The sequence below is a fragment of the Rhinoderma darwinii genome, chromosome 2 (genome assembly GCF_050947455.1).
Source record: "Rhinoderma darwinii isolate aRhiDar2 chromosome 2, aRhiDar2.hap1, whole genome shotgun sequence".
In the NCBI taxonomy this organism is placed as follows: Eukaryota; Metazoa; Chordata; class Amphibia; order Anura; family Rhinodermatidae; genus Rhinoderma; species Rhinoderma darwinii.
Window position 1 is genome coordinate 79,321,796 of NC_134688.1, and position 144,179 is coordinate 79,465,974.

At 42.0% G+C, this 144,179-nt stretch overlaps 2 long non-coding RNA genes across 2 annotated transcripts in view; one reads left to right on the plus strand and one right to left on the minus strand.

The window, feature by feature from the left end:
* Positions 1-19,428: 19,428 nt before the first annotated feature.
* LOC142740655 (uncharacterized) lies at positions 19,429-105,828 on the minus strand. The gene is made up of 3 exons (XR_012880844.1): positions 105,426-105,828; positions 21,216-21,286; positions 19,429-19,990 (listed from the first exon to the last, which is right to left on the minus strand). It is a non-coding gene; the product is annotated as an uncharacterized LOC142740655 (long non-coding RNA).
* A 23,557-nt stretch (positions 105,829-129,385) lies between these two features.
* Positions 129,386-144,179, plus strand: part of LOC142740656 (uncharacterized) — a 21,786-nt gene continuing 6,992 nt past the window's right edge. The window contains exon 1 of the long non-coding RNA XR_012880845.1: positions 129,386-129,648. This is a non-coding gene — a long non-coding RNA (uncharacterized LOC142740656). The remainder of the gene's footprint in view (positions 129,649-144,179) is intronic.

A 144,179-nucleotide genomic window follows, 5' to 3' on the forward strand; every position in this document is an offset into this window, starting at 1 on the left:
TATCTCTTACAGTCTTTAGCAGGTGTCAAACAGGTGAGGGATGGGTTAATTTGCTGAATTCGATACAGGGAAGTCACTGAGTTCAGAAATGTTAAAATGAGCAAAGTATTTTAATGTCAAGCTTCAAATGTACAAAAAAATGATTGAGGCTTTTAGTTGTACTTTCAACATTGTTAATGTAGAAAGAAGAAAGTGAAGCTTGCTTAATAAATGTCAGTCTGATAAAAGATCTTAAACCTTATTCTGTAAAAGATTCAGCATTTGAAACTAGTTCAGCAACTAGACACACGGTCAGGATTTTGTAGGCAGATCTGGCAATTATAAAAGACAAATATGATAGGACAGATATAGGATTTTCCACATCTCCTTCTGTTAAGTATCTGTCAGCATTTTTGCTAAATACATACATTGTAAACACCTAAGATACAAGTATTTGATACATAAACCATATTCTAGGATAGACATTGAACGATATAGCCCAGGAATGTATTACCGTATGTGAATTGGAAGGCACTAAAATGCTACTTAGCATTCATTACAGTTACAATTGAAAAAAAATAAGTTTTCAATGATAATCTCCAATATTAAGTTGTATTTTAACATTTTCCAGTTCTTTTATTAATTCTATTATCAAATTTAAAAAAAACAAAAACATTTACGTATAAAGAGTAAGGAAGGAGGATAGAGTGTAGGGTCATAGTTGTATGTTGGAGGGATAAGGATGGGATAAATTGAGTTAACAAAAGTAGCTATTGAACAGCACATTTGAACTCTGTTCAGTGTGTACGTTTTGCGTATGCGTCTGGAAATTCTCCCAGCTCATACGCCATACATGTCCATAGACCTCTATGGGCTAAACAAGGGCCAATACGGTGTACTTTTGGCATCTAAAGAGCTAGTATATGCCAATATCTAAAACATTTTTCGCTGTATATAAAAGTGCAAACAGACAACATAAAAAATACATGTTTAGGCCCAATGCACACGACAGCAAAAAACCTCAGTTTTTGCGGACCGCAATTGCGGTCCGCAAAAACGCAGCCATTCACTTTCATTGAACACTGACACCTTTCCGTAGCACTATGGAAGGGTGTCAGTGCCGTGGAAATGTTCCGGCAATTATGGAACATGTCCGTTCTTTCGCATTTTGCGGGCCGTGCTCCCATACTTTGTATGGGAGCACCGCCCGAAAATGCGGCTGTCAGTCAGCGGCCGGCCGTGCCCGCAATCGCGGGCCGCGATTGCGGGCACGGTCATGTGCATGGGGCCTAAATGTGCGATAACAGTGGTTTTTTTTTCTTTACAATTATTGCCTATGGTAAGCATACAGTGGCATCTATCAGAGGCAGCCATTTCAGTGTATACTTTTGAAGTATTTCCTAATAGATATGTCTTAGGCTGTGTTCACACACTAAAGTAAAAACAGCTGTAAAATACGGAGCCGTTTTCAAGGGAAACCAACCTCTGGTTTTCAGACGTTTTTAAAGCATCAAACGTTTTTTGATGCATTTTTTGGAGAAGTTTTTCGAGCTGTTTTTCTATAGACACAATGAAAACCGGCTCCAAAAATGGCTCAAGAATTGACATGCACTTTTTTTTAAGGGGCGTTTTTTTTGCACACCATTTATTTAAATGGCTGCGTAATAAAAAAATTCCCCATCTGAACGAAACGCCATTTTCCGTTGAAATCAATTGGCAGATGTTTGGAGGCGTACTGTAATGGCAGGAAGGAGGTGAAGGGAAAGTGAGCCCTAATCTACCCACCGCCCTGTCCCTGCCTACTTGCAACGACCCGCCCTAGGCGACGGGGTACAACTGGGCGGTGGTCCCTACGCTGTCTAAGTGCACGGGAGAACAGGGAACACGCAAGGGAAGGGGCAGTAGCCCACGGAACGCCGCGAGGAAATGGAGCGGTGAATGAGTAGTCAGGACCAGGATGAAGTGGAGTATACCAATGTGAGCACGGAGAAGGAAGCAAGCCAGGGGCAAAGCGAAGCAGGTTAAGCGGAACTGCAGCAAGGCAGAAGCACGGCAGAAGCAGGCTGGAGCAAGCAGCAGTGGGGCCAGGAATCCAGAAGAATTACAAGCACTGAGGAAGAGAACACGGCAGGTAATAATGGACAGGGGGCGGAGCTAACTCTGACTGACCAGGCCGCGATAGGCTCTCCCACTCCTGAGCCTGCCACCCTGGTTGGTGGGAGCCGGTGTCAGTCTAAGAGGTCTGGCCTCAGGTGTGGATTGATTAATCCCAGGAGTATACCTAGACGTAGTACCTGGCAGATCCCTAACACGTACAGCTTCTATTTTTTCTGGCGTTCTTCGAGGCATTTACGCCCAGAAAAACGGCTGAAAACACAGTGTGAATATAGGCTTAAACGTAATGTAATTAGAAAAGAGCTTTACTGCCATACTAGTCTCCAAAAGCTTTTTGTACAAATTGTGAAGTGTCTCCTCAGGGGCGGACATACCATTTGTGCGACCTGTGCAGTTGCACATGGGCCCAGTATATAAGGGGGCTCACTATCACCTTAAAATCAGCTTCCTACTGTCTATTAGGTTGCATGGAAGGGATTGATTTAATGAGTTTTAATTATTGGTGGATTGTTGGGGTGCTCTATAATGAGCTATTTGAGAACAATGGGCCTATATACTGATCTTGTACAGGGCGCTCTGCTGTCTGAGTTCACCCCTGAGTCTTCTTATCTCAGTTTGAATATACTGGGGCTAGAAGGATTTGAATCCAGATACTCCTGTGTCCCAGACAGTGGCTCTACACATTAAGGGTATGTTCACACGGCAGCGTCCGTTACGGCTGAAATAACGGGTGTCTGTTTTTAGGAGAAAACAGCTCTGTAATTTCAGGTGTAATGGCATGTTGAGGCACTTTTTCGCTGCGTCAATTACGGACGTAAATGGAGCGGTTTTTCCATGGAGTCAATGGAAAATGGCTCCATTTAACGTCTGAAGAAGTGACAGGCACTTCTTTGACGCAGGAGTCTATTTACGCCCCGCCTTTTGACAGCGGGGCGTTAAAAAAATGACCGTTGGAACAGAACATCGTAAGACCCATTCAAATAAATGGGCAGATGTTTGCCGACGCTATCGAGACGCATTTTCGGAAGTAAATCGAGGCGGAAAATGCCCGAATTACGTCCGTAAATAAGCCGTGTGAACATACCCCAAGGCCGTGACATCATTACACGTGACTGCGTGCATGGCCGACCGCGGACAGCCACAGGCATTTCCTATACAAAGTATGGGAGCACGATCCGTAAAAAGCAAAAGATAGAACATGTCCTATCTTTTGAGGCGGCTTTCTACAGCCTGGACACCTTCCCGCAAATATACGGTTAGGTGTTCGTGGTCAATATAAGTGAATTGGTCCACAATTACGGATGAAATCTAGGTGGTGTGCATGGGGCCTAAGTCATCTGAAATGTTGGACAGCTACACTGCTAAATCTGCAGTCCAGATTCTCTTGATATTTCTTGCCTTGATTAGTTTCACCTTTTTGGCTTGCTATAAAAGTCTGGTCCTTGCACTTCCATTATGATGAGGAGTGGATTCATTAACTAACATGTGCTTTAAGTGCTTACGTACATTACTATATATAGATTGTAAGCTCTTGTGAGCAGGGCCCTCACTCCTCTTGTTTTAATTGTAATGTCTGATCCGGTCTGTACATGTTCCCTCGGGATTGTAAAGTGCTGCGGAATATGTTGGCTCTATATAAAGATAATTATTAATATATCACATCTCTGTGCGACCTCCGACTTGTACAGAGCCGTTAAATGGCATTCATAGACTTCTATGGGGCTATACTGTACCTCTGTATACTTCTGATTTCACACAGGAGTTTCATACGGAATCCAACAGAAAAAAATTAGCCGCAAGCTCCATCGGATGTATGCTAGAAACGAATTTCTACCATACAGTATATGTTTTGGAGAATCCCAAAAAAGATAAACATGATAAAAAAAAAAGTCTGCATGTGATCTCCTGCTTGCGTCCTTGAGAGAAGAAGGTCTTTACTGCATAGCCTACTAGATGAGTTGCCTATATTTCCCTCATTACTGATTTGTAGCACAGAAGTAGCACGGCTTTCATGAAGAAGAGAGGAACTTTGTCTGGGACAAATCATGGTAGGATTATGGCCTTTGCTTCTACTTGTGTCGACTAATTAAAAATATGTGTTATTTTCTTAGGAAAAGCTCTATGAACAAATATTGATAATGCTATTAGGGGAAACTTAAAGTGTAGCTAAAAATTTGACAAACTTCTGACATGTCAGTGACATGTCAGAAGTTTGGATTGGTGGGGGTCCGAGCACTGAGACCCCCACCAATCGCTAGAATGAAGCAGCTGAAGCGTCTGTTCGGCTTTTTTCATAAAGCCGATGTATCGGAGTACGGGCTTATAGACTTTCTATTGAGTCCATACACCGATACATTTATTTCTGGAAGAAGCCGAATAGACACGAAGCAGCTGAGCGCTCACACGAGCACTTCAGCTGCTTCGTTCTAACGATTGGTGGGGGTCTCAGTGCTTGGACCCCCACCAATCCAAACTTCTGACATGTCACTATGACATGTCAGAAGTTTGTCAAAGGTTTAGCTACACTTTAAGCTTTTAAGAATGTTGGTTCCATTACCAAGAATTTATAGCCCCGTCTCTATACTAATCAATTTCAGGACTAAGAACTTTTCTTGACAGAAGTTGCACTGGTATAATATTAATCGGCTTCCCCTCATGCAAACATATGTTCAAATAAAAAGTGTTATTGTTGCCTATAGCCGGGACTGGATTTCCCATTAGGCACATATCTATGGATGGTTCTGCTAGAAGGGTGCCGATTGCTTGCGGCCTTCCACCAACAGAAGACGTCAGGAGTCAGATAGTATGTTAGGTAATGGCAGTCGCTGTGAGCTTCTCTTACATTATTCTGTATTAGCCAAGATTGATGGACAAGCTACATGTAGCAACCAGGAATAGGCTGCTAACATGTAGCTTTCCTTATAGCAGGGGAGCACTGCAGGAGTGTGCTGGAGGTGAGTATATAAGTAAGGGGGAAAGACATTGCTGGGGCTACAGGAAGAAGACAAGGCACTACAGTGACTACTCGGGGAAAAAGGGGATGCAGTTTTGTGACCTCTTGGGGGACGGGAACGGGATGTCATTGCTTGGGATACTGAACTAGAGAAGGGAAGGCAGTGTTGTGACTGCTGGGGAACGGGGAGGAGGAGGCCTTGCTGTCACTAATAGGGTACTACTGCTGTAAATAATAGAGAAAGGGGATGACTACTGGGAAAAGGTTGGAAAGGCACCTCTCTGAGCCTGTGACTACTTGTGGTAAGGGGTGCACTGCTGTTAATACTGCGGCAAAAGAGGGGACACTGCTGTAATTAAGATTGGAACAATGCTATCATTACTGTTGTATGACAATACATTGACAACTTTGGGAGACAAATCTGTGAGTACTGGAATTAAGGGGGAGAATAGTTAGAAAACATTTTCTACTAAAAATCACATATTAGTAAAAACAGTTTTAAAAAAAAAAAATGTGGCTTAAAGCTCCAATAATTTTATGCTTATAGGCTCCTGACAGAATTCCAGTGCTGTCTATTGCAAACAATGTCTTCATATTCAAGACAGGTATGGCAAAATAAATGAAGGAATCTGTTTTTATTCTTGTATTTGTAGACTGTGGGTGTGTGTTTGAGCCATCTTGTTGTTTGGATGACAAAAGTTGCTTACGATTGCTGCTGATTCGCAGGTTTTTACTTCCTTTAATGGAATACATACAGTGCATTTGGAAAGTTTTCAAACCCTTTCACTTTTTTCCCATTTTGATGTGTTGAGGCCATGTGCTAAAATAAAAAAATCAAGTTGTTCCCCATCATTCTGCACTCAATACCCCATCATGACAAAGTGAAAACAAAATTTTAGAAATGTTTTGCATGGACATAAGTATTCAGAACCTTTGTTATGACACTTGAAATTTAGCTCTGATGGCCTCCCATTTCTCTAGATCATCTTTGAAATGTTTCTACACCTTGATTGGAGTCCACCTGTGGTGAATTCATTTAATTGGACATGATTTAGAAAGACCCACCCCTGACTATATAAGGTCTCACAGCTGACAATGCATATCAGAGCAAAAACCAAGCCAAGAGGAGGAAAGAACTGCTTGTAGAGCTCAGAGACAGGATTGTGTGGAGGCACAGATCTGGAGAAGGGTACAAAGAAAATTTCTGCTGCACTGAAAGTTCCCAAGAACACAGTGGCCTCCATAATTCTTAAATGGAAGAAGTTTTCAACAACCAGGACACTTCCTAACAGAGGCGTAGCTAGGGGTTTAGCAGTGGGCCCCCCAACTGATGCAACACGCATGGACCGAGCTATTGCTGATCACATCTAAGGCTTCGTTCACATCTGTGTCGGGGTTCCGTTCATCGGTTCCGTCAGAACTTTCCATCAGGGGAACCCATGAACGGAAACCAACGATTTCTGTTTGCATTACCATTGATTTCAATGGTAACGCTTCCGTTGCTAATGGATTCCGTTTGTCTCCGTTCCGTAAGGTTTCTGGTTTTTTTTGTGGGAATCAATATCGTAGTCGACTACAAACGGAAACCACTTGCAACGGAAGCATTACCATTGAAATCAATGGTAATGCAACTGGAAAGCAACGGTTTCCGTTCATGGGTTCCCCTGAAGGAAAGGTCTGACTGAACCCATGAATGGAACCATGACACAGATGTGAACGATATGAGGTGGATCCTGCATGTTAGAGACCCGTCAGTCTCGCCAGCCTTGACGGATTCAGGTCTCAGAGATAGATACAGCTGCTCTGTATACACGATACAAAGCAGCTGTATCTCAAAAAGTAAAAATAATTTTTTATTAAAACCAATTATAAATTTGCACCAAACACACTGATACGCATTATATATATATATATATATATATATATATATATATATATATATATACATATATACACAAATAATATATAAAAGGTGTACATATCTTTTCTCTGGCATCTGATAGAGGAGTTTGCATTAGAAAGTGTTGCAGACCTCTCTGAAAGTGAATGAAAGAGTATATAACCCCCATGACTGTATATACCAGCCATCATCCCTGTATATAACCCCCATCATCCCTGTGTATACCAGCAACCATCCCTGTATATACTAGCCATCATCCCTGTACATACCAGCCATCATTGGGATGATGGCTAGTATATACAGGGATGATTGCTGGTATATGGTATATACAGGGATGATGGCATTATATGCAGTGATGATGGCTGGTATATACAATGATGATGGTGTTATATACAGGGATGATGGACGTTATATACAGGGACGGCTGGTATATATAGGGATGATGGGGGGTTGTGTACAGGGTTGATGGGAGATATATACATGGATGATGGCTGTTTATAACCCCCATCCTCCCTGTATATACCAGCCTAGCTGGTATATACAGGGATGATGGAGCTTATATACAGTGATGATGGCTTGTATATACGGGGATAGTGGTTGATATATACCTGGATGATGGGGGTTATATACAGGGACGATAACTGGTATATAAAGGGAAGATACAGGGTTGTGTACAGGGATGACAGGGGTTATATACATGGATGATGGCTGCTCCAGCTTTCATCCTCATATATAACCCCCATAATCCCTGTATATAACCCCCATCATCCCTGTATATACCAGCCATCGTCCCTGTACATAACCTCCATCATCTTTGTATATACCAGCCAGGCTGTACAAGTATGATGGGGGTTATATACAGGAATGATGGCTGGTATATACAGGGATGATGGTTGATATATACAGGGATGGTGAGTCCAGCCATCATTCCCGTATTGACCCCCTTCATCCTTGTTAAAAGCAGCCATTATCCCTGTATATTTTCATAACTGGATCCATTGGGGAGGGCCGGGGTGCTTGCTCGCCCTCTCCTCACACGCAGGCAGGTCGCACGTCTGCTAGCTTGAATAATAATACAGCGTGGCCGCGCACAAGCATGGTGAGAGCGGGGGGAATGGAGCGGCGGTAGCAGAGCGGGGAAGCGGGTTTTTCCATCCCAGTGGGCCTGGGGACACCTCCCGCTGCCCCACCTCCCGCTAGCTACGCTACTGCTTCTGCTTCCTAGAGCTGGCCGCCACACCAAACTAAGTAAAGATCCAAAGATCATGTGTGCAGATAGGAGAAACTTCCAGAAGGTCAACAATCACTGCAGCACTCCACCAATCTGGGCTTTATGGCAGAGTGGCAAGAAAGAAGCTTCTCCTTAGTAAAAGACACATGAAAGCCCATCTGGAGTTTGCAAAAAAGCACCTAAAGGACTCTCAGACTGTGAGAAACAAGATACTGTGGTCTGATGAAACCAAGATTGAACTTTTTGGCCTCCAATTCTAAGCATCATATCTGGAGGAAACCACCTTCCAACAAGACAATGACCCTAAGCACACAGCTAACACAACACAGGTGTGGCTTAGGGACAACTCTATGTATGTCCTTGAGTGGCCCAGCCAGAGCCCTGACTTGAACCCAATCGAACATCTCTGGAGACCTGAAAATGGCTGTCCACCGACCTTCCCCATCCAACCTGACAGAGCTTGAGAGAACCTTCAGAGAAGGATGGCAGAAAATCCCCAAATTGAGTTCTGCAAAACTTGTGGCATCATACCGCAGAAGACTGGAGGCTCTTATCGCTGCCAAAGGTGCTTCAACTAAGTGCTGAGTAAAGGTTCTGAATACTTATGTCAATGCAATATTTTCATTTTTCCTTTTCAATAAATTGGCAAAGATTACTAACATTCTGTTTTCACTTTGTCATTATGGGGAAATGAGTGCAGAATGATGGGGGAAAACTTGAATTGTTTTTGTTTTAGTACAAGGCCTCAACATAACAAAATGTGAAAAAAATTGAAAGGGTCTGAAGACTTACCGAATACATTGTATTGTTTGAATCAGAGCGAATATATATCTCTCTTTTTATTGGTGTTCACCAGAGAAAATGTGCCGACTTCCCCATAAAGTCTTGCAGACAGCCATGCCAAAATACACTGCGATTATCCCTATCTCTAGCACAGCCAATTACAAACCATCAAAAATGTCCAAAATCATAGAATGCACCGGATCATTCCTACATTAAGTTTTTTTTCTCCAACAACATTGTATATTTTTTTTGTTTTTTTTCTTGAGCCACTTTTATTACAATAGAGCATAGTGGATTTTGAGGAGGAAATGGAAGGCAATAAGTTCCTTGATGCCTCAGATGTGATACACATCTTTTTTTTTTTATTGGTACATTAAAGTAGTATTCCCAATTTAGACATTTATAGCATATCCATAGAATTTGCCACCAGACAAAACGGGGGTCGGGAGACCCCCTTTCTCGATATCGGGGCAGGTCTCAGAGCTGGGACCCGCATCTATCAGACATGTATGGCAAATCCTATGGATATGCCATAAAAGTTTAAGTGAAAACAGAGTCCGATAAGTATGACCTAAAATGTTTCAAGAATAAATGGTGTCTAGATTTAAAAAATCCAGTTAAACCAGTATATTCAACTCAGGTCCAAGGCAACTTTCCACACCTACGAATTAAGAAACAACTGAATTTATTATCATGTGTGCTGCATGGAATAATAAGCAATAGAATTTTTTTTTATTTTTCTATGGCAAGGCACTGCTTGATATAAACTCAACTGCCATGCATGTTTCTGATATTCAGCATCTAAATTGTTATTCAGTCATTTTTACTTCCGATAAAGATAACCATCATCTTTGTAAACTATTTGTTTAATGCATCTGTAACAATAATTGGCCCCTGTAGATGAGTAAAACTATCAATGATCTTCCAACAGACCAATTCCGGCAATAACAATATATTGTGAAATATTTACGGACGAGCTGTTGTGCCTATAAGACACTGCGATTGCTCCTTCATTCAGAATAAGTGGACATTTGTGTACATGAGGAATGACACTATTTCTGGTTATTATATGACTTGTATTCCGAAATAAGCCTCATAAGTGTCACGGACACTGGGTTTGTGGACCCACTAGGCCGCTCCGGCGTAGCGGGGAGGCAGCTGACCAGGTCACAGTCTATGTGAAAGTAAGATAGCAGACAGTAATGCTTAGGTACCGGAAATAGTCCTGACGGTGACTGTGGCTTCAGCACGGATGGAGGCAGGTGCGGAAAGTGGCGCCAGACGTGGCGGGCAGTATCCGATGAGCAGATGGCACTTGACGTGGCAGATGACACTTGACGTGGCAGATGGCACTTGACGTGGCAGATGGCACTTGACGTGGCAGATGGCACTTGACGTGGCAGATGACACTTGAACACGGGTAGGCACAGGAACAATGCGGAATACAGGAACGGTAACAGGGCACGGGTAACAGCTGGAACGGGAGACACTAAGGGACCATTTGCGAGACAGACAGGGAAAGACTAACAACGCTCAGGCAAGGATCAGAAGGGCTGGGGCATTCTTATAGAGCAGGGAATCACGTGGGTTAATGATCATTGTTTTCATGTGAGCGCGCTGGCCCTTTAAGAGCGGGCGCGACCGTGCGCGCGCACCCTACGGGACCTGGCCGGACGGAGCGGAAGTGAGCGCTGGCATCTCCTAGGAGGGAGACTGAGGCCAGCGCTCACAGATCCATGGCTGCGGGCGTCGGGAGGTGAGTGAACCCGACGGCCCGCGGCCATGGGCGCTACAATAAGTGTAGAAAGAGTTATTGTTTCTCTAAGATATATTACGAAGTTTCTTATATTCACTTGTTCTATTGATTTATGCAACGTTTGTTCACAGTGCAGTTCTTATTTAAATGTAATGGTTTTCAATACACATTGATTTCATGACCATAATGTTTTACATTTTTAGCCTAAACAATTTTTGCATCATTATTTGTGTGACAAAATGTTTTTCTTGTTTTTATACTATTTTTATAGAAATCGTTTTTTATCAAGTGGCAAAAAAAAAGTCTGTTTTTGAAATTTCTATGCTTTTAATTTTTACTTTAAAATTATTATTAATATAAAATACAGTCTTCAAATTGATTCCTCTTTTCTATATGCTCACTTTGATATATGACATGAGTAGTATTGGGTAATTGGGTCTAGCTTAGATTTTGGATTACTAGCAGCATTTTATTTTAGTTTTTACTTTCTTAGTAGTTTAGTTAATTTTTTCACACATGTACCCCAAAAACTCAGAATATAACAACATTTGGATTACAATATAATCATATTTATTTTTTAATTATAATTTTCCACTTTAACTGAGGATACCATAACAGCCCCAATTACAAGGGAAACCGGTCCTGTTCTGTAACACTTATTGGGCAATGTGACAAAAGAAGGTTTAATGCCTAGGACCACGCAACATGCATTAACATGATTAGTCCTTTACAGGTTAAACTCCCAGCTATATATAGGAAAACTTAATATGTTTATATACGAGCAAAAAAATGTGAATATGTTCATTATAGTGAATAAACATTTCATTTTCCTGGTTAGACTAATACTGTTGTTGAACTTTGTGATATGATCTACATTAATATTTTATAGCCAAGTGCCTATCTCGGGGTTTACAACTAGTGAATGCATGTCCATCCATGTAGTCTACTATTAAGACATGATTCATAAATAGAAATCTAGTGGATAGTTAGATATTTATGAATATATCACATCCATATGTCCACGTTCACAAACATTCACTCCAGCTGTACTCCCATGATGCAATGTCATCAGTATTGCAGATCCGTAGTACCGATAGGCTGTCTTCTAGCGAGGAAATTGAATTACATGAGACAGTTCCTTAAAAAAACAGATGCCATGCTGGTGCATTACGGATTACACATAGATCACATAAGGATAAATCTGCATTTTAAACACTCTCCATATACTTCAATGGCCTTTCTTCCCATCCATAAAACAGATGAAAGAAGTGCATATACTTGCTCGTGTGAAATCAGACTTAGGATATGTTCACACGGGTCGTAATTTTGACGCAAAAATACTATGTGGATTAAAGAAAATCTACCCCAGAAATCTGCACGTTTACTCTCAGATTTTTGATGCAGATCACCAGGTTGATGTGCCGTGGATCCGCACGATAATTAGCCCCATTTAATATGGCTAATCCAGGAGTGGATATTCCGCAGGCTTTTATGCGCAGAATTTGCGTCAATAAGTGATATGTCAATTATTTTTTTCTGCATCGCTGACTTTAAATCGGACCTTAAGGAAAGTAAAATCCTAACTACATACACACTATAGTAAAATGATAATACAAACAGATGGAGGAGACTTGGAAACTGAACATATGGAAAATGTGTGGAGTCATACTGTATATATCCTCCCTTACTGGGTTACCCGATCAATGATAGTTTTCACCTGGTTTGCGGCTGCAAATCCCAGAGGGAGGTGGTGGCCAGCAGTGAAAAGCTAGAGACGCAGCACAGCACTGGACCTAAATGGGGCAAATTGATCAGTAGGTGGGGGAAGTGACTGAAACGTCATCCTGGGAGGCCGGACTGGAGGAAGAAGTAGGGAGTTCTCGGTAAGTAGGAACTTCTATTTTTTTTTAACACGTTGATCTATATTGTGATCGGAAGTCACTGTCCAGGGTGCTGAAACAGTTACTGCCGATCGTTTAACTCTTTCAGTACCCTGGACAGTGACTATCTCCTGACGTCGCCTAGCAACTCTCCCGTAATTACGGGTGCACACACGTAGTCACCCATAATTACAGGAGCCCCATTGACTTCTATGGGCCTGCCCGTGCCATAATAACGGCCCGTGATTACGGGCGTTTTTACGTTAGTGTGCATGGGGCCTCAGTCTGGCTGTAGACCTAGAAATACATAGGTCCAGCCAGAATGAATAAATATCATGTTCGTAAAACAAATACGCTACGCAACACACATAACATCTACGGATTTCATTGCGGAATTTTGACTCTCCATTGAAGTCAATGGAGAAATTCCGCAATGAGTCTGCAACAAGTCCGCAACAACCAGTGTATGCTGCAGACACCATATTCCGCACCGCAGCCTATGATCCGCAGTGGAATTTTCCGCAACGTGTGCACGAACCTAACTAAATAGCTGTGGAAAGCAATGGAGAAACGTGTAAGCTGTTGAGTTCCGCTGCGGACTGTTCCAGAGCAATTTCGCCACGTCTGGTCATGCCCATACTGTTTTTGCACGGGGCCCTCAGTTGTCTATGTCCCACTCTGTCTGCAGTGATATATACATTTATGTTTAAGTAAAAGGCATTGAAAAATTTTGGAAATTAGGTTCCAAAGTGAAGTTATGCTTTTACTTTTTAATTGATCTGTATGAACGTTTAAGAATATGAACATGTAGAATTTCAAAATGTATGTTTATGTTTTTGATTTCTGTATTAAGAACATGAATATCTCATGTCTGTGGTATATCTGTAATGTATTCACTTAATCAGTATGAGGTCCTGTTTACATTACGCATGTACACAAGGAAAGCTCCCGGCGTACACACTAAAAGTGTTCATAGGGCTCCATTAGCCCAAACTCAGGCTAAAAGAGTTTCATATATTATTTTTTTGAGGTATTAAATAGCGTAGTAGACTACGCTAATTCCTTAAAAAACTGAATTCCATAAAAAACTTTTATAGTGCTGTTTATATCACAGTCCGCGTTTAACGTATATATCAAGAGCTTTTCCCCACGTTTAACGTATATGTTGAGAGCTACTCCCAGTGTGTACATTAAATGAAGGCCAAAAAGGTGATATGAATGGGGTCTGAAATGTCTACAACTTTTATAGCTTTTTCTATGACCCTCTTTGAGATAAGAATTACTGTTCTGAATATTACTCTTTCACATGGCAGTTTTATACCAAAACACGGAAGAGGTGCAGATCTTTCCATTATACTCTTTCTCCGTGTAGGTTCCACTCCGGGTTTTAGCTTACAAATACTGATAAAAAATAATGAGTATAATAAATACTGTCATGTGGATGGAGACTCAGCGAAGTACATTATAGCATACAGACTTTTAAAACCTTGACTTAATGCTTTTTCACTGTCTAATGGACAATATTGTTGCACAAAACGCAGACCAAAATATGCTAACAGTTCCATTGTGTGCAAGGACATTGTGTTGGCCTCTTCAACTCTTTTAGTCCTTTTACATATGAAAAATGAATTTGAAGATACTGAAAAGCAAAGCCAATTATACTATTCAGCACCGCAAAAAAGATGTATGCACGATAGACGTCAATGGGCAAAAACATCCATACGTATGGCATGTGTTTGCACAGTATATGTTTTTATGTGTCTAAAACTACATCTGTTAAAAGGATCCGAGTGGAAACAAATAGATATGTTCAATAAAAGCCGTTGAAAATGTTGTCAATGAAAAAGTTAGAAATGAATAAACTGGATTATTAATTCGGTTCTTGTTCTGACTAGCAGAATTTTAGTCACCATAAAAGTAGCCTATACAGCTGCTATAAGGCCGATAGGGTCCCAGCACAGGGTGGCTGCCTCTTTTGTTTTAAGGAGTGGTAAGAAAATATGCGCGGATGCCCTCTACACAGGCCCCAAAACGTAAGCAAACAGAATGTGGGTTATCCTGGAAAGGAGATGGAATAAATAAGTAGTGGGTACGTCTTTACCAGGGGGTTGTGGTTCATGTAGCCAGCACCAGAAGGGAGCCCCATTTTAATCTTTGCTTTCTCACTACTATGTACATCCCTGGATATTTCATCATGCTCACATCACTAACCTACAATCCTGTGGACGTAACTTCAATCTAGTTTTACAGAAGTTGTAGAAACACACATTTACATCAACAGATATGATGGCTTGTGAACAGATTTCTTGTGTTTATTGGTTTTATCCTTTCAGAGAATTTCTCCCGAATGTATTGAAAAATCAACCTGTAAATATACGTAAGTCCTCGACTTGTCATCGTCTGTCAAGTTCTTTAAAGTTATTCAAGTTTCATGCTCAGAACAGCAGAGGGTTTTTATTATAGCCCCCTTGGCTGTGATCGTGTGGTTCAGATAATGGAGTAGATATTTTAATATTAGATTTCCTTTTAAAATTCTAGTCTTTTGCAGTTGGAGTTATTGTTTTTGCTCAGTTTTGCAAGCACTATGGTCATGTAATTGCAGAATATGCAAAAATCATTTAAAAAGCAGGACAGCCAAACCTCATGCATACGTCACCTGACAAGTAGTCCCGTACGGCTCCGTACTACAATGTAGGGGAGAATTACTCCGTACATATGGCATCTGATGGAGAATGCCACAGTTTATTTTCTGTCAAATTTGTACAGGATGTAGTCACACAGAGGTATAATAAAGCCTTTATACCCCTCTATGGCAGCTCTATTATGGCTCTGTAGAAAACGGATCCGTAATAGGGCCAAGTTAATGAGGGCCTTTTTGTAAAAATAAAATAAAAAACAGTCCCATTCAGTTCATCTATTTTTATGCATGTCTACCTGTGCCCTGCTTAATTATATAGGTTTACGACTTCCTGTGTTCTCTTTGTTCAATTTGCCAGTATAAGAAAATGGTAAGACCAGGTTCACACTGTCACGTTTTCTACTCCTGAAGCTAGACAAAAAGGTAGGCGAGGGTTAAGTCTGGGAACTGTTTCTACTCTAGTCTCTTAATCAATCCATTAGATGGGTTCTATATAAACCTTCCTGACTCTGGGCTCTCTGCCAGTTATTACTTTTCTACCTGGTTCTTTAGCTCTGTGCTTTGTGAGTATCCCCGTTTACCCCTCTTTGCTTTCTCCCTTATTGTTACTGTGTATGTCCTGGATTAACGTGACATTTCTTTTTCTGCTGATTTGGTACCGCTGTGTAAATATACTGTGTATGACCTGCATTGTGTCGATTTCTCTTTTGCCCGCTGACTTTGTATTGCGTTACCGTTCTGTTAGGTATCATGTTTTCAGTACGGGACAGTTGTCCTGCAGCGAGGGACTCCTAGCATCGTACATAAGTATGATGCTAGGAGCCCAGCTCCCTGCACTGTGTTCGGTCCGGTACTTGCGGCCGAAATAAGTCCGTCAATTACGGACGTAATTAGTGTGTGTGCACATAGCCTAACTGACAGCCGTCTGACTTCTCTGCCTGTTCGCTCCACCTGCCGGCAGCTGCGTCGTGAAAGCAAGATAATCTTTTCCACCGACAAGGTTCACTCAGGATCTGCTAGCTAGGTTCCTGATAGTGGGTTCACTCAGGTTGTTTTATCTGCTTTAGGCAGGACCCTAGTTCCTTCAGGGGCATTGCAGGGCTTTTGCAGAATCGGGCAGCTAGTGCCAAGTCTGGTAGTGGGTGCGTTTTTGCTGGACTGATTACTTTTTGTCAGTACCATTACATCCACAAGGCAGTTTTGATGCAGTTTTTCAACCAAATCCAGGTTTGGATGTCCCTTGTAGACCTGGCCTATGGCTATGTTAAAACTTGCACATCTTTTAATGATATACTTGGCAGAATATTGCAGGAATCTACTCTATATTTGACCACTAACCATCTAGATCAATGCCAACCAACATTTACTCTGCATTACAAGTTATATGTCCTCCCACCTGTTCCTACCACTTTTCTCTGATGATCTGTATACTACCTGCCTATCACACAGAATTCAATTCATAGATGTCTGAAGCAACAAAGCCTTTATCAGTCTCACGCATCTTAAATGACAACCAAAAATTGATACCAAAGTTTAAATCTGGAATGGCATTATGCTGCCAGCAGCTCAGACATGCCATTCCTCATCCTAGGCTGTCATATTAATTGAACATTTCTAAACAAGAGTTGGGGTAGAACCTCTTTAAGAGTTTGTGCCCTTTTCAATGCTTTTCCCTGGGGAATTCTGCCTCAATGTAAAATCCCCCTTTTTTGTTTAAGGCAAAATGCCAGAATGTTGTTTAAATGTTATTTAAACAATATGGAAAAATCAATTAATGTTCCACTTCAGGCTGCTTTTGCAATTTTTACACTGCCGCTGAGCTTTATATATTTTACTACACCGAATAGTAATGAACCAAGCAAGCGTAACAGCATTAACATGATAAGCAACATAAAAATTGGTATTCTGGCAATATAAACCCAATAACTTAGGGTTCTTTTTAAAGCGGTAATGCAATTAATCTTGTAATTGAATGGGTCTGCTAAATGTTTTCTGGGATTTTATTAATTCTCTGTTTTTTAAAAGTCTAAATTTTATAACAAAAGCTAAAGCAAATACCTGCTTTTAGTTTCTAAGTATAATGATATATGAATGTTATATACACACCATGATAATATAACACCTTCATACACTGTATGTCACTAATATAGGGGCTCATAGCTACATTTATTCATGCACATTAGAAAAAATAGGACCATTATCATCTATGTGGCAAATATCTCTGGAGTTTTCTTAGTGCCATTTCTAAAAAATTCCGAATGAGATGATTTTCTCTTGAATTTTAATTCCTTCCCAATTTGGACACTGTGGTGGTGTCATTATTTATCCAAGGACAAACACACAACAAGGTAAACTTCAAAGTCTCTATTTTAAAGAGATTCTAACCTCTTTATGATTTTTTTATCTTTATCCTACAATTCATATTAACAGGGCTCTTCATTAGCATTCTTTTTGCTAATTTTGGTTCCATTCATACATTGGCACCTATGCATGTATTATTTGTGGTATACCCAAGGAACATCAGCATAAACTGTATTATAGGGTTAATATAGAATTATGAAGAATACAATACCGGTCCATAGGCATTTTTGGACATGTACAGCAGATGTCCTAGAGGAGGGTCCCCAGCTTGTGTCCCCTCAATGAACCAAAGTGGATTGTCGCTCATTCTCTGGCAAACTCGGCTTAGTCATATATTACATTGTCACCCATTCATTTAATACGTTTTCAGGAGCCAAGCGTGTAAAATTTAGTTGAGAAAGGCACGGGGGCAGATGTACTAATGCTGTCTAAGATCTAGACAGCTTCAACTTAGACCAGGGAGTCGGAAGATGCACCTAATTTATCACAGTGGTGAATTCTGTATGATAAATTTGGCGCATCTTGCATGACTTGTTAGACGCTCTTCTCTTCCTTAAACCATCTTTGATTTGGCTTATTTCGCAACAGAATTTTGTGCCAGATTTTAGTCACAATTTTTGCACGCTCTACCCCTTTCCGCTATTCCATGCCTTCTATTTGAGAAACTTTTTAAAAGTGTTTAGTAATGGAGCCAGAGTGGACTACAAGACTAACAGCTGATAGTGTTATGGCAAATAACTAATAGATGACTGGTTCTTAAATTAAATCATTGCAAACTTACAAGACATCTCAGGCTTCTACCAGTATAGTAGAATACAGATGCTGAAATGTCACACTTTTAGGTTATGTTCATACAGGGCGGATACGCTGTGTAAAAAAGGGAATTCTGGCCGAAAAACCGCATGAAATTGTGGTGCAGTTTTTCGGGCGGAATGTCTGCTGCGGAAAACAGCAGGTAAAAAAAAATCATATACTTACCCATAGTCTTGGCAATGCATCCCTCTTACATCCTGCAGCCCGGCCTCCTGGGATGACGTTTTATCCCATGTGACCGCTGCTGCCTGTGATTGGCTACAGCAGTCACATAAGATGAACGTCATCCCTGGAGGCCGGCTGGACACAGAAGCAGAGAGTTCTGGGTAAGTATAATCTTTTTTTTTTTTTGAATGGTATCGCAGCTTTTCCACTGCAGAAATTGCAACATCTGCTATTTGTTGCAGGTTTTACCTCCCCATTGAATTCAATGGGGAAAACCTGCAACAAAAAAAACAGCGATTCCGCAGCATAAATTGACATGCTGCGGATTAAGAAACTGCAGCGCAAAGCAATTTCTGAATGGTTTTTCGGCAGATTTTGTTCACGAAGCATGTGGATGATTTGTTGAAATCTCATCCACTATTCTGCTACTGTATTACGCTGCAGTGTTTCCGCAATGAAATGTGTTGCAGTAAATCTGTAGTATTTTCTGTACATACAAATGGGTCTGTTCACACTACCATTAGGTTCCATTCTGCCAAGTTTTCATTACCCATGATGGGCAGAATAGTGTAGTCTGCTTTGCATTAGTCAATAGGATCTGTTATAACCGTTATGGATCCTGAAATACTGTACAATGGTGCCAGTGTGAACAGAACCTGAAATAGACTCCCACATTTTTGATCCATATGTCAAGATACAGTTGATACTATGTCTTTAGCTCACAAGAGACAGAGCAAAGTAACTTTTAGATTCATCTTTTTATTTGTTAGAGTACATGAGGACAGAGGACAATATTCATAATCATACTTACAATCATCTTCTTGTCCCTATTCAGATCACATTGTAATGTATTGAAGTTCTGCAAAAGTTTGACTTCTCTTTCCTTTTTTCCTATTTGCTGCCGCAGGAGAACACACAAGCAATCATAAAGCCAGTTGGTAATTCTAGGACAAGGCGCAGAGTAAGGTATAGCTCATCATGATTATAGAGTATTTATTTGATTAAACCTATACAAATATAATAGTTATTTTATAGAAATGTGCGCTATAAGATAAGTTCTTTGCATTGTTAGTTTCTACTTCCCATTAATTAATTTCTTTCTGCTCACACAAATGCATGAATCATTTATTTTCTTGATGCAACAAGCGCTTCTCTCCCGTAATCTACAGTCTTCAATCTTAATAGCTTGACTTCTTCCTTGGAAGATTCACCATGGGAAAATGTCTTTTTTTTTGGTGTGTACTCTGGCAGCACTGAAAACTCGATGACATTCCACTTTATCTTATTTTCTCGAGAACGAGATTATTGTGCTTGTTGGAGTGCTGGGCACCCTTTGGGTGCAGAGGAAAGCACACAATTCTTTTGGAGAATCTTTAGAAATGTAGTTCTGAATTAGAATAGAAACTGATGTTCTACCTGATAAACAAGGAAAGAAAAAAAAAATCTTATTTCATCTGAAGATGCAACTGAAATCAGAGTGTTGTTGTGGGCAGGGATGTTAGTAAACTTTAATGTATTTTAGTATCTTTACCAGCAAAAAATAAATTTTGGGGTGATATGCACTTGCATGGAAAATAGTGAGGTCAGCAGTATATTGGGGAGCATTGAGACTTATGAGAAAAAATAATAATATATAAGTAAATACAAACACATAATTTCAATACTCAAAAAAGGGTGTGCGTAGAGTAAGTGAACAAGCACCTAAACACATAATAGGTCACAATGTGTACAAACCACAGATATAAAATCTCAGCACTCTGTACAGATGTAGCCAAGTTCATCAAGAGAAAGATGGCTAAATCTGTACGTGAAAACAGGGAATTAAAAAACCACTGCTGTCTTCACTCCTGGGAATCCAGTATTTCTGACATCCAGGCACACAACATTGATTGTGTAGCCACCTTAAACTTGCGCTATATATATATATATATATATATATATATATATACACTATGGCACAGGTTTAAAGCTCAGGACTGGGTGATGTACATTGTCCTTGTCTCACCAGATTTATATGTCCTTAATCCCTTCCCGCAGCTGTTTTGCACAGACAGGCAGTCCTTACCGCACAGTGCTGTACATGTGGGCTCAAAATCTGTGTCTATGCTTTTACCTGTGGGAGTCCTCTGTTACTGACAGCCATCATCCCGTGGTCACAGCCGGGATCAGGGTACTGATAACGGACATTTAACATCTTAGATGCTGTGGTCAATATAAACCATAGCACCTAAGGGTGCAGACAAAGAGAGGGGACTCCCTATGTCACCCCATTGGCAGCCCCTGTGATGCAATCACGGGGTACCGATGGGTTGCTATGGCAACCAAGGGCCTAAAAAAGGCCCTACTGCAGTACCTAGGATACTGACAGACAATAATTTATTGAAATACATAGTTATTCCAATGCTTGTTTATTTAATCAGTAAGAGAGCTCTAGTGGGGAAAAACGGGAAAGGTAATTAAGTTCAATTAAAGGACTTGTTTCATTTCGGCACCCTCTGCCAACAACTTATGTTGAGGGAGAAAGCTGCGGCAAGCCAAACATGAACGGCTATCATGTCCTATTACAGAAGCCGTACTGCTCCTAAGGAACAGTATGGCCTCCATGCAATCCCGTACAGGCTGTGTGCCCATGTGCAGATACCTTGAAGATAGAAGCGTTTCACCAATCAATTATTCACCATGAATGAAACCGTCCAGCCAAGTAATCATATTCTGGAATAAACAATATCATCATCTATAAAAAACAATGATGCATTTTATATCTCAACACAATCAGTCGAGGTTTATTTATTTGCAACACACTTTTATATCATTCCTCACTGTCACCATATGGAACTCACATATGTTTACAGTGAGGACTCCAGATACAGATTGTACATATGTGAGTTGTTTCTTTCATATTATTTCTGAACAAACTAGCTGGTAAAGTTTTTTGAGGTCATATTTTATATCCGGAATTTACCTGCAACTTTTAATGTAAATAGGCGCAGAGCTCTGAGCTTATTAAATCAGTCCCTGGGAGCGTTGATCAATTTTGACCTTTTATGCAGCAGCAAGATTCATATAGATCCTTCTAATGCCTACAGTAACACTAAGTGCAATACCTTTAAACCATTGTATCGAAATATCACGTTGGTTACTTTATTGGTGCTATCATCAAGAACATCTGAAAAGTCGTACATTGTGTACAGTGCTTGTGGCTTCTATGTACAATCCATTATTTCAGAAAACCCTTCTCCATTAATTAAGACTGTTCAGTTTTTCTATCTAATGTCATTTACAATACTTTGGCATACGTTATGCCTTAATGGATATGTACAAAGCAAATGTAAAAAAAGAAAAAAAAAACAGTCTTTTAAGTGATTTGCTGCAACTTTTAAATTGACTTTTATTTAAAAAAAATTAACTTTTTAGATACATCTTCTATGTATCCTGAATACATTAAAAAACTATTCCATCAGGTCAGCTGAACTGACGGCTTGGCTGAAAGCTGGTGCTAGATGTCTCTGGCATGCAGACTCCAGTTAATAACGATCACATCTAAGTTGATGAACAAAAGAGGGGATCGATATTAGGTGGATCCTGTGTGTCAGAGACACACAGCACCAGCTTTCAGCCAAGCCGTCAGTTCAGCTGACCTAATGGAATCGGCTTTGATGGAACAATACAGCTTCTATGTATACAGGATACATAGAAACTGTCTCTTAAAAAGTAAAAAAAAAAAGTCAATTAAAAAAATGTTGCAAATCACTTAAACATTGATTTATGAAAAAAAATTGCATCAAAGGTATATTCTTTAATGTGTCTTTTTTATTTGTTGGGTTAACAATGTGATTTTTGCAACAGGTTTCTTTTTTGATCATTGTTTACACATCTTTTTTAGGCTTATAGTTTGATAATTATAGTGAAAGAATATACGCTTTTTTTACATTTTAGCTAATTTTTTCTGGCAATAATATAGTTTTGCCCTAAAATAGACCTTTTATTTGTGATCGTCATTGTCTACTGTAAATTTTGATATATTACTTGTCTATTTTAGGGTAATTGGGTCAGGGCTTGCGTTACGACAATTATTGGCGTGGGGAATGTTTTTTTTTCAGGTGGGTAGTCTATGTGTATTTATTATTTTGTTTACTTGCACTTTATTTTACTTTTATTTTTTATTATTATGGCCTGTCCCTCAAAGGTTCAGAAAAGACCTTTGGGGGACTGTATGTTTCTTTTTTTTTTTCCTTTACACCTTGTTTTTACAATGCACAGCAGCCCCAGTTACCGGGGAAATCAGCCCTCTTATTGTGACTATTGTCACTTATAGGGCTGTGCTGGGTCTAGTTAGACCAAGCAGCTGCCTCCCACTAACGGCACCCAGCGATAATTTGACCAGTCACATGATCATCAGGACCAATAGAGGCAGCTTCACAATAATACACTGTGTTTTGCTTAGTGCAGGACCTGAGGAGGTGATGCGTTACACAGGGATTCAAAGAATACCACACATACAATCCCTGTGTCATGCACCACCCCATCAGTTTTGCCCTGACTGTTAGGGTTTGTGCACACGACAACACCAAATACGTATGAAATTACGGAGCTGTTTTCAGGAGAAAACAGCTCCTGAATTTCAGACGTTTTTACAAGTGCACGTGTTTTTCGTGGCGTCTTTTACGGATGTAATTGGAGCTGGTTTTCATTGGCGTCACTGAAAAACGGCTCCAATTACGTCCCAAGAAGTGTCCTGCACTTCTTTGACGGGGGCGTTATTTTACACTCCGTCTTTTGACAGCGACGCGATAAAATGACAGCTCGTCTGCACAGAACATCGTAAGACCCATTGCAAGCAATGGGCAGATGTTTGCCGACGTATTGGAGCCGTCTTTTCAGGCGTAATTCGAGGCATAAACCGCCTCCATTATGTCTGAAAAGAGGTCGTGTGCGCATACCCTCAATTTAAATTAAACTCAACTTTAGGTGGAGATTTCACCAATCACCAAATACACACATTTTAATGCTCTGTTCACATCTGCATTCCATTTATAACAGAAACCAGGAAATAAAAGATGGGAACAGCACACCTCCAACTTCTTTTAAAGCTTTATGGTGCACGCCAGAGCAGGGGCATGGTCCCAATTGTCCCCCAAATAGATAGTATAAAAAAAGAAGGTAGGCACCCCTCAAGCTTGATAAAGGCTTAATACAGTACAAGCCGAAACGTCGTAACAAAAACTGCTATGCAGTGCCGGTTCCACCATATGCATGTTTCAGACGGACATATTGACTTCCATCGAGTTCCGTTGTGGTGTCCGTTATTGTGCTTTCAGAATCTGCAACCTAGGCTCTGTACGAAACATTTCAGGCAGATGTGAACAGAGCTTAACTCAGTTGTGGATAATTCTTTCGATATTTGATATATCAACAGCCACAGAGCAGGAGAGAAAAAGAAGTATTAGACTTCAACCCATGTCATTTTCACTGCCTTAAATATGATATTGATTGGCAAACCATGGCAATATTTTTTAGGTCTGCCAGCAATCTAATGTCTATGGCAGATGCAGCCAATTTTTTTGTAACCTTTTTTTACATTTCTACCATCAATGTAAAGTCCACGGATCACCATAGACATTATATTGTATTTTGATTGAACCAACATTTTCTGTGGCTACTTTAAAGGGTATATACAAATTTGCAACAATTTTGTTTGCCTCTATAAAAAAAAGGAGTCTTAACCTCTTAACGCCGAAGGACAGATATATCCGTTCTCTGCAGCTGCTAGTTCGCACAGGAGGACGGATATATCCGTCCTCTAATCGTGTGGGTACTGCCAGTGTACACACGCGATCAGCGGCAGGTGTACGGCTGTTATACAGAGCCTGGCTCCTGCTGCAACTGCCAGAATCGAAGCGCGCTTCGATTCAGGCAGTTTAACCCATTAAATGCCGCTGTCAATAGCGACAGCGACATCTAATGTGTTTGACAAAGGGAGGGAGCTCCCTCTGTCACCCCGTCAGCGCCCCCGCAAAGAAATCGTGGGGCGCCGTCGGATTTCCATGGCAGCCGGGGGCCTAACAAAGGCCCCCAGGTCTGTCTTCAGCAAATGCCTGTTAGGCATAGTGGTTTTATTTAGTAAAAGTGACAAAACAAATAACACATACACATATATGGTATCCCCGCAATCGTAACAACTTGAACAATAAAATGAACACATTAATTAAACTGCCGGATGAACAGCGTCCAAAAAAAACGAAAAAAAACAACGGCAAAATTCTCTCTTTTCTCCCATTCCCCCCATAAAAAATGTAATAAAAGTTAATCTATAAGTCCTATGTACCCCAAAATAGTACTAATGAAAAGTACACCTTGGCCCACAAAAATCAAGCCCACATACAGTCACATTGATGGAAAAAATAAAAAAATTACGGCTCTTGGAATGCGGCGATGCAAAAACAAGTAATTTTTTTCTAAAAGGGTTTTTATTGTGCAAACGTAGGAAAACATATAAAACCTTTACATATTTGGTATCCCCGTAATCGTGCCGACCTGTAGAATAAAGTTAACATGTTTACACTGCATAGTAAACGGCGTAAATTTATAACGTGAAAATCAATGCTGGAATAGCTGCTTATTTTCAATTCTCTCTTAAAATAAAGCTAATAAAAGTTAATCAATATTTTATAAGCATCTAAAAAGGGTACAATTACAAAATACAACTCGCCCCGCAAAAAACAAGCCCGTATACGGCTTTGTCGACTGAATAAAAAAAAAGTTACGACTCTTGGAATGCGACCGTGAAAAAACAAAAAATAATCCTTGGTCATTAACGTGCAAAACGGCCCGGTTATTAAGGGGTTAATTATACAATATCTACTATTTGTGTTTACAGCTCCTATGCAGACCGATGTGTCTCCTTGGTTACTGAATACAAACACACCCAATGTATTTTGATCTTGCATTCATGTGTTACTTTCAATCTGCCCCCTGTTCCTTAGGCCTCATTTACACGAGCGTGTGCGCTTTGCGCACGCAAAAAGCGCGACGTTTTGCGTGTGCAAAAGGCACTTAACAGCTCCGTGTGTCATCAGCGTATGATGCGCGGCTGCGAGATTTTCGCGCAGCCGCCATCATTATGACACACCGTTTGGATGTTTGTAAACAGAAAAGCACGTGGTGCTTTTTTGTTTACATTCAGAGTTTGACAGCTGTTCGCACGGAAGTGCTTCCGTGTGACCTGCGTGATTTTCACGCACCCATTGACTTCAATGGGTGCGTGATGCGCGAACAGCGCACAAATATAGGACATGTCGTGAGTTTTTTTCAGCGGACTCACGCTGAGCAAAACTCACAGACTATCTGCATGCCCCCATAGACTTACATAGGTCCGTACGACACGCGTGAAAAGCACGCGCGTCGCACGGACGTATATCATGCTCGTGTAAACGAGACCTTACTAACATACATCCAAGTAGGGGGCAGATGGAAGACAGTATGACTGCAGGATCAGACTACACAGGGTTTGATTTTAGCCTGTAACCATAGAGACACATAGATCTGCATAGGAGCTGTAGACACATTAATGAGGGATATTTAAAACGTTTATTCAGTTTTTATTTTAGATGCATTGGAGCAATATCAAAATTGGTTGCAATAGAGGATACTGCTTATAACATACAATTTTAAATGCTTTTTGATGTACAGATGTCCCAAAAGAATATAAGAAGAATTCTTGTAAAACAAATATTTGCCTTTAATAGTTATCATATTAGTACAAACAGTACTAGACAGCTTATATAAGGATTCATATTACATTGTTGCAAATGTGTAGGAAATGTAATTTAGCTTCATAGATTTGCTGAAGGAAAATTCCATGTAACAAGCTCTCACTTGTCATCAAGAAAGGAATTATGTCAGTGACAGGGATAAACATCAGCGTCTAAATTTGTTTTTGGCTGTGCTTTCCTCTTGTCTGTATTCTTTTTTTTTTTGCCTGTGATCTTCTTATCTCACTCATTTCATCTGTGTGTCAAACCAATAAAAAACAAGTGTTTAGAATTCTTGTAACATACTTTAAATGATCTAAAAAGTAGCGACTCAAAACATATTGCTTCAACCCTTACTGAAATTTAAATTTAAGACCCTAAATCAAAAACAGCTATACAGCCACAGTAGAATTGTTAAAGGCACGCTACGTGTGTATATACATGTCTTTATGTGTATATAACGAGGTCTACCAAACCGAACAAGACTTAAACTAAAAACGGAGGGGGCAGATTAAACCTATTTTCAGATATGTGGGAGACATGAACTTTTCCCCTATGGCAATGTGACCAACAATGCATCCTGAATAACTAGTGTCTGGTACACCGTACAGATACAGACCTATTTATTCTAATTTGCATACAAAAGGCATAAAAAGATAGAGTAGAAAGAGCTGAGCAAATTGATATATATTTTTGTGGTAAAATATAACTTGTCATATATTGATCTAAACCTCTGCTCGTTCTGGGCTTAGGAGTCCAGTGGGCGGTCTCACTCAGGGATTGACAGTCTTCCCTGTATATGTGTGCATAACTGTCAATCACTGGGTAGGGCTGCTGACTGGACTCATAAGCCCAGAATTAGCAGAGGTTTTCTGAATATTTTCCCACAAAAATATATATAAATGTACTTGTCACGATGCGGGGTGTGGACCCACTGGGCCGTACCGCGTAGCGGGATGGCAGCTGGCCAAACAAGTATGGTACAGAGTCAATAGTCCAGAAAAGTTACCTGAGGCAATGTAGACAGTAGCAAGGCAGGCACGGCTGGGACCAGGCGGCAGGTAGATGTCAGGCGTGGAGTAGCAGAGCAGGCGTGGAAATGCAGCACAGCACGGCAACAGTTCAGCACGGCAGTAGATCAGGATAGTACTGGATAGCACGGGAAACAGGAACACTGGGAAGCTGGAAGACACTTAGGAGACCATTTGCAAGACAGACTTTGGGAAACAACAACAACGCTCAGGCAAGGATCAGAAGGGTGGAGGCCTTCTTATAGTCCAGGAAATTATGTGAGTTGATAATGATTTCATGCGCAGGCTGGCCCTTTAAGAGCGGGCACCCTCTGGGAGACAGTCTCGATACCTGGAAGTGAATGCCGGCGCCTCACAGAGGGACAACGCAGCACAGCAGCAGGATGTCCATGGCCACGGTCATCGAGGGGTAAGTTAGAACGATGGACTGCGGCCATAGACGTTACAGTACTTAGCTCTTCCTGCTAAGAGACTGGTCACATGATCGCCGGGATGCTGTTAGCGGGAGGCTGCTGCTGGTTCTAACTAGACCTAGCACAGCCCAATTAGTGACAATAGTCACTATAAGAGGGGTGATTTTCGCAGTAACTGTGAGGGACAAGCCATAATAATAAAAAAATAATAGTAAAATAAAGCCAAAAAAAATACACATAAAATACACACCCAAAAAAAACATCCACCCCGCCAATCATTGCTGTAACGCAAGCCCTGACCTAATTACCCTACAATAGACATAGAATATATTAAAATAAATGGTAGACAATGACGATCACAAATTTTAGGGTAAAACTATATTATTGCCAGAAAAAAATTCGCTGAAAAGTGAAAAAGCATATTTTTTTACTATTATTTTTAAACTTTAAGCCTAGAAATTCTAAAATAGCAAAAAGGATGTGTATAAAAACAATAATAAAAAAGAAACCTGCATTGTCTACAAAAAAACATTGCAAAAATCACGTTGCTAGCCCAACAAATAAAAAATGTATAGCTGTTTAAGTAACGCGTGCTAAAAATGTCTAAACGGTGTCTGGTCCTGAAGGCTCAAAATAGCCCAGTGCTAAACCGGTTAAAACGTAACTCTTATTCAAAGTATAGGTTGACAGGATCTTGTCTCAAGAAGAAAACCCTTGTCCATGTGCCTTATAAGGGCACAGGGACATCAAAAGGGGACCCACTCAGAATCTCTCTCTATGAAGCTAAAAAAGTGCGGCTCTTGCTCAGTAGTTCATTTAAAAAGCAATTCAAGTCTAATATTAAAATTCTCTGACGTAATTTTGACAATAAATTACAATATTTTTAAACATTTATTTTAGTTTGGTAAATATAATTTTTGAAGACTGAATTGCTTTAAAAACAAAACAAAACTTTATCTTAACCAAAACTGTCACTTCCTTCACTGATATATATAGAGAATAAGGGACCCCTTAGCAAACATGCAAATTTGGCACGTTTTCAGGTTCTGCTTAAAACCATAACAGTCCTAAACCACAAGGACAGGGAGTCCTAGTGCCCCTATATAATTTTTATGATTCAAGTACATTTTTCACTTTCTTGTTTGCTAACCATGCAGCACCTGTTCAGGTTCTCACCAATTATTAAGGTGGGGATAAGACAAACCTGAAATGGGCCTTCTCTCTGCAGAGGCCCCATAGCAGTCGCATGAGCTACCTCTTTGGTACATACACCCTTGACCTCCCTTTACTCTCTGCATTTTAGCTATACAAAGTCCATTACTCATTTGGTGGAGGTAATGGGCACAGAAGAGAATGTGTAATCTCTGGTCCTCTCTGAGGAAAGCAAATTTTATTTATAAAACTTCTTTACTATTAAATTGAAGAATCTTTATTGCACCATTTATGTCAATTTGAATTTTGACTGTACTGAAATTGCTCTTTAACAAGTACTTTTTACTTTCTACACCCACACCTTTACTCATTTCTTTGAGAAAGTGCACTTAAGTCACCCAATATTTTCCTAAAGACCAATCTGTTGTATTTGGAATAAAACCAAGTTAATTTAGAAGTAACTTAGTCATTCCCTGCAATCACAAAGCTAACATTTTCAGAATAAGAATGTAGGTGCACCAAAAAGATACTTTTAGAATGAATTGAGAAATTGCTTAAAAACTTAACAACACATAAAGAGTTTTCTCATTGTGAGAGGAAGTAATCGCATCAAGTTGATCGCTCGGGCACAGTAGCAGATCAAGAGCGGGCAATGATGGTAACATACAGCTGCAGCCCTGCTTGAAAGACGGAGATCAAAAAAGGATCTGATCTCCGCTATGTAACCCCGCAGCCTAGTTTTGGCCTTAAGGCTCAGAGCCCATTTTTCAAATCTGACATGTTTCACTTTATGTGGTAATATTTTCAGAATGCTTTTACCTATGCAAGCGTTTCTGAGGTTGTTTTCTTGTGACACATTGGGCTTTATATTAGTGGTAAAATTTGGTCGATACATTTAGTGTTTAACTGTGAAAAATAGCAAAATTTAGAGAAAATTTAGAAAAATTAGCACTTTTTTAAATTTAAGTGTATCTGCTAGTGAGGCAGAGAGTTATACCACACAAAATAGTTACTAATTAAGATTTCCCATATGTCTACTTTATGTTTGCATCGCTTTTTGAACATTATTTTATTTTTCTAGGACGTTACAAGGCTTAGAATATAAACACCAATTTCTCATATTTTCAAGAAAATTTCAAAAGCCTTTTTTTTAGCTACCAGTTCAGTTCTGAAGTGGCTTTGAGGGGCATATGCATTATAAACCCCCATAAAACACCCCATTTTAAAAACTAGACCCTCAAAGTATTCAAAACAGCATTTAAAAAGTTTCTGAACGCTTTATTTGTAAATTAAATTTTTCAATCATACTATTCTGATTTATACAATATTCATGGCCAATATGCTGATATGGATCCTTGTGCCCTTTTGGAGAAAATTGATAGCTACATCACAGAAACACCTCTTCTACCTGTAGATCAAGATTCTAGAGATATTTTGGATGAGGAGTTTAGCGAGCCTGAGGTTGGAGTCGCCATCGAATCAACCCCTGCTGGAAAGAGTCCTGTGCCTGATGGCTTTATGCCAGCTATTTATAAGTTACTTCAGGAGCCTCTCACCCTGTTTCTCACAAAAGTCTTTAAAGAGGCTCTGTCACCACATTATAAGTGCCCTGTCTCCTACATAAGGAGATCGGCGCTGTAATGTAGGTGACAGTAATGCTTTTTATTTAGAAAAACGATCTAATTTCACCACATTAGGAGCGATTTTAGCTTTATGCTAATTAGCTTCTTAATGCCCAAGTGGGCGTGTTTTTACTTTAGACCAACTTGACGTTGTACAGAGGAGTGTATGACACTGACCAATCAGCGTCATGCACTTCTCCCCATTCATTTAGACAGCTCATAGTGACACTGGGTTGTTCATGATGTGCTGTCTTATACTGACACATTAACGTTACTGAAGTGTTTAGACCGTGACTAGACATTCCTTCCGGACAGGACGGGATTTCTATTCACAATCTCTGCACTTCGTTAACGTTTGTTTGGTACTTACAGCAGAGCAAAGCGTAATCTCGCTGTAACCTGTCATTTACAGCGAGATATCACGAGATTAGGCTTGCTCTGCTTTAAGTACCTAATTATCCTAATTCGTGCTATGGGATTTGTATAAAGGGAAGAGACTTTGTCCAGGAATCTCGGGCCCAGCCCAATCTATTTAAGAGTCGCCATCAGAAAACCCCAGTGTACTCGGTCTAAGGCTTTCTCTGCATCAACTGACAGGAGACATAAAGGAGTATCCTGTATTTGATATTAAAAGTAAAGCTTTATTGATGTTATCACGTGCGTCTCGACCCCGTACAAACCCAACCTGATCGTTATTAAGTATGGAGGGTTAATTAGGATAATCTGTCAACTCCCACACCAGTTCGCAATGGCACTAGGCAGGGATGTCCCTTGTCCCCCCTATTATATGTCTTAGTTATGGAACACCTTGCTGTTGCCCTGAGACAGAATCCAAACATACACGGCATACAAATTGGCTTGACCCATTATAAATCCTCCCTTTACGCAGATGACCTTCTCTTATATGTCTCCCAACCACATGTATCTCTCCCGAACATTAGACAGGAATTTGCTAGGTTTGGTAACCTCAGCAAATTTAAAGTTAATTATTCAAAAACAGTGGCCCTTAACATCTCATTACCACAAGTGGAGGTGCAGAGGATCATTTCTAATTTTCCCTCTAGGTGGCAGAGTCATGCTCTTAAATATTTGGGGGTGCATATCCCATCTGACATGTCTAAGCTGTTTACTCTGAATTACTTGCCTCTTCTAGATCGCACACTTAAAGATCTAGAGTCTTATGATAAGAAAATGCTTTCTTGGTTTGGTAGGATGAGCGCCCTCAAAATGGATGTTCTCCCGAGGTTCCCATATGTCTTTCAAGCAATTCCCATCATTCCCCCATCAGCTTTTTTCTCAAAGCTCAAAAGATCAATCACTCGGTTTGTATGGGGTAATTCTAGACCAAGAATTAGTCTTCATACTTTAGTTAGACCCATATCGAGCGGAGGTGCAGGTCTGCCTGATTTTAAATTATATCACACTGCATCGCTCTTGATTCACCTCTTGGATTGGCACTATTCTGACACTGCCAAATAATGGGTTTCAATAGAACAGGCATTTACGACTCTCCCGTTAAAATACTTACTGTGGTTGCACCATTCACACAGACCGCGAGTTGAACCTTGGGCAGTGCTGTTGAGATGAGCTCTCAAAATATGGGACTCTTTGCTCCTCCAAAAATGTTGTCCCGTTATAATAGTCCTATCACACCGTTCTTCTATAACCCCGCTTTTTCAGCTGGATATAATAGAGATACCTTTTTTCTATGGGGAAAAATAGATGACATAAGATGGCACCATATTGCTTCTGACACAAATTTCCTGACACTTGAGCATTTGAAGTCCCAAACCCCTTGATAAATTTGGTTCCTTGGGGGAGCAGTGCTCCTTTGGATGTGCACCCACAAAGTTCGAGGGGTTCTTTTTACAGAATGCCTACCCGGCTCATACAATCTCGATCCTATATAGCCTTCTGATACAGGGCCTTCTGATACAGGATGCAAGTAGAGAAAGTCTGGGTTATGCACAAGCTTGGGAAAATAATTTAGGCATTACTATTTCATCCCTTGAATGGCAGAAAGCTTTTATTTTTTCACACAAACTTTACATAGCGTGTGCAGCGCAGGAAAATAACTACAAAATTCTCACGAGATGGTACAGCTACCCTACATGCTTGCATAATATGTACCCCTCTGTTTCGGAGATGTGTTGGCGCAGTGGAACTGCTAGAGGCACTATGTCACACATTTGATGGGATTGCTGTAAACTTACGCCCTTCTGGGATAAAATATTTCAGACGTATCAATTAATTAGTGGAGAGCCTCTAACTGGTTCTCCTCAGATCGCTTTGCTTTAAATTCTGCCTAGGTCCATTGGTTTTAAGAAGGAAAATATTCTAATATTCTGCCTTACAGCAGCCAGAACAGTAATACCTCGCCACTGGAGATCTTCTGTAGTCCCCACTATGGCTGAGTGGCAATCAGAAATGGATCACCTGCATAGGAGGGAGGAGTTGTCAGCGGAGCGATTGGGAAATAATGCCAGATTTTTAGCTACTTGGCAAGATTGGTTGCTATTTAAGAGTTCTAACGACTTTCAGTCCCTTTTCATTTGAGCTCCACAGAGGTGTATTACAGGATCAGTGTAGAGATCACTTTTTAGTCCCTCCTCCCTTTCCCATCTTCTCCCCTCCCCTTTTTTTTATTATCTCTTCTCTTCCCTATTTTCTAGCCTTTCTTGTTTGGGCTTTTTTTCTGCTTTAGTTCTCTATCATTTTCTATATACGTTTTTAAGTTGGTCGCTCTTAATACAATTGTATTATTGTCAGTGGTTGGTATATCGATATGTACAACTAATGTGATTGTTACAAAATATGTTGGAATACTTTCAGATTCCTGCTCAAAATTATATAATGTGATGTATTCCCAGAGGCTACTATATGTCTAAATATTGTGATTGGGACCTGCGTGTCCTATGTTCCTAATTTTCTTAGGACTTATATGTATCTATTGTATTATTTGTCTTGTTATTTTATTTTTAGAAATTAATAAACATTGATTCAACATAAAATATACCAGGGACTCATCAATAGAAATACACTTTTCAGGGGTGTATGCTTGGCAAACCGGTCACTGAAATGGTCTAATAGGGGTCTCAGTTTATACAAACGGTCAAAACTGGGGTCATCTCGGGGTGGGCACTGCTCATTATCGGCATATTGTAAGAAGCGAAGTATTGCCTCATAACGCATCCTGGACATGTCTATGCTCCAGTAGGCCCAAATGGATGGCTTTTTCAGAAGCCCCATGTTCAAGACCAGTCCCTAGATCTTGCCCAACTCTGCTGCGTCTACAGGAGTCCACCTGTGGGATTGAGCATATAATGATGTGGTCATATACTTTTGGGCATATCAATTTGTCGGGGACACCATAAGCCCTATAAATTCATCTGTGAAAAAGAACTTGAAAAAGTCCATCTCACTGAGTCCTGCCATATTAAATTTTATCCCTGGGCTGCGCATGTACCCAGGAATTTGGGTCTCGTAATTGTCTGGTGTGGGGATCCAAATGGGGTCACTTCGCTCAGGGGTTTCAACTGTTGCAGGGTCACTTCTCTCAGGGATTTCAAATGTGGTGGTGGTTCTGGGGCGTCTCCTAGGGGGTCCCTCCTCGTCATCACTGGATGAGGAGGTTGACAAATAAAAGAGAGTGTCGCCATCCGACGAGTCTGTGTCAGAGGCAAGAAATGCGTAGGCCTCCTTGGCAGTAGATGACCTTTGGGACATCTTTATTATTTATGTGCTTAGACACATGTAAATTGTGTGCTTAGACACGTGTATTGTGTATACAGCAAAAAAAAAAAAAACTTGACAAGAACAAAATATAAGTATACTTCCCTAACTAGAAGCAATAGGCTGCTACCTAAAACTGTTTTCAGTTCTTTTGTATAGAACGAGGAGACTTGCCTGGCACTAAACCTAACTAGGGCGAGGGTTCCTAACACTAAGCCTAACTAGATTTTATGTGAAATTCCCTGACACTAAACCTAACTACGGCAATGATTCCCTGACACTAAACCTAACTAGATTATTCCGAACTTCCCTAACGCTAAACCGAACTACGGTGATGAATCCCTAATACTAAACCTAACTACGGTGACAGCTTCCTGACACTAAATTTTCTGATGCTATACCTAGATTTTATGTGAACTTCCCTGACGCTAAACCTAACTACAGTGATGGATCCCTAATGCTAAACCTAACTACGGTGACGGATTCCTGACGCTAAACCTAACTACGGCGACTGATTCCTAACGCTAAATTCCCTGACACTATACAGATGTAGCTGTCTTTACCTTGACTTTTAACGCATTAAATAAACAATGGCTAGATCTCTTATCTTGACTTTTTCAATGACTTTTCAATAGCTTTTGTTGTGTGATATCACGCTGTAGCAAGTTATCAGAATCAAGTTAAAGATGGCTACATCTGTACCTAACTATGGTTTTTGATGGTTGCCTGACACTAACTAACCCTAATACTAAACTAACTAAACTGACTATTTTTTTAAATTGTTTTTATTATATTTTATAAAGAAAAAAAAATAATAATAATCCCCAGGGACAAAGAAATGTGGCCCAAAAGACTCAAAAGATAGAGATCACTGGCCAAAAACTTGGTTGACAAAGGGAACACAAGAACAGGGGTAGGAAGTGGATGGAAGGTGGGAAAAGCAAAAAAAAAAAAAAAATTAATATATGTGTCTTTTTTTCTCTTTCTTGCATTGTGTCTTGCCACAACTGCTCTCAACGAGTCTCAAACGCCAACAGTGAGCGGGTGCGGCAGGATCTGAGGTCAGAGCACGAAATGATGTATGTGATCGCCACAATTGGTTTGTTGTCACTGACTAACCAATAGCAGCCATCGCAGAGGCGGGACCACCACGATTGGTCCCTGCACATTGAGCTGTGATAGCCTGCTGTCGGAAACAGCAGGCATCACAGCTCGAGGAAACGCCTTGGGAAAATGTCGGTGCATTTTCCCCATGACGTACTACTACGTCACTGAGCACGAACGATGCGATCAGCACGACGGAATAGTACGTCAAGGAATCGGAAGGGGTTAAAGAAGCACTCCAGCAAAGAAAATTTTGCCTATGACACAGCTACACATAATGAAAGGTAAACAAACCAAAATTGCAGCATGGATCAAAGAAACCCTGGACATGAAATACCAAAATAAATATATATAGTATATGCGGGCTGATCCTGGGGTACAATCCAAATAGCATCATGAATGCATAATCTAAAACTATAAAGAAAAAATGCCATGAAAACAAAAAATTTACGAAAAGTAGAAAAAATCTTTATTGAGTTACATAATAAAAATAAAATGCATGGGATAAAAAATCCACAACCAACAGGATAAAAAAAGGATGATGCGCTGTGTAGCTCCAATGTATGGGCAGATAATGAAATATTTCACAGGAAAATCTCCACATAAGTGTATATAGACCAATGCAGTGAATAAGTATAAATACAACAAGTGTTAAATGATTACAAAAAATATGCAGTAATGGCTAATGACATATACCATGTCAACACAAACACAGAAACAACATTGGTAGCAAAAAGTGATAGTAGTACTAGTCACTATCAAAGATAACACATACCCATCATAAGTGCTGGAGACCATACACAGCGGACGTCCACCCCAACGCGCGTTTCGGCACTAATCCCTTTGTCTGGGGGTGGCGCTGAATACTGCACACACCATATTTAAATGGACGCCGACCAATCAGAGAGGACAGATATCCAGGTGAAGAGTACCACTTAGTGAGACTAAAAATACTTACTGCTCATCTATAAGTCGCGTCATGCTGGTAGACAGGAAGAGCGGCCTCCGGAAACGACGACCATGAGGGGACGGGGCCAGAAACGTGTGAGCGCGTCAGCTGACACGGTCACGTGAGTCCAGAGCCCGGCACGTCATGGGCGACGGAGCGGAGGCCGGTCATCAGCCACTAATAAAGAAGCGACACAGTAAGTAAACAGTGTGGGACAAGGTAAAAGTTAAAAGATATATACTCAACCCATCGCTAAACCAGGGAGCCATATCAAAAATGGCGATGGTTTGAATATACATCTTTTATCTTTGATAGTGACTACTATGGGTATGTTCACACGCAGTGTTTTCAGACGTAATTCGGGCGTTTTACGTCTCGAATTACGCCTGAAAAAACGCCCCTAATACACCTACAAACATCTGCCCATTGCTTTCAGTGGGTTTTACGGTGTTCTGTTCCCACAAGCATTAATTTTACACGTCACTGTCAAAATACGGCGCGTAAATAGACGCCCGCGAAAAAGAAGTGCCTGTCACTTCTTGGGACGTTTTTGGAGGCATTTTTCGTTGACTCCATTGAAAAACAGCTCCGATAACGGCCGTAAAATACGCCGCAAAAAACGCGAGTTGCTACAAAAAGTCTGAAAATCAGGAGCTGTTTTCGCCTGAAAACAGCTCAGTATTTTCAGACGTTTTTGGTCCCAGTGATAGGGTATGTTCAGACGCAGTGTGTGAACATATCCTATCACTTTTTGCTACCAATGTTGTTTCTGTGTTTGTGTTGACCTGGCATATGTCATTAGCCATTACTGCATATTTTTTTGTACACATTTAATACTTGTTGTATTTATACTTATTCACTGCATTGGTCTATATACACTTATGTGGAGGTTTTCCTGTGACATATTTCATTATCTGGCCATACATTGGAGCTACACAGCGCATTCTCCTTTTTTATCCTGTTGGTTGTGTATTTTTTATCCCATGCATTTTGTTTTTATTATGTAAAGATTTTTTTCTACTTTTCATGCATTTTTTGTTTTCATGGCATCTTTTCTTTATAGGTTCACATAATGAAAGGGTTCAAAATACCTAGATGCAACTGAACTGGGAAGAAATAAATGATACTGCTAGAAAATTGTTGGCGAGTTAGCATTATATCTTAGCTGGACTGCTTCTTTAACCCTTTGTATGCTGATCAATGTTGATGGCAGCACACAAGGGAAAATATAGAGGGCTGTCTGGTTATATTTCCTTTTGTGAGGGCATACCATATGCTAGTACACAGGCTACATGTACTGACATGTAGATATAACAATGACAGTTCCATAACATAATATTGTAGTAGTTGTTTTCTTCAGCCATAGCACCGATCTAGTATTGTACATGAAGAGCCGATGGAATGCTCTGGGCAACTGTGATGAATTTGATGTCTACAGAGCCTTGTATGTGCATTCCTTGTATGTGGAAATAAATGCATAAATTGATACCTGGGTGTTACATTTTCCTTGTCATGAGAAATAGTAACTCCCAGTTGTCAAATAATTAATTTCCAGGAAGAATATCAGAGGAACAACATAATGCAGAATTCTTAGAAAAGATGGGCCAGACTTGCTATTTTATGTGGAATGCAAGTAAGTAAATGTCAGAGAATCTGACAGGTCCTCTTTAACTAGAAAAAGATTATATTAAGAAAGAAACATTTTGCAAGGGAAAAATGTATAAGTCACTTACATTCCGTGTGCACGATCCCTTTCATCAATTCTTACAATCACCAGCTTTATAAAGCCTTAATCCTTATTAATTTCTATCAAATAATGCATCTGCAGTCACCTGTCGAACAGATCTGTGGCATCACAGCTGGATGTGTCTCGCTGCAATAAATATAGCAATTAAGCTTTATACAAAGTTCTCCATAACCCATGGACACCAGAGACTATAGACATGAGAAAATACAAAAACTCTGGGATGCAGATCAGGGGTATATGACAATAAAATGCTGAAACATGCATCATCCCGATAACAGAAAAGGACAGATTAACCGAAACATAAATTCAATGCAACTCCCCTATTGTAATAAATCAAAGAAAAGTAGAAAGCAATTAGCAAAGCATTGTCAGTAAAACCAAGTAAGGAAATTGTGTGGAAAAACTGAATAGAGAGGGAAAAAAACGACACATCAAACGTGAGCCTGAAAGTCGATATAACTCTTCAAGTTCCACTATAATAAAATCAAAGAATAAGCTTCCTGCTGACTGGTTGGTTATGAAGTTTTCAGTAGAACATTCACCCAGTCTATGCAGAGCAAGTCACGCTTCTTATTATACAGGCTGCTGCTAAGTACATGAAAATTACTGGTATATGAGTGTGGAACATAGTATAAATTTTCTATTTTATAATAATTATAATTTATTTATGAAGGTGTCCTTATTTATATGGAGCTGATTCCTTGGTACCTCCACAATTAAAGGCTTAACAGAAGTCTCATTGCTTAGATTTGGTAAAATCAATTAGGTTTAACATTGGTAGCGGATGAGGGTGATGTGTATTTTGAAGTATCAGTAGAGATTACAGTATCAAACTGTGTTTAGTCTAAGGGTATGTTCACACGTAGTCAACAAAAACGTCTGAAAATCCAGAGCTGTTTTCAAGGGAAAACAGACCCTGCTTTTCAGACTTTTTTTACCAACTCGCATTTTTCGCGGCGTTTTTCGCGCCGTTTTCGCAGCGTTTTTACGTCCGTTTTTGGAGCTGTTTTCATTGGAGTCTATGAGAAAACAGCTCTAAAAACGTCCAAAGAAGTGTCCTGCACTTCTTTTGACGAGGCTGTATTTTTACGCGTCGTCGTTTGACAGCTGTCAAACGACGACGCGTAAATAACAGGTCGTCTGCACAGTACGTCGGCAAACCCATTCAAATGAATGGGCAGATGTTTGCCGACGTATTGGAGCCGTATTTCCAGACGTAAAACGAGGCATAATACGCCTCGTATACGTCTGAAATTTGGCCGTGTGAACATACCCTAATACTGCAGTCATGTGTTACTCAATCCTAACTTACTCCTAAGCATTGTATCATCCTGGGCAAAAGTTTTTAAACTGACACAAATTTTGGTTTTCACAAAGTTTGCGGCTTCACTGTTCTAGAGCTTTTAGTCAGATGTTTCTATGGTATACTGAAGTACAATTATAAGCATTTCATAAGTTTTTATTCTAATATTGACAAATACATCAAGTTTATGCAAAGACTCAGTATTTTTATTTTTCAAGACTCCTGCAATTGCCCTCGCATGCTGGATATCAGCTTCTGGACAAATCCTGACTGATGGCAACCCATTCTTCCCTAAGCAGTTCTTGGAGTTTATCACAATTTCTGTGTTTTTGTTGGACCACACGTTTTTTGATGATTGACCACATGTTCTCAATGGGATTCAGATCTGGGGAGTTTCCTGGCCATGCTCCCAAAATTTCAATGTATTGTTTACCAAACCACTTAGATATCCCTTTTGCCTTGTGATATGGTTCTCCATCATGCTGGAAAAATCATTGTTCATCGCCAAATTGCTTCTGGAGCGCTGGGAGAAGTTGCTCTTGGAGGATGTTTAGATACCATTCTTTATTCATGGAAGTGTTAGGCAAAATTGTGAGTGAGTCCACTCCCTTGTATGAAAAGCAAACCACACATGAATGGTCTCAAGATGCTTTACTGTTCGCATGACACAGGACTCATGGTAGCGCTCAGTTTTTCTTCTCCAGACAATCATTCTTCCAGATGTCCTAAACCGTCTGAAGGGGGCTACTTCAGAGAAAATAACTTTACCCCAGTCCTCTGCAGTCCAATCCCTGTACCTCCTGCAGAATGTCAGTCTGTCCTTGATGTTTTTCTTGGAGAAAAGTGGCTTCTTTGCTGCCTTTCTTGACACCAGGCCAGCCTCCAAAAGCCTTTGCCTCACTGTATGTGCAGATGCACTGACACCTGCCTGCTGCCATTCCTGAGCAAGCTCTGCACTGGTGTTGAACTGATCCCATAGCTGAATCCTCTTTAGGAGACGGTCCTGGCACTTGCTGGACTTTCTCCTGGATCCTGTAGCTTTCTTCACAGCAATTGAACCTCTCTCCTTGAAGTTCTTGATGATCCGATAAATGGTTGATTTAGGGGCAATCTTACAAGCAGCAATGTCCTTGCCTGTAAAGCCCTTTTGATGCAAAGCAATGATGACTGCATGTGTTTCCTTGGAAGTGACCATGGTTAACAGAAGAAGACAATGATTTCAAGCACCATCCCCCTTGTAAAGCAACCCGTCTTTTCTTATAATTCAATCAGCATGACAGAGTGATATCAGCCGCCTTGCCCTCATTTAAAAAGGGGAGAACGGAATGTGCTGGCACTGGCCAAATTAAGACACAATGTCCACCTGCGAAGAGATTATCCTTCTGGCTATAATGTGGAGTTGGCTTCTATTTTGCCAACGGGGTGCTCATCGACAAGTACAGCACGGATATTTGAATAGAAAGGTGGAAAGAATCGAGGCACTCACCGTTTGTGAAAGGCCTTGAAAAAGCGTGTGTAGCGCGAAACGGCCATAGGTTTATTTCACATCATAAAGACCAAGATCTTGATGAATAAAGAAGTTTTATTGCCACAAACAGTGCCTCAATTTTTTCTACCTTTATTGTCCTCGTTTACACTTTCTCCTCAGCTAACGAAAAGATCACTGAAATTATGTCAGCAGATAATTTTGTGGCAGGTCTGAAATTCAGTGGAAATGGGGTTTTTGTGATTAAGTTAATTTTCATGGCAAGGAATGACTTTGCAATTAATTGCAATTCATCTGATCACTCTACATAACAATCTAGAGTTAATGCAAATTGCCACTATAAAAACTGAAGCAGCAAACTTTGTGAAAAACAAAATTTGTGTCAGTCTCAAAAGTTTTGGCCAGGACAGTAGTGTAATTTATGGTCAGACCAGGTTAGTGATATTCACATAGAGTGTTATATTTCTCTAAGGAAACTTCTGAAATGCATTGTCTCCCAGAAATCACAGCTCCCACAGCCATGTTATAGAAATAGGGATGGGAACAGCACCACCGTCACTTTAATGGTGAATGAAAGAAGGCAACAGACCGTCTTTATGGGCCAGCTCCAGCCCACTCAAGGATTCATAGGAAGAAGAAGCGATGACATTAGCATTTATAAAAAGCAAATATTTTTATTGACACATAGTACAGACATTAGCAACGTTTCGGCTCTAAGTGAGCTTTAAAAAGATAAAGAAAGATTAGATTTTTTGGAATGCTGACATTACAGCTTCTTCCGGCTAACATAGCAATTTAAGTATGAGGGGACATGAAAACACCAGCTAGAGCATTGAGTGAAAGGAGGATAAGAGAGCAGTTTTACAGCAAATGCCCACTGAACTCTGAACTTGCAGTTCCACAAGCAGGCATGTTAGAGAAAGGTCTTGAAATAAAAAAACAAACATAAATTAGCCAATAATAAAGTGCAACTTAAACCTCTCATATTACACATCTAAAAAGCTTTTTTTTTCCATGATAAGCTGCACAAATGCTTCAAAATGTTTTGGAAACTAATATTCTGTGCCCCTGTCATACGCGCCAGCTGGCACAGCATCTTAAGATATGGTGCGTGATATTTAATTGTAAACTGTGGTTTAATTATTAGGACAAACATGAAACATTTGTTATTGCCAGTTTTTATTCATCAGAGTAAATGAAATAGTGTATTGTGATTGAAGTATTATGAATAAGACCATTCTTATTACAAGGTAACACTAATTAAAAATAGTCTTTACAATAGGATTGTCAAGCAGAAGGGGCGAGGAGGCTTCACAGGACATAAAGGGGTTGTCCCAATATGACAACTCCTTTCTATATGGAAATTAAAGAGGAGGGCTGGGGACTTCTCCTATTTGACAGTGTGGATTGTTTCTAAACAAGAGCAGGTCTCACCTGTGAAGGATGATTTATTTGCTTATATTCTCTGTATGAAATTACATTGTGAATTATCAAGCAGGATGCCGAATTACTAAGATATGTATTATGTGAAAGTGATGATAATGTTTAAATGATTTAGTTTCGTGCAGCAGCCATCTTGTCTGGAGTTCCCATCTTGGTTTTATTGTAGTGAATAGAAAAGTCATTGTTCCTTTAATACAAGTAATGTTGATTTCGTATGTTTTATCTTTGACCTTGGTTCCCATGCGAAGTTGGTAAAGAATGGACAGGGAGGGAGATGGGAGGGTGGCAAGTATATGTGAAGGAAGGTCTCTCCCCCATCTCCACAAGAACAATGTGTCCAAAAGAGATAAGGCCTGTAAAACCTAATGTGTGAAGAATTATAATGATGTATCTGGGATGTATTTTATTGTATGCTTTTTACTGAATAACAAATATTGTTACATTGTCTCTGATTGGTTTACCTCAAGCCTACACCCCTTCTGAATTTCAGTTTAACAGTTTGAGTTTGGTAATAAATCCTTCAGAGGAGCATTTTGAACATATCAGCGTGTCTGTGTGTTTTCTTCTCCTCTCTCGATATATATCGGTGAAATATCCTAATTAGGATACTGACTAATGGGGTCTGGCCTTGAGAGTCTGTTTGGACTCGTATAAATTTGAGTCTAATATAATTTGAGCGATGGATTTCCACGACAGTAATGGTGCCGAAACCCGGGAAGATTGCACGTCTGATAAGCTGTCACTGGAGAGGTCTGGCTTTGCATCTGTGAATTACAAAAAACCGCGGTAGGTAAGGAGCTTATTCTTATACCATTCACACATGTATTGCGTAAGCCTTGGAATCTAGCTGTCAGACGTCACTTCTTTTGGACGAGGCTCCTTAGTCAGAAGTGGGTTGAAAGATGGATCCAAAAAGGTATGGTGAAGCTTTTTGTGTGATGAGGGATTGCAGGTGTGTACGTGATCTTAAACTGTTGATATGAAAGACATGAGAGAATTTTTGCCAGCAATTACATTGTTAACCAGAAAAATTGTGAGAAGTGTAAGACCTCCGCCTTTGGAATGCAGTGACGTAGCGCATGGCAGAGAGAAGTCGTAACTCACATGTGAAGTATTTGAAATGAAAAGATTGTAGTCTGGACTGTGAGGAAAAAACAAAACTTGTGCTTGCTGCTTTATAGTAGCGTCATTTGTTATTTAGTTGTGTAAAATTGTTGAGGATTAATAGTTGTTCTGTTACCCGTTTGTCTGGGATTATAGTTGGGAGGTAATTGACTGTTTGTAGGTGAGAGGACAGTTGGATAGTTGTGAGTAATATCCTGTAGTACCACAGTGGCTTCAATGGTTTAAGTCCTGATAATGTAGAATCCAGTGCAAGGAGAAGCAATTGTGTCTATATTGAATTTGCACTCAATACCATTACCCAGTGCAACAGGGAAAACTTTGAATACTGTATTAGAAAATCATTTATATTTTCCTAACTCATTGCCAGACAGTGATATTGTGTGTAAGGGTCCATAAACCAGTTGTATGCATTGCCAGACTGGCATAAGGTGGGAATCAGTACAGACTGATTTCTAGCACATGATAATCTGGCATATACACTTTGATGTAAAATAACATCCAAGTAATTAAGTCTGTAGTAGTATAACATCAGACCGCTGGATTGAATACCGTTGTAATATAACATCCTGTATTCAATGAATGACCCTGACATTTACCCCAGGTGCCACCAGTGTCGTAGTAGTAATTACAGTGAAGGACATTGGTATTGGCTCAGACCCATAGCCCGTAAAGAAATTATCACCAACATAGATAACAGCCCCCTAAACTACAACCCACAGAGTGAACGGCTGAGCGGGGAGGATAATATATATATGTTACCAAATATAATTTGCATGTGAAACCATTGCAAAGTGCTAGAGGAAAGAGTTTGGGATATATGCTACATCACGGGCTGTATGAACCAAAAGACACACCCCGGCAGCAAGTGTTCTGCATAAGTGAAGTGTTACCAACTCCTGCTTGAATCAATGGAGGTTCATGAATGTCGATTGTGTTGAAGAATTTGCTCTTGTAATTGTTGATTGGCAGCATTTTGTCTGTTCTTGATGTTCAATACAGTGAGGGATCAGAGGATCCTACTGCTAGAATGTCTGGAGGAACGACTTTTGATATCGTATTGGTAAGACAGTCTAGGAGATAGACTGGTCTGAGATATCTGTCGGCAAACGTGGCCTGTTTGCCTGGAGGTGGGGGATTTACCGGAAATCACCCTACAGCTCTCCGACCATGGGGTCAGGAGGAAGTTGGACAAAGATGCTTTGGGGCACTGGTCCCGGCCAACATTAGAATGAGCAAAAGGAGCTGGGGCTTTAATTGTAAAGTATGTGAAGGCAAAATAACACACTGAAAAAAAATAGTTGAAGAGGCTGGCAGCCGTAAGAAGGATGTTTGCATGTGATAAAGACAATGGTTTGTGGAAAGTTGAGAAAGGGAGTGGAGTGGCCAGGACAAGACATAAGTTAAAAGGACAAAGCAGGTGATTACAGGTGGTTACAAGTAAGATGATGTGAGAAAGAACAATTTAAATACAGGTGTAAATTTTCATTGGAAGAGTGAAGAAAACGGAGCAGCCGGGTACATTGCAGTGACTAATGTGGGTCAGAACGGGGGGAGTGTAATGTGAACAGGTGTGATGTGACATCTGTGTGATGTGTGTAATATAACATGTGTGATGTGATGAGACATCTGTGTGATGTGTGTAATGTAACATGTGTGAAGTTTGAAACTAATGGCCACAATAAAAGCAGAACTATATTGTATGTTTCCTTTTTTTAACAGCAGTAATGTCAAAAAATGTTAGTGTTTTGTGTATGGGGTTAAAATCAGTTCCACTTTTTTTTCATTTTTTTATGGAACGTGTCTTATCTTCGCGCACGCGCAGTCGTCTGTAACTACACCAAGCGAGGAAAATATTACAGCCGGCTGGATCTGTTTGTAAAAAGATAAAAGCTATACTGCATATTAATGTGTTATAATGTGATAAGATTTAATGTTGGAATGTTTTGATGTTAATTCAAATGTATTAAACTACAGATATTGTGAGACACAGGGTTTTGAAAATGTATGTGCCCCCTCTGTTCCCTATTTTTATGTATAGTTTATTGGTTTGCAGTAATTAATATTACCAGATATATTATTTTCTGTGTTATTGAATAACTAATTACATTTGTCTTGTTTTTTTTGTTTTTTTTCACACATGAGGCATGTGCTATGGTGCTGCCTAAATGTTATTTTTGAAAATGTGAGATGCTTTACAGGTAAATGGTTGCAGGTCATTTTAAAGAGAAAATGTATTTTTGTCAGGAGAAAGTAATCTTTTTTTGTTCCAGGCTGTTGTGTATTACAGGGGGTTAAACTAGTGCCACCCCGATAGAGTGTCTAATTTTATTATGTTGATATGTAGTTTTGAACCCTGCTACATTACTTTCGCAGAGTCCAAATAGGAGGGAATGTTGAAGGGACTGATCAGGTAGTTTTGTTTTGTGTTTTATTTTGTTTTGAATTAATGAATTTGGTTCTAGGAGATCTACAAAATGTGTATGAGCTTTAAGGAGTAACCCAGATTAAATGTGTATGACAGTAACCTACATTTTGAGGTTTTTCTGTGTAGATGGTTCCAGATCCTTCCAGAACGGTGAATATGGCACTGGGTAAGCTGTGCTGTAGTCTCCACCCAATATGAGGTATTGTGTAAAAGACCATCCCCCTCCAGCAAATTTACACAGGAGGCAGAGGTGACATCACTCACAGATGAGTCTTTACAGATTTAGATGGGGAGAAGGCAAAACAAAAAAAATTGTTTGAATATTGTTTATTTTATGCCAGATTTCAGTAACATATTTTGTTTGTTTTTGTATTAATCAGGTATTTACAGGACCTGGTGGGTGGGATTTCCAAGTGTTCTGGATCATCAGATGAATGTGGAACAATAAAACTCCACCCTTTTGAAATGTTCTATCTATATGTGACATGGGTTTCCAATGTAAATTTGTAATGTAGAGATACTTCATCGTATACAGTATGTGTAGAACAGGATACGAGGCACAAGGTAAATCACCCAGAAACCACTCTCACCTTCTTGTTCATCTCAAGGAGCGGAGCTGGAGGTGCTCGCTGAGGCTTGTAACCTGGCAGAAGGTAAGACTGCCGACATTTACACTGACTCTAGGTACGCTTTTGGCATCGCCCACAATTATGGGCCCATTGGTAGTAGGAACTTTATGGATCATTGGGTAAGCCAATTGAGAGAGCAAGAGAAAACAGACCTGACAATAAGGGTATATGCAGCCAGGTATCAGTAAATTGGCTTGTCCCTGGATACAATAATGCCACCACTAGGTTTGTAGCAGCCGGCATGATGTGCGCACGGCGTGACATAGGTAAAACAGCAAAGGTACCTGTGAAAAGTGCAGCCCGGCCAGATTAACAGTCCCAGCGACTGCAGAACATACAACTACCCGAGGTAGAAGTGTATGACAATGTGCTCGTGTGTGTAGATCTGTTCTCAGGGGGGCCTGAAGCCCGGCCTGTATTTTCCCCACTGCAGACGTTGTGTGTAAATGACAGGGGGACAATGTTATCCCAAGTATTGATCTGATGTTTGTACAATAAGATATCAGCAGTTCTCCAGATGTTATTCCAAAGTTAGTTTGTTTAATAATTGTATTTAAGAAGTGTTGTGGGAATATTAAATACTGAAGTTAAGTTTCATGTAAAGTTCTGGACCAGCCTTAGCATTGGACTATTAGAGTCATGCGTCAGATAAAAGGTACAGAAGTGGAATATTCCCATTTGAAAACATTTCTAGTTATTTGTTTTTTGTCGTTGTTATTGTGAAAGGAAAATTCTGTGCAGTGTTTGTGTGTGTGTGTGTGTGTGTGTATATATATAAAGAAGAAAAATGAGTTTGCATGTATCATTTCTAGTTATTGCTCAATGTGAACGTTTGATGTAAAGATGTTATTTGTTAATGTTTTTCTTCAAATTAATTATTTGATTAAGATCAATTAATGTTTATACAATGAAAAAGTTGTGGACGGATAAGGGAAGGTGAACCGGTAACACCCAAGGCACTCTTGATGGCACCTGCATTGATGGTGTATGACCTCACATATGCCCCAAGACTGCAAGGATCGATTTGGTAAGATCTAATTGGTATGTCCCAGGCTTTACAGCTGTTGCTGCTAAATTCTGTTAAAGCTGTTTGATTTGCCTACAGAACAGTCCTGGCAGACCGATGCCAACCTTATCATACCCGCCTCCCACGAAGAGAACAGACCTTGAGAGGCCTTCCCATGCAATACAAATTAGAGTAAGAAAAATTGGTTTGCGACATTTGTCAGATAAACATGTGGAATCTGTGTATATTTTGGTGAGCTGGAAATGTTCCAGGCAATCAGCTCAGATCAAGGTACAAATCCTGCTGGAAAGCGTGACACCAAGTGCAAATGAAATGTACCCAATAATTACACATCTTCTAGGTGCCATGTCCATTGGAACAGAGAAGTTTTTCTTATATAAAAGGTGTTTGTTTGATTTAGTTTAAGGGCCTGACATTGTTATTGTATGTACTTAGAACAACTTTTATAGTACGTAGATGTTATCACCAGATTAGTATTTATTTTAACAATTGACAAGGGTTGGGGGTCCCCAGCAAGTGCCAGTAAACATAAACTAAAAGATTTTTAATACAATGAACTCCATTACTGAGGTGCGGCAGGCGCAGCCGGAGCCAGTACAACGCGTTTGTCATGAACTGACGGCAGTGTCACAATTCCAAGCAGCCGCCCAGACAAGTAACTTACCGGAGGAAGAAGGCAGATGCGGAGGGTTTGTGGTGGTCACAATAAGGCTGGGTTCGCACGACCTATTTTCAGGCGTAAACGAGGCGTATTATGCCTCGTTTTACGCCTGAAAATAGGGCTACAATACGTCGGCAAGCATCTGCCCATTCATTTGAATGGCTTTGCCGACGTATTGTGCAGACGACCTGTAATTTACGCGTCGTCGTTTGACAGCTGTCAAACGACGACGCGTAAATTGACTGCCTCGGCAAAGAAGTGCAGGGCACTTCTTTGCAACGTAATTTGAGCTGTTCTTCATTGAACTCAATATATTACGAGGTATATTACGAGGAGGAGCATTTACGGCTGAAACGACGCAGCTGTTTTCTTCTGAAAACAGGCTGTCATTTCAGCCGTAAATGACAGCTAGCGTGTGAACATACCCTTACACTCCACTAATCCGCCTACGTGGGATCTCACCCCAGGCTCACAGCATGAGGTGCTATATACAGCCCGGTGACGTATACAAAAAGAGACGGGGTCTGAAAGATGAGAAGGACCAAACCAAGTCCTGATGACATCAGCAAAGTTCAAAGTAAAGACCAAAGACCTGAGTGAATCCGTCAGCAGTATCAAGTGTTTTAATCAGAAGACAGGAGAAGAAGAGGACGATGATGTACAGGACTTGTCAATACACTGGTGGGACCCCATACCCTAACCGGACATTGGTGATGGCATCATATTAGTTGTGGCCCTATTGATATATTGCTTGAGTTTCATAATCATAATATATAATTTCTGTAATTTAATATGAGAAAAAGGGGGGTTTGTGAAGGATGATTTATTTGCTTATATTCTCTGTATGGAATTACATTGTGAATTATCAAGCAGGATGCCGAATTACTAAGATATGTATTATGTGAAAGTGATGATAATGTTTAAATGATTTAGTTTCGTGCAGCAGCCATCTTGTCTGGAGTTCCCATCTTGGTTTTATTGTAGTGAATAGAAAAGTCATTGTTCCTTTAATACAAGTAATGTTGATTTCGTATGTTTTATCTTTGACCTTGGTTCCCATGCGAAGTTGGTAAAGAATGGACAGGGAGGGAGATGGGAGGGTGGCAAGTATGCGTGAAGGAAGGTCTCTCCCCCATCTCCACAAGAACATTGTGTCCAAAAGAGATAAGGCCTGTAAAACTTAATGTGTGAAGAATTATAATGATGTATCTGGGATGTATTTTATTGTATGCTTTTTACTGAATAACAAATATTGTTACATTGTCTCTGATTGATTTACCTCACGCCTACACCCCTTCTGAATTTCAGTTTAACAGTTTGAGTTTGGTAATAAATCCTTCAGAGGAGCATTTTGAACATATCAGCGTGTCTGTGTGTTTTCTTCTCCTCTCTCGATATATATCGGTGAAATATCCTAATTAGGATACTGACTAATGGGGTCTGGCCTTGAGAGTCTGTTTGGACTCGTATACATTTCAGTCTAATATATTTTGAGCGATGGATTTCCACGACACACCCCAGCGGACCAAACCCAGTCATGTATTACATGGCAATATTTCCCCCTGCAATATCAGCTAGGGGTTTCAAAAACCAGACCTGTGGTGCCCGCGCTGTGCCATTTTCATCTTGAGACAAGCCCTTTAATTTACCCTGTTCTTTACCTCCTAACAATATTTTTGTAAGTAGATACAATGCTTGGGAGCAAGCAATGAACAAAAGTTATATTCACAGTTACGTTTGTAAAGACTGTAATACAAATGTGAACTACATATCGTTTTGTATTTGTTTAAACCATTTTTCTGCCACAAACTCTGTGCCAGGTTCTGTATTTACCTACTACATCACTGGCTCCACTGCCCAAAAACAATTTACAGATTCCCTGAATGCTAACCAGTGAAATATAAGTATAATAATGTTTGTAATATAATTTTACTGTAGAAAACACATATTCTGTTATACATCGATACCAATAATTTTGTAGAAATCATGTAATAGATTTACATTATTACAAATACGATATGCAGAGTTGAATTGTTAATATTACAGCAGTATATCAGATAAGCATTTAGAGAGTTATCTATAAGACTATCAAACAGATTAAGGTTTGAGGGCATTCATATCTCATAGCAAGCAGTATTCTAACATGCAGTGCTTGCTGACATCTCTTAACTCTCATTACATTATAACACAGTCCGACTGAGGTAATTATAAAGTGACACGGTCGCCACTTATCACCAATTATCAGGGACTGTAATGTTTATGAGGATAGGTGATCTCAGATTGACTCTCCCTTATCTGCTAAACTAAACCACTGTGAGGGCCATAATCTCCAAAAAGAGAAGATGTGCATTTGGAGTGAATAAAACAAGAGTAGCTTGCCTGGCCAAATTACTCCAAGAGTCCAGGCAACTTAGGCTTTGTTCACATCTGCGTCGGGACTCTGTTCATGGGTTCCGTCAAAGCTTTCTATCAGGGGAACCCATGAACGGAATCCAAACTGAAACAAATGGAAACCATAGGTTTCCGTTTGCATCACCATTGATTTCAATGATGATGGATTCGGTGCAAATTGTTTCTGTTTGTCACCGTTGTGCAAGCGTTTAATCGTTTTCACTGAATCAATACCATAGTCGACTGTGCTATTCATTCCAACAAAACAACAGAACCCTTAAACAATGGTGATAAACGGAAACCATTTGCACCGGATCCGTCACCATTGAAATCCATGGTGATGCAAACGGAAACCTATGGTTTCCGCTTGTTTCACTTTGGATTCCGTTCATGGGTTCCCCTGATGGAAAGCTCAGATGGTACCCATGAAGTGGAGTCCCGACGCAGATGTGAATGAAGCCTTATCCAGAAAGTAACAAAACATCCCAGAACAGTGTTCCCCAACCAATGACTGCGGAGTCACGTGTGGATCTTGGTCCTCTGGCATCACTCCCCAGGTGATGTCAGTATTACTGAAACTTGGCACTAGGGACAAAATATAACAGTTAAAGGGGCATATCCAGAATTAACAATTATCACCTATCCACAGGATAGGTGAGAATTCTTTTATCTCTGGGGGCCCCACCGGTCGGACCCTCACCTATCGCTAGAAGGGTGACCCAAGCCCTTCGTTACTCCTCATTGCACCGCCCCGCAGTGAGGAGAAACTTAAATAGAGTGGCGGTTGAGCATGCACCTTACTACACCAATCAATTTCTATGAGGCCGACTGAAACACCCGAGTGATTAACTCGGCTGTCATGGTCAGTCTCATAGAATTGAATGGAGCATCAGCGAGCATGCTCAATCCTCGCTCCATTCACAGATCTCCTTACTGCGGTCGAATAGGGGAGGCCCAAGCGTTCAGATCTATCCTGTGGAATGGTGATAATTGTTCATGCTAAGAATACCCTTTAACATTAGGGTAAGAGCTATGTGTGGCACATCAGGCACTCCATCAGGATGAGGCGCTCCATTTGCCCGGCGGTGCACCCATTAGCTCATACTGGAGCTGTGGCTTCCCGTTGCCTAGGTGATGCCACTGCTCCATTCTCTGTATTGTATGCAGCTCTGTTGAGGGATCAAAGCCCGACCATGGTGGATGACATCATTGGTTGGAATGGCTCCTGGAGTTCCTTGCTTGATTTTCATCCCTGGTGGTTAGATTCCTGGTGTCTCTCCTGTTATTCCCTCTGATTCCCTGTATTTGAAGTGGCTTTCATCTTGACTCTTCTTGATCCAATTTATCAGTGTACCAGCCTGACCCGGACCTTGTTTCCTGATACTGATTATTGAACCTGATGTTGCGTGCCTGTTACCGACCTTGATCTGATTGACTACGATATTTTTCATACCCTCCATGTGCAGCCCGACCACCTATTGGGGACTATCATGGGGACTGCAGCATAAGAATCTTACCTCCATAGTCCATACCTCTTTGCAGGTGTGTAACGTGAAGTACGAGGATACCTTATACTCTGCATCCCAGGTTAGGCTACGGCAAACTTCTCCTGCCCTAGGGCAAAACGGCCAGTCCAACAAGTCTGCATGTTGTCACTGAAGTCTGTTCCTGCTACGCTGTGCTACTCTGCATCACCGCCACTGAGATGTTACCTAAGTTCTGGCTACGCTAGCTGGGGGCCGGAATCCAGGTACTCTCCAGGCTTAATAGTTTAATATAGAACATTACAACGTGTCATATCTTTAATAGACGCTTTTCTTATTAAAAACCAGTGTAGCTCAACACCATCTTTCATATCTGAAAGTGGCTCGTGTGCACCATTCCCTATAACTTTACTGCCGTAGACCACCACTGGTCCTGACATTAACCCCTTGACTGCCCTAGTCTACCAGGTATACTGACATTAACACCTTTACTGCCCTAGGCTAGCTATTATTCCGGCCCTGTGTGTTAATATTTATGTGGTGCTGTTGTGTCACATCACATCACAGCCTTCCATCAGAGATATATGGGTGGAGTATTTCATGAATTACACCTTCAATGAAAGGCTCCAACATAGCCAACTGTATAGGCATAGAGTGGCATATGTTGTCCATAGGATCCCATTGTGAAAAAAATGTATGTTTTCTAACTTGATGCCTCTGTATGGAATAGCTCAGTCTACTATGCTATTCCATTCAGTAAAAGAAAAAGGTATATCGACATATACCTCCCGGTCCCGATGTATGCTAAAAGGACTCTCTTTTGGTGTGTGTCGGGTCAATGGGACTCTATTGATACATTCAGCATATGTGACGGGATCTTTCCCCTTATAGATGACTGTCTCTATTAACTCTGAATTATATTGACAACTGAGTATTTATACATCAATTAATATACCTATTTGGCTGAATGTAGATTTAGTACAAGCTAAGTAAAATAAATGTGAATAAGGCACCGGGACCAGATATATTAGACCCAGGAGTTCTTAAAGAACTCAGTTCAGTTATTTATATACCCCTGTTCATAATATTTAGATATTCCCTAGTGACTGGAATAGTGCCAAGGGCATCATTGCCCCATATACTCCTGAGGACGCCATCGCGGCAAAACATGTCGGGGGGCTTTAAGTGTTTTTAACCACACTGTAAGTTCTTTGTTATGTTTGATGGGGTAGAAATCTGAAAATGCTCCCCTCCACTTTAAAAGTGTAGGTAGCGCTTGCTACTAAATACAATACTTCTCCTGCTGCTAAGCAGAAATTGAATCATCCTACATATATAGAGAGTTTCATTCACAGAACATTTAATGTTTTTTTAAGGTGTAAACTAAGTGCTTTTTATAGAGGATATAATATTTTAGAATTCTATTACTAATAAATAAATCTAGCCACTTTAGTTTAGTGGAGCGGGAAATAGGGGTTGTTGCCAATAGGCAAATCGTAGTAGTCAATAAATTTCACCCGCCGCCTACTAGGGCCTCATTCTTTTTTTTTTCTTTATGGTGTAATAGTCATTTTCAGGAAGTGCTCTTGGTCTTCCTCGGGTAATTATAGACAAGTAACCTTAACATGCATTGGGAAACATGGAAAACATGAGGGGCTATATACAGTAGTATGTGACAGAAAATAGTATTATAAGTGATCATCTGCACAGGTTTACGAAGGCCAGAAGTTGTCAAACCAACCTGATTTATTTTTATGAAGAGGTGAGTAGAAGCCTAGACAGAGGGGCCGCTGTGGATGTAGTGTTTTTGGACTTTACAAAGGCATTTGACACTGTCCCTCATAGACGTCTAATGGTTAAATTAAGGTTAATTGATTTAGAAAATATTGTTTAAATTTGGATTGAAAATTAGCTCAAGGACCGTATCCAGGGAGTTGTGGTCAATGATTCCTACTCTGAATGGTCCCCGGTTATAAGTGGTGTACCCCAGGGTTCAGTGCTGGGACCAATATTATTCAACTTATTTATTAATGATATAGAAGATGGGATTAATAGCACTGTTTCTCTTTTTCAGATGACACTAATCTATGTAGTATACTGTAGTTCAGCCTATGTAAGTTGTTCATAAATTACAAGTCAACTTAAACACAATGAGTTTCTGGACATCCACTTGGAAAATGAGGTTTAATGTAGATAAATTTAATGTTATGCGTCTGGGTAATAATAATCTGCATGCATCATATGTCCTAGGAGGAGCTACACTGGGGGAGTCACTTGTTGAGAAGGAACTGGGTGTACTTGTAGATCATAGACTAAATAACAGCATGCAATGTCAATCAGCTGCTTCAAAGGCCAGCAAGATATTGTCGTGTATTAAAAGAGGCATGGACTCGCGGGACAGGGATATAATATTACCACTTTACAAAATGTTAGTGAGGCCTCATCTAGAATATGCAGTTCAGTTTTGGGCTCCAGCTCATAGAAAGGATGCCATGGAGTTGGAAAAAAAATACAAAGAAGAGCAACTAAACTAATAAAAAGGGGGGATAAAAAAGAGAAAAAAAGAAAAAAAAGAGAAAAAAACGGCGTTCCTCTAAGGTGATATCGTTCTGGTATTTGTAAGATATTGAGTAACTTAATGAATGGAGCTCACCTTGGTGAGTTGTGCAATGTCGCCAGCACAACTTAACTTTGTAGCTTGTACACGCTTGATCACACTGTGCTTGCCTCTGGAGCCATAACCGCATGGGGTGAATTCGTGTCAGGAACTCCTCTCCTTGCGGTTTTGAAGTAATGCAGATTAGGAAGAAAAAGCTGCTCCTCTGAACGGGCGCTCAGGTGTGGATTGTACTGATATCTTCACAAAATCGTCAGGGTGTATTTTCAACGATTTTATTATTAAAAAAAGAACAATATAAAATTTGATTGCTGCAACGCGTTTCAACCACGCACTGTGGTCTTCATCAGGCATATAAATTTGGTTACAATACATCATCTTATATACTTGTATCATATGCTTCACTTCCAGGTTAAACTGGCAAGGTGAAGGTTCATCATGGGTGTTTCAGCACAGGTGTGTGTATGTTTTTTCCTCAGACTGATTTTCTCTTAATTGCTATTTCTCCTCTTTTCTACCTTTTAACCAACTATTTTCTGCCAAATGGTAGATATTCTTAGCTTTAGTGTAAAAGAGGATTGATTTTTTGTATACATATATATATATATATATATATATATATATATATATATATATATATATATACACACACATATATATATATATATATATATATATATATACATATGTCCACATGCAGGTGACCGTATATTTCAAAGAAATCATCATCGTCCGCGTATTCTCGCCGCTGACAGACAGTGTGAGTACTCTTAGTTTCTTTGATAATTGTGTTTATTCTTTTTGATAGTTTTGATGCTATCCTTTATTCTAACTAAGATAATTGTATTACTGGTAAAAAATGCTTCTAGTTTCATTGCTGTTCGTTTGAATCTAATTGTCGGGAGCCAGGCGCTCCTGTTTTTTATGTATATATATATATATATTTAATTTTAAGAAGAGAAATATTCCCATTATTATTTATTCTTTGTAGGTGTATCACACTCAATCTTATCCTATCATTTTTAATACAGATGTCATTGTATTTTAATAGATCGTTCAAACTACACTTGATCAATTTTTTCATTGAGTCCGTTTGGGCTCAAGGTCCCAAATTTAAATATCCAGAAGGACTCCCTTTTATTCAGGGTAGAGATTCTGTTGTGTGTTTTAACATTTACTTGTTCGATTGGGGAAATTTTTATTTTAGAAAAATCAGATGAATGGTTATATAGTAAATGCCTTGATAAGCTATGTTTGAGAAAACCGTTTTTTGCATTAAAGCGGTGACCATTTAATCTCTTTCTTAGTGTCTGGGTTGTTCTTCCAATATATTGCAATCCGCACTCACATTCAATCATATAAATTACATAATCAGTTTCACAGTTCATATAAGTATTAATTTCAAATATTTCTTGTGTTACATTTGATGTGACTTGAGTTTTTCCTTTGTTAATATTAAAACAACACAAACAGTTTCTTTTTCCACATTTATGGATCCCTGCCGGTTTATAATAATGATCTTGGGTAGAGGTGGGGATATTCGTTTTCAACCTACTAGGTGCTAATATATTTTTAATAGTTCTCCCCCGACGGAATGTTATCCCTGGTTTTATAGGGATAATTTTATTTAAAATCGGATCGTTTAAAAGTACATTCCAGTGTTTTTGCAATGCACTTCTAATAACATTATGATCTTTATTAAATGTTGTAATAAAATTGTTTGAATGTCTTTTCTTTAAAATATCTTTGTTATGTGCTATATGTACTTTTTCTACAAGGCATGCTTCTTGAGATGTATCTAAATTTTTTTGATACGCATGTTTAAGGAGATCTTGAGGATATTTTTTCTCCTCAAACTTTGCTTTGAGGATTTTGGATTGTTCTTTGTATCCATTCACTGAGGAGCAATTTTTTCTTATTCTCCTATACTGACTGTGTGGGATATTTGTTATCCATTTTTTATAGTGTGCACTTTTGAAATTTAAAAAACTATTTTTATCTGTGTCTTTAAAATGTGTTTTTGTTAAAAATTTATTATCAGAATGACTGATTTCTAAATCTAAAAATATTATTTTTTCTTTTGATATATTTTGTGTAAATTGTATTCCCCACGTATTCTTATTTAAAATATTTATGAAGCTGTTCGCTTCCTCCCTAGTACCAGACCAGATTAAAAAAAGATCGTCAATATACCTTTTATAATAGACAATTTTATTCCGATATATATGAGCATTCTCTATATGTATTGATTCAAAATGCCCCATGAATAGGTTGGCATAGCTAGGGGCAACTCGTGTCCCCATAGCTGTGCCCCTTATCTGTTTATATAATTTAGAATTATGTTTAAAAATATTGTGGGTGAGAATAAAATGTAATCCTTCTAATAGAAAATCATTTTGTTTTTTCGGGAGTATACCTCCATGTTCTAAAAAAAAATGTATGGCCTTTAATCCAAGAGTATGATCGATATTCGAATATAAGGAAGTCACATCCAATGTTATCAATACGTAATTTTCATTCCAGCTGTATCCTTGTAATTCTCTGATCAGACTCGTAGAGTCTTTCAGATACGATGGTAATTTTTTCACTAGATTTTGCAAATGTAAATCTATATAATGTGAAAGCTGACTTGTCAGGGAATTGATACCAGATATTATTGGTCTACCTGGAGGATTCGTTTGATTTTTATGAATTTTAGGTAGATGGTAAAAAAAAGGGGTTTCCGGATTTGCTGTCATTAAAAATGATTTTTCTTTTTTATTTATAATGCCCTCTTCGAAGTTAATTTTTATAAAATCTGAAAATTCTTTTTCATATTGATCTGATGGATCAGAGGTTATTGTTTCGTAATATTTTTTATCAGAAAGTATTCTCTCAGCTTCTTGGATATAAGTTTCTCTATCTTGTATTATAATTCCTCCTCCTTTATCCGCTGATCTTATTACAATATTTTTATTATTTTGAAGGTCTTTGAGTGATTTTTTCTCTCTTTTATTAAGATTACATTGGCTAGGTACGCTTTTTTTCTTATTGATTATTTTCAATTCATTTGACACTAATATATAAAAAGTTTCTAAAAAATTGCCCTTATGATGCAGTGGGTAGAAGCTCGATTTTCCATTGACTTCAAGATGTGTATATGGGTCTTCTACACTATTATCTTTTTCCGTTTGTTTGGATTTCCCTGTTTCTATAGAAAAATGACGTTGCAATGTGAGTTTTCTAATAAAATTATTTAAATCTAAAAAAAGTTGAAATTCATCAGCTGATTGTGTGGGACAAAACGACAAGCCTTTAGATAGTAACTCTATTTCTCCTTTTTTGAGTATATATTGTGATAAATTAAACACGTTACTGGATTTTTCATGTATATTCTCAATTTCAATAGATTCTTGCAAGAAAAGAAAGATCAGAGGATGCAGAGGGGGGAAAAAAAGAAACCCACAAAAAAAGCAGGGAGGATTAGAAACCGACTTGCAAGAATCTATTGAAATTGAGAATATACATGAAAAATCCAGTAATGTGTTTAATTTATCACAATAATATCTGGTATCAATTCCCTGACAAGTCAGCTTTCACATTATATAGATTTACATTTGCAAAATCTAGTGAAAAAATTACCATCGTATCTGAAAGACTCTACGAGTCTGATCAGAGAATTACAAGGATACAGCTGGAATGAAAATTACGTATTGATAACATTGGATGTGACTTCCTTATATTCGAATATCGATCATACTCTTGGATTAAAGGCCATCCATTTTTTTTTAGAACATGGAGCTATACTCCCGAAAAAACAAAATGATTTTCTATTAGAAGGATTACATTTTATTCTCACCCACAATATTTTTAAACATAATTCTAAATTATATAAACAGATAAGGGGCACAGCTATGGGGACACGAGTTGCCCCTAGCTATGCCAACCTATTCATGGGGCATTTTGAATCAATACATATAGAGAATGCTCATATATATCGGAATAAAATTGTCTATTATAAAAGGTATATTGACGATCTTTTTTTAATCTGGTCTGGTACTAGGGAGGAAGCGAACAGCTTCATAAATATTTTAAATAAGAATACGTGGGGAATACAATTTACACAAAATATATCAAAAGAAAAAATAATATTTTTAGATTTAGAAATCAGTCATTCTGATAATAAATTTTTAACAAAAACACATTTTAAAGACACAGATAAAAATAGTTTTTTAAATTTCAAAAGTGCACACTATAAAAAATGGATAACAAATATCCCACACAGTCAGTATAGGAGAATAAGAAAAAATTGCTCCTCAGTGAATGGATACAAAGAACAATCCAAAATCCTCAAAGCAAAGTTTGAGGAGAAAAAATATCCTCAAGATCTCCTTAAACATGCGTATCAAAAAAATTTAGATACATCTCAAGAAGCATGCCTTGTAGAAAAAGTACATATAGCACATAACAAAGATATTTTAAAGAAAAGACATTCAAACAATTTTATTACAACATTTAATAAAGATCATAATGTTATTAGAAGTGCATTGCAAAAACACTGGAATGTACTTTTAAACGATCCGATTTTAAATAAAATTATCCCTATAAAACCAGGGATAACATTCCGTCGGGGGAGAACTATTAAAAATATATTAGCACCTAGTAGGTTGAAAACGAATATCCCCACCTCTACCCAAGATCATTATTATAAACCGGCAGGGATCCATAAATGTGGAAAAAGAAACTGTTTGTGTTGTTTTAATATTAACAAAGGAAAAACTCAAGTCACATCAAATGTAACACAAGAAATATTTGAAATTAATACTTATATGAACTGTGAAACTGATTATGTAATTTATATGATTGAATGTGAGTGCGGATTGCAATATATTGGAAGAACAACCCAGACACTAAGAAAGAGATTAAATGGTCACCGCTTTAATGCAAAAAACGGTTTTCTCAAACATAGCTTATCAAGGCATTTACTATATAACCATTCATCTGATTTTTCTAAAATAAAAATTTCCCCAATCGAACAAGTAAATGTTAAAACACACAACAGAATCTCTACCCTGAATAAAAGGGAGTCCTTCTGGATATTTAAATTTGGGACCTTGAGCCCAAACGGACTCAATGAAAAAATTGATCAAGTGTAGTTTGAACGATCTATTAAAATACAATGACATCTGTATTAAAAATGATAGGATAAGATTGAGTGTGATACACCTACAAAGAATAAATAATAATGGGAATATTTCTCTTCTTAAAATTAAATATATATATATATATACATAAAAAACAGGAGCGCCTGGCTCCCGACAATTAGATTCAAACGAACAGCAATGAAACTAGAAGCATTTTTTACCAGTAATACAATTATCTTAGTTAGAATAAAGGATAGCATCAAAACTATCAAAAAGAATAAACACAATTATCAAAGAAACTAAGAGTACTCACACTGTCTGTCAGCGGCGAGAATACGCGGACGATGATGATTTCTTTGAAATATACGGTCACCTGCATGTGGACATATGTATATATATATATATATATATATATATGTGTGTGTATATATATATATATATATATATATATATATATATATGTATACAAAAAATCAATCCTCTTTTACACTAAAGCTAAGAATATCTACCATTTGGCAGAAAATAGTTGGTTAAAAGGTAGAAAAGAGGAGAAATAGCAATTAAGAGAAAATCAGTCTGAGGAAAAAACATACACACACCTGTGCTGAAACACCCATGATGAACCTTCACCTTGCCAGTTTAACCTGGAAGTGAAGCATATGATACAAGTATATAAGATGATGTATTGTAACCAAATTTATATGCCTGATGAAGACCACAGTGCGTGGTTGAAACGCGTTGCAGCAATCAAATTTTATATTGTTCTTTTTTTAATAATAAAATCGTTGAAAATACACCCTGACGATTTTGTGAAGATATCAGTACAATCCACACCTGAGCGCCCGTTCAGAGGAGCAGCTTTTTCTTCCTAATCTGCATTACTAAACTAATAAAGGGCATGGAGAATCTAAGTTATGAGGAAAGATTAAAATAATTACATTTATTTAGTCTTTAAAAGAGACATCTAAGGGGGGGGGCATGATTAACTACGTATATAAATGGCCTTTACCAAATATGGGAAAAATCTGTTCCATGTAAAATCCCCTAAAAAAAGACAAGGGGGCACTTCCTCCGTCTGCAGAAATAAAGGTTTAATCTCTGGAGGCGACAAGCCTTCTTTACTGTGAGAACTGTGAATCTATGAAATAGCCGACCTCAGAAGCTGGTCACAGCAGGGACAGTAGATGGCTTCAAAAAAGGCTTAGAAAAAGACTATATTAGCACATATGTAAGTGTATAATCGCCACTCGGAATCAGGAGGGAGATTTGTTTCCTTTACGGCAGACTGATTCATACCTTTTGTTTTTGTTTTTTGTTTTTTTAACTTGCTGTGGATCAATAGGGGTAAAACACAGTTCTAAAGTTTAACAATATCCCTTCCCATTTTCTCATCCCTTGGTTGAACTTGATGCAGTGGCGTAACTACCGCTATAGCAGCCGTAGCTGCTGCTACGGGGCCCACAGCATAAGGGGCCCACCCGCCGGCACAGGCCCCCCGTGGCCGGAGGCTCCGCTATCAGCTGCTATGGCTGCTACAGCGCGACGCCACTGAAGTGGTTGTTCCTACAAAAGACATGCATCCCCTATCCGCAGGATAGGGGATACATGTGGGATCGCTGGGACGCCCAGCGATAAGGAGAACGGGGGACCAAAATTCCCCCGAAGTTCTCCATGACAAACTTCGGACTTCCGGGGGCTGTCTGCAGCTCCATAGAAATGACTTGCGCACCGGTCGCGCTTGTGCGCATGCGTGACCAGCGCTCCTTTCATTTTTATTGAACTGCGCAGACGCCGGAAGTCCGAGGTTTGTCATGGAGAACTTCGGGGGACTTTCGGTCCCCCATTCTCCTTATCGCTGCCAGCGATCACACATGTATCCCCTATCCTGTGGATAGGGGATACATCTCTTTTGTAGGACGAACTATAGGACTTTTTTTTTTGGGGAGGCTGTATGGTGTTATCTACAGGGGGGGTCTGTATGGCGCTATCTACAGGGGGGGTCTGTATGGCGTTATCTACAGGGGCTGTATGGCGTTATCTACAGGGGGGATTTGGGGCTATATGGCGTTATCTACAGGGGGGCTGTAAGGCGTTATCTACAGGGGGGCTGTATGCCGTTATCTACAGGGGCTGTATGGCGTTATCTACATGGGGGCTGTATGGCCGATCTACATGGGGGCTGTAAGGCGTTGTCTACAGGGGGCTGTGTATGGCGCTATCTACAGGGGGCTATGTATGGCGCTATCTACAGGGGGGGTCTGTATGGTGTTATCTACAGGGGGGGCTGTATGGCGTTATCTACAGGGGGGCTGTAAGGCGTTATCTACAGGGGGCTGTGTATGGCGCTATCTACAGGGGGCTGTGTATGGTGTTATCTATGGGGGGGCGCTGTGTGGTGGAATTTATAGGGAGGCACTATCTACAAGGGGGGGGTTGTGTGATACCCAGCGGAGGAGGGGGCCCAGTTAAAAGTTTGCTATGGGGCCCAGTCTTTCCTGGTTACGCCCCTGACTTGATGGACATACGTCTTTTTTTAACTGTGCTATGTAAATATGGCAGGACCTGAAATTTGCCGTTTATGCATGAAAACCTACAAATGTATCCAAATTGAAAAAGGTATAAACAAGGTCAAAAAGTGTCCATGCATAGGGAATACTATCTGTTCTATGAATTGAGACTTTTGAATTGCCCTATATACATATATATGTAGAATGTGTTTAGCTGCAATAATTGCTGTTAAAGGTACTGCAACTAGTTATTAGATGTATTTGGAAAATGACAAATACACATAGGTGATAATAAAACTGTGTTATGTTTTCTTAAATATATTATATTTCACATAAAGATTATTTATACCCCAAAAATATGAATATACTTTATTATAAAAATCAGAAGTTAAAACAGCAGTTAAAGTTTGATTATTATGTTTGTTTTACTTACAGAGATATTTATAATCTTTTTGTTGTCACAGCCATTTTTGCAAAACATAACAAGAACAAGAAGTGCAGCCATATTGGTCGTCACCTTTGAATTAGCACTTTAGAAACAGATGGTAAAACGGTGACTTTAATATAGAAAAACCATGTTGAAAAATAAGGGTATGTGCACACGGTAGCAGGCTTTTACGTCTGAAAAGACAGACTGTTTTCAGGAGAAAACAGCTGCCTCGTTTCAGACGTAAATGCTCCTCCTCGCATTTTGCGAGGCTTCTCTGACAGCCGTAAATTTTGAGCTGTGCTTCATTGAGTTCAATGAAGAACGGCTCAAATTACATCTGAAAGAAGTGTCCTGCACTTCTTTTGACAAGGCTGTATTTTTACGCGTCGTCGTTTGACAGCTGTCAAACGACGACGCGTAAATGACAGGTTGTCTGCACAGTACGTCGGCAAACCCATTCAAATGAATGGGCAGATGTTTGCCGACGTATTGTAGCCCTATTTTCAGGTGTAAATCGAGGCATAATACGCCTCGTTTACGCCTGAAAATAGGTCGTGTGAACCCAGCCTAACAGTTGCTTGGGAATTTTGAAGAACCTAAACGTAGCAAATAATATGTCTGGAAATCCTTCACTTCACAACAAGATGACGTTTAACCCCTTCGCGCTCAGCGACGTACTATTCCGTTGTGCAAAGTGCATAGTTTGCGCTCAGTGCCGAAATAGTGCGTCGCGGGAGGAACGGCCATTTCGGCCCTCTTCCCGACTCATACAGGAGCTCTGACAGCTGCTGTCTCATACAGCAGTTGCCACAGCTCCTTCAGTGGGGACTGATCGCTGTGTCCCCGCTGATTAAGCCCTTGGAAGCCGCGTTAAATAGCGATAGCGGCTTCTTAGGGGTTAAGCTACTATCGTCGACCCGCTGCACGATAGCGGTCGGCGATGGTGGCTATGGCAACTGGATGCCTAACAATGGTGTCCGCCTATGTCATCTACGGAAGCCTAGTGGGTCCTGACTATGTGTGAGTAGCTGACTGCTCTAATACACTACTCTACGCATGTAGTGCAGTGTATTAGAATAGCGATCAGGGCCTCCTGCCTTCAAGTACACTAGTGGAATAAAGTTTAAAAAAATTGTGCAAAAATAAGAAAATAAAAGTTTTAAAAGTAAAAAAAGTAAAAATCCCAGTCCTTTATTATTAATAAAAATAAATAAATAAACAAATAAACTATACATAATTGGTATTGCCGCATCCGTAACGGCCTGAAATACAAAAGTATTTTGTTATTTATCCCGCACGATGAATGCCGTAAAAGAAAATAATAATAAACCGTACCAGAATCACAATTTTTTGGTCACTTCACTACCCCAAAAAATGGAATAAAAAGAGATCAAAAAGTCGTTTGTACCCAAAAATGGTACTGATCGAAACGACAGTTCGTTACGCAAAAAATAAGTCCTCACACGGCTTTCTTGATGGACAAAACACAACGTTATGGCTCCTAGAATAAGGCAACACAAAAAGTAAATAATTTTGAATAAAAAGTATTTTATTGTGCAGACATAAAAAAAAACTATAAACATATGGTATCACCGTAATCGTATCGCCCCACAGAATAAAGTGAATATGTCATTTATAGCGCATGGTGAACGCTGTAAAAAAAAATAGAATAAAAAACAATAGTAGTATTGCTGATTTTTAGACACCGCGCCTCTTAAAAATAGAACAAAAACTGATCAAAAAGTCGCATGCACCCCATGAAAACTACAATGAATTCCTCAAGGGGTCTAGTTTACAAAATAGGGTTACTTTTGGGGGGTTTCCACTGTTTTGGCACCACAAGACCTCTTCAAACCGGACATGGTGCCTAATAAAAAGGATGCCTCAGAATCTTCTAGGTGCTCCTTTGCTTCAGAGGCCGGTGCTTCAGTCCATTAGCACACTCGGGCCACATGTGGGATATTTCTCAAAACTGCAGAATCTGGGCAATAAGTATTGAGTTGTGTTTTACAGAAAAAAATGGAATAAAAAGGATTTTCTGACAAAAAAAAATGAAATATGTAAATCTCACCTCTACTTTGCTTTAAATTCCTGTGAAACACCTAAAGGGTTAATAAACTTTCTAAATGTTGTTTTGAATACTTTGAGGGGCCTGGTGTCTAAAATGGGGTGTTTGATAGGGGTTTCTAATATATAGGCCCCTCAAAACAACTTCAGAACTGAACTGGAACCTAAAAAAAAAGAGGCGTTTTCTTATACCACACCCCGATGTACCGCATGGCCGTGTCCAGGATGCGTTATGAGGCAATACTTGATGAGCAGCGCCCACCCCGAGATGACCCCAGTTTTGACCGTTTGTATAAACGGAGACCCCTATTAGACCGTTTCAGTGCCCGGTTTTCCCAAGCATACACCCCCGAGAAGTGTATTTTTATTGATGAGTCCTTGGTACAATTTAAAGGCAGGCTTCAATTCCGCCAGTACCTGCCGAGTAACAGGGCAAGCTTTGGCGTGAAGATGTATAAGCTGTGCGAGAGTGCATCAGGGTATACTTACAAATTTAGGATATATGAAGGGAAGAACACCAGTATTCAGCCCCCAGAATGCCCCCCCCCCCCACTTACTGGGTGTTAATGCAAAAATTGTGTGGGATTTGGTACACCCACTTCTGGACCAGGGATAATTTCTATACCAGCGTCCCACTCCCCAAGTGCCTCGTTTCCATAAGTACTGTGGAATGCGGCATTGCTAGAAGAAATCTGAGAGGCCTCCCTAAGACTCTGCTTGGGCAAACACTCAGAAGGGGTGAGAGCAGGGCACAATCTAGCTGCAATATAAGGACAAGAGAGATGTCCTTGTATAGACAACTATACATGGCCACATCAGTACCCATGTACCTGTATGAGGCACCAGTACAGAGACCCCCAAACCAGACTGCATCCTGGACTACAATAATTACATGGGAGGGGTGGACTTGTCAGATCAAGTCCTGAAGCCCCACAGCGCGATGCGGTGTGGTATAAGAAGCTGGCCGTGCACATCATACAGATGGCATTGTACAATGCGTATGTGCTACGTCGATGTACAGGCCAGAGGGGAACTTTCCTGGAATTTCAAGAGGTGGTTATCAGGAACCTAATCTTTAGGGACCAAGAAGGGGGGCACCCAGTACTTCTCGAAGCGAGGCCACACGCATCGTACCAGAGCAACACTTTCCAGGAGAAGTTTCCCCAACCTGGCAAGAAGGTCAAAAGAGGTGCAAATTCTGCTATAAGAGGGGGATAAGGTAGGACACAATATATCAATGTGACACGTGTCCCGAAAAACCAGGTCTCTGTATGCAAGTGTTTTAAAATTTATCATACATCCCTTGATTTTCAATATACCCCAGTTTTACTTACCCTGATGCAATCCGCACAGCTTATCCCCCTCATCTTTCCCTTCTGAGCCCTGCCGTGTGCCAAGGCAGCTGTTAACAGCCACATGTAGGGTATTGCCGTACCCGGGAGAACCCACATTACAGTTTATGGGATGTATGTCTCTGGTGGCGCATGCTGGCACTCTGCACCATCTGCTGCGCATTATCTTTTACACAATACCTGTGGGGTCAAAATGCTCACTACACCTCTAGATGAATGCCTTAAGGGGTGTCGTTTTTAAAACGGGGTAAATTCTCAGGGGTTCAACTGTACTGGTACCTCAGGGGCTTCTTCATACATGACTTAGCACGAGAAAAGCTCCAGTAGGCCAAATGGTGGTCCTTCCCTTCTGAGCCCTCCCATGGGCCCAAACGGCAGTTTATCACCACAAATTGGGTATTGCTGCTCTCAGGACAAATTGGGCAACGAAATGTGGTATTTTATTCCTTGTGAAAATAAGAAATTTTGAGCCAAAACTACATCTTATTGGAAAAAATTAATTTTTTTTTAATTCACAGCCCAATTCAAATAAATTCTGTGAAAAAACTGTGGTGTCTAAATGGTCACAACACCCATAAATGAATTCCTTGAGGGGTGCAGTTTCCAGTCACTTTTGTGGGATTCCTACTGTTTTGGCACCTCAACACCTCTTCAAACCTGGCATGCTGCCTAAAATATATTCTAATAAAAAAAAGTGGCCCCAAAATGCACTAAGTGATTTTTTGATTCTGGGGCTTGTGTTTTAGTCAACGAGAACACTAGGGTCACATGTGGGACATTTCTAAAAACTGCAGAATCTGGACAATACATATTTAGTAGTGTTTCTCTGGTAAAACCTTCTGTGTTACAGAAATATTTTTTTATATAATTGAAATTCAGCAAATTTGTAAATTTCACCTCCACTTTGCTTTAATTCCTGAAGACCCCCCTCAAAGCCTCTTCAGAACTGAACAGGTACCTTAAAAAGGGCTTTTGAAATTTTCTTAAAAATATGAGAAATTTCTGTTAATGTTCTAAGCCTTGTAACGTTTAAGAAAAATAAAATGATGTTCAAAAAATGATGCCAATCTAAAGTAGAAATGGGATGCCAATCTAAAGTATGGGAAATGTGAACTAGTAACTATTTTGGGTGGTATAACCATCTGTTTTACAAGCAGATGCATTTAAATTCAGAAAAATGCTATTTTTTCTAAATTTTCTCTAACTTTTGCAATTTTTCACAAATAAACACTAAATATATCGACCAAATTTTACCACTAACATAAAGCCCAATGTCTCACGAATGGGCTCCGGCATGGCCTAACAGGCATTTGCTGAAGACAGACCTGGGGGTCTTTGTTAGGCCCCCGGCTGCCATGGAAACCCGACGGCGACCCGCGATTTCTTTGCGGGGGCGCTGATAGGGTGACCTCCCTCCCTCTGTCAGAGACATTAGATCTCGCTGTCGCTATTGACAGCAGCATTTAATGGGTTAAACTGCCGGAATCGGAGCGCACTTCGATTCCGGCAGTTGCAGCAGGAGCCAGGCTGTGTATAACAGCCGTGCTCCTGCTGCTGATCGTGTGTGTACACTGTCAGTACCAACGCGATCAGAGGACAGATATATCCGTCCTCCTGCGCGAACTAGCAGCTGCAGAGGACGGATATATCCGTCCTTCGGTGTTAACAGGTTAAACATAATTCCTCAGACAGTTTTTTTAATATATGCGTAGCTCTGGGAAATTGGCAATTATCGCTGACACTAAGATTGGCTGAAGAGCCTCAGTAACATACATTGTAACATAGTAACATGGTTTGTAAGTTTGTAAGGCCAAAAAAAGACATGCGTACATCTATTTCAGGCTATTATTTTGCAATGTTAATTCAGAAGAGGGCAATTCCTACATGAGTCAAAAGCCGATTTCCCTAATTTTGGCAATCAGAAAAAATCCCTGGATCAATGACAACCTATCTACAGCAATCTAGTAACCATAGCTTACAATATTATTACACTCCAGAAAAGCATCCAGACCCTTTTTGAGCTCTTTTATTGAATTTACCATAACTACTTCCTCAGATAGTCTCACTGCCCTTACAGTAAAGAATCCCCTTTTACGTTTGTCTAGAAACCTTCTTTCCTCTAGACATGGTAGATGCCGTCTGTCACGATCTGTGGGTATGTGGACCCACTGGGCCGTACCGCCGTAGCGGTATAGCAGCTGGCCAAACAGGGTACAAAGTCAATGTCTATTGTTCGGATAAAGGTACCTTTGGCAATTCAGACAGTAGCGATGGTTTAGGCTCGGATGGAACTCTGGCAGCAGGCAGAGAACAGGTGCGGAGAAACACAGCGGGTGTAGTAGGCGATACAACCCGACTCCAACTCAGTATAGCACAGGAACACAGTAGCACGGGAAACAGGATACAGGTAGCAGGAACGGGAACACTGGAACTGGAAAACACTCAAGAAACCATTTGCAAGACAGTCACGGAAAGATACAAACACGCTCAGGCAATGCAGGGAGGGGCAGAGCCCTTCTTATAGTTCAGGGTGATCTGGTAGCAATCAGCTCAATCTCACACATGTGTGCGCTCTGGCTCCTTAAGGCTGGACTGAGCTCGCGAGCGCACCCTAGTGGTCACTGCGGAACAGGACGGCCGCAGACATCTCTGGAGAGAAAGGCGTCGACAGGATGGGAGGAGTTCGTGGTCAGCGACCACGGACGTTACATTATCTCCCCTCTTACGCCCCTTCCTCTTTGGACTAGAACAAGAGAGAAACTTCTTAATGAGGGTAGGAGCATTGAGATTCTCTTCTGGCTCCCAGGACCTCCCTTCTGGACCAAACTCGCTCCAATCTACTAAATAAAAGGTTCTTCCTCTTACTTTTTTGGTGTCCAGGATCTCCTTAATCTCAAATATCTCGGCCAAACTGCTGGGGGCAACTGCAAGTTAAGAGTCTTAGAGTAGCAGTTCTGGACCACAAGTTTCAGGAGAGAAATGTGAAAGGAGTTGGGCATCCGGAGTGTCGCGGGCAGCCGAAGCTTATAAGAGACCGGGTTGATCCGCTGCAGGATCTCAAAGGGTCCGAGGAACCTGGGAGCGAATTTGCATGACGGCACCCTCAGTCAGATATTTCTTGAGGACAGCCAGACCTTGGTACCCGGAAGAAACAGAGGCGGCTCTCTTCTCCTCGTATCTGCCTTTCGGTTCATGCGGTCGACTGCCTGCAGAATAGAGGACTGGGTTTGCTGCCAGATCCATAAAAAGTCCCGGAATGCAGCGTCAGCTGCAGGCATCTAGGACGCAGCAGACACAGGGAGAGGAATACATGGACGTTGGCCGTAAACTATGAAGAATGGTGTGGAGGCGGTGGACTCAATTGTGTGGTTGTTATAGGAGAACTCGGCCCAAGTGGAAGCTGCACCCAGTCATCATGCTGCCTGGAGATGAAGTGTCGTAAGTAGTTCTCCATGATCTGATTGATCCTCTCAACTTGGCCATTGAACTGGAGGTGGTAGGCTGAGGAAAAGTCAAACTTTATATCGAGGAGTTTACAGAGGGCCCTCCAGAACTTTGAGGTGAACTGAACCCTCCGATCAGACATGATATGCAGAGGTAGGCCATGCAGGCAAAAGATGTGTTGGATGAAGAGGTTGGCCAGTCAAAAAGCAGAAGGTAGGCCGGTCAGCGGAAGAAAAAGAGCCATCTTTGAGAATCGGTCCACCACCACCCAAACCGTACTGCATACAGCAGAGGGGGGCAGATCCGTGATGAAGTCCATTGCAATATGCTGTCAGGGAGCATTGGGCACAGGCAGTGGCTGGAGCAGGCCAGCCGGTTTGGAGTGAGCAACTTTGTTTGCTGCGCACACCGTGCAGGAAGAGACAAACTCCATAATGTCTTTGGGCAGCGTGGGCCACCAGAACTGATGGGCAATCAGGTCTCGGGTATTACGGATTTAGAGCTATGTCCCCAGGGGAGGATTCTTCTTCTGTCTGCCAGACGCACAAAAGTTCTCCCCGGAGGGATGTCTCTAACTTGCAAAGGGTTGACAGAGATGATGCAGGATGGGTCAATGATATTTTGTGGAGGCTCCATGGTGTCCCCTGTCTTGAACGACCTGGGCAAGGCATCGGCCCTCACATTCTTGTCGGTAGGGCGATAGTGGAGCCCAAACTGGAACTCACCAGTCTCTGTTCCTTGTCGTTCCCAGATGGGGTTCGCCCGTGCTAGGGCCCTGCCAGTGAGGAGAGAGACAATGAAAGCGACCCCTGCGCCGTCAGTGGAAAATGCTTTGGCATACAGGCTGAAGTGGATCTGGCACTGGTTGAGAAATCCCCTGCAGGTCCTCGCGTCTCCATCATAGTGATGAGGAAGTGGCAGAGAAAATCGGGGGCCAGCACTGCCAGGAGGTGTAGTCAGAGTATCCGTACTGCCAGGAGGTGTAGTAGGAGGAACAGCAGAGGCAATAGGAGCAGGTGCCGGGAGAACTGCAGCTTGCACATCTAGTCGCTCTGTAATGGAGTTCACTGCCTGGAGGACTTGGTCCTGTCGTAATTGGCAGACTAGCATATCCGACTGCATGGCTTATGACGTCGTTACAGTCTTGAGTTGACCAATGGGGTCCATGGCCTGAGCATACTGTCGCGATCTGTGGGTATGTGGACCCACTGGGTCGTACCGCCGTGGCGGTATTGCAGCTGGCCAAACAGGGTACAAAGTCAATTTCTATTGTTCGGATAAAGGTACCTGTGGCAATTCAGACAGTAGCAATGAACTATTACAATATATCATTATTTAACCCGCACGGTGTACGCCGTCAAAAAATAATAATTAAAACGCCAGAATCGCTATTTTTTGGACACCTCATCTCCCACAATAATTAAATAAAAAGTGATCAAAACCTTGCATGTACCCTAAAATGGTATCATTAAAAACTACAGCTTATCCCGCAAAAAATAAGCCCACATACCACTTAATCTATGGAAAAATAAAATGTTATGGCTCTCAGAATTTGGCGACACAAAATAAATTTTATTTTTTACACTTAGGTTTTTACATTAGCTGATGCTCTGCTCGGGGACTCCCGTACTGCTGCCGACGTCGCTGCCCATATATTGACAGTGATAGTGACGTTGGCAGCAGTGCTGGAGTCCCCGGGCAGTGTATCAGCTGATGCTCTGCTCGGGAACTACAGCTATAGGAAACCCATGAAGTCACTGACCAAATGTTGGGAGCAATGCTGCAGTCCCAAGCAAAGCGCTAGCTGATGCTCTGCTCGAGGACTCCAGCAATAGGCAGTGTGACAGCCCCTTGCCGTCATGCCATTGATAACACGTCGACACGAACAGCACAGGAAGCAAGCCCTCAGTCACGTGGAGCTATTTTGGCATGTCATCAATATTAGAAAAGCTCCAGGACTTCCCAGGAACGGTTAACAGGGTTTGAACGGCACAATTTAGTACCGATTTTTTAATTAAAGTATATTAGTAAGTGACTTCTTTTTACATAAAAATATGAATGCAAAGCAATTTTTGGACCCCGGATAATCCCTTTAACTAAAATTCCTAAATCCTTGTCCATGTCAGTGTTACCCAGTGTTTTTCATTGAGTATGTAATAGTGTCATATATTTTTCCTTTCCAAGTGCATAACCTTATGTCCTAGGTACGCAGATACAATTGAGTCAGCTTGTGAGGGTCATGTAGGCAACCGATCAGTTTTTAACGGTCATCACATGGATGGCTTTCTGAAAAACAGCCATTAAAAACTGATCCATTGACTTCTATGGGGGCCGTAGGGCCGTGAAAACAGCCTAAGTAGAAAATGTTTGATGTTTTGACGGCCAGTATTCACGAACCATTAAAAAAAAACAGCCGTGTGAATTAGAAAAACAGCGGTCACACAGCCGTTGTTCACTGTCATGTGAATATAGCCTTATCAGTATTAAACCTAATTTGCCACTTCTTTGCTGAGCTTCCAACTTATCCAGATCCATTTGTTTAGAAAAGTCCCATGCTTAAAAGTATTTCTCTTGAAAATTAAAAGTAGATGCTTTTTGGTGACTCGTCTCATACGTGTCTTGTTTAAAGACAATGAATCACAATGTCCCTAAGGCCTTATTCACACGAGCGTATTTCACATCCGTGTTACGCGCGTTAAAACAACGGATGTCGTACAGACCTATGCAATTCAATAGGGCCATTCAGTCATTCAGTGTTTTTCATGCAGCATGTGTCCTCTGCGTGAAACTCACTGCATGTCCTATTCTTGGGCGTTTTTTGTGCATCACGCACCCATTGAAGTAAAAATGGAGCGTGAAAATCACGGACAACACACGGACGTCATCCGTGTTCTGTCTGTAATTCACGCAACAGTTGCTAAAGAAATGATGAGAAAAAGGAAACCACCTCCTTCAGTTTTTTTTCAGACGTAAAAAACGCTTGACATACGGATGACATACGCTCGTAAACAAAGCCGCAGACGCACACCGTACACGGATGTCACACGGAATTGCAACACAAGAAAAATGCTGCGTTTTTTACGTGGTCGGGGCCAAGGAACATTTTTGCATGAAGGGGTCTAGTTGGTGACCATGTGGGGCTTCTTGTCTAATAAGGCTAAGGGTATGCCCATTGAAATCAATGGGGTTACGATGTTCTGTGCACACAGGCTTTTTTTTTTACTCGCCGATGTCAAAAGACGGCGCGTTAAAAGACGCCCGCGTCAAAGAAGTGCATGTCACTTCTTGAGACGTAATTGGAGTCGTTTTCCATTGACTCCATTGAAAAACAGCTCCAATTACGTCCGTAATTGACGGCGCGAAAAACACGAGTACGAGCAATTACATCTGAAATTCAGGAGTTGTCTTCGCCTGAAAACAGCTCCGTAATTTCAGCCGTATTGGACGCTGCCGTGTGAACATACCCTTAGAGGCACATTTATTTACATTTAACTGGCACTTTCAAATGGCACCCTGCACATGGATTCAGGCCACCATTTTGTGGGTGCACTAACGCCCACTGACATTTTTTCAATAGAACATCTAATAAATGCCTTTGTTGAAAAGAGGACTTAGGGACCTTAGGGCTACAGTTTGACCTGGCATACATTTCTTATTCAGTTACTGCACATGAGAATTCAGGAGTACTAGGAAGTTGTTATTTTTGGCCATAGGTGCACATTAATACTGTATACTATTAGTGGAGCGGTGTGTATACAGTACATTCATGTGGGAGTTTGATTTCTTAATTCTGTGGAGCTGAATGCTGACATTCTAATGATTATGGGGGCCTTTTGATGGTAGATGTTGGTTTCAATGTGAACTCGGAAAGTTAGGGTATGTTCACATACAGTAGCAAAATACGTCTGAAAATACGGAGCTGTTTTCGCCTGAAAACAGTTCCTGATTTTCAGACGTTTTTTAAATAATCGCATTTTTCGCGGCGTATTTTACGGACGTTATTGGAGCTGTTTTTCAATGGAGTCAATGAAAAACGGCTCCAAAAACGTCCCAAGAAGTGACATGCACTTCTTTGACGCGGCCGTCTTTTTACGCGCCGTCTTTTGACAGCGACGCGTAAAATTACACCTCGTGGGAACAGAGCATTGTAAAACCCATTGAAAGCAATGGGCAGATGTTTGTAGGCGTAATAGAGCTGTTTTTTCAGGCGTAATTCGAGGCGTAAAACGCCCGAATTATGTCTGAGAACAGTGCGCGTGAACATACCCTCATGCTTAAGTGGAGGACAGGAAAGGTAGCCATCAGCCTTCTGTTATCTTATGTGTATGGCCAGCATGCAAGTACTGTAGTTTATGGTTGATGTATCATATAGTGAGGAGACAATACTTCAACTTGACCATAGTAGGCTTCCTTCAAACACTCTTTTAATGTGTGGTGTTTTTATCCCAAAAAATGCATCTAAAAACCTCCAAGATCATGTGATGCAAAAATTTATCTTTACAACACATGATAAATTCTGAAAAACACCCTCAAAAACACCATTAAAAAAGCAACACACATTGACACTTGCATTTTTTTTAAAGATTAAGGGTATGTTCACACGACAGCGTCCGTAACGGCTGAAATTACGGGGATGTTTTCAGGAGGAAACATCCCCGTAATTTCAGCCGTAACGGCAGGCGTTTGAACGCCGCGTCCATTACGGACGTAATTGGCGCTGCTTTTCATTGGAGTCAATGAAAAACGGCTCCAATTACGCCCCAAGAAGTGACATGACACTTCTTTGATGCGGGCGTCCATTTACGCGCCGTCATTTGACAGCGGCGCGTAAATATACGCCTCGTGTGAACAGACAAACGTCAGCCCATTGCTTTCAATGGGCAGATGTTTGTCAACGCTATTGAGGCGCATTTTTCGGACGTAATTCGGGGGAAAAACGCCCGAATTATGTCCGTAATAGTGTGTGTGAACATACCCTAAAGAGGCAAAAAAATGATAAAGGTCTATGAGAAAAAAATTTGAAAAAAAACCGCCAAAACCAGGCTTGCTGCAATTTGTAAAAAAGTCAGTGAGCCATGACAAAAGATAAAAAGCACAATGTTATATTTCCCCATAGACGTCCAGCTATCCTTTGGCCGCAATGTTTTTTGTTGAAATAAACAAGGTAAAAAAACGCCAGGAAAATGCCTAATAAAACAGGTCTATGTCTTAAAAATGTTGCGTGTGAGTCCACCCTAAGGGCATGTTCACACGTGGTGAAATTGCTGTGGAATTCCGCTGCGGACAGTCCGCAGTAGAATTCTCCAACGGACGTTTTTTTATATTTTTTCAATACATTTTTAGGCAAGTCAGTTCAGACGTTGCGGAAAACTCCGCTGCAGACCATAGGATGCGGTGCGGAATTTTCCCTCCGCAGCATGCACTGACTATTGCGGAGAAGAAGCGGAATTTCACTGCGGATTTCAGCCTTTGCAATGCAAAAACTGAAATCTGTGGCAAGTCCGCTGTCTTTTCTGCAACGTCTGAATTACCTGTCAAATATGCAAATGTTGGTGCAGATTCGTTGCGTATTTGCCCCAAATCTGCACCAATATTTGCAGCGGAAAAAATCTGCCACGTGTGAATATGCCCTAAAGGTAGGTTTGGTCTATTTTACTTCTGGGTTTTTTTATGCAGAGAAACTAAGATTTAAAAAAAAAAGGGCTTGGTTTTCCTTCCAAAAACAGCAATGTATTGGAAGACAGTCAAACCCTTTTTTCTAAACTCATACAGGATCTGTGCATTTTGGGGGATTCCTGCGCTCACCTTATCGCTTACATGTTAGGAGAGTTTAGGTGTCACAGTACTACATAGTAAAGGAAAATTTGTTTTTAAATTTAAAAAAAAAATCTACATTATTTTTTTATTTTATTTACCAGCCAAACATTAATTTATAGCTTTGAGTTTTATACAAATGAAGTGAACTCCCAGCATGTTTTAAATATCCTCTGTGTTGGTGATGTCTCATTTATGCAGCTGAAGTCCCATAAGATTGTGTGTTGCTAGCGTGCATGGACAGGAGAGAATCTGTCAACATGAACAAACAACTAAATATGAGAGACTAAAATCTAGTCATAGCTCTTTAAAAATTATTTCTGTTGAAGCAAATGTTGCAGTCCTCCTGGTGTCTGCCGCCCAGAGTTACATCAGATTAATTAGCCTTTTCAAACTCTAAAATAATTGTCCTGGAAATAGTTGAATTAAGAGAAACAATCTGTGGCGCACATTCTTTGTGACATATGTGTTTTATGTTTTCCTTGTCACGCATATTGTTCTCTTCAGCTATCTTTCCAGACGTTAAGTGCAGTCATTGAAATTACAAATATTTCATTAAAGCCTTCTGTTTCATTTCCTTTTTCGGTGACCTCTTGCATAAATTAGATTAATCATATTAGACAAAGATATTTTTAAATGATCACAATGATAGATATTTAAAGACTATGTAAACCTTTGAACACTTATAAAAAACAAACCATGTATCATATTATTTTAAAGGGGTTTTCCCATCAGAGACATTTATGCGTGTCCCACCCAGTGGCGGATTATCATTAGGGCGGTTCGGGCGGCCGCCCGGGGCCCAAGGCTCCCGGGGGGCCTATGGCCGACCGAACCACACATGATCGCACGGCCCCCCTCAGGCCCGGTGTGGCGTCGCTGGCCCCGGAGGGGGCCCCGGTGCTAGCGGCAGCCACATTCACACATCAATGAAAAGTTACTATAGTAACTGGGGCCTATGTAATAAACTACATGGGCCCCTGTTACTATAGTAACTGACAGTACTTACCCCTCCTCTTCCTTGAGCGCATCGGAGGTTCTGATGTCACAGCGCTGTGCGCAGCACATAACGTCACAATGCTATGCGCCACGCACAGCGTCCCGACACTTCATGGAGTGAGGATCTGCGGCCGAAGAGGAGGTAAGTTTAATTTTATTGTCTTGCTGATGGGTTGGGGTCAGACACCTGGGATCCCCCGCTAATCAGCTGCTTTGAAGGGATTGCAGCCGCTCGTACGAGCACTACTTCCCCTTCTTTCCGGTCACTTTCTCACACTGAATCGCCGACACAGACGTGTCAGCGATTCACAGTGAAAGCAAGTGAGGGAACTGAAGGGGAAGCAGCACTCGTACGAGCGGCTGCAACCTCTTCAAAACAGCTGATTGGCGGGGCTCCCGGGAGTCTTACCCCGACCCATGAGCTATTGATGGCCTATACTGAGGATAGGCCATCAATGTTTAGGGACTGGACAACCTTTAAAGCCTACCATGTGTTAGGCTTAGATACAGGGCCCCAGCTTATACTGCATAAGAATACTGTCTGCTGGAACCTGTATCTAAACCTATGTTAGGCTTACATACAGGGTCCAACAAACAGTATCACACATGCACATGGGCCCTGTATCTAGGGCCCTGTATTTAAGGCCCACTTCACATCACCGCTGCCCTTCCGTTGACGGGTTCCGTCTGGTTAACCCCTCAACAGAAAGGCAAATGGAAACCTTAGCTTCCGTTTGCATCACCATTGAACTGAATGGTGATGGAAACTTTACTAAAGATTTCCGTTTGGGAGGATATTCATTTGTATCTATAGGGGGCTGTGTGTAACGCTCCCTACGTGGGGGAGGATGTGTGATATCTACAGGGGGCCTTGTGTGGCGCTATGTATGGGGGAGTGTAATATCCACAGCGGCTGTGTGTGGCACTATGTACATGGGGCTGTGTGTGGCGCTATCTATGGGGGTGTGTAATATCTACAGGGGCTGTGTGTGGCACTATGTACAGGGGGCTGTGTGTGGCACTATGTACAGGGGGCTGTGTGTGGCGCTATGTACAGAGGGCTGTGTGTGGCACTATCTATGGGGGGAGTCTAATATCTGCAGGGGCTGTGTGTGGCACTATGTACAGGGGGCTGTGTGTGGCACTATGTACAGGGGGCTGTGTGTGGCACTATGTACAGGGGGCTGTGTGTGGCACTATGTACAGGGGGCTGTGTGTGGCTCTATCCATGGGGGGGTGTAATATCTACAGGGGCTGTGTGTGGCACTATGTACAGGTGGCTGTGTATGGCGCTATCTATGGGGGGTGTGTAATATCTACAGGGGGCTGTGTGTGGCACTATGTACAGGGGGATGTGTGTGGCACTATGTACAGGGGGCTGTGTGTATGTGGTGTTTTACAGTGTGTGGTATTATTATATTCAGGCGCGCAGTGTTTGGTGCTATTATATTTAGGGGTACAGTATGTGGCATCATGATAACTTTATTTTCATTTATAGGTGTGGAAATGTTGGAATAGTGAGGAGTCGAAGACATCTGAGTGGCAAATTCTGCAGAAATCAGTCATGGCTGGAAGAAGTCGTCATGAGCTCTTGACCGGATGGAGAAGAAAAGAGGAGAAAAACTACTAGAATCTGAGACGTCGTCACATGTGAGTCACTAGATTTATAGAGAATCTGTCACCTCTCCTGACATTTTTATTATAGGAAATCCTTGTATTTCACAAAAAGTCTTTCTGCAGTCTAGGACTGATAGACAATTCCCCCTGTCAGGAGGATGTGTCCCTGCACAGTGTGATACTGTCAGTATGTAGGGACACAGCCCTGTAACAAGGGGAATCATAACACCCATTTGTTAATGCTTGCCCAAAAAGGTAGTGTTAAAAATAGTTACGGCGCGGTAGGGCGGCGGTGCGCAAGGGGGGCCCAAGTTTGGGTAACAGCCCAGGGCCCATCGTCTACTTAATCCGCCACTGGTCCCACCTATCTCTGGAACGTAGCCCTCTAAACCCTGTTGTACCGCTCTGTGTTGTGGCTGAAGCGTGTGATTCCCGATGAATTACGGAAACAGCTTAGCTCACTGAGCTACACTGTTTCCGTAAGTCCCATAGAACGGACTGGTAGTTACGGAAACAGCGTAGCTCGTATGCTACGTAACTACGTCACAGCTTCCGTAACTGCCATTCACTACTCTTGATCGGAAATCACACAAAATCACACGATTTAGCCACAACTAGAGATAGGTGTGGGTCCCAGAGGTGGGACCCCCATCTATCTGACATTTATGACATATCCTGTGGATATGTCATAAATGTCTCTTAAGGGAAACCCCTTTAAACAATGTTGTAATTGTTTTTTATTAAGAAATACTTTAACTTTTTGATATACAGTTACTATGTATCTTGGATACATAGAAGCTGTATCTTGCGCTCAAAACCGAATCTGTCAGGTCTACAGGACTGACGGGTTCGGTTACAATGGATCCTGCTTGTCTCTGACATGCAGGATCTAGCTGTTATCGATCATATCTAAGTTTCATACAACGTGGGTGTTGGCGGTATGTTACAGCGGACACTCCACTTTAACGAGCGGATCGTGCTAGTTTATCCCCTTATATGCCGCAGTCAATAGCGACCACAGCATCTAAACCATCATAAAAAGTGGGGCAACCCCTTCTGACAGTACATCGCCCCCCCATATAACGCGATGAAATTAAGTCCCCCAGGCCCCATAATTAAGGCCCCCAGGTCTGCCATGTTTGTACTCCTATTAATCTCTGCGGCAGGGCTTATTAGGAACCAGTCAGAAACACGATATACTGCGAAACATTGGATTGCTGGTTCAAGTCCCCTAGGGGGACTAGTAAAAAAGAGTGAAATAAAGGTTTTTTTATGTTAAAAAAAAAAGTAAGTTGTAGAAACCCCCCTTTTACCCCTAAAGTATTGCAAAAAAAAAAAAATAAACATAATTGGTATCGCCGCATCTGTAAAAGTCTATTACAATATAGCATTATTAAAACACGCACGGTGAACACCGTAAATAACAAATGTAAAACACCAGAATCACTGTTATTTGGTCACCTCATTTCTCACAAAAAAAATTAAATAAGAAGTGATCAAAAACTTGCATGTACTCCAAAATTGTATAATTAAAAACTACAGCTTGTCCTACAAAAAATAAGCCCTCATACCGCTCAATCGACGGAAAAAGAAAAAAGTTACGTCTCTCAGAATTTGGCGACACAAAATAACATTTTATTTTTTACAATTAGTTTTTCCTTGTAAAAGTGGTAAAATATAAAAAAAAACCCTAGATATAATTTGGTATGGGCGTAATCATATTGACCCGCAAAATAAAGTTAACACGTCATTTTGATTGCACGGTGAACGGCGTAAAAACAAATCACTGTTTTTTTCATATTCCATCCCACAAAACAGTTTCCTAATACATTATATGGTACAATGAATGGTGAAAAACTACAACTTGTCTCGCAAAAATCAAGCCCTCATACTGCTATATCGACGGAAAAATAAAAGTTATGACTTTTGGTTGGTGGGAAGAAAAAAATGGAAATGAAATTTTGAAAAATGGCTGCAATGGGAAGGGGTTAAGGAACAAAAGAAAATACTGGGTGATTCCTCTCAAGTAAAATCATATTTTAGTACTTCAAGGACATTGCCTCCCAATGTCTAACACCAGTCACGCCCTACAAGCATTTCCGCAAGGAGGACTCCAGACCCTGTCTTAGGTCTACTCCTATACTCAACACAGGGTCAAGGTAGCCTTCTCTCTAGGGCCCTGACTCTTAAAGGGAACTTGTCACCAACATTTCGCATATCAAACCAGCAATACCTGGTGGCAGTGGGTGAAAAATCATTGTTATGTAACCTATAATTTTTCTCTATGTAGGCTCTGTACCTTTAGTATTACATTTTTGAGTGTTCCATGGCCGTATGCAAATGAGCATAAAAGAGTCATATCTTCTTTTAGAAAGAGTCATATAATCATTTCTCCAGCATTTCTGAGTTAACTTCGCCTCCTTGCTTTTGATTGACAGGTCCTCTCCTCCCTCCACCACACACGAAATCCTGCAATTGCGCATTCGGACACCATAGCTGTTCTCTCTTTCTTTTACAGCGCATGCTCGGCGCTTAGTGTGACATCATCATGTGCCGTTGGTCCGTCTCAGAAGGCAGCCCCCGTTTTATGAGAGCTGTGTGGACAAAGCAGTGCAGAGGTAAGCGTCTGTTGCTGTACTGTACTGCCCTCGTCTCCCCCACACTTCTCTTCGGCAACACTCATGCTCACTGTGTATCTCTGCAGTATACTCTGCGATACTTGTCAAGAGACAGTAAGAGTGTGTGGGGAAGGAGAGCGGAAGGGAATGGGGGCTTGTCAAGTTACAGTATGTGTGAGTGGGGGAGGGGGACTTGCCAACTTACAGTATGTGTGAGTGTGGCAGGGGGACTTGGCAACATACAATATGTGTGAGTGGGGTAGTGGGACTTGGCAAGACACAGTATGTGTGAGGGGGAGGGGGACTTGGCAAGGCACAGTATATGTGAGTGGGGGAGGGGGACTTGGCGAGACAGTATGTGTGGAAAACTGCATTTAAAACCCGAGATGGCCATTATGAATACCTTGTGATGCCCTTTGGACTATGTAATGCCCCAGCTGTCTTCCAGGAGTTTGTGAATGACATTTTACGAGACCTACTGTATGTCTGTGTGGTGGTCTACCCGGATGACATCCTAATTTACTCACCTGATTTGCTGACACATTGGAGGCATGTTCGCCAAGTTTTCTCGCGGTTGAGGGGGAATCGCCTATATGCTAAATTCGATAAATGTGTGTTCGAGAAGGACTCTTTGCTCTCCCTGGGATACATGAATTTCTGACCGTGGTCTCAAGATCCAGAGAAGGTGAGATCCATCTTAGAATGGCCACGACCTCAGGGCCTTCATTCCATACAAAGATTTCTGGGAGTTGCAAACTTCTAGCAGCAATTTAACCCGAACTTCTCATCTCTGACTTCTCCAATCTTGGCCCTCACCAAAAAGGGGGTGAATGCCAAGGTATGGCCTCCGGAGACAGAATCTGCATTTTCTAATCTCAAGAGCGCTTTTACCTCAGCATCTGTTCTCCATCACCCTGATGCTTCTCTGCAATTCCTTCTGGAGGTGGGTGCCTCTTCCGTTGGTGCGGTAGCACTACGACGCCAGAAGAATTCCAAAGGCAAGATGGTGGCTTGTGGCTTCTTCTCAAAATTATTCTCCCCAGCAGAACGCGACTATTCCATCAGGGATCGGGAATTGCCGGCTGTTAAGCTGGCCTTAGAGGAGTGGAGACCCTTGCTGGAGGGTGCTATCCATCCTATTATCATCTATACAGATCACAAGAACCTCACATACCTACAGTCGGCCCAACGGTTAAATCCACGCCAAGCAAGATGGTCGTTGTTCTTTGCCCGATTTCAGTTTTTGCTTCACTTCCGTCCTGCAGACAAGAATGTGAAGGCAGACACCCTGTCTCGCTCCTTCAAAACCAATGACTCTGAGGCGATTCCTCAATACATCATAGATCCTTCTAGGATTATTGCTGCTAAACCTTAGAGACATTCCACCTGGAAATACTCTTGTCCGCCCTGCTGATAGGAAGAGAATTCAACTCTAAAGTAGCTGGGCACTCTGGTGTCTTTAAGACACAGGACTTGATAGCTTGTCACTATTGGTGGCCCACTCTGCCTGGTGATGTTGCGGACTATGTCTCCTCACGTACGAACTGTGCATCGAACAAATCTACCCGCTCCAAATCTGCTGTCCTGCTACTACACCTGCCCGTTCCTGATGCCCCTTGGCAGCATATTGCGATGGACTTTATCACTGACATTCTTTCTTCTGCTGGATGTACTACAATCTGGGAAGTAGTGGATCGTTTCTCTAAAATGGCACATTTTGTTCCACTGACTGGTCTCCTGTCTGCTCCTCGCCTGGCAAATCTTTTTATTCTACACATCTTCTGCCTGCACGGACTTCCTCTGCATATTGTCTCGGACCGGGGAGTACAGTTTACATCCAAGTTCTGGAGATCCCAGTGCAACCTCTTAGATGTAAAACTGGACTTCTCTTCTGCGTATCACCCACAGTTCAATGGTCAAGTGGAGAGGATCAATCTAATTTTTGAGAACTATCTCTGTCATTTCGTTTCTGCCCAACATGACAATTGAGTGCAACTTCTGCCTTGGGCGGAATTCTCGTACAATAATCACACAAGTGAGTCCACTGCCTCATCTCCCTTCTACATTGTTTACAGCCAGCATCCTTGAGTTCTTCTTCCTGTGCCAGCCATGACTCAGGTACCAGCAGCCAATGCTTCTTAATTCACATCTGGCAGCAAACTAAGTCTGCGTTCCTCCAAAGCAGTGGACCGCATGAAAAAGCATGCAGATAAAAGAAGAAAAGTGCCTCCTCTGTTCTCTGCTGGAGTCAAGGTCTGGCTATCCTCAAGAAACATTAGTCTCAAGATGCCCTCTCACAAATTCGCTCCCAGGTTCCTCGGTCCTTTCGAAGTTCTGCAACGGATTAACCCTGTATCCTATAAACTTCGGTTGCCTCCCACTCTCAAGCTTGCCAACTCATTCTAAGTGTCCCACTTTAAGCATGTGGTTCGGAACCGCTTCAGTAAAGCTCGTAGGTGTGCAGTTGCTCCCAGCGGGTCGTCTGATGTGTTCGAGGTAAAATAGATTCTGTACTATAAGAGAGTAGGAGGAAGAACTTTCTATCTAGTGGACTGGAGAGGGTTTGGTCCTGGGGAGAGGTCCTGGGAGCCAGAAGAGAACATCAATGCTCCTACCCTCATAAGGAAGTTCCTCTTACACTCCGGACCTAAGAAGACGGGGCATAAGGGGGGGTACTGTCACGGCCGTGGTCGCGGACCGCCGCCATTCCTTGCCTGGCGACTGTTGATACCACAGACCGTTGGCATCCCGCCAGCGTCTCGCCGCCATCCGGCCCTGCTGTCTGTTAAGGTGCGCGCAATCGGCCCGCGGCCATAAAGGGCCAGCGCATGCACATGTTAAAGTTCCCTAATTAACCCTTGTTCATCCTGGACTATAAGAAGGGTTCAGCCCTTCCACTCCCTGCCTGAGCGTTGTTGTAGTTTTCCCATGTTTGTATTGCAAATGGTCCCTTAGTGTTTTCCTGCTCCCGTGCCCTGCCTCCAATCTCCTGTATCCCGTGCTGTGTCTTGTTCCCAAGCCTGTTTAGTATCTGAGCCGTGCTTTGCCTTGCCTGCTGGCATACACCGAGCCTGGTGTCAGCTGCCATCCCGGATACCATCCGCCACATCTGGCCCAACCTGCCACGTCTGCTGGAATACAACATGTCTGGTGCCATCTGCCATTCCGGATATCATCCGCCACGTCTGGCGCAACCCGCCACATCTAGCCCCATCTGTGCCAGAGCCCTTACTGCCATCTGGACTATCCCAGGTACCCTTGTGATACACTCCTTCAATAGACTTTTGCATAGACTGTGAGTTGGTCAGCTGCCCCTCCGATACAGCGGAGGAGCCTGTTGGGTGCACATACCCCTAGATCGTGACACCCAGATACTGTAATTTCCGGATCATTAGGCCTGTACATGGTCTAGGATTTTCTAGCATATAACATAAGATTTTATTTTTTTCCTGTGCTCCTGCACATTTTTGCTATTGTTGATCTATCCTCAGTATAAACTTCCTGCATGAGAGGCAGCCGAGAACAGTGGAATGGTGGAGGTGCCGGTTGTCCGATTGGATAGGTTAGCAATCACAAAAACCCCAAATCTGTTCTATCCAAATGAAAAAACATTGCTGCCAGATACATTCAGATGAATAGAACTGATTTTCTTGGACCTAACAATCAGCAAAACCATGTATGAACAGATCCTTTCAATTTTTGATGTTTTAATCAGATAAGGTCAACTTGTTCTATAAAAATGTTATTTTAATTATGGATGCATATTTTTTTAGGATATGCCTGTATTCTTATTTTGGTCATTTTCCTGTAGGCGCCTTAGAAAGACTGCATATAGATTCTTTACCGAATAGATGCATGGCTATTTAGGTATAGGAAATAGACAACCGATTCTATCATGTGTCGTTCGCAAAGTCCATGCGGCTTTTCCCGATTTGGATGGAGAATACATGGGATATCTTCCATGTACTGATACTCCGGAAGAATTCTTGGCCTTTAAGTAGTGATCCTATTCAGTTTTCAGTTTGTTCTGTTCTTGAAGCATTATGTTGCACTTTATACGCTCCCACAATTTTTGTGGTTTACCTAATGCATTTTAAAGGTATTATATTTTCACCATTTCTAAAATGTAAAAATCGTTATTAAAAGGAACATGTCGCTAGCATTTCACCTATTGAACTCTACTCACCCCTCGTTTGTGGTCCGACCATCAACACTCCTGCCTTTTCAGCTGTTCTGATTTGCCAGCTACCAAAATACACTGTGGACGTAGTAAGACGCTCACTGCTCAGCACACTGTTTCCTGGCAAAGACAGGTTACTGCTGCTAAGATCCCCTTTACTTGAATGGTAGCTCTTCTTCTGACTCTGTTCACTGTGTATTTTTTGAGCTTGCCGGATCGGCGGTGGTGCAGATGGAGAGACCCAAAAATATATTATATTAACCCCTTACCGCACCAGGACGCACCGGTACATCCTGTATTGCAGTGCTTTAAGGCACAGGGACGTACCGGTGTTTCCTGGCTAAAAACTGTCACCCTGTCGAAGGACAAGGTGACAGAACTGTGCCTTCAACTGTTTATGACAGTTGATCGGCACAGTAAGACAGCAGGGGACCAATCACAGCGGTCTCCTGCCAGCGATCGCTGTGATTGGTCAGTCAAAGCAGACTGACCAATCACAGCTCCATGACGTGGTGTATGTGATGCCGCTGGCTCAGAAGCTGAGCCAGCGCTATCACCGCCGGTTATCAGCTGTCCGATAGCCCTCTGCAACGGCCAGGACTGGAGCTAGGCTCCAATCCGCCTGATTAACTCCTTAGATGCATCGATCAACGCGATCGATCCATCGAAGTGTCTTGTAGCCTGTCGGCAGCCACGATGGTTGCCACGGGCGTGGGTGTCAGCTGTTTGTCACAGCTGACATCGTGCTCTAACGGCCAGGACCGGAGCTAGGCTCTGATCCAGCCGATTAACCCCTTAGATGCAGCTATCGCTGCATCTAAGGGATTAGATCGCACCCTATGGTTGCTATGACAACCGTAGCCTAACAATCGCTTCCTAGTACGGAAGCCCATTAGGCCCTGCCGGTAGGCGAAGCCTAATAGGCTTGCTGTCGGTGAATAGCTGACAGCTCTAATACACTGCACTATGTAGGTAGTGCAGTGTATTAGAATAGCGATCAGGGCTTCATGCCTTCAAGTTCCCTAGTGGGACACAAAAAAAGTTATTGTTATTGTTCACTCTTTATCAATTTTTTTGGAAGATAAAGTGACAAAAAAAACAATAATTCTGCCATTTAATTTTTATTCTTACAGCGTTCAACGTGAAAGTTAATTTATATTATATTGTAATAGTTTGGACTTTTAAAGACGCAGCGATACAAGTTATGTTAATTTTTTTTAATTTACATTGTGCTTTGGTGGAAAAAGGTGAAAAAAGTTTTTCAAATATTTAAATATATTTATTTTTAATATATTAATAATTTTATATTTAACTATATATAATTTTTTTTTACTAGTCCCCCTAGGGGACAAACCAGCGATCATTGGATCGCTTGCGCGATTTACTGCAATACTATCGTTATACTGACAGTCCCCTGCGCTACACTCAGGATCAAGGATACCCCACGAGGTGAGATTTTGCATGGAGCCCCAGATCCAGTGGCGTAACTACCGCTGTAGCAGCAGTAGCGGCTGCTACGGGGCCCGCGGCATGAGGGGGCCCGTGTCGCCCGCCGGCACGGGCCCCCACCATGGCCGGAGGCTCCGCTAGCAGCCGCTATGGCTGCTACAGCGGGACGCCACTGAACACTACGGCAGAGCAGGGAGGTATCTCTCCGCTCTGCCATTAACTGGTTCCCGGCCGCTGGCTGTATTTTTACGGCCAGCGGTCAGGGTCCTTAAAACCCGAGCCATAGACTTTCTACGGCTCGGGTTTTAACTTGCTGCCCGCGCGATCAGGCAGCTGAATGTCGGGTCTCCGGCTGTCAGTGACTGCCGGGGACCCTGAGGAGAAGATAGAAGCAGCTTTCGCTGCTTCTGTCTTCTCTGATCACTTGTACACAGCGCTGAATGCGCGCAGTGTTCAGGAATAGAGGCAGCAGCAGCGGCGCTGTCTCTATTCCTCCCGGTGATCATGTGACTGGTCACATGATCGCCGGGTGCCGTTAGTGACAGACTGTTGCTGGGTCTTACTAGACCCAGCACAGCCCAGTTAGTGACAATCGTCACTATGAGAGGGCTGATTTCCCCTGTAACTGGGGCTGCCGTGCAGCTCCAGTTACAGTGGAAAAACATGGTGTAAAAGAAAGAAAAAAAATATATAAAGTTCCCCAAAGGTCTTCTTTGACCTTTGGGGGACAGACCATAGTAATAAAAAAATAATAAAGTGCAAAAAAAATGTAAATAATAAACACACATAAAATACCCACCCCAAAAAAAAAAACGTTCCCCTCCCCCCCCGCCAGTCATTGTTGTAACGCTAGCGCTGACCCAATTACCCTAATATAGACATGTAATATATAAAAATTTACGGTAGACAATGACGATCACAAATAAAAGGTCTATTTTAGGGTAAAACTATGTTATTAGCAAAAAAAAATAGCAGAAAAGTAAAAAAAGCTTATTTTTTTACTATTATTTTCAAACTTTATGAATAAAAATTCTAAAATAGCAAAAAAGGATGTGTATAAAAACGATAAAAAAAGAAACCTGCATTGTCTACGGAAAAAACGTCGCAAAAATCATATCGTTAGCCCAACAAATAAAAAAGTTATAGCCATTTAACTAACACGTGCTAAAAAGGGCTAAACGGTGTCTGGTCCTGAAGGCGCAAAATAGAGCAAAAGACATGTATCCCCTCTCCACAGGACATGTATCCCCTCTCCACAGGACATGTATCCCCTCTCCACAGGACATGTATCCCCTCTCCACAGGACATGTATCCCCTCTCCACAGGACATGTATCCCCTCTCCACAGGACATGTATCCCCTCTCCACAGGACATGTATCCCCTCTCCACAGGATCTCCACAGGACATGTATCCCCTCTCCACAGGACATGTATCCCCCCCCCTCTCCACAGGACATGTATCCCCTCTCCACAGGATCTCCACAGGACATGTATCCCCTCTCCACAGGATAGGGGATACATGTGTGATCGCTGGCAGCGATAGGGAGACTGAAACTCCCCTGAAGTTCTCCATCACAAACCTTGGACTTCCGGGGTCTGTGACGGCAGCTCCGTAGAAATGAATGGAGCGCCGGTCGTGCTTGTGCGCATGCGTGACCAGCGCTCCTTTCATTTTTATTGAGCTGCGCAGACGCCGGAAGTCAGAGGTTTGTCATGGAGAAGTTCAGGGGGACTTTCAGTCCCCCGTTTTCCCTATCGCTGCCAGCGATCACACATGTATCCCCTATCCTGTGGAGAGGGGATACATGTATTTTGTAGGACACACTGTAGGTCGCATTTTTTTGGGAGGGGGGACGCTGTATGGCATTCCCTACAGGGGGGGGAACGCTGTATTGCGTTCCCTACATTGGGGGGTGGCTGTATGGTGTTCCCTACAGGGGGGGGTGGCTGTATGGCGTTCCCTACAGGGGGGGTGGCTGTATGGCGTTCCCTACAGGGGGGGTGGCTGTATGGCGTTCCCTACAGGGGGGGTGGCTGTATGGCGTTCCCTACAGGGGGGCTGTATGGCGTTCTCTACAGGGGGGGCTGTATGGCGTTCTCTGCAGGGGGCTGTATGGCGTTCTCTACAGGGGGATGTATGGCGCTATCTACAGAGGGGGGGCTGTATAGCGTTATCTACAGGGGGGGCTGTAAAAAAGGCACTATCTACAAGGGGGGGGGGTTGTGTGACACCCAGGGGAGGGGGGGCCCCAGTCAAAAGTTTGCTATGGGGCCCAGTCTTTCCTAGTTACGCCCCTGCCCAGATCGATGTCGATTGACAGTCATTTTGTATATCTTCCATTTTCTTACTATTGCACCAACAGTTGTCTCCTTCTCACCCAGCGTCTTACTTATGGTTTTGTAGCCCATTCCAGCCTTGTGCAGGTCTATGATCTTGTCCCTGACATCCTTAGAAAGCTCTTTGGTCTTGCCCATGTTGTAGAGGTTAGAGTCAGACTGATTAATTGAGTCTGTGGACAGGAGTCTTTTATACAGGTGACCATGTAAGACAGCTGTCTTTAATGCAGGCACCAAGTTGATTTGGAGCGTGTAACTGGTCTGGAGGAGGCTGAACTCTTAATGGTTGGTAGGGGATCAAATACTTATTTCTTTGTGCACAATGCAAATAAATATATATAATTTTGACAATGTGATTTTATTTTTTATATAATCTATCTCTCACTGGTCAAATTAACCTAGCCTAAAAATTCTAGACTGTTCATGTCTTTGACAGTGGGCAAACTTACAAAATCAGAAAGGGATCAAATACTTATTTCCTTCACTGTATATAGATAGATAAAAAGCAGTAAATAAGTAAATAAGCAGCACTCACAAAGGCTTATAGTGAAAAAAGAGGGTGCTTTATTGACCTCAAAAGTGCAACGTTTCGGCTCACACAACCTGAGCCTTTCTCAAGCTTGAGAAAGGCTCAGGTTCTGTGAGCTGAAACGTTGCACTTTTCACTATAAGGGTATGTTCACACGCAGAGTCAAAAACGTCTCAAACTACGGAGCTGTTTTCAAGAGAAAACAGCTCCTGATTTTCAGACGTTTTTTGTGCCACTTCGCAGCGTTTTTTGCAGCGTTTTTTACGGCCGTTTTTGCAGCTTTTTTTAAATAGAGTCTATGGAAAACGGCTCCAAAGACGTCCCAATAAGTCGTGCCACGAAAAACGCTCCGTCGGAGCAGAACACCGTTTTCCCATTGAAATCAAAGGGCAGATGTTTGGAGGCGTTCTGCTTCCGATTTTTCGACTGTTTTTCTGGGATTTACGGCCAAAAAAATAGGCCGTGTGAACATACCCTAAGCCTTTGTGAGTGCTGCCTATTTACCACTTTTTGTCTAGAGGGACAGTGGTGGGTTCCCTAAGGCTTGCACCCCCTTTCATTTAAGCCTGTGCTGCTGGATTCTATTTTTGTATATAGATAGACAGATAGATATATAGATATATATACCGATATATATATATATATATATATATATATATATATATATATATATACAGTGCACACCAACAGTTCCGGATCACCCTCATAACTTTTGAACGGCTCGAGGGTTGAAATTGGGTGGGATTTAATAGGGTCATAAAATCCACCAGTTAACACCAAAAGCAACCACCCCCGGTGGGGTTGGCTGAGGGCAGCATAATCTAAAATGGCATGGGGGGTTTTCATTTGAAAGCTATTTTCAATACAAAAACGATGCTGCAAACGATTTTGAGATAGGATTTTTTTTCGCTGACATATTTAACGTTAAAGTTATCATCTACATTATCGGCTACCGCCGGTGTTAGCATTACCCAAAATATACCACGCGGAGGTCGCACGGTTGGATCTACATCTCATCGAGGTGCTAGATTAATGTGAGTCCCCTTGCCTCTCACTTTTGTGTGTCTGTGCGCACGTGAATGCATGTGTGTGTGTACACAGCCCAAGATAAGGACCCCGGGGTTCGTTATTCCCCAAACCCTCTCTGCGGTGTGTGTGTGTGTGTGTGTGTGTGTGTGTGTGTGTTGTCTGGCCAACCAAAGAAAGACCAATCACATGTATTATGTGTATTAGTACAAACATAACAATTACTGTATTAAATCAAATGTTTGAACTGATGTCCTTCAACAACTTGACAGTGTCAAGCGAACGTAAAACATGTCGATAACGTTATTTGTTGTGATTGAATTAGAAATGTTCACTATTCTTTCCCGCAGCTTGTTATCCTAGTCTCATAGACATTACTTTTTAAATACCCCCAGTAAAAAAAAGTCTAAATGGTTCTGATCTGGTGATCTCGGTGGCCATTCTATCGGCCCTCTTCTACCAAACCATTGATCAGGAAAATTATCGCTTAGAAGATTTAAAGCTCGCAGAGACAAATGAGTTGGAGCTTGTGGCGAAACCGGGTCAGTGGGGGTCGGTTTACGCCAAGAGAATGTGGGCGATAGATTCAGGCAACACAGATTAACAGGGGACAAGCCACAGAGGCGCGTTTATTAACAGGGACAGACACACACAGAAACAATGCACCGCTGCTTCTCCCCTATGGGCTGGATGTGACAGGCTACCTCACTATGGGGTCTCTCCACTGTACCTTTCATCCTTTGGGGTGTCTCCAGATCCTCCTTAGTTAGATGGGACTCCAGCACTTGTCCTCTATTACTGTCCCTAGGTCAGGTACCATCACTGAGGTAGATAGCCTCTGCCTGCAGCTCACACTGCTATCTCATCCTCTTCTGGACCGGAACTAATGGAGATCTCACACAGCACCACTATCTCCCTCACTCACCCCTCCCTCTGGCATCAGGCCATGTGCTTTCTGCTCTTGCCCCCTCCTTTTTCTTATTTACATTCAGACAAGTTCCCGCTTGCAGCCTGTGACTCATTCTCCTACAGTGTAAGATTAACCCTAGAGGGGAGGACAGTGAAGCAGCACTGAATACAATATAATATAAATCAACTGGTTATCAAACATAACGTAATGCAGTTTGAGGGGACATATCCCCAACTAGCAACGGGCGCCATCTAAGCTATGGCACCCGGATGGCGGGAGTGTGACGGTTTGCGGCAGGCTTAACCTTTATTTGGGTACAATGCCTGTAACCGTCACCCGTTCCGCCACGGACCTCCCCCAGCTTAGATCCAGAATCAGTCCTGCTGACCCTCTGGCGGGTCAGTGATGAGATCTGGGCCCGGTGCTGTCAGTCTCCGCCCATCAGTGTCCTGCTGCCGAGAGAGTCCATCAGCATTCCTGTGGTCCCGGCCCTTTTTATGAGAGATGGTAAAGTTATAGGATTGTAAGGCCAGGCTCCACCGTAGTAAATGCCCATTGTCCCCGGCGGTTCGGTTCAACCAATTGAGAGGACTGTGGTCTGTGACTATTGTGAACTCCCTCCCATAAACGTAGGGCTGGAGCTTCTTTAGAGCCCACACGACAGCCAGGCACTCCTTCTCAATGGTTGCGTATGCCCTCGCTCATCCAGCAGCTTCCGGGAGAGGTACGCGACTGGGTGTTCGTGGCCCGCCTGGTCCACTTGGCTCAGTACCGCTCCCAGACCGACGTCTGAGGCATCGGTTTGGACTATGAACCGCCGGTGGAAGTCAGGGGCAGCCAGGACAGGGGAGGTGGAGAGGGCAGTCTTAAGGCTCCTGAAGGCCGCCTCACAGTCAGGGGACCAGGGCATCAGTCGACTGAACCTTTTGGACGTCAAGTCGGTCAAGGGCTTGGCCAGGGTACTATACTGCGGGATGAATTTTCGGTAGTACCCTGTGACTCCCAGAAAGGCCCTAACCTGCTTCTGGTTGGCCGGCCGGGGCCATTGGAGAATGGCCTCCACCTTGGCCGGCTCGGGGCGGATATGTCCGCTGCCCACTCGGTGCGCCAGGTAGGCGACTTCTGCCATCCCCATCTAGCACTTGTCGGGGCGGATGGTGAGGCCGGCGTACCGGATGCGCTCCAGGATCTGCGCCACGTGCCCCAGGTGTTCCTCCCAAGTCTCGCTAAAGATAGCGATATCGTCCAGGTAGGCCTGTGTAAACTCCTGACACCCCACGAGGATCCGGTCGACCACCCTCTGGAAGGTCGCGGGGGGCGTTCTTCATCCCGAACGGCATGCACGTAAATTCAAACAGGCCGAACAGGGTGATGAACGCCGAGTGCTCTTGGGCTTCCTTGGTCAGAGGAATATGGCAGTAGCCCTTGCTGAGATCCAGAGTGGACACGAAGCGTGCCCCTCCCAGCCTATCGAGCAGCTCATCAATCCGGGGCATCGGATAGGCATCCGTAACGGTTACCTCGTTCAGCCGCCGGTAGTCTACACAGAACCTCGTGGTTTTGTCCTTCTTGGGGACCAACACAACGCCGGCGGCCCAAGGACTGTGAGATGGTACAATGACCCCCATCTCCAGCATTTCTTCTACTTCTTTTCTCATCGCTGTCAGCACTGAGGGAGCCACTCGGAACGCGGGCTGCCTCAGGGGTCGGGCTCCTCCAGTGTCGACCTCGTGAGCGACTAGGGAGTTACATCCGGGGGACGCGGTGAACAGGGCCTCCTGGGCTGCTAACACCTCCCCCCCTACTCTGCAAGCGCGATAGCTGGACTTCAAGCTGCACATCTGCCAGCCCTGTCTGGCGTCAGGCCTCTGCCAGTAGGTCAGGGATGCGGTCCACGTCAGGGTTGTCCATGGGCGGGCAGCATATCGCGACCGCTCCTACCTCCCTTACCACATAGGCCTTGAGCCGGTTTATGTGGTAGTTCCGTACCCGCTTTTCTGCCTTGTCGTGGGCTACTAGGTAGTTCGTCGTCCCCTGTCGCCCCACTACAGTGTACGGTCCAGCTCAATTGGCCTGCAACTTGTTGCCTCGTACTGGCACGAGGTCCAGTACCTTCTCCCCCACCCCCAGCTCTCGGGGTCGGGCGCTACGGTTGTACACGTCCCGTTGACGGCTTCGAGCTACTTCCAATCGCTGATGGGCCAAATCCATCAGCCGTGCTAGGCGCTCCCGCATTTGGCTCACATAGTCTACTACCGGGATCTCCGGGCTTGCAAACTTCCCTTCCCAACCTTCCCGGACTAAGTCCAAGGGTCCCCGGACCCGCCTCGCGAACAGCAACTCGAATGGGGAGTGCCCGGTAGACTCCTGCGGCACCTCTCGATAGGCAAAGAGAAGCTGCTGCAAGGAGCGGTCCCAGTCTCTACCCTCCGAGTGGACGTATCGGAGTAGCAACTGCTTGAGGGTACCGTTGAACCTTTCACACAGTCCGTTCGTTTGGGGGTGGTAGGCGGTGGTTCTTAGAGAACTCACCCCGTGCCGATTCCAGAAGTCCTGCATGAGTTCTCCCTGGAATTGAGATCCCTGGTCTGTGAGTACCTCACGCGGGAACGCCACCCGGCTGAAGATGTCCATGAGTCCCTGGGCGACGTGCTCGGCATCTATGGAGGACAAAGCCACTGCGTCCGGGTATCTGGTAGCGAAGTCTACCAGGGTTAGGATGTAACGCTTTCCCCCTCGGCTGGGGGGATTAATGGGGCCAACCAGATCTATGGCCACCCGCTGGAAGGGCTCTCGGATGAGGGGCAGCTGCTTGAGCTGCACCTTGCGCGGGGCCCCCGCCACCCGTTGGCAGACAGGGCACGACGCTCGGTACCGCCGCACGTCCTCAGTCAGCCCTGGCCAAAAGAAAGCCTTCGAGAGCTGGGCCCTGGTGGACCGGGTCCCAGTGTGACCCGCTGCAGGTATATCGTGGGCCAGGGCTAACAGTCGTAGGCTTGGGGAGCAAGCAGCTGTTTGGAGGCGGTCGAGGGCGACTCGGGCTTGGTCGGGGCTTCGACCCGGTACAACAGCCCGTTGTCCCACTGGAACCCTGCCTGGGCCCCTCCACTGGGTGGTCGATCGGCCAGGCTACGGGCAGAGGACAGGGAAGGATCCGTATGCTGGGCCTCCCTAAAAGCGACCCTATCCACCTCCCCCAGGTCTGTCGGGGGGTTCGTCGAGTCGGTCAGTTGTGAGGCGTCAGGGGCTTGGGTACTTACCACCGGCGGTTCGGGGAGCGGGGCTTCCGGGAGAGGAGCCTCGGTGGTTACACTGGTCAGTGGTGGAGGCCGGTAAAGGTTCTCCCGGGCTTGGCTGCGGGTCACGGCCCCAGCGAACTGACTTGTGAGACCGTTCCCAAGGTCGTTCCCCAATAAGACATCGGCGGGTAGATCCGGCATGAGCCCGACTTCGACCTCCCCTTTCCCGGGGCCCCAGTCCAGGTAGACTCTGGTGCGGGGAATGGACCGCTGCTGTCCGTCCACCAGGGCAATACGGGCTAATCGCTAGGGGAAGAACCTTAGACTGGGGAACCAGGTCCGCTCTTACCAGGGTGAGGGATGCCCCCGAGTCACGGAGTCCCTGGACGGTGCTGCGTCCCAGCACCACGGGCTGTCGGTGGCCCTGCATGTTGGCAGGGACCTGGTTCGTCACGAGGCTCACAAGCTCTACGTGGTAGACCACCTCCTCCACCTCCGGTGCATCTAGGAGGTGGTCACACTCATCGGGGTCGCCCGCCTCCGGGCAAAAGGCGACCCGGGTTGGGGTTGGTCTGGGAAAGGGCACCGTTGATTGGGCCAGGGGGCAGTCCCGTCGGATGTGCCCCGGCTGGTGGCACCCATAACACTGGCGGGAGTCCGTAGGGCCGCGGACCCTTGGAGGGATCGGCGCGGCCGTAGGCTGCGGCTGGGGTCTCATCGAAGTTGGCCGCGGTGGTTCCGCTATTTTGGTAGGGGCTCGGAGCTCTGGGCGTTGGTCCTGGCGTGGAAGGCTTCTCCACTGGGGTCGGTGGGCCAAGAACTCGTCAGCCAGGGTGGTGGCATCTTCAGGGGTGCTGGGGTGGCGGTCCGCGACCCAGGCACGAACGGGGACCTCCATCCTGGAGAGGAGTTGCTCCAAAATGACGAGGTCCTCCAGGGCCTCCCGACTGAAGGCCTTCTTCCCCTCGGCCCACCTGGAGCAGCTTAAGCGGAGCTGGGCTGCCAGTTCCACATAGGTACCCTGGCCGGCGAGCGTCAAATTACGGAACCGCTCTCTGTAAGTCTCTGGGGTGATCGCATACCTCTTCAGCAGGGCGTCCCGGAGGCAACCGTAGTCCCGTCCGTCCTCTGGACCTAGGCTCCGGTAGACTTCAAGGGCCCTCCCTTGCAGGCTGGGCCCCACGTAGCGAGCCCATTCGGTGGTGGGGATGTCATGCACCTGTAGCTGTGTCTCCAGCATGGTTAGGTGCGCATCGATGTCCGTGGACGAAGGATCCAACTTGGGGAGGTCGTTGTATCGTAGTTGGGGTCTTCGGGGCCCAGCAGGGATTGAGGTTGTTGGTTCTGGGGGTGCCACAGCACGGGCCACGGCCCCAAAGATGATCAGGCGCTCGGCCTCGGAGCTTTGCGGCCCCAGAGCGGTCAGCAGATCCCCCATCCGCAGGGCCTGGAGCTTCTCAATCAGCCGATCCTTGATGTCGCGGGACGAGAAGGCAATGCGCCGGAACCGGCACAGCTCTTGGAGTGTAATTCGGAGGTAGCTGCCATAGGGGACAGCCTCTGCTCCATAGAGTCAGACTCCATGACTGGGGATTTAGGTGCCTGAGGTCCCCCTGTACTGCAGCACATGTGGCAGTCCGCCCTTGAGGTCTGGCCGCGAAGCGCCGGATGGTACCAGGGTACCTATCCCCTGCCGCTTCCCCTAGAATGGGCTGAATCTATCCCACCGCTGCCACCAAATGTAGCGAAACCGGGTCAGTGGGGGTCGGTTTACGCCAAGAGAATGTGGGCGATAGATTCAGGCGACACAGATTAACAGGGGACAAGCCACAGAGGCGCGTTTATTAACAGGGACAGATACACACAGAAATAATGCACCGCTGCTTCTCCCCTCTGGGCTGGATGTGACAGGCTACCTCACTATGGGGTCTCTCCACTGTACCTTTCATCCTTTGGGGTGTCTCCCCAGGCATGAGGACATGTGCTTTCTGCTCTTGCCCCCTCCTTTTTCTTATTTACATTCAAACAAGTTCCCGCTTGTAGCCTGTGACTCATTCTCCTACAGTGTAAGATTAATCCTAGAGGGGAGGACAGTGAAGCAGCACTGAATACAATATAATATAAATCAACTGGTTATCAAACATAACGTAATGCAGTTTGAGGGGACATATCCCCATCTAGCACCGGGCGCCATCTAAGCTATGGCACCCGGATGGCGGGAGTGCGACGGTTTGCGGCAGGCTTAACCTTTATTTGGGTACAATGCCTGTAACCGTCACCCGTTCCGCCACAGAGCTCCATCCTGCGGATACTAAACATTGCGGAAAGCTTCTCCAGCAATATTTTGAATAGCCGGTATCACTTTGTTTCTTAGCAAATTGCAGTAATTTTCTGCATTTATGTTTCCTTTAATTAAAAACGGTCCTACAGTATGATTGAGCAATATTCCGTCCCTAACGTTAACCGTCTGAGGATACTGGGTATGACTATCTCTCATCCAATGTGGATTTTCGTCCAGCCAATATCTCATGTTCTGTCGATTTACAGAACCGTTTAGTTCAAACGTAGCTTCATCCGAAAAACAGGTCCAATTGAAAATCTGATGATTATCATCTCGTGTCATCATTGTATCGCAAAATTACACTCTTCTGTCATAATTATCTTCGAACTAGACGTATTTTATAAGGATGATAATGATGCCTCTTCAAAATTCGACGGACTGATGTGGTGCTGATATCATTTTGTTGTGCTCCACTCGAGACAGATGTATGAGGATTATCATGTACAGTGAGCAGAACCAGGGGCGTAACTAGGAAAGACTGGGCCCTATAGCAAACACTTCACCGGGGCTCCCCGGGTGCCACAAGCAGCTCCTCTTATAAATAGTGCGCCCTGTAGAATGTGCCATACAGCCCCCCTGTGGACAGTTCTATATAGCCCCGCCAATAGACAGTGTCACACCCCATTTGTAGATAGCGCCCCCACCTCCCCCTTGTAGATTGTGCCATACAGCCCCCCTGTAGATATCGCCATAAAGCCCACACTGTATATAGCGCTATACAGCTGCCACTGTATATAGAGCCACACAGCCCCCCTCCTTTGTATATAGTGCCACACAGACCCCCCTTAGTAGATAGTGCCACACACAGACCCCAGTAGATTGCACCACACTCAAACGCCTGTAAATAGAGCCACAGCCCTCCCCCTTGGAAATAGTGCCATACAGTTCCCCCATGTGTATAGTGCCACACAGATCCCCCTTGTGTATAGTGCCACACAGCTCACCCTTGTGTATAGTGCCACACAGCCCCTCTTTGAGTATAGTGCCACACAGACCCCCTTGTGTATAGTGCCACAAGGCAATGGTGCATCCGAGAAAGTTGTATCAGCCAGGGAGATGTCATTCAAACATGGAAAGGTGGGTTTGGAGGCAGGACTGTCTGACTCTTCAGGATAGCGGCACTGCCCCATGACCCTTTAATGAGTAATTAGCATATAGTGTGCGCCGTTTTAAAAGTGGATTTTAAAGATTTTGCTGCATCTGAAAAAACATACAGGGGAATATTGATAGGTCATGTATTACCGCATGGTGGTGGTTCAAGGGGTTAAAACTACCAGACAGATTCCCATTAAATATACAATGAATTGAGAACAATTCCATCTGCCCTGCAATTTTGTTATTATAAATATATCCTACATAATTACAGCTCCAGAACCAAGCTTAAACATATATACAGTACCACAACCAAGCTCAGTACATAAATACAGCACTAGAACCAAGCTCAGTACATATATACAATACCAGAACAAAGCTCAGTACATATATACATCCCCAGAACCAAACTCATTACATATATACAGCACCAAAACCATTCTCATACGTATATACAGCACCAGAACAAAGCTCAGTACTTACATACAGCATCAGAACCGAGATCAGTACATATCAACAACACCAGAACAAATACAGCTCAATTTAGTGCAACCACTGCCATATAGGTTTGTACGGCGTAAAAACTACAGCTCCCAGCATGGACCGAACAATGGTAAGGAAATGCTGGGAGATGCTGTTTCACAAAAAAAAAATCATACCCCCCATCATCTCTCTGCAGATCATACAGTGACTACAGTGCTGATTAGAGGCAGAATAAACATTTACATTAAGTGACTCACAGGTGACATCTCAGATTCTAGTTCTCTTCTCCCTCTGGTCCAGACCTCTATGATGGATTTCTACTGGTCATTACCCATTTCTGCAGTTTTCTGCTCAGATGTCTTCAGCTTCTCACTTTTAAAACATTTCTGCACCTATAAACGAAGTTCAAATTCTCAACACCTCTAAATATAATAAAGCACCATACACTGCACCTCTAACTATACTAACACCATACACTGTATCCCTGATTATAATAGTACCATACACTGTCACACACACACACACACACACACACACACACCGTGCCCCCTGTAGATAGTGCCCCCATAGCCCCCTGTAGATAGTGACCCCCATAGAGCCTCTGTAGATAGTGCCCTACATAGAAGCCCCTGTAGATAGTGTCCCACATACAACCCTCAGTAGATAGTGCCCATATATGGACTCCAGAGCTGCAAGGCAATAGTGCTAACCACTGAGCCACCGTGCTGCCCTACATATAGCTTCCCTTATAGATAGTGGTCCATGTATAGCCCACCTCTGTAGATAGTGTCTCACGTATAGCTCCCCCTGTATATAGTGTACCACATATAGCCCACTCCTGTAGACAGTGCCCTACATATAGCCACCCTGTAGCTAGTGCCCCACAGATAACCCACCACTGTATATAGTGTCCCACATATAGCCCACCCCTATAGAAAGTGCCCTAAAAATAACTCCCCTATAGATGGTGTTCTACATATAGTCCACCCCTGTATAGTGTCTCACATATAGCTCCCCCTGTATATAGTGCCCCACATATAGACCCCCCTGTAGATAGTGGCCCACATCCCCATATATAGACCCCCCTGTATATAGTGGCCCACATATAGACCACCCCTGTATATAGTGACCCAAATATAGACCCCCTTGTATATAGTGGCCCACATCCCCACAAATAGACCCCCCTGTATATAGTGGCCCACATCCCCACATATAGACCCCCCTGTAGATAGTGCCCCACATCCCCACATACAGACCACCCCCTGTATATAGTGGCCCACATCCACACATATAGACCTCTCTGTAAATAGTGGCCCACATAGAGATGACCCCCTGTAGATAGAGCCACCACTATAGATAATAAAACTCACAGTTTTATTAGAACAAAACACAAAAAACGTTACATACTCACATGATCTCGTTCCCGCGCCGTCCGATAGCAATGCAGATTTGCTCTCTTCTGAGCAGGTCCGCTGGAGCTCAACGACGTGCCGTTCAATGACGCGGATTGGCGGGGAAGAATGACTTGCCCCGTCAATCAGCGCCTTTCAAGAATGGAAGCTGCGCAATGACGTCATCTCGCCGCTAGCGTCATTGAAAGGCGCTGATTGGCGGGGCAAGTCATTTTGCCCCGCCAATCAGCGTCATTGTAAGCCACTGAATGGTCGGTGCTAGCGACGCCTACGGGCCATACTTGTTGGAGGCCCGGCAGCACAGGCCCCGTATTAGTGGCGCTACCGCTGTAGCAGCCATAACGGCTGCTAGCGGCGCCACCGGGCATATGGGGGGGTGTGTCGGCTGGTGGCATGGGCCCCCTCAAGCTGTAGGCCCCGTAGCAGCCGCTATGGCTGCTACCGCGGTAATTATGCCACTGAGCAGAACATCTAAAGCTTTTTCATCATTACTATCATGTTTGGGTCTTCTGGATCTTAGTGCGTCTTTAATTGAACCGGTTATTTCGAAATGATGAACAGTTCTTCTAACAGTTGACAATAAAATTGGATCATGGATAGGATAAGTGGCATTGAATAAAGCCACTATTTCTTGATAGGATCTTATTTTTTCTTTGCCATACACTCTCATCATCAATAAAGTGATCCTTTCCATTTCGGTCAAATGCATTTTGTGTTATGACAATAGAAACGTACAAAAATGAAAATTACTCTCCGAATTAGCGCTCTCTGAAATTCACAAGCGACTACCGAAATGTGTACACATGAAATCATGTTACAATCGTAGACAAGGTCCATTTTGCATTGCCGAGGCCGATTGTAATAATACGTAATTTAAAGTCACCTTGATGTGACATTCCCAAGCTCACACACACACGCACACGCGCCCACACACATTCAGGATTTTACCCACGTGGTACATTTTGGGTAATGCTAACACCGGCGGTAGCCAATAACGAAGATTATAACGTTAACGTTAAATATCTCAGTGAAAAAAAATCCTATCTCAAAATCGTTTGCAGCATCGTTTTTGTATTGAAAATAGCTTTCAAATGTGCGCCCACTCAAACCCCCCCCCCCAGTGCATACAATAATACAATAATACATACAATAATATGTATAGAGAGAGATATTATTATTTTTTTCAGAAGCCCCACAGAGAAAATGATGAACATCAATCTCACCATTTACATACCGAAAATAGTCTTGTTGCTGTTGAATCCTGGTAGGGTCTTCTCTCTTAGACAGAAAGCTGTTATCATGTGCAGTATGACTCTGAAAGGGGCTGTGTACCACCAGCGGGGTATGCGCAGTAAATAGTTTGAGGGACAGATGAAGCAGGGAACGGTAGTGTTACATACATGAAGTGCGCATGCGCAATATTTTAGACGAGATTTCGCCATTCAGAGCGGGCCAAGTGGCGGCGGTGGGCAGGAATAAGAAGAGCAATGTAATGGACTAAAGAATTATTACCATAAAAAGCGTGACATTTTTGCAGACCGTTATTTATGGTCAGAAGAGCCCTTTAGGAGAGGGGATAACTGAAATGAACTTTGGACAGCAGTGGCCATTGAGAGGAGAGGAGAGTTCAACAGGTTCTCTTTAAGGGTTACCAACCACTACCTTTCAAAATACTTACCCCAGCATATCAGACTATCCCAGGACTACAAGCATTAGGCTACGTCTTAGACCTACAGGGCAACCAGTCTTCACTGTAGCTTCCTCTCAGACCCACCAATCCATGAATTTCTCTAATCCCCTCAACAGGCTTGGCCACAGTTCCGCTCACCAGACAACTGGTCCGCACTTGTGGGCTGATTTTCTCCACAAACCCAGCAGACTCCCCAGAGCTACACCTTTAGCTGACAATACTCTTCCACCAGCAACGCTTCAATGACGACCTGCACATAACTCAGTCAGGTCACCATCCTCAATGGTCTAACTGTTTCCACCCCAGACTATGAAAGTCTCCCTATAGCTAACTGCCTGCTCCGTAACACCTACTTGTTAGCTTAACGCAGCAAAGCAGCCGTATTGTTTCCTTCTAAGGACCCACTCACTGCAACCAGCAATCTCTTCTCCAAGCTCCACGTAGGCCTTTGTCATTCTTCCAGTTCTCTACCTCAGCAGCTGCATTCTCACTGCCTTACTGTGAGACAAGCACGCTCTGGTCACCAGGTTCTTCCACTACTGCACAAACTACAGGAGCCACGTCCAGCCCCTCATGCGGTTCACCCACTCCCCTCTAAAGGCGCAACCCGCTTCCTCATTAGGACTGCCTACTCTGCTCCCTCCTCCTATAAGCGTGGTGGCGCAGTGCATCAGCGTTATAAAGTTTCACCTCTTCCCCATCTCGTCTGTCACCATCTCACAGAAGCCCCTCACTTTGTACGATGACCGCATCATGGAAGCAACGTATATACAGTGCAAGACTTAATCCTGTTACATCAAGGGCGACAGATAACTATTTACAAAAGAAGGGATACAAAGACCGTTCATCGGATGTAAATAGGAGGCACTTACTTTACCCTCCTTATAAGCACAATCATCATGGTGGTTTAATTGCTGTTAAGCCCTGGCCTTATGCGTCATGCATATGGCAAGGCCGTGTGCATGGAGTCCGTAGGGAGTCACTGTGGCTTCATACTATGTGTCCATAGCCACTCTGTGTGCCACTAAATGGTGCTTCTATGTAGTGCCATATTACGGAGATATTCTCCTCTAGAAGCAATGCTCCTGGGAATAATGCCTCTGTACTATGGCATCTAATGGAAGATGGCACATTTTTTTCTGTCAGATTTAAGCAGAATGCCATATAAATAGCCTCATGAAATAGGAGGTAAATTGAGATACAGTAGGGTCCCATAGACTTCTATAGGTGCCGTATTAAAACTCAGTTTGTACTGAGCCGTAACACGCCAGTGTGCAGGAGCCCTTAGTATGATTATCCATTGGGGCACTGACCATCAGGAGGCAAGTATTGATCAGCATTCCATGTCAATGTATCTCTTAATTAATATCTGCCAAAATACAGTTAAAAAAAAAAAAAACTCATTTCATGAACGGCGTATAAATCCAAAGAGACATCAAACAAGCATTATTGATTTAAGCAATATCTGTGATGAAAATTGTGGAAATAAAATGTTTACTAACCCATTAAATTAGATTTCAGACTATATAGGATTAGTATATGAATTTATCAGTGATGCAGGGAACTCTGAGTGTATATCACGTGATATATGTATGTGCCTGAGTTTGGAAAGATGCTCTGGAATGTCATATTAACCTTGCACACTGGGACTTTACTGGTGAATTCATTAGTCCCCGTTTGTCACCTAGTGAACCTAATTATCCAGCTCACAAATTAGATTTTATTTTAGTAACAGACAAGCATACAAATGAGCTGTTTTCACTTTGCATTTTAAACTTTATTTTGTGTATAAATATAAAAATAAGCTATCAAACGTTTGATATGTCATAGAGACATATCAAAAGTCTGGATCCATGAGGGTCCGGGTGCTGAGACCCCACTATTGCCGAAACTAAGGTGCGGAAGTGCTCAGCTGAACACTTTGCACCTTCGGCTGTGATCAGCGCTCCTAGTCAGAATGAAGACGGCTCACAGTCATTCTATGTGAGCTGTCTTCAGCCTGACTGGGAGTGCTGATCATATCCAAAGGTGCAAAGCGCTTATTTAGGCAACGGTGGGGGTCCCAGCACCCGAACCCCACCGATCCAAACTTTTGATATGTCTCTTGTTATCCTGTTAGGTGGGACCCCAGCCTCTCAGACATTTATGGCATATTCTATGGACTGGTGACACAAGATCTTCTCGAAGGATAATAAAGAGGGTCTAGTGTTCTATAAGAAGCAAGATAAACTGACAAACTTGTGTCCTTGTGATTTAAAGACAAAGCTAATACGCATAATAATAATGACCAGTGGGTTTGGTTAATACCTGTGTTTATAGCTGTGTCTGTGTCACAACTATAACAATTATATGGGGAATGCTGGAATAACATGGGCATCTTCTAGGTTATAAGCATGGGTACACATATATGGAGCAATATTAACCGTTGGGCTGATCAATCTACAGAGAAGAGTTTGCAACTGCACAGGGAAAGCGCTCCAGAAGGGGAGAGCTAACTGTCAAAGAAAGACGGACTATCCCCTAGAGAATAACCACTTACTGTAATAGTTCAGGCAACTGGTTTGGACTGGCCCACCAGAGAACCAGAGGTTTCTCTCTCTGGTGGGCCCAGGCTGTTAATAATGAGTCCTAAAGGTCCAGAAGACAACCCATTTGATGCTGACTTTGGAGCCAATCATTTATCAGTGGGATCTATTACAAATAACCTGTTAGACCTTATTATTTATAGATTTTGTGTGTACAATGTTTACTATGCAATTAAAAGTTGTTGTGTACATGTTCAGCATAGATGGAGGGTGGTTCCTCAGAATCATTTTCTCTGGTGGGCCCATGGACACTCAGTCCGAAATAGTTTGGCCATCTTGAAGAATTACACAATCTTTAGTGCCTTGTATAGGTTAAACCTGTTAAATTTTGACAGATCCAGATCAGATCCATGACATGTGGTAAAAGGTTGTATTTTCCCATATAACTGAGGCTGCTATAGCCACAATTACATAGCACATATTGCGTAAAAAAAAAAAAAAAAAGAAAGTATAATTATAAGAATAAAAAAAGATTATTTTTTTACAAATATTATAATAAAGAAAAATAAATGAGCCCACCAGCACAAACAACAGTGCTAGCTCCACCCTATTTACCCAAAACTGTACATATCAAAATGACTGTACCAGAAAGGGTACACATGTTAAGAAATAGTGTTAGTGCCAATTTTTACTACTAAAAAAAATAAAACATTATCTGAATAACATTTATAACCCGGCGTTCAGATCTCTTCTCAATAGAGTAGGACGGTGTATGCTCATCCTGCTCTCTGGCTCTCTGAGAAAAACAGGTTCACACAAAAGGAATATTATATCTAGGAAGTTGTCGTCAAATGTATTCCTTTAAATAAAGTATTGTAAAGTATCAACTTTCCAACGAATATACTAGATCAACAGAAACTAGAAGAGGAGCCGAAAACTCCCATTTAATGATGTCCAACGGAGGACAATTGACTGTGATCAAGTTGAGACAGAAAAATTGTTGGAAATATACAAAATTGTGTTGTATTTTGCCATAACCATTTTCTTTGCAGTGCAGAGCGAAACATAAAAGTGACCTCCTGTGTTCCATAAATGTCCTTGACTGTTATATACTGGGAGAGATGTGGCCATTGCAGTTACGGCACAAGGAGCTTTGAGAAGCGCTATTGAAGCCTTCCTCTGAAAAGTGGAGCTTTGAATAAACATTTAGCTAATTTACTTGTGAAGATAACAAGCACATTATTTTTGGAGAAAGTCATTTGTTTTCTGTCAGTTTAAACCCAATAAGCTTCTTAAAAAAAGTTATCTGCTTCCATTTAAGTTCTGCAAACTTTTACCATGAAAAAATTAGACAACCATGCTACTGTGTAAGACTATTCTTTATATGAATGATGCCAGAGAAATATTACATTATTTTTTTTTTTAATTTTCTTAAAAACAAAATATGAACTTTCACATAGAAAAATCCTTTGACAATCAATTAGGTTCTTATTTAAAGGGATTGTCACAACATCTGATGGTTTGTTTTTTTAAACTCTCATCTACATGCAGATTATAAAGATGTGCATTCACCCACCTCTTACTTTGTTTTGCTTTCCAGTATCGACACCCCCGGGCTCTGTGGCACTTGCAAATAAATACTGGCAGAATGGGCAGTCCAGCACTTCAGACCACTTAAACCGCTCGCTTCCAGATTAAAAACATGCACTATTTGGATATAAAGTGGGGAGGTCACCACAGACTTCAGTTATGTCTAAAATCCTGCATATTTTTGTCTTCGTTTTTATTAAAGGTAGTTCAAGTGTTCAGTCTTTTATGTATGCTTGGTTTTAGCTAACAGACAGCCGAATGACGGAAAGAAGAGTGGCATGGCAAGTGCTTGTAAACTGCGCATGCTTGATGAGAACATCAAAATCGTCTTTGCATCGTCTCACCACACAGAAAGAAGTTCAGCGTCCATCACCGCAAGCATGAGTGTAAGTATATTCATATATTCACCCTCCCCCGCCCTCATGTCTGACTCTGATGTCCTGTAGGACTTTATCCAACCCCTTTCGAGCTCTTTAACGCCAAGCCAGGATTAGTAATGTCATCTACCTATACCCCTCATGATTGGCTGTTCTAGAGGGAGGGATAACCACAGTGCATTTTGGTAAGGCTGACTTGAAGCCTGCCCGCGTTCATGTGGTCTTTTGTCATATCTGCATATTGGTGGCCAGGTCGCCGGCGGCTGCCAGTTTGACACGATTCAGAAACTTTTGGGAAATTCAGACCGAATTCGATTAGTGTAGAGTCAATTCGCTCATCTCTACATAACTCCGTGCTTTCATGTTACAAGAACGGGAAAATATCATCCTCCTCCACTATTTATCATTAGATTTTATTGTAGTTTTGATCATTATGTGCTTTGAACAGTAGTGGATATATAAAGTGATTTATTCATGTACGCTGATAGCATCATTGCAAATGATATCTACTCACCCCTTTAAACACCCCTGCTATTTGTCCATTTGGTCGCAGATCAGGGTGATATCTATAGTGAAATGCCACAACATTTCCACAAACAGAACAGGCATGTTTGGAAAATCCGCAGCATGCCGTGAATTTTGTACAGATTTTTTCCACATTGTCTGGATGGAGTTTATTGCACTGAAAATTTCCGAAGATTTGAGGTGCATAAGCCACACAGAAAATCCAGGTCAATTCTGCCACGTCTGAACTCTGTTTAACTCCTGTTAATCCACATTTTCTCCTGGCTGCAGAGGTGAAATTGAATCAAACATATGGTTCAGCTGGAAGGACTGAAATAAAATACAATAATATAATTCATTATTGTGGTGCAATTACAGTTACTACTACTAGTGCCATTCATACTATAATCTAACAGGAACATTTTGTAGCAAAGTGAAGCAACATATAGCTTATGTTGACATTTATTGGAGCTGCTGACTTCTAGAAACTAGTTGTGGACTAATGTATATTGAAGGCTATGTAAACCTTTGAACAGGATGTTTTTGAATTTATTTTTAAGAAAAGGTCTTAGCGAATGACACAGCTGCTCTGTATACAGGATACAGAGCAGCTGTATCTCAAAAAGTAAAAATAATTTTTAATAAAAACTAATTTGACATTTTTATTTAAAAAAAACAACACTTTTGAAGCTGTACATAGCCTTTAAAGGAACAGTGTCATCACAAATAATTTTTTTATATGTTAAAGATGTTAGTGCCTTAATATAAACGTTTATTTTCATTTGTGTGTTTGTGTTTTACTGTTTCTTATTTTTACACTTTTTCTTCCCTATGGGGGCTGCCATTTTTTGTTCCATTTCTGTGTGTGTCGATTAACGACACACACAGACATGGAATACGGCAGCCACAGTCCCATAGGGACTGCGAACGGCTCCCGTCCCATTGACTGCCGTGTACGGCATCTGTGTGGGAACTGCGCATGCGCCGCTCCCACACAGTCCTATTCGAAATTGGCGCCGTCCGGCGCCATTTTCCTGTGGACCGGAAGTCGCGGCCGGACAGTAATATTACTACTTCCGGTCGCGGCTTCCGGACTTGTGCACATGGAACAGCGGCAGCAAAGGGAGCGGACGGGCCGGAGGGAGCCGCGGCGGCAGGAGCAGGTAAGAGATTTCAATGTATGTTCGTGTTTGTGTGTGTTTACTACTGTATGTAAACCTACTACACTGTGTGTTAGCTCAAAAAATGGCGACACACAGCGTAGGAGGTTACACCGTTCAAACCCCTCGTTTATCCCGGCACTAGCCAGGATAAAGGAGGGGGGGATGCTGAGAGCTCACTAGAGCGAGGGCTTTTAACCCAATGTTGCAATGCTGCAATTTTGGGAACTAGCTCCATCTAGTGACCAAAAATGGGTAGTATTATAAATTAGAAAAAATTTATAATATTTCCTGACTCGCGAAAAAAATAACAAAAATTTGAACAATGTTTAATCACCCACACACTAAATGTTTAATTTTTAAAAAAAAAAAACATGTTTTTCTGGCAACACATTCCCTTTAACCCCTTCCTGCTGTGGCCACTTTTGACCTTCCTGACCGAGCCTCATTTTTAAAATTTTCACTTTATGTGGTAATAACTTCGGAATTCTTTTACATATCCAAGTGATTCTGAGATTATTTTCTCGTGACAGATTGGACTGTATGTTACTGGCGAAATTTGTTTGATACATTCAGTATTTAATTGTGAAAAATAAAATTTAGCGAAAAATTGCAAAAATTTGCATTTTTCTAAATTTAAATGTATCTGCTTGCAATGTTAAATACTTTTGTGTCAAAAAAGACAAAAGTATAGTAGGTGTGATACCTTTATTGGCTAACCATAAAAATGATATATACAAGCATTCAGAGCACAAAGGCCCCTTCTTCAGGCAAGTTTACAAAAAAAAGTGTAAACTTGCCTGAAGAAGGGGCCTTTGTGCTCTGAAAGCTTGTATTTATAATTTTTATGGTTAGCCAATAAATGTATCATACCTACTATACTTTTGTCGTTTTTGACGCAAAACAATTTAACATTGCATTTTGTTTCTGGCTAACACGGTACCACACTATTTTTTTACTGTACAATGTATCTGCTTGTAAGACAGGCAGTTATACCACACAAAATTGTTGCTAATTAACATCCCCCATGTGTCTACTTTAGATTGGCATACTTTTATTTTTATAGGACGTTACAAGGTTTAGAACTTTAGCAGCAAGAAAATTTCAAAAGGCTATTTTTACAGGGACCAGTTCAGTTATGAAGTGGCTTTGAGAGCCTTATATATTAGAAACCCCCAATAAGTCACCCCATTTTAAAAAAACTGCACCCCTCAAAGTATTCAAAACAGCATTTAGACAGTTTCTTAACCCTTCAGGCGTTTCACAAGAATTAAAGCAAAGTAGAGGGGAAATTTACCAACTTCATTTATTTTTTTTCAGAAATTCATTTTTAAGGCATTTTTGTTTGTAACACAAAGTTTTACTAGAGAAACGCAACTCAATATTTATTGACTAGGTTCTGAAGTTTTAGGAAATATCACACATGTGGCCCTAGTGTGCTAATGGATTGAAGCACAGGCCTCAGAAGCTAAGGAGTACCTAGAGAATTTTGGGGCCTCCTTTTTATTAGGATATATTTTAGGCACCATGTCAGATTTGAAGAGCTCTTGCAGTGCCAAAACAGTGAAAATCTCACAAAAGTGACCGCATTTGGGAAACTACACCCCTCAAGGAATTTATCTACTTGTATAGTGAGCATTTTGACCCCACAGGTTTTTTGCAGAAATTATTTCAGCTGGGCGGTGAAAATGAAAATCTAAATTGTTTCAAAGAAAATGTAGGTTTAGCTAATTTTTTTTAATTTCCACAAGTACTAAAGGAGAAAAAGCACCACAACATTTGTAGAGAATTTCTTCCGAGTAAAACAATACCCCATATGTGGTCATAAACGGCTGTTTGGACACACGGCAGGGCTCAGAAGGAAAAGAGTGCCATTTGGCTTTTGGTGCTAAAATTTAGCAGGAATGGTTTCTGGATGCAATGTCGTTCTTGCTAAGCCCCTGAAGGGCCAAAACAGTGGAAACCCCACACAAGTGACCCCATTTTGGAAACTACACCCCTTGAGGAAATTATCTAGGTGTTTTGCAGAAATTTTTGAAATTAGGCCATAAAATTGAAAACCTAATTTTTTTTCAAAGAAAATGTAGGTTTAGCTAATTTTTTTTCATTTCCACAAGGCCTAAAGGAGAAAAAGCACTGCAACTTTTGTAAAGCAATTTCTCCCAAGTAAAACAATACTCCATATGTAGTCCTAAAAGGGCTCAAAAGTGAAGGAGCACCATTTGGATTTTGAAATGGTTTCTGGGCGCCATGTCGCATTTGCTGAGCCACTATAGTACTATTTTAGTGGAAACACCCCAAAAGTGACACCATTTGGGTAACTACAACCCTTCAGGAATCATCTAGGGGTATAGTGAGAATTTTGACCCCAAAGGTTTTTTGCTGAATTAATTAGAATTAAGCTGTGGAAATGAAAAAAATAATTTTTTTACAATAAGATGCAGATTTAGATCAAGATTTTTCATTTTCACAAGGAATAGAGGAGAAAAAACACCCCAACATTTGTAAAGCAATTTCTCCCGAGTAAAACATTACCCCATATGTAGTTATAAACTGCTGTTTACATATATGGGAGGGTTCAGAAGGAAAGGAGCGGTATTTGAATTTTGGAGCGTAGATTTTGCTAGAATGGTTTGCGGACACCATGTCGATTTCGCAGAACCCCTGATGTACTAAAAAAACAAGAGACCCCATTTTAGAAAATACACCTCTAAAGGCATTTATCAAGGGGTGTAGTGAGAATTTAGACCCCACAGGTGTTTTTCAGAAATCAAAACGCAGTGGATAATGCAAAGTGAAAATTGCAATTTTTCCACTGATCTGCCATTTCACCGCACAATGTGGTGTGCCCAGCTTGTGCCACTGGCGAATCTTACCCCATAAATTGTTAAGCGGGTTCTCCCGGGTATGTTAATGCCTTACTTGTGGACATAAACTGCTGTTTGGGCACACTGTAGGGCTTAGAAGGGAAGGACTGCCATTTGGAGCATGGATTTTGCTTGGTAGTAGTTTTGTTTGGAGTATTACTGGTATTTCAGTTTATAATGTGGGGGCATATGTAAGCTGTGTGGATTACATCAGGGGCATACAAAGAGGGTATCATATTGTGGTAAATAATACAATTATCCATGTGTGGCATGCTGTGAAGCAATCGGTTGTACACAGGCCGGTGTCGCACTGATAAACGGTATTCTTTTCTTATACCCTTTGTAACACTCTGCACTTTTTGGGGACTTTTTCTCCTTTGTAGTTTGGGAAATATTGCTGGGAAAGTGTTGCGCTGGTATAATACGGGCACCATTGCTTCCAGCAGATGTGCTATGTCCCTTCCCTTTCCTAGTTCCTAAATACTAGGACCCTGAAACTGAAGGAATGTTCCCCTCAGGCCTGCACATCGGGATGTTTTTTCATCACCGCATTACTAGTGGCATGACTTTTTTATTTTTCAGTTGATGGAGCTGTGTGAGGGCTTGTTTTTTGCGAGACGGGCTGTAGATTTTATTGGTACCATTTTGTGACACATGACTTTTTGCTCACTTTTTATTTCATTTATTGGAATAGGAAATTGCCAAAAACTAGCAATTCTGGAATCGTTTTTTCTTGGAGTTTTTTTCAGCATTCGCCGTGCCCCATAAATTACATGTTAACTTTATTCTGCGCGTCGATACGATTACAGCGATACCAAATTTATATACTTTTTTATGTATTGCAGCTTTTGCACAATAAAATCACTTTTTTTTTAAAAAATCATTTGTTTTCTGTGTCGCCATATTCTAAGACCCATAACTTTTTTATTTTTGTGTGGACAAAGCGGTGTCAGGGATTATTTTTTGCAGGACGGGCTGTTCTTTTTATTAGTAATATTTTGGAGTAAATGTGACTTTTTGATCAGTTTGTATACCATTTTTTTGGGAGGAGATGTGACATAAATTACATAATAGTTTTATAGTTTGGGTTGTCGTTGATGCCAATTATGTATAGTTTTTTATATTTCAAGTTTTTTCCAATAATAAAAGACTTATTATTGGGGAAAAAAAAGGCAGTTTGGCTTTTTTTTACTTGAAACTTGTGTGTTTTTATCTTTTTACAGCATTTTTATAAACTTTTTTTTACTTTTTTTTCTTTTCCCACTAGAGGACTTGAGGGCCTGATGCTCCTGATACGTAGTGACGTTTATTAGAGCTGTCAGTTATTCACTGACATCAAGCCTATGAAAATTGTAAAGAAAATAAAATAAAAAAGAGGGATACTGTAGGCGTTGCTTGGTTGATAAAAGTTGGTTTATTGCATAAAGCAAGGTAAACAGATTGCTACGCTTTTCAACGCCGGACTGGCGTCTTCCTCAGGCAGATAACACATACAGTACAAGATCATGCATATATATACACATACAAGTGAACAGTGATAGGGCCAATTCAGTAAAAAAAAACGCCAAAAACGGGAAAAGGTCAAAGGTCACAGAAACAACTCTTGTTTATAAAGTTGGAAAAAAATAAAATAAAAAAAGGTTGTAGAAAAAAAAAAAAGGCCAATGTGGCATATGGATGGTCCGTGTGTAGCAGTGTGACCTAACCGACATAGATCATGTGGTAGGTAGGAAGCCCGTAAGTAACAGTCAGTTCATGTTAAAAAGCTAAAATAATTCATATTTAATATTTAATCAATTTCACCGAAAAAATGAGGTAAATAGCGTATGTGATTAGATGAATATGATATAAATATGAAACATATAATATCAAAGACTCCTTACTGTTTATCGGATAGATGGAGGTCACGCCTCCAGGAGCCATCACAAACAAGGACCTTGGAACGCACCATGAAACGCACAAACAAATGGCGTTGTATGGTTGTCATGACAACCATCATGGCAACTCATGAGGGCCAGATGTCCATGAAACGCACGGTGGACCGCAAACCGCACCACACGGAGCAAAGTACAGAGGGGAGATGAATGGTAGGTGCAAACCTATCTTTTTATATTAATAAACATTTGTGCTTCATAATCTTTGCAATTAATAGAATATTAGATACTAGGCTATTAAAATATCAAATTATTAAACTATTAAAATATCGAAATGCTCCATTGAGAGAGAGATAAGTGTATGCATAAAATATAGTATTACGATAGTAATTTGTTTGGAAAACAGAATAATAAAACAATGATAATACAAGGGTAATAATAATATCGCAATAGTATAGTAATAATAATATAGTTGCTGAAATACAATTTAAACAAGGTGTATTATTAGATTGACAATGGGATGATAAGTACAATGAAAATATAATAAAAATATGCCAAGAAAAGATTGTTTAAAAAATAAGACAGTTGTTAAGATACAGTTGCTGGGGCCGGATATTATTAGATTGACAATGGGAAGGGAGATAGAATTGCGGAATTAATCTAATGAAGATTCCGTGATGTCATTAAGCCCATTAGGATGTAAGGTCCCCAATTTATAGATCCAGAAATTCTCCCTCTGTTTAAGTCTGGTAAATCTGTCAGAAAGTTCACACGGTATGCTTTCAATAGGAGTGACTGTCAGGACATCAAAATTGCATTTATGTTCGAGAGCGCAATGTCGGGATACGCTATGTTTCAGATAACCATTTTTAACATTAAACCTATGTTTATTCATCCTATCCCTAAGGGTTTGGGTTGTGCGCCCTACATATTGGAGGTTGCATGTGCATTGTAGTAAGTAGACCACATAGCTGCTGCCGCAATTCAAAAAGCTTTTTATTGCGAAACTTTCATTAGTTACCAAAGATGTAAAATGGGATGTCTTGGTATTGATATTCAAACAACATAGGCATCTTGTTTTCCCACAACGGAACGAGCCGTTTGTAGTCAGAGGTGTTTTAGGGGGGTGCTGTTGGACAGTGCGTAATTTGCTGCGTGCAATGAGGTTCCTCAAAGTTTTTGCCCTCCTATAGGTGATCTTGGGTCTTGTTGGAATAAGATCTTTCATGTATTGGTCATTAGTGAGAATGTGCCAATGTTTTTGCAATGTGGAGCTGATCAGTTTACTCCCTTTATTGAAAGTAGTGACGAAATTGCATCTGAAGTCGCCTGACTTATTTGTGGTAATGGTTCGAGGGTTTAGGCAATCCAGTTGTGTAAGTGATTTTGCTCTGGTTTCAGCGCCTATGATCAGGCTGGAGGGGAAGTTCTTTTCTTTGAACCTTTTCCTCAGTAAATTACATTCTTTTTGGAAATCTTGGTTATTGGAACAATTCTTTCTAATCCTCTTAAACTGGCCAAAGGGTACATTCTTCAGCCAGGGTGGGTAGTGGGCACTCCTAAAGTTCAGGTAGCTATTTACATCAACCCCTTTAAAGTGGGTTTTTGTGGTTAACATGCGACCCTTTTTCTCAATTGTGAGATCCAAGAAGTCAATTTTGCTGACAGAGCATTCATGTGAAAAAGAGATTCCAAAGGTGTTGTCATTTAAGTGTTTCATGAAATTGGTAATCACGGTTGGATCACCTTTTATGATGAAAATGAGATCGTCAATATAACGCTTATAGAAGATGATATTGTCTTTATACATATGATCACCAAAAATGTATATGTTTTCAAAAGCTCCCATGTACAAATTAGCATACGATGGGGCAAAATGTGATCCCATCGCACAACCTTTGGTCTGTTTAAAAAAATTTCCTTCGAAAGTGAAGATGTTATGAGTGAGTATAAAATCAATGCTATTTATAAAAAAATTGATTTGTTTGTTCGGGAGACGTGCATCCGTTATCAGAAATGACAAAATTGCCTCTGTACCTAAATCATGTGGAATATTAGTGTACAAGGATGATACGTCTGCAGTTAGGAACCAGTGGTCAGTTAGATCATAAGTGGTTTGTAGCGCAAATAATTCCCTAATAAGATGTGTGGAGTCTTTGAGGTAGGATGGTAATTTAATGACGAAAGGTTGGAGATGCATGTCAATGTAGTGGGACAGGTTGCTGGTAAGTGACCCGATCCCTGAAATAATTGGTCGGCCAGGGGGGTTGGATAGGGATTTATGGATTTTTGGCAAATGATATAGGAAACGGGATGGTGGGAAATGGAACTGTTAAGAATGCTTTCTCTTTCTTACTCAGAATGTTGTCCTGGAATGCTTCCTCAATGTGTGTTTTGTATTTGTTTAGAAATGAAGGGATGGGATTAGACTGCAGTCTCTCATAGTAGTTGGTGTCTGACAATAGTCTGTAAGCTTCATTGACGTAATTGATGCGGTCCTGTATGATAATACCACCCCCCTTGTCGGCTGAACGTATAATAATTTGTTGGTTTTTCTGTATATTTTTGAGGGAAGTGCGTTCCGACTTGGTGACATTGTCTGTCGTGATGATTGGTTTTTCAATTGTTTTAAAGTCATTACTGACCAGATTAAAAAAAGTTTCGAGGGCAGGACCACGATGGTGTAGTGGATAGAAAGAAGATTTTGGGCATACATCAACTCTAACCGGCATAGGTGAACTCGGACATGTGTCAGGAACAGGTGGAATAACGGAAGGGGAGATTGCGAAATGTCGCATCAAGGTTAATTTACGTATGAACCTATTCAGGTCCATAAAAATTTCAAAGCCATTAGGCGATGTAGTTGGACAAAAGGAAAGGCCCTTGGACAATAAGTTGATTTCGTCATTACTGAGTTTGTATGTGGATAAGTTGAATAATTTTACTGTCTCTGTTTGTGTTTTTTGGGGAGGAGGGGGAAGTTTAGATCTACCCCCTCTGCACCCTCTGGTTCTGCCTCTAGTTTTCTTTTTGACGTGACTTTTTGGATTGTTGGGAAAAAGGCCGTTAGAGTCCTGGATTTCGGACTTTTCAATATAGGTAGAAGGATGTCCCGTGTGTGGGAACTTGGAGTAATTGGGGGCATGGTGAATTGTGTGGGGAGTCCTAAAAAAGATACTGTAGCCATAGTATTATCAAATGTAGGTCCTAACTCGTCTATGGTTAGATTTTGAACTGTTGCAGGTGCATCTGGGACTATGCTGTCATGTAGGGATAGATTCAGAAGGGAGGGTGGAAGGGGTGACATAATGTTGCTTTCAATGGAGTCGTTAAAAAATGGAGAGTTAGGTGGGGTATCAGGGATTAGATTAAAAAGTTTTGGATGTGCATCTAAATTATGGGCCTTGAAAGCATGTACGGGTATTTTGCCCAAAATGGTGGAATTTGGCATGCTAGGAACAGGGTTCATAGTGGGGATGGAAATGGCGGGACTGTTGGGGGCAAACTTACCTTTGGGGTTAGGGTTATGAGAGACACTAATTTGGGTATTGGTTGCATTATTGCTGTTATTCTTATTTGTATTTACAACGGAAGTGTTATCACCATTAGCATAACGTTTGAGAGCAGCTCGTTTAAAATAATTAGATACATTATTGCGAAGGGGAGTGCCTGGGGGTTTCTTGTAGGGTCCATGTAATGTGTCTAAGGTACGCTGTGGTTTGGATGTCCAGTCACCTAGTTTATTCTCTGCATAGTCAGTTCTGTCCCTTCTTAGTTTTTTCATTTTTTTAGAAATTGTGCCTCTCTCAAAGGCATGAAGGCGTTCCATAGTGGCCAATTCTAATTTTTTTAAAACCGCGAGGGATGAAAAGTTGTCGAGTTGTTGGCTCAACTCATCGATTTTGGCTGCTAAGCTGGTGCAAAGATTAGATCTTTTGTCATATAAACATTTAATCAAACCAACATTGCATTGGTCCAATATTTTGAACCATTCTGTGCTGAAATTAGTATCCTAGTGGGCTTAATGACATCACGGAATCTTCATTAGATTAATTCCGCAATTCTATCTCCCTTCCCATTGTCAATCTAATAATATCCCCGGCCCCAGCAACTGTATCTTAACAACTGTCTTATTTTTTAAACAATCTTTTCTTGGCATATTTTTATTATATTTTCATTGTACTTATCATCCCATTGTCAATCTAATAATACATCTTGTTTAAATTGTATTTCAGCAACTATATTATTACTACTATACTATTGCGATATTATTATTACCCTTGTATTATCATTGTTTTATTATTCTGTTTTCCAAACAAATTACTATCGTAATACTATATTTTATGCATACACTTATCTCTCTCTCAATGGAGCATTTCGATATTTTAATAGTTTAATAATTTGATATTTTAATAGCCTATTATCTAATATTCTATTAATTGCGATGATTATGAAGCACAAATGTTTATTAATATAAAAAGATAGGTTTGCACCTACCATTCATCTCCCCTCTGTACTTTGCTCCGTGTGGTGCGGTTTGCGGTCCACCGTGCGTTTCATGGACATCTGGCCCTCATGAGTTGCCATGATGGTTGTCATGACGCCCATACAACGCCATTTGTTTGTGCGTTTCATGGTGCGTTCCAAGGCCCTTGTTTGTGATGGCTCCCGGAGGCGTGACCTCCCTCTATCCGATAAACAGTAAGGAGTCTTTGATATTATATGTTTCATATTTATATCATATTCATCTAATCACATACGCTATTTACCTCATTTTTTCGGTGAAATTGATTAAATATTAAATATGAATTATTTTAGCTTTTTAACATGAACTGACTGTTACTTACGGGCTTCCTACCTAGCACATGATCTATGTCGGTTAGGTCACACTGCTACATATGGACCATCCATATGCCACATTGGGCTTTTTTTTTTTTTCTCCAACCTTTTTTTTTTTCCAACTTTATAAACAAGAGTTGTTTCTGTGACCTTTGACCTTTCCCCGTTTTTGGCGTTTTTTTTTACTGAATTGGCCCTATCACTGTTCACTTGTATGTGTATATATATGCATGATCTTGTACTGTATGTGTTATCTGCCTGAGGAAGACGCCAGTCCGGCGTTGAAACGCGTAGCAATCTGTTTACCTTGCTTTATGCAATAAACCAACTTTTATCAACCAAGCAGCGCCTACAGTATCCCTCTTTTTTATTTTATTTTCTTTACAATTTTCATCAAGGCAACTCCTTTAGGTGTTTGCGTTTGGGGATCGGCAGCAGCTTGCACCTCTTTGCATTTACCTGCCAGTATTTGCAATTTGGAAAAGGAAGCACATATTTTGTTTCCCTGGAAAAACAAACCTCTTCTGGCGCCGTGTCCTTTTTTCTTTTATCTATCATTATTTGTTTCGGGCCACACGTGCACCCTTTTCAGGTGAATTGAATCCCTCTACACGGAGGAGTCGCCGTGGACGTTTTTGGACCTGCCCGCCCAGGACATTCGTTTGGTGACCCTCTGACACTGGCTGCCTACTACAAACATGCTGGACTTCATCAATGACAGAACAACTACTCGTGAATGCCTCATCATACAGATGACTGGGACTGATGTTGCTGACGACCATATCGCAACTGTGAGTAATGCAACAAGTTTGGAACTAACGAAAACTATGACTGACCTATTTCTTCAACTGGAAGATTGTCTCAAAGAGGAAGCCTTCCTGAATATAAACTGCCGTTTTCTGGACATCTATCTGACTGAGAAAATGGCCCCTAGGGGCCTGCGAGTGTTTTTTAACACCCCGTTTGTACATGATACTAATTTCAGCACAGAATGGTTCAAAATATTGGACCAATGCAATGTGGTTTGATTAAATGTTTATATGACAAAAGATCTAATCTTTGCACCAGCTTAGCAGCCAAAATCGATGAGTTGAGCCAACAACTCGACAACTTTTCATCCCTCGCGGTTTTAAAAAAATTAGAATTGACCACTATGGAACGCCTTCATGCCTTTGAGAGAGACACAATTTCTAAAAAAATGAAAAAACTAAGAAGGGACAGAACTGACTATGCAGAGAATAAACTAGGTGACTGGACATCCAAACCACAGCGTACCTTAGACACATTACATGGACCCTACAAGAAACCCCCAGGCACTCCCCTTCGCAATAATGCATCTAATTATTTTAAACGAGCTGCTCCCAAACGTTATGCTAATGGTGATAACACTTCCGTTGTAAATACAAATAAGAATAACAGCAATAATGCAACCAATACCCAAATTAGTGTCTCTCATAACCCTAACCCCAAAAGTAAGTTTGCCCCCAACAGTCCCGCCATTTCCATCCCCACTATGAACCCTGTTCCTAGAATGCCAAATTCCACCATTTTGGGCAAAATACCCGTACATGCTTTCAAGGCCCATAATTTAGATGCACATCCAAAACTTTTTAATCTAATCCCTGATACCCCACCTAACTCTCCATTTTTTAACGACTCCATTGAAAGCAACATTATGTCACCCCTTACACCCTCCCTTCTGAATCTATCCCTACATGACAGCATAGTCCCAGATGCACCTGCAACAGTTCAATATCTAACCATAGACGAGTTAGGACCTACATTTGATAATACTATGGCTACAGTATCTTTTTTAGGACTCCCCACACAATTCACCATGCCCCCAATTACTCCAAGTTCCCACACACGGGACATCCTTCTACCTATATTGAAAAGTCCGAAATCCAGGCATCTAACGGCCTTTTTCCCAAAAATCCAAAAAGTCACGTCAAAAAGAAAACTAGAGGCAGAACCAGAGGGTGCAGAGGGGGTAGATCTAAACTTCCCCCTCCTCCCCAAAAAACACAAACAGAGACAGTAAAATTATTCAACTTATCCACATACAAACTCAGTAATGACGAAATCAACTTATTGTCCAAGGGCCTTTCCTTTTGTCCAACTACATCGCCTAATGGCTTTGAAATTTTTATGGACCTGAATAGGTTCATACGTAAATTAACCTTGCTGCGACATTTCACAATCTCCCCTCCCATTATTCCACCTGTTCCTGACACATGTCCGAGTTCACCTATGCCAGTTAGAGTTGATGTATGCCCAAAATCTTCTTTCTATCCACTACACCATCGTGGTCCTGCCCTCGAAACTTTTTTTAATCTGGTCAGTAATGACTTTAAAACAATTGAAAAACCAATCATCACGACAGACAATGTCACCAAGTCGGAACGCACTTCCCTCAAAAATATACAGAAAAACCAACAAATTATTATACGTTCAGCCGACAAGGGGGGTGGTATTATCATACAGGACCGCATCAATTACGTCAATGAAGCTTATAGACTATTGTCAGACACCAACTACTATGAGAGACTGCAGTCTAATCCCATCCCTTCATTTCTAAACAAATACAAAACACACATTGAGGAAGCATTCCAGGACAACATTCTGAGTAAGAAAGAGAAAGCATTCTTAACAGTTCCATTTCCCACCATCCCGTTCCTATATCATTTGCCTAAAATCCATAAATCCCTATCCAACCCCCCTGGCCGACCAATTATTTCAGGGATCGGGTCACTTACCAGCAACCTGTCCCACTACATTGACATGCATCTCCAACCTTTCGTCATTAAATTACCATCCTACCTCAAAGACTCCACACATCTTATTAGGGAATTATTTGCGCTACAAACCACTTATGATCTAACTGACCACTGGTTCCTAACTGCAGACGTATCATCCTTGTACACTAATATTCCACATGATTTAGGTACAGAGGCAATTTTGTCGTTTCTGATAACGGATGCACGTCTCCCGAACAAACAAATCAATTTTTTTATAAATAGCATTGATTTTATACTCACTCATAACATCTTCACTTTCTAAGGAAATTTTTTTAGACAGACCAAAGGTTGTGCGATGGGATCACGTTTTGCCCCATCGCATGCTAATTTGTACATGGGAGCTTTTGAAAACATATACATTTTTGGTGATCATATGTATAAAGACAATATCTTCTTCTATAAGCGTTATATTGACGACCTCATTTTCATCATAAAAGGTGATCCAACCGTGATTACCAATTTCATGAAACACTTAAATGACAACACCTTTGGAATCTCTTTTCACATGAATGCTCTGTCAGCAAAATTGACTGCTTGGATCTCACAATTGAGAAAAAGGGTCACGTGTTAACCACAAAAACCCACTTTAAATGGGTTGATGTAAACAGCTACCTGAACTTCAGGAGTGCCCACTACCCAACCTGGCTGAAGAATGTACCCTTTGGCCAGTTTAAGAGGATTAGAAAGAATTGTTCCAATAACCAAGATTTCCAAAAAGAATGTAATTTACTGAGGAAAAGGTTCAAAGAAAAGAACTTCCCCTCCAGCCTGATCATAGGCGCTGAAACCAGAGCAAAATCACTTACACAACTGGATTGCCTAAACCCTCGAACCATTACCCCAAATAAGTCAGGCGACTTCAGATGCAATTTCGTCACTACTTTCAATAAAGGGAGTAAACTGATCAGCTCCACATTGCAAAAACATTGGCACATTCTCACTAATGACCAATACATGAAAGATCTTATTCCAACAAGACCCAAGATCACCTATAGGAGGGCAAAAACTTTGAGGAACCTCATTGCACCCAGCAAATTACGCACTGTCCAACAGCACCCCCCTAAAACACCTCTGACTACCTACGGCTCGTTCCATTGTGGGAAAACAAGATGCCTATGTTGTTTGAATATCAATACCAAGACATCCCATTTTACATCTTTAGTAACTAATGAAAGTTTCGCAATAAAAAGCTTTTTGAATTGCGGCAGCAGCTATGTGGTCTACTTACTACAATGCACATGCAACCTCCAATATGTAGGGCGCACAACCCAAACCCTTAGGGATAGGATGAATAAACATAGGTTTAATGTTAAAAATGGTTATCTGAAACATAGCGTATCCCGACATTGCGCTCTCGAACATAAATGCAATTTTGATGTCCTGACAGTCACTCCTATTGAAAGCATACCGTGTGAACTTTCTGACAGATTTACCAGACTTAAACAGAGGGAGAATTTCTGGATCTATAAATTGGGGACCTTACATCCTAATGGGCTTAATGACATCACGGAATCTTCATTAGATTAATTCCGCAATTCTATCTCCCTTCCCATTGTCAATCTAATAATATCCCCGGCCCCAGCAACTGTATCTTAACAACTGTCTTATTTTTTAAACAATCTTTTCTTGGCATATTTTTATTATATTTTCATTGTACTTATCATCCCATTGTCAATCTAATAATACATCTTGTTTAAATTGTATTTCAGCAACTATATTATTATTACTATACTATTGCGATATTATTATTACCCTTGTATTATCATTGTTTTATTATTCTGTTATCCAAACAAATTTCTATCGTAATACTATATTTTATGCATACACTTATCTCTCTCTCAATGGAGCATTTCGATATTTTAATAGTTTAATAATTTGATATTTTAATAGCCTAGTATCTAATATTCTATTAATTGTGATGATTATGAAGCACAAATGTTTATTAATATAAAAAGATAGGTTTGCACCTACCATTCATCTCCCCTCTGTACTTTGCTCCGTGTGGTGCGGTTTGCGGTCCACCGTGCGTTTCATGGACATCTGGCCCTCATGAGTTGCCATGATGGTTGTCATGACGCCCATACAACGCCATTTGTTTGTGCGTTTCATGGTGCGTTCCAAGGTCCTTGTTTGTGATGGCTCCCGGAGGCGTGACCTCCCTCTATCCGATAAACAGTAAGGAGTCTTTGATATTATATGTTTCATATTTATATCATATTCATCTAATCACATACGCTATTTACCTCATTTTTTCGGTGAAATTGATTAAATATTAAATATGAATTATTTTAGCTTTTTAACATGAACTGACTGTTACTTACGGGCTTCCTACCTAGTACATGATCTATGTCGGTTAGGTCACACTGCTACACACGGACCATCCATATGCCACATTGGCCTTTTTTTTTTTCCAACTTTATAAACAAGAGTTGTTTCTGTGACCTTTGACCTTTCCCCGTTTTTGGCGTGTTTTTTTTACTGAATTGGCCCTATCACTGTTCACTTGTATGTGTATATATATGCATGATCTTGTACTGTATGTGTTATCTGCCTGAGGAAGATGCCAGTCAACGTTGAAACGCGTAGCAATTTGTTTACCTTGCTTTATGCAATAAACCAACTTTTATCAACCAAGCAGCGCCTACAGTATCCCTCTTTTTTATTTTATTTTCTTTACAATTTTCATCAAGGCAACTCCTTTAGGTGTTTGCGTTTGGGGATCGGCAGCAGCTTGCACCTCTTTGCATTTACCTGCCAGTATTTGCAATTTGGAAAAGGAAGCACATATTTTGTTTCCCTGGAAAAACAAACCTCTTCTGGCGCCGTGTCCATTTTTCTTTTATCTATCATCAAGCCTATGAGGACTTGTCAGCAGAGGGAAGCATGAAGTGCTCTAGAATTTCCTGGTAGACGTCTGCGCTGACTCTGGACTTGATATAACACGGTGGACCAACACGGCTGCTCAGTGTCCAAAGTCCTGTTTTCAGATGAAAGTAAATTTTGCATTTCATTGGGATATCAAGGTCCCAGAGTCTGGAGGAAGAGTGGAGAGGCATCAATCCAAGTTGCTTGCGGTCCAGTGTGAAGTTTCTACAGTCAGTGATGGTTTGGAAGCCATGTCATCTGCTGGTGTTGGTCCACTGTGTTATATCAAGTCCAGAGTCAGCGCAGCGTCTACCAGGATATTTTAGAGCACTTCATGCTTCCCTCTGCTAACAAGCTTTATGGAGATGCTGATTTCATTTTCCAGCAGGACTTGGCACCTGCCCACACTGCCAAAAGTACCAATACCTGGTTTAATAACCACAGTATCACTGCGCTAAACCCCAGTGTGAATCGATGGGGTATTATCAAGAGGAAGATGAGGGACACCAAACCCAACAAAGCAGACGAGCTGAAGGCCACCATCAAAGCAACCTGGGCTTCCATAACACCTCAGCAGTGCCACAGGCTGATCACCTCCATGCCACGCAGCATTGATGCAGTAATTCATGCAAAAGGAGCCCCGACCAAGTATTGAGTGCATATACTGTACATACTTTTAAGTAGGACAACTTTTCGGTATTAAATATAATTTTTGAATTTGGGCTTATATAATATTCAAATTTACAGAGACACTAAATTTTGGGTTTTCATTAACTGTTAGCCATAGTCCTCAACATAAAAATAAAAAAATGCTGGAAATAGATCACTCTGTGTGTAATGAATCTATATAATATATGAGTTTCACTTTTTGAATTGAATTACTGAAATCAAATAACTTTTTGATGATATTCTAATTCATTAAGAAGTACTGGTTTAACTACTCTAATGATCGAACCGATTTTACTATCATTAACAATAATCGTTACACCTATGTTTCTTAAAACGACCAGTCTGATCCATTAGTTGGAAAGCCTTTTGTTTATTCTTTAAACTTTTTCTTAGACGTTAGTGGTAAATACTACAATTATAGAGTTTAATTTACTATTATCTGAGAAAAATACATGTAGGGCAGTGCAAATGTACATTATTTCACATGATATAATTGATGGGAAAACATGTATAGAGTAGGAAACATCTATTTGTGTATGCTACCTTCATGACTTTACAAAAAAATTAGAATGCTCATTTTATTGTTAGCAAATTTCAAATTTGTATGTCTACGGCCAGCTTTACTCATCGGTTCTAATCTTTGGGCTTGGCTATTAGAAAGATGCCAGATGACTGTTGTATGTACGGTACAGTATACATTTAAAGGGAATGTGTCGCGAATGAAACCTTTTTTTTTTAAGTAAGTTACATATTTCTATTATATTTTTTACGTTCTTTTCTGTATTTTTTTTTCTTCCAAATAATAATTTGACATGTTTTCGTATGTTGGCCACCAGCGCGAGCACTTCCCAGAATTACAGCAAGGTGAATAAGGCAAAGCAACCTGACTCACAGCTGCCGTAAATGTGGGAGGGAATCTCACCCCCCCCCCCTCCTACAAGCCAGGAAAAGGTGTCTTCAAATTACTAAGCGGTGTCCGGCTGCCAGTTTGGGAGTGATTGTACAAATGGCAGCTGGCAGAAGCTATAGGACACACCAAAAGGTTAAGGGTATGTTCACACGCTTACTAAACAAAGGGAAAATAGCTCCTGATTTTCAGCCATTTTTTAATCAAACTCACGTTTTACGTGGCAAAAACTTCCCAAGAAGTGACATGCAGTTCTTTTTGGCAGGCGTGTTTTTATGTGCTGTTTTTTAGAAAACTGTCGCGTAAAAAAAGCGCCGTCGGAACAGAACACCGTATTTCCCATTGAAACCAGTGGACAGATGTTTGTAGGCATTCTGCTTCCGATTTTACAGCCGTTTTTCGGAACGTTTACGGCCCAAAAAATGGCTGAAAACACTGCGTGTGAACATACCGTTAGAATGATGAAAATGAAGTGAATGACCTTTCAGTTGACAGGTTCACATGGCGTGTATTTGGCACGTTTTTTTGTGTGCATTTTACATGCCAAAAACCGCATCGAAAAATGCTTGATTACGTTTTTTATTTACATAATTGGTAAAGTGCACTGTTAGTACATACAATGCGCTTTTTTACACAGGCATTTTTAAAAAACGTGTTGTGTACATAAAGAAATGTTAAGTCAATTCCTTTCCATAACACACTCAGCTCCGCTACACACAGCACTAATACACACAGACACACACACAGCACTGCTACACAGACACACTCAGCTCTTCTACACAGACACACGGAGCACTGCTACACACAGACACAATTAGCTCTGATACACAGACACACACAGCACTGCTACACACAGACACACTCAGCTCTGCTACACACAGACACACACACACACAGCATTGCTACACAGACTACGTCAGCTTTTCTACACACAGACACACACACAGCACTGCTACACACAGACACACTCAGCTCTGCTACAGACACACACACAGCACTGCTACACAGATACACTCAGCTCTGCTACACACAGACACACACTCAGCTCTGCTACACAGACACACAGCACTGCTACACACAGACACACTTAGCTCTGCTACACAGACACACACACACTCAGCTCTGCTACACAGACACACACAGCACTGCTACACGCAGACACACCCAGCTCTGCTACACACAGGCACACACACACACACACAGCACTGCTACACAGACACACTCAGCTCTGCTACACAGACACAGCACTGCTACACATAGACACACTCAGCTCTGCTACACAGACACACACACAGCACTGCTACAAACAGACACACTCAGCTCTGCTACACAGACACAGCACTGCTTCACACAGACACACTCAGCTCTGCTACACACAGACACACACTCAGCTCTGCTACACAGACACACACTTAGCTCTGCTGCACAGACACAGCACTGCTACACATAGACACTCTCAGCAATGCTACACAGACACACACAGCACTGCTACACACAGACACACTCAGCTTTGTTACACACAGACACACACTCAGCTCTGCTACACATACACGCAGCACTGCTACACAGACACACTCAGCTCTGCTACACACAGATACACTCAGCTCTGCTACACAGACACACACTCAGCTCTGCTACACACAGACACACACACACAACACTGCTACACAGACACACTCAGCTCTGCTACACAGACACAGCACTGATACACATAGACACACTCAGCTCTGCTACACAGACACACACAGCACTGCTACAAACAGACACACTCAGCTCTGCTACACACAGACACACACTCAGCCCTGCTACACAGATACCCAGCACTGCTACACAGACACACTCAGCTCTACTACGCATAGACACACACTCAGCTCTGCTACACAGACACACACACAGCACTGCTACACAGACACACTCAGCTCTGCTACACACAGACACACACTCAGCTCTGCTACACAGACACACACAGCACTGCTACACACAGACACACTCAGCTCTGCTACACATACACACACACACACACACACACACACACTCAGCTCTGCTACACAGACACACACAGCACTGCTACACGCAGACACACTCAGCTCTGCTACACACAGACACACACACAGCACTGCTACACAGACACACTCAGCTCTGCTACACAGACACAGCACTGCTACACATAGACACACTCAGCTCTGCTACACAGACACACACACACAGCTCTGCTACACAGACACACAGCACTGCTACACAGACACACTCAGCTCTGCTACACACAGACACACACTTAGCTCTGCTGCACAGACACACACACACAGCACTGCTACACACAGATACACTCGACTCTGCTACACAGACACACACTCAGCTCTGCTACACAGACACACACACAGCACTGCTACACACAGACACACTCAACTCTGCTACACACAGACACGCTCTGCTACACACAGACACACACACACTCAGCTTTGCTACACATACACACACTCAGCTCTGCTACACAGACATACACACAGCACTACTACACACAGACACACTCAGCTCTGCTACACAGACACACACACTCAGCTCTGTACAAACAGACACAAAGAGAGCTCACACGTAGCCCAAAATTCTACTTTTGCTAAATATACATCCAGTGCTACAGTGGTAAAGTAAAATTACACTGATACTTTCAGAGCATCAAGGAAAGATTGCCATAAAAATAGAGCTAAATATAAAACAGTAAATGAAGCAAAATAGTTACCAGCTATAGTGTATGATGACTACTTAAAAACACACACATTGCATGCCGATATATCCTGTAATATAATATAAATATGTGCACACAGCAATGTGCCAATAAAACAAACAAACATATTTAGACAGGTGGGGTGCCCCGGTGAGGGGGGCACCACGAGGGGGGGTTCTGTGAGGGGGTGTCGCAGGGGGGCCCAAGGGGGGGTCACGAGAGCGGGGGTCTGTGAAAGAGAGAGAGGGACAGACAGAGACACACACCTTACCTGTAGTGCAGCCGGTCTTCATAATGGCACCTGCTATGCTATCTCCCTACAAACCAGCATCTCTGCTGTGCGGCTCTGATCTGCGCTTGTGCAGTACAGAGCCAGATAGCAGACGCAATGAACGTCTCCCGTTCATTGTGTCCTTTGCACTGTGCTGCCGTATTCCATCTGTGTATGTGTTGTTAAGAGACACATATACAGAATAAATAAAACATGGCAGTCCCCAATAAAGTAAGAAAGTGTTAATAAAAAAGAACTTTGTGTGTGCAAAATTAAATAAAGTCAATATAATATTTTATTAAATAAAAACACATAAATTAATAAAAATAAATCATGACACTGTCCCTTTAAGCCCTACTCGTGTAGCCCTTATCAAATAAGGAGTTTACGTTTGTGAAAATCATTCGCTGTCATTGAGGAGAGTGGACACTAACCTAGTATTAGTCACAGGCAGTAGCATTATCGGAGCCTGGAGGTGTGATGGATACACTCAAATTATGTCCCCGGCAGTCTTTGATCTATTATTATTACAGATGAAAGTTGTTCAGCACTCGTTGGAGGTAACACGTTCTAGCCACCAAATGACTATTTCCTAAAGATGAAAATTATTTGAGAGGCTGAATGAAGAAGTGCTATTGTTGTTCTAATACTTATATTTATACCAATGAAAGTAATCCTCGTGAAACATTTGCCACACACCTGTTTCCTGCAGAGAAATGAAACTTGTTCTGATCTCAGTGACTAATTTCTAGGCCATTCTTCTTTTTGCCATCCACGCTTTTGTGTGAGGTACATTAACACCCATTGTGCTGTATTGACTGGAATCCATGCACAGTCTTGTAATCTGTACAAACAATGAAAGGAAGATAAGTGATCTTAGATATGAATCAAAAGATGACTATTGCTGGGCAGAAATGAAAAGAAAATCCATTTATCTTCTGAAAAACAACCTGGCCTGAATATATTTTAAGGCTGTTGACGTGTTAAATAACACATATATGGAGTGTCTCTCTATCTATTATATATTTTAGAAAGTTTGTTTGAAGCCCGATTTTTCATTGGTTTAACTGGTTGCCGACACAGGACGAGTATGCTCGTCCTGAGCGGCGAGCACTTCGCGCATTAGGACGAGCATACTCGTCCTGTGTGACAGCCGTCCCTGCGCGCGTCTGTGCGCGCGATCGAGAGCAGGGCAACGGCTGTAATACACAGCCACGGCCCCGCTCTGACGGCGGAGAGGAGAGAAACATCTTCTCTCCGCTGTTAACCCTTTGAACGCCGCAATGAAAGCTGATCGCGGCGTTCAAAGAGAGGGGACTGCACATTGATCGCGTCACAGAAAATAACTGTGACGCGATCAAAGCCCACAACTCGTATGGCCAGACAGCCCAGGGTCCAGTGAAGGACCCCAGGGCTGTCTGAACATATTTCCTGTTGTTAGGGCATACTAAGGTGTGCCCTAACAACTGCCGGTGTACAATCAGTGCACAGGCTAATGTACTGGCATATAGATCTATGCCAGTACATTATAGTTACAAAATAAAAATGATAAATCCCTTTATGGGATTAAAAAAAAAAGTTTAATGAATGTCAAAAATAAATAATGGAAAATAAATAAATAAAAAGTAAATAAAATACACAGACACACATTTTTTATAATAAATCAACTTTTTAAAATATAAGTCCCAAAACATGAAATAATATAGACATATTTGATATCGCCACGACCGTAACAACCTGTACAACAAATGTATAACATTATTTATGATGATCGGTGTATGGTGTAAAAAAATAAATATTAAAACTGCTGTGCAACCGCTTTTTGGTACGTACATAAAGTACAACTCGTCCCGCAAAAAACAAAGTCTCATACAACTACGTCGTACAAAAAATAAAAGCGTTATGAGCGTCGGGATGCAAAGAGGGAAATGTAAAAAAAATTGCTCTGTCCTCAAGGCCAAAATTGGCCGTTAAAATGGATCACGTCATCTGTAAGCCATAACAACCAATCAGATCGCTGCTTGGATTTTTAATATCTGCTTCGGAAATTATAAAAGCTTACCTGATTGGCTGCTGGTAGGGATGTAACAACCAGAGTGATGTCACACTGCTGCTGCTGACATCATAATCTGCCTCCCGGTACATTATTCAGAGACCAGACACACATCTAATACACCGCCTGCTGCCACCAGACTCCACATCCAGGAGAGGACGCACAATATTCCTTACAAGACCGTACTCCATCTCCTGCTACAAAGAGAAGCCATCTCTGCTGTGTTTTCCTGGGACATTATCTGAACAACTTCCTACATGTAACATGGGAGACATCACAGTCCTTCTACTATACTGGATAAAGGTTAGTATATATAGTCCGATTGTGTATTTTGGTATATTTGCCAACAACCCCGTTTTGTGGGAGACAGTCCAGCAAGCCGGCTTAGGAAAGGTGGTGTTTATGTAAATTTGTGTTTTCAGGCAGAAAGGGGGCGAGTCATCAATGCTTTGCTACTATCGATTTGGGTTGATTGGTAATGATAAATAGTACGGGGGAGGGGTATGAGTGAGATTATAACCTATTTGTTCAGCCACACACTAACACTCTGTGCAGTAACGGGGACGTCTCTGTAATGGAAATGTCTCCAAATTTATTATGGACACAATCCATTATAATGTTCATTTTTATATCCATGTTACGGACAATTCTTTTGGTTATTGATATAAATTAGACTTTCAATGTTAGTGTTTACTGAAAATGACAATGTTATATATGTCTGATAATGAGAGCCACTGTAGTTTATATGAGAAGATTGTGTTGTGCTGGTTACTATGGTGATAGCAGCCATCTTGGGGCTTATGTCAGATTAATGCAGTGTGCTGGTTGCTATGGTGATACCAGTTATCTTGTGCCTTATATGAGAACAATGTGTTAGGCTGGTTGCAATGGCAGACATCTTGGAACTTATGGGAGAAGATTGAATCTCAGTGGAAAAAAAATGAAAGCTGAGCTTTGATTGGTTGCTATGGGCCACAGGATATGTTTTTCTATTAAACAGTTTTGATAAATGCGGCTCAATGTGCTGTGCTGGTTACTATGGTGACGGCAGCCATCTTGTTACAGTCAAAAGCAGTTGGTGTGAGCAGCCTGATACTGGATAGAACTATATAAAGTTTGTTTGTTTGAAGCCCGATCAGGGAATAGCTATTTTTGATTGGATTAAAAATCGCTTTTACTGAAATTTACTTTTCACTGCCATTCACTTTTCAATTTGCATCGAAGCACACACTTGCCTGATCGTGATTTTTGATTGGTTGAAAAGCTAACCAATAGCGATTTTTGATTGGTTGAAAAACAAACCGACACGATTTTTGATTGGTTGTAAAACAAACCAGTAGCGATTTTTGATTGGATTGGACTTTTCACAAAGTTTGCCTCCTTTTGCAGATTTTGATTGGTTTAAAAGTCACTTTGATTGGTTGAAAAACAAACCAATAGACATTTGTGATTGCATTGGACATCGAACAAAGTTTTTCTCCTTTTGCCACTTTTGATTGGTTTAAGGGCTTGTTTACACGAGCGTGTTATTCGTCCGTGCGACGCGCGTGATTTTCACGCGTGTCATACGGACCTATAATAGTCTATGGGGCCGTGCAGACAGTCCGTGAATTTTGTGCAACATGAGTCCGTTGCAAAAAACTCACGACATGTTCTATATTTGTGCGCTGTTCGCGCATCACGCACCCATTGAAGTCAATGGGTGCGTGAAAACCACGCATTTCACGCGGAAGCACTTCCGTGCCAACAGCGTGATTCGCGCAACAGCAGTGCAAAGGATGAATGAAAACAGAAAAGAACCACGTGCTTTTCTATTTACAAACATCCAAACGGAGTGTCATAATGATGGCGGCTGCGCGAAAATCACGCAGCCGCGCATCATATGGTGATGACACACGGAGCTGTTAAGTGCCTTTTGCGCACGCAAAATGACACCTTTTTTGCGTGTGCAAAACGCACACGCTCGTGTAAACAAGGCCTAAAAGTCACTTTTACTGAAATTTACTTTTCACTGACCATGGCTCCCAAAAGAAAAACTCCTGAACAAAGAGAAGGTCGACGTTTGGCTCAAAGAATACATCGAGCAGCAGAAACGCCAGAAATGAACAATGCTCGGCTTGAAGATCAAAGATTGAAACAAGCGACTGCAAGAGCTGAAGAAACACCTCAAGCGACTGATCGTCGGGTTCGAGCACAAGGCGCAAGAAATATTGTTTCTCGACGAACATCTTGGGATTGCATGAACAAAGCTGCTATGCAATACGACCCAATAATTGAATATGATCTGCACGACTTGGTCAATATAGGAAACATGGACACGACCTGTGAACATTGAGAAGCCCAGAAGTGGAAGTCAGAGTCACCTGGCATGTGCTGCTCTGCTCGCAAGGTTCAACTACCCCCACTTACTGCACCAACAAAACCACTCAAGTCACTGATGACTGCGAACACTCCCCAAACAAAGCACTTTCTGGGAAATTTGAGGCGCTACAACTCTTGCTTTCAGATGACACGTTTGGTGTGAACGAAAATTTGAGAGAGAGACTTCATGCCCAACTTCAAAATTCAGGGATAAGTTTGCCATCAACTTGGATCGCTCCTGCCATTGCCCAATGAACCATCATTTCTGCAGATTTATTTCATGGGCGTTGAAAAGCTTCAAGTTCAGCAACGACAGAGCAACGTCCCTGGAACTCGGGCCGACATTTTGCTGGAACTGCAGCAGATGCTTCACGAACATCACTGTTATGTCGAGATATTCAAGGGCTCTTTGGAAATGATGACTTCAGATAACTACAAAGTGGTCATCAAGGCTGACCGAAGGCCAACAGGAGAGCATGAGTGGCGATACAACGCACCTACTGTCAATGAAGTTGCTGTCGTCATCGTTGGGGAATTTGAAAATCTGGATATTGTGCTGCAGAAGCGTGATAATCAACTGCAGAAAGTTTCTGAAACCCATCGATCATATGACGCACTTCAGTACCCACTGATCTTTTGGCAAGGCGAAGATGGATACGATATTCAAATCTTACAAACAAATCCAAGTACCGGAAATGTTACCGCCAGGAAAAAAGTTCCGTGCATGGCCTTTTACGCCTATCGATTTATGATGCGGGCGAGCGATTCAAATCACCTCTTGATATGCCGAAATCTTTTCCATCAGTTTTTGGTTGATATGTATGCCAAAATCGAAACGGAGCGACTTCGCTTCATCCGTTTCAATCAGAAGGCACTTCACGCTGAAAGCTATATCCACCTTCGAGATGCTGTCGTTAATGATGGAAACACGAGCAATGTTGGTCAGATGGTTATCTTGCCTTCCAGCTTCACAGGGAGCCCTCGACATATGCACAATACACTCAAGATTCCATGACATATGTATGAAAATACGGAAGGCCTGACCTGTTTATTACTTTTACATGCAATTCAACATGGAAAAAAATTCGCCAAGAGCTCTTGCCAGAACAATCGGCGACTGATAGACACGATCTGGTAGCCCGACTCTTTCGACAAATGGTTATCAAGTTCATGAATGTCCTCACGAAGGGCAAGGTATTTGGAGAAACTCAATGCTTCATGTGCACAATCGAATGGCAAAAACAAGGTTTGCCTCAGGCACATACAGTGAAGGAAATAAGTATTTGATCCCTTGCTGATTTTGTAAGTTTGCCCAATGTCAAAGACATGAACAGTCTAGAATTTTTAAGCTAGGTTAATTGTACCAGTGAGAGATAGATTATATATATAAAAAAAAAAAAAGAAAAGAAAATCACATAGTCAAAATTATATATATTTATTTGCATTGTGCACAGAGAAATAAGTATTTGATCCTTTGGCAAACAAGACTTAATACTTGGTGGCAAAACCCTTGTTGGCAAGCACAGCAGTCAGACGTTTTTTGTAGTTGATGATGAGGTTTGTACACATGTTAGATGGAATTTTGGCCCACTCCTCTTTGCAGATCATCTGTAAATCATTAAGATTTTGAGGCTGTCACTTGGCAACTCGGATCTTCAGCTCCCTCCCTAAGTTTTCTATGGGATTAAGGTTTGGAGACTGGCTAGGCCACTCCATGACCTTAATATGCTTCTTTTTGAGCCACTCCTTTGTTGCCTTGGCTGTATGTTTCGGGTCATTGTCGTGCTGGAAGACCCAGCCACGAGCCATTTTTAATGTCCTGGTGGAGGGAAGGAGGTTGTCACTCAGGATTTGACGGTACATGGCTCCATCCATTCTCCCATTGATGCGGTGAAGTAGTCCTGTGCCCTTAGCAGAGAAACACCCCCAAAACATAATGTTTCCACCTCCATGCTTGACAGTGGGGATGGTGTTCTTTGGGTCATAGGCAGCATTTCTCTTCCTCCAAACACGGCGAGTTGAGTTAATGCCAAAGAGCTAAATTTCAGTCTCATCTGACCACAGCACCTTCTCCCAATCACTCTCAGAATCATCCAAATGTTAATTTGCAAACTTCACACGGTCCTGTACATGTGCCTTCTTGAGTAGGGGGACCTTGCGGGCACTGCAGGATTTTAATCCATTACGGCGTAATGTGTTACCAATGGTTTTCTTGGTGACTGTGGTCCCAGCTGCCTTGAGATCATTAACAAGTTCCCCCCATGTAGTTTTCGGCTGAGCTCTCACCTTCCTCAGGACCAAGGATACCCCACGAGGTGAGATTTTGCATGGAGCCCCAGATCGATGTCGATTGACAGTCATTTTGTATGTCTTCCATTTTCTTACTATTGCACCAACAGTCTCCTTCTCACCCAGCGTCTTACTTATGGTTTTGTAGCCCATTCCAGCCTTGTGCAGGTCTATGATCTTGTCCCTGACATCCTTAGAAAGCTCTTTGGTCTTGCCCATGTTGTAGAGGTTAGAGTCAGACTGATTAATTGAGTCTGTGGACAGGAGTCTTTTATACAGGTGACCATTTAAGACAGCTGTCTTTAATGCAGGCACCAAGTTGATTTGGAGCGTGTAATTGGTCTGGAGGAGGCTGAACTCTTAATAGTTGGTAGGGGATCAAATACTTATTTCTCTGTGCACAATGCAAATAAATATATATAATTTTGACTATGTGATTTTCTGTTTTTTTTTAAAATATAATCTATCTCTCACTGGTAAAATTAACCTAGCCTAAAAATTCTAGACTGTTCATGTCTTTGACAGTGGGCAAACTTACAAAATCAGCAAGGGATCAAATACTTATTTCCTTCACTGTATACTGATCTGGCTGAAGGAGAAGATCCGACCAAATCAGATCGATTCTGTCATTAGTGCAGAGATCCCAAAAGCACAAGAAGATCAAAAGCTATTCAACATCATCATGAAGAACATGGTCCATGGACCATGTGGAAGACTGAATCCAAGCTCCCAAAGCATGAAAGATGGCTTCTGTACAAAGAGATTCCCAAGACAGCTGATCCATGAAACGCAGTCTGGAGATGATGGTTATCCACTTTATCGCAGAAGAAAAGTGGGAGAAGGCGGGTTTACTGCATTGATGAAGATGAAGGTTGGCAATAGTTACCAGGACATCGAGGTCGACAACAGATGGATTGTACCCTACTCGCCATTTCTTTCCAAGACCTTTCAATCTCACGTCAATGTTGAATATTGCAACTCAGTTAAGGCGATCAAGTACACCTGCACATATGTCAACAAAGGATCGGATCAAGCAGCATTTGGCTTGGAAAGACAAGGAAGAACAACTGATGAAATCAATCACCAAGAAAGAATAATTGATGAAACTGGATGTTACATCATTAGCAACAAGGCTGTATGGCGAATTTTGGACTTTCCAATTCACGACCGCTATCCGATGGTAGTTCATCTCAACGTCCACTTGGAAAATGGACAGAGAGTCTACTTCACCGAGGAAACTGCTGCACAACAAGTTTTGCAGCCCAAAGACACCACGCTGACAGCATTCTTCAAGCTTTGCCAACAAGATGACTTTGCAATGACACTCATAAACTGCGATGTTCCAACGTATTATACGTGGAATAAATCTACAAGAGTTTTCAAGCGAAGAGTCCAAGGAACACCAATTGAAGGTCATGTTGGAATGAAGTCAAGTGATGCTCTTGGCAGAGTCTACACAGTGCACCCAAACAACCATGAGTGCTTCTTCCTCCGGTTGCATCTTCACACAGTAGCAGGCTCGACATCGTTTGTTAGCCTCAAGACTGTTGGCAACCATGTTTGTACAACCTATCAGCAAGCCTGTCAAGAAAGGGGACTACATGAGAGTGATTCTCATTGGGACAAGACTTTAGAGGAAGCAGCAACCTGCCAATTACCAGCAAGCTTACGAAACCTATTTGCTGTCATACTCACGACGTGTGCACCATCCAAGCCACTTGAACTGTGGGAAAAGTACAAAGAGCACATCTCGGAGGATGTTCTTCTGCAAGTACGACGGCAAAACCCGGGACTCCAATTGGACAGCTGTACTCCGCAAATGTTCAACATGTCATTGATCCTACTTGAAGAAAAGACCCTCATGATGGCTGGAAAGAGACTTGAGCAACAGAGACTTCCCGCGATGGAAAGGAACAACGACAAAAGACTTAGACGGGAATTGCTTCGAGAAACAAGCTATGACATGAGCGCTCTGGAGACTTATCTTGCAACGAATGAACCTCTTTTGGTTGCTGGCCAAACGACGGCGTACAATCAGATCTTGGACATGGTTGTGAAAAACACCGGTGGTATTGTGTTCTTGGATGCTCCTGGCGGAACAGGAAAGACGTTTGTTATAAACCTGTTGTTGGCAAAGATCCGGCAGCAATCCAGGATTGCTCTGGCTGTTGCTTCCTCAGGCATTGCGGCAACATTGCTTGATGGGGGCAAAACTGCCCATTCAGCGTTCAAATTACCGCTCAACTTGACTCGAGATGCGTCTCCTGATTGTAACATCAGCAAAGGTACTGGTGTGGCAAATGCCCTGCAAGAATATTTGATGATTGTCTGGGATGAATGCACGATGGCACACAAGTTGGTGCTTGAAGCTCTGGATCGAACTCTGCAGGACTTGCGTGGAAACAATACAGTCATGGGAGGTGTTGGCCGGTGATTTCCGTCATATGTTGCCTATTGTTCCAAAGGGAACACCAGCAGACGAATTGAAAGCTTGCTTGAAGCAGTGGGTGTTGTGGAGGCATGTGAAGAAGATGAGTCTGACTACTAATATGCGAGTTCATCTGCATGGAGATGCCACAGCTGGTGAGTTTGCCAGCAGATTACTCAATCTGGGGAATGGAGATGTTCAAGTTGACAATGGGACGGATCTGATCAGCTTCCATGATGATTTAGCAAATTTTCCCAAGTCGGTGGAAGAGCTTACAAACAGTGTCTTTCCCAACATCGCCTTCTTCTACAGAGATCATGAATGGTTATGTCAACGGGCAATACTGGTTCCAAAGAATGATTCTGTCAGCGCCATCAATCAGCAAATTCAAATGACTCTGCCAGGTCAAGAAAAGCTGTACAAGTCCACCGACACAGTTATTGACCCCCATCAGGCGGTGTACTATCCGACAGAATTTCTCAACTCTCTGGAGCCGTCTGGCTTACCTGCCCATCGATTGATGTTGAAGGTTGGCTTACCTATCAGGCTGTTGAGAAACATTGACGTTCTGAAACTTTGCAACGGGACGAGGCTGTGTGTCAAGAAGTTGATGGATCACGTCATCGAGGCCACCATACTAACAGGATGTGCCAAGGGGGAAGTTATCTTTATTCCTCGCATTCCCCTAGCTCCAAATTATGTTCCTTTCGAGTTCAAGCGGCAACAGTTCCCAGTACGCCTAGCCTTCGCAATGACAATTAACAAGGCTCATGGTCAATCCCTGAAAGTGGCAGGAATACACCTTAAAAGTCCCTGTTTTCCAAAGTCGGCACTGGAAAGAATCTCTACATCTTGGCACCGGATCAAAAGACAAAAAACATTGTTTACAAGAAAGCGTTGGAACAGAAACATGCAGTCCTAAATCAATACTATATAAATCTGTAATGAATATATTGCTTCATTTAATTTATTTTATGCTTCCAATAACATTATTTACACTCTCTAGCAATTAAATTCATATCGAGAGGTAGCAATTAAATTCATACTGAGAGGTATTTAAATAGTGAGCTTTTACTCTATTTATACCATAAGTCAACCTCCCGAGCAACGCCTGGTATAAAAGCTAGTATATTTTATATATTTTCTATGAGAAGGTCAGTGATATATATTTAGGTTCCTGCATTTCCTAATGCAAACCTGTGAATGAAAGTGTTAAAAGTAAGGGTATGTTCACATGGCTTTCTTTCAGGCGTATATTAGAGCATAAAATTATAGTATTACGCTCCAAAATACACTTTAAAAATATGCCTGCAAACAGCTTCCCATTGATTTCAATAGGAAATACACTGTAGTTTATATGAGGAGTATTTTTAAGCAGCTGAATTTAAAAAAAGCCTTGTAAAAAAACATGCTTCGCAAAAAAGAAGTGACATGTCACTTCTTGAGGCGTTTTTGAGGCCGATTTTTCATTCATACTACGAAAAAGTTTTGAAAATACGCCACAAAATCCGCTTAAAAAACTTTTCTTGAAATCAACCTCGTATTTTTCTGGCTCAAACATATCTCGTGTGAACATACCCTAAGTTTTAGGCCTCATGCACACGATCGTAGCCATGTGCACGGCCGTTATTTTCGGGTCAGCCGGCCGCGGAGTGACACGCGCGAGCTGCACGCAAATCGCGGGCCGTGAACATGGCAGCGTCCATTATTTCCGATGAGCCTGGACTGCAGAACACGGCCGTAACAAGACATGTCCGTTCTTTCTGCGGTCCAGGCTCCTGGTCTTGTTCATGGGCCCATAGAAATTAATGGGGCCGCAATTCTCCCGTGGATTTTTGGGGGAATTGCGGCCGCAAAAGCATGTTCGTGTGCATGGGGCCTTATTGTTCCTTCCTCATTAAAAGTAATTGTGTCTTCTAAAATTGCTGCTCAAAGGCAGTGCAATTTTTTTGACCAATGTTACAATTGGGCCAAAAATCATGCTGTACATGATAAGCTACAAAGTACTCCAGACAAACAAAAGTGGTCAGTATCATTGCGATTATATGACTTCCTTTTGTCATAGACATCATAAAATGACACCGCTAACAGAAAATGGGATTATGTCTCATTGATGAAATATAGAATTGACATATGTCACCCTGTGTGGCTGCTATTAGCTATGTGGCAAACTGAAGTACAGTTATAGCTCATGTAAGCTCTTGTTTGCCCATTCTTTTTCTGGCTTGATCACATGTATGGTTATGCACTGCCATATTCCTTACATGATTTCACCTGTGCTTAGTATCATGATGTTAAGAGTTAGGTCTCAACATTTCATGGCAATAGATTTTGATAAGTATGCCGTAGAGCCTCAAATCTTCTTGATATCCAAAGTCAGTGGCACCAATGAAGCAGATATCTGGTTATTCTTGGAAAGTTGGATGTATGATCTCAAGCACTGGATTGCCTATTGTTCTCTCAACTGAAAAGACATTGTAAGGAGGTGTAAACCCTACAACAACCATTCTTCCCCTGTCAAGTGAAGATTTATGGAGCCCCGTTCTAGAGATAGGTGCGGGGACCCACATCTATCGGACTTTTATGGCACATCCTTCTGACCAACCACTAAACCAACGCCTCTACCCTGTGCCAGTCACTGCACTGGTTGCCCATACCCTTCAGAATTAAATTCAAACGTATTACTCTCACCCACAATGCTCTCCATAGTTCTGCACCTCCTTACATATTCTCCCTTATCTCTGTCTACCAACCCTTCCTGTGCTCTATGTTCTGCCAGCGATCTTAGATTAAAATCCTCCATAATCCAAACCTCCCACTCCCATATCCAAGATTTTTCTCGTGCTGTATCCTGCTCCCAGTGTTCCTGTATCCTGCTTCCTGTATCCTGTTGCTGTATTGTCGCCTTTAGTTGGAGTCGTGTGTATCATCTGCCCCATCTGCTGTCATCTGCGACACCTGCTGTAAAGGATCTGCCAGGCACAGCTTCGGGGTTAACTCCCATAGGTAATCAGTCTACACCTGAATCTACGTCCCTGAGACTGACTCCTTCTTCCACCACTCAGGATGGCAGGCTTAGGAGTGGGAGAGCCTATCGCAGCCTGGCCAGACGGAGCTAGCTCCCGCCCTCTCTCTATTTATACCTGCCTTTCCTGTTTCTCCCTTGCTTGTGATTCTTTCCGTGTGGTTTCCTGGCCCAGCTACAGCTCCTAACTATTTGATCCTGCTCCATACTGACCCTGGCTTTCTGACTACTCTTCTGCTCTGCGTTTGGTACCTCGTGCTCTCCTGGTTTGACTTGGCTCGTTCACCATTCTGTTGCTCACGGTGTTGCCATGGGCAACTGCCCCTTTCCCTTTGCTTTGTATTCCCTTGTATGTTTGTCTCGTGCACTTACTGAGCGTAGGGACCGCCGCCCAGTTGTACCCCATCGCCTAGGGCGGGTCGTTGCAAGTAGGCAGGGACAGAGTGGCGGGTAGATTAGGGCTCACTTGTTCGTTTCCCTACCCCCGTCGTTACACCTGCCATGTCTGCTGTCAGCTGTCATGCCTGCTGTCAAATACCACGTCTGATATCATCCGCCACATCTGGCGTCATCTACCACGTCAAGTTCCATCTGTGCCAAAACCTCTGCTACTGTCTCTACTCTTACAGGTACTCCTGTACTAAGGAATTTGCATAGACTTTATAGACTGTTATTTGGCCAGCTGCTACTGACAGCAAGAATAGCACAGCATGTAGCACTATTCTTGCAGTCAAAATGATAGAAACCTTGACAGAACCCTGATGGATGCCACTATAAGTCATTGGTCACCGTTTGGATCCGACGTACAATGAATCTGATGCAGCGTTATAGCTTCTTTATAAACACCAATGTGAATACTTATCATCTCTGATTCAAGAAAATCTCTGTGTCAAGAAACTTTGACTTGACAACTTTAATGGCTTTTGTTGTGTGATATCACACTGCAGCGAGTTATTAGAATCAAGATAAACTTGGCTATAGTAAGCTGTAAGGGTATGTTCACACGAGGGCGTCCGTAACGGCTGAAATTACGGGGATGTTTCAGCCTGAAAACATCCCCTTAATTTCACCCGTAACGCCATGTGCAGGCGCTTGAACGCCGCGTCAATTACGGACGTAATTGGCGCTGCTATTCATTGGAGTCAATGAATAACGGCTCCAATTACGGCCAAAGAAGTGACAGGTCACTTCTTTGACGCGGGCGTCTATTTACGCGCCGTCATTTGACAGTGGCGCGTAAATTACGCCTCATGTGAACAGACAAACGTCTGCCCATTGCTTTCAATGGGCAGATGTTTGTCAGCGCTATTGAGGCGCTAATTTCGGACGTAATTCGGGGCAAAAACGCCCGAATTACGTCCGTAAATAGGCCGTGTGAACATACCCTTAGTCTATAAGTGCCAAATTACGGCTCTGTACAACTAGGAGGTTGTAGAGATATCACGCATCTGTAGGAGTAGATGTGGATCCTCTAGGTTGCTTTGGATAGACCTAACCAAAACCAGGATATTTACCCTGGTATTTACCCTTTAACCCATGTACAGGGATCTGGAGCCTGCAGGGAAATCCCAGGTCGCTACCCCAAGAGTAGTCTCCAAAAAACAACAGTCGCAGTAGGAGCAAATGTATCCAATACAAGGAACCAAAACAGCAGGAAGAAGTAGTAGTCAGATGGGAAATGGTCAGGGGAGGCAGAATTCGGTCAATACGGTAATACTGGCAGAAGTTCAGGGCAGGCAGAAGACAATAGATATAGTCAGGAAACAAGTTAAGTCAATATCAGGAAATCCACATCGAAGTACTACTGTGCACAGTAGGAACCAACTGAACCACATTTCTCTGGCAAGAAGTGAAGAGGAAAATCCCTTAAAGGGTCCCATCTCAGACATTTATGGCATAACCACAGGATATGCAGTCACCCGACCCCACCTTAGGCCCCATGCACACGACCGTAAAAAAAACTCTGTAATTGTGGACCGCAATACGGTCCGCAATTACGGACCCGCCCGGCACTATTGGCCGCGGACACCTTTCCGTAGCGCTATTATCACACAGTTCTGACACTTCCATACATACACATTTCTTTTTTTACCATACATTCACACCCTAGCACTACACTAACACTGACACTCATTTATCACACACTTGTGAGCACTTAGTTCGCCACTCCCCCCCTCAAGACTAGTGGGAGTGGCTATCACTATTTAATGCACCCTCCTTCTGCAGCATTTTTTTTACCTGTCTGTGTCCTGCTGGGAACGGGTTTTCACCCACCCACTTAGTAAGTATGGCCTTTTTTGTGGTTTTGAAGTTATCTATGTCCCATTTTTTCTGCTGGTGTTTTTAAATTAGGAACGAAAAGTTCTAGTTAGGGACTCGCAAGTCACTGGGGACCCTTCACGTTAGGTTGCGAGCTTTGCGTATTTTGGCCAAAATAACAACTAATACCCCATGTTTCATGGATATTTTTACTATGTATACTTTTTTTCAGGACGCGGCCAGGTCTTATATGCTGGGAGGAGGGCATGATGTGCTGGCGTTTGGTTTGGCATGCAGAGCAGCCCACCTTAGCTAACAGTAGCGGCTTTACAAATAGGCTGTGATTCGGCAAGATATGCTATGCCTGACAACCAGCACATTATCCCTCCACGTATTACACTTAGTACTGACACCCCATGTACTATTCACAACACTGACCGCTATTCATCACACATTTACTTTTTATTACATTATCACACAGTTCTGCCATTTCATACATACACATTTCATTTTTTTTTTTTTTTACAAACTCTTTATTTGGTAATGAAGACATAACAAATCAGTAGACAGACATTCCCACATATCGGGAGCATATATCGCTACGTAGAGCTTTGAAACATTCTCAGAAGAAAACATAGTGATAGAGATTCATTTCTAAACAGGTGTTGCAGGAATATCTCATATTATCAAAAACATTGTTATATCAAAACACTTAACCCCTTCCTAGTGTATGATGAAGTAAAAGTTAGTAAATGTGTGTCTCTAGAAAAAGTAGGGTTTTCCAGCCCACGATTACAGAGACCGGCTAGGAAGAAACAACAATTAAACCAAAATCTACCAAACATGGTGCAGCTATCCATAGTAAAAAATCTATTTCTGTCCTAAACTGGTGAGTCCTCAAAACTAACAGAAGGCTCTAAGCAATTTCTATGAGGTCCAACTGATCCATTGTGGCAATCTGTTATCCAGAATACTAATTAATTTCTCAAATTGGTGTATCTCTTTAATTTTGTTCAGTGTTCCTTGGGAATGGGATAGATAGTGATTTCCAGCTAATGGCTACCATCCATTTGGCTGCTGATAAAATATGCGAGATTAATTTTCTATTTAGTTTGGGTACATCCGGAATTTCTGCATTCAGTACCGCTGACCAAGGGGTTAATTTGATTTGTAACTGTAATTTAGAATTGATAAGGCGCTCAATTCGTTTCCAATGAGCCTGTACTACTGGACAGAACCATCAGATATGAGCCATAGTGCCCCTCTCCCCACAGTTTCTGAAACAAGCATCAGAACTACCTGGAAACAATTTTGCTAATTTGTCCGGAGTAGGGTACCATCTCATTAGAATTTTATACGATGTTTCTTTAATATTATTCGATTGAGATACTGTAGCTGTGTTATCATATATTTGTTGCCACGAGGTCGAGTCTGGTATATTTCCCAGCTCCCGTTCCCAAGCCATCATATATGAAGTAGGACCATTATATGTTTCGCTTCTGAATTGGGAGTACAAAACTGAAATCAGCCCTTTCCCCCTTGGGGAGTCTCGACAGTTAGCTTCGTAGAAGGTTATACTAGTGTCGCTTGGTAAAAAGACAGATCCCGAGAGAAGATGGTGTATTTGTAGATATCTAAAATATTCCCTGAGCGGGATTTGAGAATCCTGACGTAGGGCCTCAAAAGGAAGGGGTTTACCGTCTTTGCACAATTTAAGTAATGAAGTGAAACCTAATAAGGTCCACCACTGGAAGGCCTCCGGGTGTAATCCCGGTGGAAAATCAGGATTAAGCAATAATGGTTGTAATGCGGATGGATTAGATATAAATTTAAACTTTTCCCGACAAATTAACCAAAGTGTGAGGGAGTGTTTGATAATGTTATTTTCAATGCCAGAAATGTGAGATCTTAAAACCGGAGACCACATCAGTGCCTTTAGTGAGGATGGAGATGTGGTAAGGGATTCAAACAGAACCCATTTTACGGTGTTGGGGTCACAGTTCCATGCTGCGATCTGCGAGATTTGAGCAGCATAATAATATAATTTCAGGTCTGGAAGACTAAGTCCCCCACTAACCGTGGAGCGATGTAAGGTGGACTTACCAACTCTTGATCCTTTATTCGCCCAAATGAATTTATTTATTATCCGCTGTATATGTGTGATGGCATAAAGCGGAACCCTGACGGGAAGGGCCCTAAATAAATACAGTAGCTTGGGTAGAATGGTCATTCTAACTGCAATGAGTCTGCCCATCCAAGATATATGGTACCTAGACCACTCCTCTAATAATTTCCTGATAGATGCAAATTTTTTAGGATAGTTACTTACATTAAGTACTGATATTGGACGTAAATTTGCACAGTAGGTTTCATCTTTTCCTGGTTTTGGAATGAGTGAAATATTAGCATGTGAAAATTCTGGAGGAGGTACTTCCCCTGCCATAAGTGTGTTGAAATATGTGGTTAGATGCG